Source organism: Gadus macrocephalus, chromosome 18, assembly GCF_031168955.1.
Source record: "Gadus macrocephalus chromosome 18, ASM3116895v1".
Classification (NCBI taxonomy): domain Eukaryota; kingdom Metazoa; phylum Chordata; class Actinopteri; order Gadiformes; family Gadidae; genus Gadus; species Gadus macrocephalus.
In genome coordinates, this window is record NC_082399.1 from 13552089 (window position 1) to 13658990 (window position 106902).

Consider the following 106902-nt stretch of genomic DNA (forward strand, 5'->3'; position numbering starts at 1 on the left):
CTTTCTATATCTTTAGCAGACGCCTCAGGTGTCTTCGGAGAAGAGAACTCCCTGTGCATTACTGCTAGTCCTACACACTGGAAAACTAAACTCGTGTTCCAACATAATGTGAGAAATAAGGTTGAGCCTAAACACAGGGTTTGTATTGTGGAGTCTATCTGATATGATCTGATCTTATCTGATATATGTATGATATAATATCATATAATTCATTCTAATTGGATTATATTTCATCCAATAATGTTTACTCAATTATGATTTGTACTATTGCTACATTGAAATGACTAAATAATCGAATACATGCCCCGCAACTCTCCTTATCAACCTTAAGAAAGACACACATCGCTTTGAATCAATTAACATGAAAATAACAAACATCATCATGAGGGTTTTCTCCTTTGTCTTCTTCTGCTGTTCTCTCACCCAGGTGCATCATGGGATCAAAGGCATGGTGTACGACGAGAACAACAATCCCATCGGCAACGCTGAGGTGGCCGTGTCCGGGATCAACCACGATGTCACCAGCGGTAAGAACAGGAAGCCCAGGAGGACGCACGCCTTTAAGAAGTCCCACAAAGATGCATTGGATGATTAAGAATGATTTTGTCTTATTTTTTATAATTAATTTAAACAATTCTCGTTGGAAAGGTTGTTGCCGTTGTTTTATCTTCTAATGTATTTTGGTTTCGTCAGAGCAATTTGCAAATGTGTATTACTCTGGAACCTGGAACCAAAATGCCTATGGATGTAAAGACTCACAACACATCAGAGTCTGGTCCATGGGTCTGATCTTTGAGTCCGGTCCACTAGTCTTGTAGAATAGTGGTGTATTTAAGTGTCTCTCTGGGGAGAGAATGCGTCTGTTATTTTGTTATTCACGTTTTCTTACGTATAATACTCGCCCCAAACCTTTGGTTCGGTTAGAAAAGGGATCGACAGCAAAGGAGCACGTCTGGAGACTGCTCCTCACCCACCTACACTATAGACTATTCTACCTAAGTCTCTACCCATGCTGTATTAAATCCTCGAGAAAAAAAACGTATATTCAACCCTCTGATCCAACCTGTCATCTGCCTTGATTTCCACTTCAAGAATTACTACTACGAGGAAAAGTCTGGTCCATGAGTCCGGTCCATGAGTCCGCTCCATGAGTCCGCTCCATGAGTCCGGTCCTTGAATCCGCTCCGTTAGTCCGGTCCATGAGTCCGGTCCGTTAGTCCGGTCCATGAGTCCGGTCCGTCAGTCCGGTCCATGAGTCCGGTCCGTTAGTCCGGTCCGTTAGTCCGGTCCATGAGTCCGGTCCTTGAGTCCAAAAAAGTATGAATTAAGATGCTTAGCAGAGGTTTGCTAATGTCACATTTTGCCATCAACAACCAAATAAGCTTTGTTAAAAGGACACCACACGTTTAACTTGAAAATATAAGATAAGATCAAATAAGATAGAACTTTATCAATCCCGGACGAGGCGTTCAGGTACAGCAGGACAAATTAAATTTAAATACTAATTCAAACCAAGAACACAAACTGAGTGTTGTTTGTTTTGCCTCAGGGCCGGAGGGCGACTACTACCGGCTCCTGCTTCCAGGTACCTACACCGTGACGGCCACGGCCCCCGGGTACCACCCCTCCACCAGCACCGTCACCGTGGGGCCCGCCGAGGCCATACAGGTAACCCTTACCCTGGTGTGTGTGTGTGTGTGTGTGTGTGTGTGTGTGTGTGTGTGTGTGTGTGTGTGTGTGTGTGTGTGTGTGTGTGTGTGTGTGTGTGTGTGTGTGTGTGTGTGTGTGTGTGTGTGTGGTGCACACTCTTGAAAATGTGTGAACACCAGCTCTCTATGCTTGGCATTGAGAACGAACATAAAGGTGTAACATTGGTGTTGTATATGTATTGGTGTATTGGTGGTGTATGTATATTGTATATATATTTAAATCTAAACATAAACAACCCTCTGCTTCTTCACTCTATCTTCTCCCTCCCAGCTCCACTTCTACCTGAAGTCAGCACCCAAGCACAACCTGAACACCAAGCATCACCACAGCAAGAAGAACCTGTCTTCTACCAAGGTCCCCACTAGGTTGGGCCCCAGATAAGACACTAACACTGATCGCGCACATGCCCGCATTAATACACAGACGCACACTCGCACGCACACACACACACACATCAATACACGCACACACAAAGACACACACACCATGTATATATGAACACACCTGGCCTCAACCACGGTCCCCTCAAAGACCCTATAACTGATCAATACACACACACACACACACTGTCCCTCACCTTCTTATAAACACACACACATCTGTGCACCCACTTTTCCAGCCCTACACTCAAAGGCAGTCACAAACAACGTACGCAAGTAAAGGAACCTTAAGTCTCTTGAGTGCAGCAAATATGATTTCAAATTTCACCAGCGAGACACACACAACCACACGCAGACTCACACACACACATAGGTATTATAACACACTCACAGATCCATAAACACACCCTTACACCATCACATATACGGAATGGCCTTTGATTTTTGTGAGAATATATGATCATTATAAATGATGTGTTATAATAATCATTGTATTACCCAAATGTTTTGTAGATACATTTAAACTGTGCGTCTTGTGTATTTATGTATAAATTGTGATTTTGTTGAACATGACAAAGCTACAGTTGTGAAAGAAGTTCTAAATTCACTATTACTATTACATTCATTATTATAAATTGATAAAAATAAAGAAAACTCACATTCATGTGTCTTCATTCTTTACTTTTTTCAATATACATAACTTTCTACAAAACATTCCTTCATTGGCTATGGCTGCCAGCATTGTACAATAAAACAGATGTCTTGTTTGATTAACTATACTGCCATCTGCTGGCAAAGAGGAGCAGGTGCCTTAGCTTCTGTCACATTGAATTAATGCAAAAGTTTCCGTGGGAGCGAAGATGAAACTGAAAACATGGTGGAGAAGGCCACCTGTGAAACAAAAAACTATGAAAAGTAGCTTAATCTACTACTTATCTGTAATTACTACTACTACTAATACTACTACTAGTCAATAACTTACTACTAGTGACACTACCACCACCACCGCTAGGCTACTAGTTGTACGACTACTACCACATTACATACACGGATATTTCCCAACTCAACTGTGTTCCAGTAGGCGTCCAGTAGGGTTCACTGCGTCACAAGGCAGACAGATCAGCTGATCAGGTCCCGGCAGCTGTGGGATCACCAACGGGAACATGGGGGACCTGGAATTAAATAATCAGATCTGCAGTAAGCATTCAATGAATCGTATAATCTCACCTCATTATTAATGATTAGGACTTTTCCCTCTATACTCTAAATGCATCCAGTCATAGTTAATTATTCTAAATATGTATAATATTATCATCCTCAGAATGAAACAGGGTTTTGTTTAACATCAACATTCATATACTAGGATTTGTATTATGTGGATACAACTCTAAAACAATGAGAGGGAGTTGTACAGACATGAACCAGCCTTGGAAAAATTCCATGATAAACTCACTCTCTCTCTCTACCCCTCTCTCTCGCTCTCGCTCTCTTCTCCTCTCTTTCTACCTCTCTTCTCTCTCTCCCTCCCGCTCTCTCTTGCTCTCACTCTCTCTCCTCTCTCTCTCTCTTTCACAAAACTCTGCCCTTCCTCTCCCCATGAATCCATCAGTGAAACTGTCATCCTCAAGATGAACCATTGTTTATTTTTATGATCTTTCCAAAGTGTCATCCATCCACCATATCCTAAAACAATAGATCACCTCTCTTTTTGACTAAACTACTCTGCAAGAGAACTTTCATCTCTTTTCCTTTCGGTTGTTGTGGCGGACACAATGCGCTTTCACAACAATAGTCCCGGAACAAACAGGAACCAGCCGAGGTCTGCCCGTTGGCACCCAGCGGCGCATTGAACGAGTCCAGAACTTTCCATGAGGCAGAGAATACTGAAAACATGCCAGATCGTTTCATCTGGAAAGTATATGAATATAAAAACACGATGATGTAGGCTTTACGTGCCATATAGCTGTAAACATACTCCTACTAATAATACTGCTACTAATTATACCACTACTACTGCTGCTACTACATATACGGCTAATTGTATGAATATGAATTGCAACACTCCTATTACTACTCATAATAATACAACTAATAACAAGGGTTAGGGTCACAAATTTCCATGCAGAAAGCACTTTTTTTTTTTGTCTGCAAAAACTACCACTACAGTTACTCAAAATATTGTATAACTTATATAACTCCTACTACTTACTAATACTACTTGGCCTGCTGTGACCAACACAAATATGACTGCAAATAGACCCTTTAACGATTGTGTTTCATAAGATTGCTAGAGGTTATGATTCCTGAATATTGGATCTTTGCAGGATTATTGTGGACAATATCTGAGTACGATTCAGTTTGTTTCTCTGAGTCCAACCAGCGACCCTGGTGCTTGGCCACTAGGGCCCAGATCCACTGTTGCAGTCCCAGTTTCCCGAGGGGCCTGATAAACTGCCGAAAAAAGGACCTACTGCTTAAAACAACTATATACCTCTCTTATATTTTTTAACAAATTAACCCAAAGATATCTTAAAAAAAACATTATTTTTGGTTGGTCATTAGTTTCGAAGTGTCATCCAATCACGCTTGCGGGATAAGCATTTGCTTAAATCTCCCAGATTGAAGCAACTTCTTAAACCATGACCACTGAGTCATAATCATAAAACATCAGCACTGCATCACATTCATAATCCCTGCAGCAAGACAACAGGCCTGCGTGTTGTCGCTGGCCTGTTGCGGCCGGTTCGTCCCCTCTCCTCCTCCTCGCCAACACCCCCTCAGACACTACACGCCAGAGTAGATTGCCACGGTCCAAAACAATTGTTGGACTGTGTGCTGGCCAACGCCGCCATGCACTCACTTTAGTCACAAACAACGGGCCGCCAATTCATTGGGGGGGGGGGGACAATAGAACTCATACCCACATGTCTCTCTGAATGACCGGTCGCTGTACGGCGGACAAAGACCCCAATTTATATAATACGACTGATCTAGAGCATTCGTTGAGTACAGTGAATTATACTGTGTGTGTGTGTGTGTCTGTGTTGGTCAAACGGCGCGTCAATGAAGCCCACCTGTGACATTTTACAAACACAGCTCTCCCATGGTGAGCTCTTCCCGCTCATCGATGAGTAAGAACTTAACCCCACACTTCTCTAGGTCATCACATGTTCCCACAATGCACTGGGGTTGGTGCTGCTGTGGACGGTGGACACTGGTGTACATGAGCTTTAAAAGGGTTCAGTATGTATGTGTATATGCATGTACAGTAGTGTGTGTGTGTGTGTGTGTGTGTGTGTGTGTGTGTGTGTGTGTGTGTGTGTGTGTGTGTGTGTGTGTGCGCACGCGCGGTTACGTTTGTGTGTGTACTTTGTGTGTTCAGAATGTGTATGTGTGTGTTTCCTATGTTGGACATTCAGAGAGAGTGTGTGTGCCTGTGAGTTTGTGTGTATAGTGTTGTGTGTGCTTGTATGTGTGTATGCGTGTTGTGTGCGTGTGTGTGTGTGTGTGTGTGTGTGTGTGTGTGTGTGTGTGTGTGTGTGCGTATGGATGGCTGTGATCTGTAACCCACAGTCTGATGAGGTTGATTCCTATCCCTGATGAAGACACGACAAGGAAGAACACAAGTTTTGATTTCCAAGACAATTTGTATGTTTTCTTGAAATCATAAAAAAAACAATCCAGTCCATACCAACTCTATTGCAAATGTGTTACTTATTTTATAGCCAAACCTTATAATATACACTAATGTATGGACTAGTGTGGACTTTGACCTATAAATACATAAATATTGTATTGCTACATACATCCTTGGCTGTGATGGACTCCACTTCCCCCAATTGTCCAGACAAAGATGAGGAAACCCGGTTACTGCTGGCACAGCACATAATACATAGAACACATACACACGCAAACACGCACTGAACATGCAGACACACACACACACACACACACACACACACACACACACACACACACACACACGCACACACACTGAACATGCACATACACACCGAATATGCACACACACTCTGAACATACATGCAGGCACACACACACACACACACACACGCACATACACACACACGCACGCACACACACACACACACACACACACGCACACACACTGAACATGCACATACACACTGAATATGCACACACACACACACACACACACACACACACTGAACATGCAGACACACACACACACACACTGAACATGCACATACACACTGAATATGCACACACACACACACACACACACACACACACCTCAATTGTAAATGCACACACAAACACACACACACACACACGCACATACATAGACAGACATTAACCTCTGTCGTAACTGAGGCTGTAGCTCAGGTACAACCTTACTTCTGTGAATAAGATTGTCAAAAGAATATTTCCCCTGCCAAAAGCACTTGCACACACCAGATAGCACATGTTGAAACCCTGTGCTTCTGTTTACAGTTTGAATTTTCTATTTATTATAGAAAGTGGACAGAGTAGACTTCAAAGTACAAACATAAACAGAAATATATGATATCCTTATTATTATGATAGCCTATAAATAAATGAATGGACAAGAAAAATGGACATCAATGATATCAATCTACAAAACAATAAATATATAATAGGCCTATAAGCCTATACATTTGTCAATGTATCAATTGTTTGCCAATGTAATCTGATACTAACTCTATAAACCACTCTCTGTATAACGCTATATATGATATATAAGAAGGGACGTCTTTGAGGGTCATCATAGGAACAACAAATCCCTTTGTTGCAGCAGGGTTCATAAAATACAAGTATTTTATCAGTTTTAAGTCAGGCACTATCTCAGCCAGCCTAAGCAGAGGCGTGCCACATTTTATATTCCATGAGGCGTTCACGTCGGCATGGGAGAGCGGAGAACCAACCAGTTCAGTGATTTCAGCTTCTACTGGGATGACAGCTGATCCCGTCGAGACTTCGGCATCGGCAGCACCCCTGCCGTGTGGCATACGGTCTACAGTCTTCGTTTAAGTCGCCAGTGTTCGCATTAGTGATCTCAAGTTAAAAAGTCATGGCTATTCTTATGTCGCTAAAGTTGATGCCATAACTTAAGAGAATAAAGTGACACCATATCAGCGGCCACGGGTCGGATGTCTGGTCTAAGGATCTAACGCACGATCGTTATACTTTTCCGCACGAAAACTTGAAAGCGTACAGGTAAGCGATGCATTGCAGTGAATCTGTACACTCTTTAGAAGTGATACGTTTCAAGTCGTTTAGTTTTCTAGGTGAAATATAGAAGTAACATGACGGACAATGCATATCACAGTGTACTTCCACTTCAGTCTACTTTCCATAAATGTAATTCTTGAAGCGTAAAGAAGACAATTCGTAACTTTTCTCATTTGTTTCACGACTAACGTTACTTCACATGCATCTGAAAGCGTATACACGACCGAGATGGATTGGCAGTGATACAGGGCGTAGATCTCTGGGTCGAGCCCAGCACGACCTCCGTTCATCCAGTGTGCTCTGTGCATACAAAGTACCCGTCTATCAGGGACAGACGTGACCTGAATGATCCGGGCCAACAGGGGCCTATCTGATCTGATCAGATCAGATCAGGGCCCCTAGTCTAAAGTGGTCTGGGAAAAGTCCCCTCAATGCTCTGTCACCTAGTGGCCCCTGTGTCAGATGGTCCAGTGTGTACACGGGAACCACCAACATACATGGACATGGGGTTGATTGATGACTAAAAACTCGTTTGAGGAAACATAATGTACCAACACCGTTTCAAATATTAATTTCTGTCACATTCGATTTTTGGTGCTATTATAACACAAGTGTCCATTCACATGTTTTGATGGGCCTGGACTGATAGACGCTGGTTGAATGGTTTAATACTTGATCTTCTAACGAGCTCACCACTATAACGTGTTGCCATCGAGACAAATAGCTGGAGAGCAAGCAGTTGACAGAGAGGGCCTGGACTGAATAAGCCAGGCAGTCTCAATTACATGTGTCTGTGTGTAGTTGATCTATTCATTATTCATTGCTTGAGGTTGGATCTCTATCTCAACCTTGTTCTAGATATTGTGTACTTTATCAGAAGTCTTTCTTCTCACTGTAGTTTGCTCTTTATATAACTGATCTAAGATTTTGTTATTTGGTATTTATTATATAGTGTTGCAAAGCCTACTGTCAATGCAATACAGAATACTGCCAATTATACACAGAGCTTGACAGTATGACTGGTTAGTGTCCGTCGAGTTTATCTCTGTGCTGTAGTTAGAGGGAAATCACACATTTAGAAATCGCAATATCCCTTATGCAAATGTAGGTGCTGGTGACAGCCTCTGTTTGGTCTACACGCACTGGTTTTCGGTCAACACATGATATCAGCCTTGAACTGGAGGTGTGATGTTCTCTGAAATCGTACTAGGCCAATTATTCTACACCAGTCAATATTATGATATAAGTTGGAGAACACAATGGTCTACATTTCTAAGTAAAGATACTGCATTACTTTAAAGCTTTTAAATTAATTATTAATTATAAAAGCCACTCGTAGAGGAGGGGATTTGAGAAAGAGACCCAGGTCTGTTGTGGCAGGTGTAATAGTTTTGTAGTTACAAGCATAGAGACGTTACGTTTGAAATGGGTCCATCTACTGCGGCAAACACAGGGAGGCGCATCCATTAACAGTGTAGCTCGGGTGCCATAGTAGTAGTTACTATGGCTACAGACAGACCTGAGAGCTGCTTTGACATTCTGTATTTCTGACAGAAGGCCAAACATTCCTGCCCTTGGGCTTGGGATTTATCGGTGTGTTTAGTATGTGATGTAACAAGAGGAATTCTGTCTCATAACATCTCCTGTGGTGCTGCGGGTGACTTACCAAAAAGTACCAAACTGCGAAAATTGTCTTTCAGGCTTATTCTCTAATTAACAATTTAAAAGCTAAACTCACTAACAAGTAGCAGCCTGTATCTTAACATCAAGACAAATCGAAATTCAAACTACTAATTGAAGTATCATGTCTGTCTTCACGTTGTCAATCTGTTATCACCAAAACAATTTTCAGTCCATGTTCTGTTGGTCTTACTGACTCTTCCATGTTTGCCGCTTCCTTTCTTTATTCCCTCCTGTCTACGCCTGACTCTTAAATCAAAAGTCCGGGCTCCCCCAGCACTTTTGAACCTGTCCACTTTTTGTGTTTTGAAAGTTGGTTCCAAAAGGCTTGGTTTCACGTCTGCTTGTGGGGATGGTAGTTGTCAGTGCGGAGCCATCTTGACCTTTAATCCTGCAACCAGCAGGAAGGAAAGTAGCATCCACCAATCTCTTGGCTCTCATGACATCACAGTCATTGGAATATTCTGTAACCCAATCTGTTCTTCATCCCCCTCCCGAGGTGAAACACGACACGAGCTAATGGGGCCTCCTACTTCGTCTTCCTCTCCTCAAAATACTTCTGAACGTGCCTGTGTACTCAAAAAGTGTAATCTATGAATGATACACACATATCCCCACACGCGGTTGAAGTTATTAGCCTGTGTATTTAAATGTGTTGTCACCACAAAGGGTGTGTTTTACATTATATGGTAATGAGGCTTGGTTGAGCCGGCCAACTGTTTTATAGACCACTGCGTTTGGATACAGATATAACGGGTATTGGTATTAACCTACAGACAATCACAGTGTATGTTTTTGGGGTATTATGTCAGATTCAGGGCTTTCATTTAGCAGATGCTTTTGTCTAAAGCAACATGGAGTGCATTGAGATTCATGTCATCAAGGAGGATCAGTAAGGGGTTAAGCATTTTGCTCATCAGACCTACATGTGGGGATCAAACCCATCCCTCTCAGTTAGCCCTTGGCATTCAAACACTTTAGGAGTACAATTGATCAGCTTCCTACAGGCTAACCTACTCCTCCTTTTGGATGGTTGGTGAACTCCGAGCTTAATTATTGATATTATCTAATGCGTCTTGTGTCAACATTTGGTGACAAGGGGAAAAGAGATGTGTGAGTTCTTTAGCACATGTTGCATGTGAAAATACACACCTGTGTAATGTATCTGTCATGTTTGCTGGTGGAAGAAGGGGACACTGATAGTCTACTGATAGTCACAGTGGTTTACTCCCAGTCGAAAGGTTATGGGTTCAATCTCCAATGTCAACAACCTCACTTTAGGCATCCCTTAGCAAGATGCCCCAACAACCCTCCTAGCTACTCCTTAATAGCATGCATGAAAAAATTACTTGTGTTGCTTTTGATAAAAACTAAATGTATAAATGTGGCATAGTAACTTGCTAAAGTCATAGCCATAGCTCTACGGTGGTGATTAATACAGACAAGTTAGCTCGCTCAACATGCTATCAATATTGCTGCCGCGCTTTGCTTCATTGACATTTCAGGAAGGAACTTAGGAGCTTGGCAGTTTACAGTGGTGCCCTGCGGTGTAGCCTAGCCAAATGCCCACTCAGCACCTCTTACATTCACATCCTGGAAGACAGAATCTCTTGTCCCTGGCTCTTTCAACATTTCTTTCTTGCTTTTCCCTTTGGGTGGTTGGGGTTAGCCGTCATTTTCCTTGCGGGTTTGATGGCTTATGGTTGGGGGCATGCCCACTAAGTGTGCCCCAAGAACCTCCCTCCTGAATGAGAGCCTCTCAATGAAGGGGTCTGTGAGACTGAAGCTCTGCTGCAATAGCTTAAGCTAACAGTACATTTGACATAATTGAATGCTCCATTATTTCGCCTTACTTCACAAAGCGAACACAGAGGTTTTGGGTAGCAATAGAATTGCACGACAGCGTGCTTAACATTTTTGTGAGATGAGGGATTTGGTTTACTCGCTGACGAGGCAGAAAATGTTCCTGGACTGACATGAACGAGGGCCTGATGCTTATGGAGGGAAAGCATTAGCATGCGTTTGGCTAGATGCTGAAAGCTTTATGACTCGATATCAGGTAGAACATTTTCTATGGTCAAATCTGTTCCTATGTTTGTTTCTTGACATGTAATATAAGCTTGATTTTTTTATGTATATTCTCCCTGAATGTTTAATATATAATTGTTATAAGCTATAAATTCACTTTATCCGCTTATCAGTCATATTATTCACGAAAGCTCATTTGGGTTCCAATGTAGTAGCCTATTCAGCGTAATATACTTTATGAATGGAAATCATAACTTTTATTAATTAGGGAAAAGGGGAAATTTATTCCATGATCCAGATTAATCGATTAGGATTGATTAGAGGGTACTCTGCCTTAAATCATGACAAACCAAGTGACAATAAATATACAGTCCTTATCAATGAAAATTGTCAGGCAATAAAGTAAAGCAGACCCTTTTATCTAAAGCAACATGGAGTCTATTTAAGACACATCATTAAGAAGCAGGTAGGGGCAAGGCTGCTCCTGTCCAGAACTAGACTGTGCCTGCGGACATTGCAGGGATTCAGCCCAGAGCATTAAGTTCTGGAGACAAGCCCCCACCAGTAGACTATCCAGCCCTCTGTGGCCCTCCGACCATGACAGGACGTTGTGACGTCATGACCCCTTCCAAACCTTTTCCACCGGAGTCCCTTCTGGAATGGGAAGCTAGGTCTGGCCTGTTCGGTCTCTGACTTTTACTAAGATGAGATATTTAGATTTTCATAGATCTATTCAGAATTACAACTAACCCTACCATTTTTGTTAAAGATTTTGAACATGATTCCACCAAAAATAAGTTACATAAGATCACATATGAAACTGGTTAGGTCCTCTTCTCTGAGGATTGGGTGTGGCATATCTACGGACACCTCTTGGGTCCTCCCAGGGAAAACCCTCTGGCCCCCAAACAATTCCAGCCGTTTCCTTGACAACACAGCACAGTTCCATCTGACTGTTCCTCCTCACCCTGGAAATGTTTATGCATGATTGGAGCTCCACCCTGTGTACGTGTGTCATTTGGAAAGTTAAGGAAAGTCTGCTTGCCTGTCTAGGGGTGTGTTTGTGTTAGACATGCATTCAAGTGTGTGTGAATCTTTGTATTTGGCGTTTGCTGTGTGTATGTATTTCTGTGTCTCCGTGTGTTGCTTACGTGTGTGCGTCTATTGATGTGTGCGTCTGTAGAATTACATTACAATTTGAAAAAGAAGAGTCTGAAAGCTTAAAGGAAAAGAGGAGGGAGGAGATCGGCGGAGGGGTGAGGGACAGATGAGTTAGGGTTGACCCTTTAGACGCAATGTAGATGGTAGATGGCTGACTCAGTCTGAGTCAGAGTTTGGAACAGGTAGACACGGTAATGACTAACTTAGAACCACGATCGAACAAGGATGGGCACCTGCCCCTTCCTTGTTCAGAGAGAGGAGGACGAGAGAGATTGTGAGTCAACAATGAAGGTGTTGAGAAAGCTAAAGGTAAAGCTAGCCAAAGGGAGCGTGTTGTCTCCTCTCTCTACGGCCTGTGGGGACAGAGCTAATGAATGAGTTGTTTTTTTCCATGTCTGGACTTGTCCCCGCGAGCCTGAAGGTGTGTTTAGCTCCCAGTTGGACTGGATGAAAAGAAGATGCAAAATGATTCATAATGAATCACAGTCTTGATGTCTACCTCAATATTGAGTTTGGAGGCTAAAAGGAAGATTTAAGCTGTTAGAAATATTTCAACAACATTATTATAAGTGATTTATGTCTAAATCGATTCAGGTAGTCACCAGGGCCGATTCTAATCTTCTGGGGGCCCTATGCCACACCCTCCTTGGGGGGGGGGGGGGCTCTCCGCCCACATTGGACGTATAAAATGTTCATGAATTCGGAATTATATTTATATATATCGTTAAAGCTAGGGTAGGAGATTTAGAGGAAAAAATCCAGACAGAATAAGACAGAGGTGGAAGTCTCCAACCGAAAAAATAATCCAGATTTCTTGGTTTGTTTGTTTGCAGCTTTGGGTCTATAAGAGGCCTTCCATGTGGTCATCATTGGCTGTGTTTGTGTTCAGTGTTTGGCAGATGTGGGCCTGCCAGATGTTCAGTTGGCGCTGCTCCTCTCGGTGTACGACACTCTGAGGAGCCCAATATGAAGATAAAGGACCACTGTAAGGGCCTTTCTAGAAAAGCACACGCCTGTGAAAACACAGTTTACTAGTATGTGGTCCCTTTGAAATGCTGAGGAATCGGGTTGTGAGATGCTGTTGATTTCTACCACACAGCAAGACTTCTGGGAGTCGAGAGAGAGACACATATCGACCCCTACCCCCCACCTTCCACCCCTGTATGGTCACATGACCCCGGTTGACATGTGTTGGTCCCCACCCCCCTCCGCCCCATGTGCTGACAGACCAGACGATCCCAAAGCTAAAAGCAAGGGAGACAAATGTCCCGTTATTGTTGTTTGTTGTTGTTTTAATGTCTAGAACAGTCCGGCGCTGGGCTGAATGCGTGATGCTATACAGTAGGCAGCGCCTGGTTGGTCAGCAAAAACCCGCTCCCTATCCGCCAACCAGGGCTCTCCAGAGGCTTCTGCCTGTGTGTGTGTATGTGTGTGTGTGTGTGTCTTTTTATGTGTGCGTGTGTGTGTGTGTGTGTGTCTTTTTGTGTGTGTGTCTTTTTAGATAGCATTGTGCATGCATATGTGTGCCAGGTGAGAATTTGTTGTTCAAAAGGGACGGCACAAAATCCTGAAACACGCACGCACACACACACACACACACACTTCTCTGCCCTATTGAACACTTTCAGAATTGACATACCTTTACAGTAACAATTTGATGCACATCAGAGCAGACAGATAGAAGCTGATGCATGGACTCAAACGTCGTCGCATTGTTCACATTAACAGACTGTGTGTGTGTGTGTGTGTGTGTGAGGGAGCGAAATCTAGAAGACTAGTCATCCCAATGAGAAACATGTGTTGGAACACACACACACACACACACACACACACACACACACACACACACACACACACACACACACACACACACACACACACACACACACACACACACACACAGCTGAAAGCGCCACAAAGCAGCAACTGTGTGAGCAAAGAGAGATGACCCGGCACCGATCAACACACTCTCATGATATGTGTGTGTGACAGCTGTTGACTGAGCTGTCTGTCATAACCCTGTTACTTTCTCCACAACCCCGATGATCGGCACCACGTAGTCTGTCCCTGCTCGTATAGGCAGTTCTGTTTAACTTAATTCTCAGACTGTGAGAGGGCCTAACCCGAAGCCCTCTATAGGGCCAGGAGAACAATAAATGGCAATAGTCAGAATAGGCCCTGAGAAGGACCAGGAATGCGGGATGCTTCTAGGGAAGGAGGAGGGCCAATAAGAAACATAGCAAAAGGACATTGAGTTAAAAATAGTCCAAAAAGGCCCGAGTATAAATAATGCTCAGAGCAAATAACTATTCCTGGAGCTCTGTCTGGCAGCTGTATTGAAGCTGATGCTAGTTGTATTGTATAAAGATGCTATGGTGGTTGTTTATATTTGGTGGTTTGGATACAGAGGGCAGGATTAGAGAGCGCTTGACTCCCAGGCGAAAGGTTCTTGGTTCAATCCCTCAATGTCCACATCCTTATGCTAGGCTAATATCAAGCACAACGCCGCTTTGGATAGAAGTGTAGGCTGAATGAATGAATTGTGAACAGGATATGTGAGGTGTATCAGGACGTAGGACCTCATAAATCCTGAGGTCCACTTCAGTTCCTCCCCTGCTAACAAGCGACCTTTGAACATCAACTCAGAAAAGATTTGGCGTGACGTTGGTATGCAAACTCGTTACTGCCTGTTGTGTTTATGCACGTGAAAACACGCTGGGCTACACTGTGTTTATTCAATCTTTTTGTCCAGGCCTATTGCAAAGGGTTACGGGTTAAATTGTCTGATGAAATAGACAATTTAATAATAATTATATTATTATTATGTTATTATATTATTCCTTATAGCTTATATCACTACTACTACAAGTGCTCCTTCTTTGTTTTGATTAAATTGTCATTGATTAAGCTTATAAATACTCTTCACCTCAGGGTCAACATTGACTTTGTCTGGTGTGTGTGTGTGTGTATATGTTTGTGTGTGTGTTTGTGTGTGTGTGCACGAGTCACACAGCACGTGCACTACTGACACACAGACCATCCATAAATACCGGCTAAGAGGCTTGTCTGCCTGATTGCACGCCCAGGGATTAGCTCTGCACCAGCCTCTCTCTCGCACGCGCGCTCTCGCTCTCGCTCTCTCTTGGTCTCTCTTGGTCCCCAGACTGTGGTTCTGGATGGGTCTTTAGAGTCTGTAGAAAGAATGGGTGCAAACTCTGTTGCTTGGTGTTTAAATCTGTATAGATATTTTAGCATTTTAGTTTGGTTTTTCTTGGATGTCTGTCAGATCTTGAACTAGATCAGAACTATTTCTGACGTGAATCTGAAACTAATGATTCTATCTTAGGGCACAACACAGGTTAGCATGTGAGCTGCGCATTACCCACCACTACCTACTGTGTGATCATTAGCTAATGGGCTAGCTTGGGTTTCAATTTGTGCTGTGGTGCGCAACCACACGCACACGCACACACGCACAGGAAACAGGAAACAGGTGTGTTTCTCGCTCCAGAGAGCCCATACTAGGATGGCCTAACCTCTCTTTCGCTCTTATCTGTGTCTCTCATTCTCTATATCTCTTCCGTCTCTAGATAGAACCCTTATCAAGATAACCTGGGCCCTCTCTCTATCTCTCAGTCCCCTCTCTCCCCCGCCCCCTGTGGCGCTGGTGCTGCTGCCATGCCCCCCCCCCCAGCTAGACAGAGGCTTCATTGACCCTCTGTCTCCTCTCCCTCCGTCTCGCCTTACACACCTGCAGTCTGTATAGCACCGGCTGAGAGCGCTTACTTACGTCCTAGAGAAATTATTATTTAATTCATTGCAAATGTTTGATTTAACGAAATTTGGGGCTAGCTTGATGATGTTGTATTGGAGCATTGATAGCTTGTTTTGTTTTGACATTCTTACTTTATTGGTCACCGAAGACTAAATTAAATTAGGCTATTTGTTTTCTGCAGAAAAACTATAAAAAAACAACAATGCCATCCTCTGTGTTGGAGGCTTGTGACGGGAAGCCTAATTCGGTTTTATAGAATCATCTGGATATGTGTATTTAAGCCACCTAGTGACGAGACTAGAGACCTGCATACATGAAGGAAACTAAGTTTAAAATAAATGACTCTCTCTTCCTCTCCCTCTCCCTCCCTCTCCCTCTCCCTCTCTCTCTACCTCCCTCCCTCTCTCTCTCTCCCTCTCTCCCTCCCTCCCTCTCTCCAGGGGATGAGTGATGGAGGTGGGCTCGGTGGTCCGGGCGGTCTTTGAGTTTCTCCCCAGCGTCTCCGAGGAGCTGCCTCTCTTCGCGGGCGACGTCATCGAGGTGCTCAGCGTGGTCGACGAGTTCTGGCTGCTCGGCAACAAGGATGGAGTCACGGGTGAGTGGTCGGTCCACCTCATCATCATCCAGAGATGACTCGAGAGTACGTACATGGGATTACATTAATTAACATGCGGGTACGAGAAAATACATGAGATTACATAAAAGCGCATTCAATGACATAAAATTACATGAGATTAAATACATTTGCATAAAATAACTTTAAGATTACAATATATTACTTGACGGTACATGAGATTCCATCATAATACATACGATTTCATGAGATTAAATCAAATTAATTGAAATGACAATAGATTACATGAGATGACTAATAATACACACAATCAAGAAATGAATCACATAAGTCTAAATGACATCACAGGAGTCGATCTAAAATGACATGAGACCACAGGAAATGGCATAGCGTTACATGACCTCAAATAACAAGGCACGAAGGCAGAAGAGTACCTCACATGACCTGACCTGTCCGACGCTCCATGCCACGGCGCCCCCTGCAGGCCAGTTCCCCAGCACCTTCGTGGAGGCGGTGCCCATCCCCAGTACCAAGGCCGGGGACCGACTGTATGTGTGCATCAACGACTTCACCTCCAGCGAGCCCGGGACGCTCGCTCTAAAGAGAGGTACGGTACACAGAGGGCATGCTCGCTCTACCGCCGACGCCATCCATGTGACCAATGGGGAAGACTTTAATGAGTCTGACAGTTGTATATTTTGCATTAAGATGTTATTGTTGGTAAGTGGCGACTAAAATAACGGTACGCTATTGGCTGTGCAATGTGTCTGGTGGCTGTGCAATTCCGATATGAATAACTGAGCACAAAGATTTGCGTTGCTTTTTTGAAGGAGAGTCAAATAAATAAATGTGCTTATTAATAAACAAAAATAGACTAGAATGATGTGCTAGTCATGTTTGCCTAATCATGTGATTGTCATTTAAATGCTGCATGTTTTTTTCATCTTGCCTCCTGCTACTTATTTGAAGGAGTATAATGTCAGTGTGCTCAGGTAAATATGATGTCTTGTGGTGTCGTGTAATTGTGTGTTTGGGTATAACTGCCTTCCATTATCTTCAACAACATCAGAGTTGACTTCTTATATGCGATAGTAGCTACACACAGTGACCACTAGATGTCACCAGAAGCCGCTTTAGGATGAATATGCTACACTGATATTCTATTACTATACATCTCTCTGTTTCAAGTCTTGTTACTTTAATTACGTCACACGTTTGTTGAGTTAGGTAATGTTTTGAAAGCCTTAGAGACTATATCATATATGTGTGAACAAAAATGATCAGGCTTCATTCCCCAACATATTTTAGTGTCATTGACACAAAATGTAATAATAATTAATTGTAGTAAATAAAGGGCACATGTAAATTTACATTCCTCATTCAGTGTAAAAAACAAATCAGGCATCAAAACTGCTGAGATACTGAGATAAGGACACGTATGTTTGTTCTACCATTAAGATGGAGACTGTCATAACTATATGTTCCATATCGGTCAGCGAACACAATGGGGAGGCGGAGCCACGGTGCTCTGGAATGTTGCCCTTTGACCTCTTGGCTAAACAGCCCAAACTTCCAATGGCGCCGTAGCTGCTCACTGCAGCATGACCCCAGAACGTGTACTTAAACAGAACAAAGGAAACTGACACTTAAGGAGGGAGTACCCAACTACTATAATCAGTTGGATACTATAGTCCAGGATGTAAATTACAATTATTGTTCTTCAATAATAATAATTATTGAAGAACAAGGATTTAAACGTACATCCTGGACTATAGTATGTGGCGTTTTAGTTTGTACTCACTAAAATGCATACAAAAAGTATCTAAAGTCCAGACGTCTAAACCCAATGTCCTCAATACATGGGGTGCTGGAGGAGACCCCCACCACTGGCCACTAACCCCCCCCCTGCCTTCTTCCCCAGGAGACGTGGTGGCCCCCGACTCCGGGGCCGCCACCCTGGACCTGGGCGCCCCCTGGCAGCGGGGCTGCTCGGCCTGGGGGGCCCGCGGGCTGCTGCCCTCCTCCTGCCTGAAGGAGCTCCAGCTCTCCTCCAGCTCCAGGCTGCTGTCGGAGCGCTGCGCCCAGGCCCAGGCGGCCGACCTGCCCCCCCACGCGCTGGGCCAGGCCCGGGCGCTCATGAGCCTCCACGCGCAGCTCCACGAGGAGCTGGACTTCCGCCAGGGGGACCTCATCGTCATCACGGGCGTGCCCGAGCCGGGCTGGTTCCGGGGGGAGCTGCGGGGCCACGCGGGGGTCTTTCCCGAGGGCTTCGTGGAGCTCGTGGGGCAGCTGCGGTCCCCCCTCACCCCCGAGTTCGGGGACCGCCGGCCGGAGCTGAAGTTCACCGACCGCGACCGGAGGCCCAACGGTGGGGCGGAGTACGAGGAGGACGAGGAGCAGGAGCAGGAGGAGGAGGAGGAGGAGGAGGAAGAGGACGAAGAGGTGATGTCCGCAGAGGAGCACCAGCAGGAGGAGTTTGTCGAGGAAGAAGAAGAGGAGGTGGAGCAGGTGGAGGAGGAGCAGGAGGAAGAGGAGGAGGAGGAAGAGGAGGTGGAGGAGGGTGGGGTGTACGGAGTGGCGCTGTACGACTTCCGCGCCATGGAAGCGGGGGAGCTTGACTTTGACGTGGGCGACCGCGTCCGCGTGGTCAACACTCTGGAGGACGGCTGGCTGGAGGGCGAGGTCAAAGGTCGCCGCGGCGTGTTCCCTCACCGCTTTGTGAAAATGGAGGACAACGGGCACGCGGCGGCGGTGGAGGCCGACGCCGCTCAGTTACTCCCCGGCGAGCCGGAGCAGGGCTCTGATTGGACAACGTACGAGGACCACACGGTGTGGGACCTGGACTACTTTGAGCTGGCGGAGAAGAGGGGCACACAGGAAGACGCTAGCCGCGCTAGCGCCGGGCCTAGCACGCGGGCTAGCACACAGCTGGCGCCCCAGCGGCAGCCCCCCCGGCCGGCCGCCCCGGCCCAGCCAGGACCCAGGAGACCCCGCTCCGCTCCGCCGTCCAGACCCAGGCTGCCGCCGCGGCCTAGCCCGCCGTCACTAGGCAACAGGCGGCATGTTAGCATGGGCCCCACCGCCGCCACTAGTTCCTCCGCGGCGGCTAACGGTAAAGGCTCTCCAAAGGCTCCCACACCTTCACCACTACAGCAGCTCAAGCGCATCCACAGCCTCACGCTGCCCAGCCGCCGCCGCTCCCAGGACAGGGAGGCGTACCAGAGGGCGCCAGCAGAGGGCGCCGCCACCGGCAGCAACGGGAAGGCGGCCGGCCTGGGCAAGGCGCTGATCCGCATCGTGGAGACCCAGCGGCAGAAGAAGCTGACGCGCCACTCGAGCATCAACGACGTGGACACGATGGAGCGGCGCACGCCCTCCCCGCGGCCGGCGGGGCGCGGCCGGCGGCCCGGCTCGCTCACCCTGGACGCCCTGGGGCTGTCGGCCGGGGACCTGGAGTCCAAGCTGTCCCAGCAGCTCTTTGAGTTCGAGAGGAGCCTGACGCCGGCCCCCGACGACGACCCCGCCGAGGTGTTCCCCGACGACGGCCGCGGCCGCGACCACGAGGACGACGACGACGACGGCGGCGAGGACCTCGGCGACCGAGCGAGCGTCTCGCGCCACTACTCCATCCTGGACTACGGCACCGAGGGGGACATCATGCGGGGCTCCGCCCCCTCCCCCGCCCCCGCCCCCTCCCCGCCCCGCGGCTTCTTCTCCTCGTCCTCGTCGGCATTGTCGTTGCTAGCGTCGTCGCTAGGCGAGAGAGGCAGGTCGCTGCGCCCGCCGCCGCCTCGCCCCCGGACCCTCCGCCCGCCGGCCCCCGCGGCGTACAGGCCGGCGCGCCCCGCCCCCCGGGCGCCCCGCCCCCCCGCCAGCCACACCCGCTTGTTCTACGACCCCGAGCCGGAGGCCACGCCCCCGACGCCGTCGGCAACGGAGGAAGGCGGCGAGTTCGGGGACCTGGCGGCGCTCCAGCGCGAGGAGGCGGAGCGCCACGAGCAGGAAGTGGAGCGGCGACGGCAGGAAGCGGAGCGGGAGCTGGAGAGGCAGGCGGAGGAGGCGGAGAAGGAGGAGAGGCGGAGGGAGGAGGAGCGGCTGGAGGCGGAGGAGCGCGCGCAGGAGGAGTACCGCCTGTTGCTGCGGATACAGGAGGTGGAGCGCGACATGGAGGAGTACGCGCACACGGCCGCCGAGCTGCGTGCCATGCTGGAGGAGGAGGAGGAGGAGAGGGGAGAGGAGGAGGAGGAGGAGGAGCAGGGGGAGGCCCGTCTGCAGGCCATGGAGAACCTGGAGTTCTGCAACTACACCCTGGAGACCCTCACACTGGAGCTGCAGCAGCTGCAAGGTAGGACCTGTCTGTCTGTCTGTCTCTGGCAAACCGCTCCGAGACCTGTCTGTCTCCTGCACTGTCTGGCCGGGTGTATTCTTGTTTATCTGTCCCTCTGCGTGTCTGTCTGCGTGTCTGTCTGTCTGTCTGTCTGACTGTCTGGTCATTCTGACGGTCTGTCTTTCGTTCTGTCTGTCTGTCTGCATGTCTCTCTGTCATTCTGTCTGTCCGTCCTTCTGTCTGTCTGTCTGTCTGTCTGTCTGTCTGTCTGTCTGTCTGTCTGTCTGTCTGTCTGTCTGTCTGTCTGTCTGTTCTTGATCCGTCCACTTTAATTTGGACTATCAATCTTAAATGCTAGAGGTCAGATCCACGTCAGCTGGTGGTGAACCAGATGGCCGGCAGCTGATTCAAATATCTACCTACTTTCATGGTTGAATACCTTCTGTTTTACACGTCAATCACTACACTGCTGCTAGGTCTATATTTTAATGGTTTGATCTACAGCTCAAAATGAGAGGTCTTGGATATATAATACAAGATAATGTATCAACTTTTTGGATTTTTTTTGTCTCTATTCTTTATTTTTTTGCATATACATTTAAATTTGCTCCCAACACATGCTTCTACTTTAGACGGCTTTAGCGTGATTATATATGCTAATTTTCTTCATCAGGTTTCCTCTTCAAGTGAGAATGTACCTTTTGTAAGTACAGGTGTTTCTCAAATTCTTTCTTTAGATTAACTCCAAACAATAGAACAGGTAACCAAGCCTTTTTTAAACCTGCCCCCACTATCTGATACCCTCATTAGATATTCTGATAAGACCATCAGATATAGGCGAACCACTTTTCTCTTGTTGTTTACATTTCCCACAGTGAGTGAAGTGGAAATGAGCAGGTCTTAAAAATTAGCATTGGGACCTTGCAGGTTGTGGCAATTAGTAAACGTATGCGTTGGAATTTGGTTGCTGTTTGTGAGGTTGTTGGTGATGTGGAACGGGTTTGGTTTCAGTTTTCAAACTTGCAAGTCGTTTAAATAACTCTTTCAATGAATAAACTCATTATTATTTTGAAAGGACCCTGTCTGTGGGCAGTAAATAAGAAACAAATGTCAAAGTCAATATTGAATATTAAAGTTTGGAGAAAGACTAGAACAAAGAAAATGTATTAAATTAAAGAATGAAAAAAATATTTAATGATATGATTTAATATTCATACGTTCTGTGGAATAATCATAGTTAATTTGTTTCATCATAGCTATTTTTATTTAATGGACTGAAATTGACACACAAACACACACACATACCCATACACACACAAAAACGCACACACTCCTGGTTCCTCTTTCTCTCTCACTCTCTTGTCTGCCCCCTTTCTCTCTCCACACCTCTCTCTCTCTCTATGTTTCTCTACCCCTCTCTTTCTCTCTCCACACCTCTCTCTCTCTCTCTCTCTCTCTCTCTCTATGTTTCTCTACCCCTCTCTTTCTCTCTCCACACCTCTCTCTCTCTCTCTCTCTCTCTGTTTCTCTACCCCTCTCTTTCTCTCTCCACACCTCTCTCTCTGTATGTTTCTCTACCCCTCTCTTTCTCTCCCCACATCTCTCTCTCTCTGTTTCTCTTTCACTCTCTACTTGTATCTGAGGAATGGCTTCGTGTGTTGTTGCTATGCTCTTTCGGGGCGTGGATCAGGAGTGTGAAGTGTCAGAGACAATGGGCTGTTTATTGTTCCAGGGCCGAAACTCCACGAGGTCCGTCCCACTCAGTCCACCAGGGGACGGCTCCAAAGTCCTCACGACACCCTCAAGACGCATAGACCATAAAGCTTTAAAGAGAGTTCAAATCAACCATTATATCAAGATAGACTTTATTGACCCTGATGGAAAGCCAAGCTTTCCGGTAGCATACCCATGACAAAAGTGAAGACATTGTAAGAAAAGTTGAAAGACGGGTCAGGTAGTGATGTTGAAAAAGTAGTGAACAATAAAAAAGTTAATTCAACCTACTATTCATTGAGTGACCCAGGATAGAAAAGTGTTCTCGAAACGGAGAATCATAAATAGACACACAAAACACGATGGCGAACTCCGAGACAGCTTGCACAGTGTTCACATTAGACATCAAGGTTGGCCCGCAAACACACACGTGCACACTAAGTACACACTGTAGGGTTTCGGTCATGTTGTGTTGCAAAGGTGAGAGGTTGATTGGTTGGTGAGTAGATAAGAAACGATGTCTGGCATAACATTAAGGAATTTGGATTTGATTGAACCAGCCCTGGAATTTAGTTCTTAAAATGTGTACGTGTGAGTGTGTGAAAAGATGACCCAAATCTGGTTTGATGAGGAACACGTTCACTACAATAGAGTGCAGTGATGCATATCACAAAATGTGACACTTTAAAGCCCCTTTTAAAATAGATCGATGTTATACATAATGTTTTTCCCGTCCCATGAGATTGCATTGTGCTAAATTTTGACAGAATTCTAGGAATGAGTTGTTGACAAAAAGCCAATGTTTTTTCGCTGCCTCATCAGGGTTTTCAAATGGGTGTGATTAATGTGTGTGTGTTTGCTCAAGTGTGTGTTTATGCGGATGGATTGTAATTAGTGTGTGCCCCCCCCCCCCCTCCCCTACATTAAACTATCCCTTTAATAGCTGATGTGTCTGTGCAGACAGAGCAGGGGGCGGCACTGAGCGACCTGCCGGCTTTATGAATAGGCTCATGTTTTTCTCTCACACTGAAGATGGCTCCTCGGCCCCGGGCGAGGGCCCGGGGACGGCCCCTGACAAAGGCCCTTTGTGCCCGGGGAGCCGCCTGCGCTACGCTGCACTGGGTCGGCGTAATCTGTCCCTTCCTGCAGGGCTCGGCTCTCCGGGTGGGGCTACGCTGAAATGTGCACATGTGGTACAAGTGTCTCTGAGCAAGGATGATATTATCACCCAGTGTGCAGTTATACGATCCTTTCTTTCTTTTTTTATTCTCTCTTTCTCTGGTTCTTGCTTTCCTTTTTTTCCTTTTTAAATTTTTTTCCCTGTTTTTTTATTCATTTTGTTCCGTCTTTGGTTTTCCTTTTCCTCCCTTTTTTCCTGGTTCCCTTTTTTTCTCTTCTGTATCTTTCACACAAACTCGGACACACACAGACATGATTGTCTGTTCGTTTTCTACTTTCTACAGAAATTAATATACATTTCCAACAATAGTATCCTTCTGGTCTCCAAAGCAAAGACCACCCGTGGCATTTAGTGGTTTTCAGTTCCCCCAAGGGTAATTCTCCAGCATTTCTGTCTCAAATAACAAGACAAAATATTGACACTTTTAAATCCGCCTTAGCCAGAAGGAAGGGACTGTTAATAACCATCACTTTTGGGCCATTTGGGAAGACTGGAAAAAAAAACCTGACCAAAACAGGAAGAGGAAATGATTCTGTCCTGGGTGGAAACCCCCCCCCCCCCCCCCCCTCTTCAGAGTCTGGCCGCGGGGGTCAGATCCCTCTTCCCCCTGTCACAGACCACCACTGAACTCTAGACTTTGTTATCCTGCAAACAGTAGTTCTGGCCAATTACAAAACAGGGAGGGGCCCCCATTCTCCTAATCCACGAGTCACGTGACGCAACTCAATCTTAAAGCCCAGACGAGGCCCCGCCCCCTTCAGCAGCTCTAGCCCCTCCCCCCAACACGGGGCCCAGCGAATAGGGTGAGCCGAGGGGGGAGGGAACAGGCAGGATTTGGCTGGGAGTCGCTGTGGACCTCGTCAGTCCTGTTCAGGCAGCCGAGAGAGAGAAAGAGAGAGAGAGCGCGCGCAAGAGAGAGAGACGGAGGAGAAATAGTCTGTCAGTTTTGACGGACTTGCAGAAAGTAAAACAATATGCCAAGCAGGAGAGGCCCTGCACAGCGCTGGCTAATGAAAACTAAAAGGACTATGGAGACGAGGTGGAGGAAGCCACTGTGAAGAAACAAACAGAAAGAAGGAGAGAAAGAGGACGGCGTTTTCAAGGAGAGCAGCCTGGGGATAACGGCCAGCCATGAAGGGTCAGGTGGTACTCGGACACCCTGGTGGGTACGGGGGGGCAGACTGGAGCTACGGACCCGGGGGCCAGCCGGTGCGCAGGGGGAAGAGCGTGGAGCAGCTTGGGGGCGCCGACTGGGCCAAGGAGAATGAGAGGGTGGTGCGGTTACAGCAGCTCCAGCAACTCCACCACCTCCAGATTCAGCAGCAGCAGCAGCAACAGGTTGCTTTCCCAGGATATGGACCAGTACCTGGGCAGCCCCAGGGACCGATGATGTTTATGGGTCCTGGTCATCCAGTTCACCACGGCGGGATGGTTTCTGGTCCGGGTGGGCCCATGGCGGGGGTGGGAGGACCACCAGCACCACCACCTCTCCCTGGGCACATGCAGGCGGCTCCCTGGCCTGTGCATTTGGCAAACCAAGTGCACACGAGGCCACAGGAGATGGTCCCTCACCAGCCCCGCTTGGAGTACAAGAACCCAGGAGAGCCGGCCTTCGAAGACCTCCGACCGCTGAGCCGGGACCTTTACTACCACCCCGGATCGGAGGATGGCCACCTGGGGCTGAGGAGAGCCGAGCGGGTGAGCAAGGCGCAGCACTGTTTCTACCAGGGCCCTGAGGACTACAACTCCCACGACCGCAGCAGGGAGCCGCCGCATAACAATGACCATGTGGACCAAAGGGGTCAGGAGAGGTACAACGCGCCAGCGGAGGAGAGGCAGTACCAGCGCAACAAACAGGACCACTGGGCCACAGAGAGGAGCTACGAGTCGGACAATACTAGAGTCCCTAGAGATTTGGAGCACGCCGACGCCACTAGGGACCGGTACAGCTATCGGGGCTGCAACGAGGACCGGAGGTACTCTGATGGTCACAGAGAGCAGGATTACCACGAGGACAGGAGGTATGTTAAACACGACCCCAGAGAACGCGGCGAATACGACCGACGGCGTGAGGACAGCCGCTACGACGAAAAGGAGGGTCGCAGGGACGATTACCGAGAGCGCCTGGACGGGGACCGGTATAAGGACAGGGAGTACCTGGACCAGAGGGAGCAGGACCACTACCGACGCAGAGAGGACGACCGCTACGACTACGACGACCGCAAACCCAAGGCCCATCACCCTGATGACTACTATGACCGGAGAGACAAGAAATGTAGAGATGCAAACGGCCGCGCCGGCGAGGAAACTTTCTACCCGGGAAGGGACCAAAGCGATTCGGCCTGGGATGAGCGATACCGGGACGGCTACGACCGGAAGGGCGACGACCATCCAGGGGCACGGAGGAGAGACCGCTACGAAGACGACGTCGATCTCTGCGAGCGCCGAGCCGGGGATCCCACTCGTGAACACTCTTCGAGGGACCGCGACGATCGCCGGTACGACTACTCCCAGAGGGACCGCTACGACTTTGAGGGGGCCGAGGACCGACGAGGCGGCAGCGATTCCCCCCGGCAGGGGCGCTACGACCACCAGCCAGGTGACGACCGGCGACGGTACGACAGCGGAGAGCGCGGCGAGAGCGCGGGGACGTTACCGCGCAACAGGGCCCGGGAAAGGTTCCAGGTGGTGCGATCGCTGTCTGAGGATACCCGGTACGAGGAGCCTCCCCCAAAAGACGGCAAGACGAAGCACTGTGAGCGATGGGTGGAGGAGCAGAACCGGAAGCTGAAACTCGGGGAGCTGCACTTGTTGGAAGACCCGGAAACGTTCCGCCGCGGGGCCGAAGAGGACCGCGAGACCGGGTACGAGTCCTGCTCCGGGGGCGGCGGACGCAAGCGGGGTCACAAGCCTGTTTACCTGGGGTCCCTGGACCGGAACAGCTTCTACAGGAAGACCGCTCCGAGCTCCATGAAGCACTCTCAATTTGCCACCACCAGGAAGAAGAAGCCAGGTAACCATCCATGATTATTTATATATTTGTCATCTTAACACCAAAGGAAGGCTCTCGTCCGTAGGGTGTGTGGGTGTGTTTTATTTTTTTAAGGCTGAACCCTAGTCTATCTCTGAATGAGTATCGACAGGCAGTTGTAAAAAGGCAGACACAACCAAATGGCGAGGCGGTGTCACTCCCACTCCCCCTCACGACCTCCAGAAGGTCACTTGTGATGGAGACGCCTCCCTAGACACCCCCCCCCCCTGGACGCCTGCCTAGAAACCATCGATCAATGGTGGGGGGACGCCCAATGTGCTGAGTCGCAAGGCTCTCCTGCAGGTCCCAGGGTTGTGTGTCTGTGTCTCTGTGTGTCTGTGTGTGTGTGTCTCCGTTTCTGTTAATCCATCTCAATCTCTTTCTGTCTTTCTGGGATGCATGTGTGTACATGTGCTGTGCGTGTGGGTTTGCGCTCCCATGTGAGAGCATCGCCCTTTCTCTCAGAAATCGGAGGTGAATTAGAGGTATTTGTCAGAGACCTGCTGAGCTGGTTTTGCCAGTTCTCTGCTTTTGTTGTCATTCTCCTCCCTCCCTCCCTCCCACACTCTCTCTCTCTCTCTCTCTCTCTCTCTCTCTCTCTCTCTCTCTCTCTCTCTCTCTCTCTCTCTCTCTCTCTCTCTCTCTCTCTCTCTCTCTCTCTCTCTCTCTCTCTCTCTCTCTCTCGGTTTCCCTCTTATTCTCTCTCTCTCTCTCTCTCTCTCGGTTTCCCTCTTATTCTCTCTCTCTCTCTCCCTCTCCCTCTCTCTCTCTCTCGGTTTCCCTCTTATTCTCTCTCTCTCTCTCTCTCACCCCTTCTCTTTCTCCTACAGTATGTGAAATCTTAACAGGTTCTCTAACTTGCGGCGTTCTGTGTACAGAGGATGTTGACACAAGTCCCCTCAACTACAGGTGCATGTCTGTTAGATGGGTAGTGTTATGGTAAAAAGATACTGTTGACTTGTCCTGGCTTTGTGACTTTGTCCAATCACAATTTGGCTATGTATCCCAGAAAGACATTTACACAATATTTTGTGTACATCAACATTTCCTTATGATAATACCATCGATTTGACGGTTCCACCTAGTAAAGGTGCCGTTAAGCAAGGCGCCGTCAACCTTTCATTGATCCTTGTGTTGAGGTGGGAGTGATTTTGCAGGGGCAGGATGGAGGTCTAGGTTGGATCTTCAACTCTTCACCCAAAGGTCCTGGGTTTGATCCTCGGTTGCCGCCTATACCGTCAATGTATTCACTCTCTGTTGCTGTGGTTCACCCACAGCAGCAGAGAGTGAATACATTGTAGTTGGTATGAGTATGGCTGTCCTTACCGGCACTCCTGCTTGAGCATCATAGCAGCGGTGTTTCTTGTCCAAACGCCAAGAGACATGTCAGGGTTTGTCACTCACTGCCGCTTACTGCCATTTGCTGCAATGTTATGTTGCCATGGAACACAGTCATGATGGAACTTGATAAAATAACAAATAACTTTGTGTGTGTGTGTGTGTGTGTGTGTGTGTGTGTGTGTGTGTGTGTGTGTGTGTGTGTGTGTGTGTGTGTGTGTGTGTGTGTGTGTGTGTGTGTGTGTGTGTGTGTTTGTTTTATATGCAACTTGCCATTTCAGTTGCAAGTGTCGGCCATTTCATGAACATTTCTTTGGAGACCAAGACACTGTAGTGTATTTTAAATGGAGTAACCCCAAGTTTCAAAGTATTTGGAGGATATTAAACCGCGGTTGTTTCAGATTGAAATGGAAGACGACACAGAGAAACCCCTAGTCGTCCCAAACCGCTAATGGAGAACTTGACTCCGTGTGCGTGTGTGTGTGTGTGTGTGTCCTCACCAGGAGTTCATTGTTTGAGCAGAAGCAGGTGGTGCCCCTCAAGCCCCAAAATCTCTCACACACACACACACACACAAGCACACGCACATGCACGTACGCCCACACACGGTAGCTCCCCAACACACTAGCCATATTGACCCCCCTCTATAATCCTGAGAGTCAGCATGCAGGGGGGGGGGGGGGGGGGTGGTCTGTCTGGTGCCAGGCTGTAGCCAGCACTGCCATGACTCCCGCACTGACATACTAGACGTGTGTGTGTGTGTGTGTGTGTGTGTGTGTGTGTGTGTGTGTGTGTGTGTGTGTGTGTGTGTGTGTGTGTGTGTGTGTGTGTGTGAAGGATCCGTAGAGGGAGCTTATCAGAAGGAAGGATGACGCCATTTCTTTCTTAAATCAAACACACACACACACACACACACACGGTGTGTTGTCATCCAGTTAATCCTGTTAGAGGGGGTTTGTTTCAGCTGGGTCAGGGTTTCAGACCCAGGTGGCGGTGCAGACCCATGTCTGTCTGGTCCTGCTGCTGATTGGGTTTACAGGTCTAATGTAATGATGTCAGGGTGGACCGCAGGGTCCCGGGTGCTATTGTTCGTCCGTGCCCCAAGGTCAGACGGCCTCGGTTAAAGCTAATCAGAGTCTGAAAGTCATGCCGTTTATCTACCTGATTAGATTGGTAAAGAGCAAAGACTGTTAGGAGGTTGTGGGACAAGTCCTCTAAAGGACGGTGTGTGGAAATTAAGGACTAACGGGGTCCACTGCATTTTCCATCAAGATGTAGGGTTTAAGATCACTTCTCAGACATCAGGGCTGATTCGAGGGTCAAAGCAGAGTATTTGGCGGAGGATTCTATATGATTGTTGCTCAGTAGCATCTTTTGGACCTAGTTGATTTGCATGATAGTGAATAGGATGCACGACTCCCAACCGAAATAGAACTGGGTTTCAACATCCGTGCAAGGCGGGAACGAAGCCTATGTAGGCTTGTACAGAGTTCTACGCCTATTGCCATTTCATGATACGCTTGACTTGCAGGCTAAACATAAAAATTGGATCCACTAAAAAGATCCCCAACAAGGTTCGATCCCAACAATATTCACAGCCCAACCCATAAGCATGCTAGATAAAGCAAGTAGCCCAAGCCTTCTCCATGCTCCTACACTGACTCACCAGAATGAATCAAGTGTTATCTTATCTTGAGTGTAGAATATACGTCATCATATGGCAAGGCGTGTTTTTAATGAATCATCAGTAAGTAGTTTTTGATTGGAGACAAGCGGCTATGTTAGTGTGTGAGCGGGTCGTCGGGGGTCTAAAGGCCCTGACAACACCGACAATTTCGGGCCCTCGTTTTTTCGGTGTCTCCCGATCCGTTGGCAATAGTCTGCCCTTGTCTGTGGTTTTTCAGACGATACAGGATGTTGAATCGAGAATGAGCAAAACCACTGTGATTGGCCGATCAGCTTGAGCGCATCAGTGCACGAGACCAGAAAACGAAGTTCTTCGTTGACACATTCTTGATTTTAACTAGCTACATTATGAAACTGTCAGAGCGAGAATGGTGTGAAATGGTATCTCCATTTTTCAGGTGTCATCAGGTTCATCTTTGTATATCCTTGGTTCTTGGCCATTGGCTGTAGTCTTTGCGGTTTGTTCAAGTGCAACCTTTTGGCTGAGACACCGGAGACCACACAGTCGGCTAGATCTTTGACGTTGGTTTGGTGTGTCCGGGCGTTAAGTTTCCGGTTGAGCTACGAGGAAAGGGCCCTACATAGGTCGTTTGGTAGGTGGATTTAACGGGTCAGTCGAATGTAGGTCAAAAACCTTCCTTCGACCGTCTTGACATCTGCACCAGGCTCCGCCCCTCCCCACCCCCCCTCATTAACACTTGTACTGCAACCTGATTGGCTTACAGCAAGCCCTTCTTACCATTGTCCCTTTGTGGGGGGACCTGGGGATCCACTTAACGAGACACTTTTCACTTCTGAGGCCGTAACAAAACAAAATCTGTTATGTTTTTTTTTATGTTGATGAAAGCAATTTTGAGCTTTTTTAAATGTCTTTTTTATGAGGCTCAGCACATATCTTAGCGTAGTACTAGAAGATTAAACTCTTTAAGATCAGATTACCTGTAATGTTTAAAAATATACTGATTTCAAATCAAATCAAACTAATTATAGGAGGAAAGTTTTAAGTATGGCTATGGTCGTCATTATGGTTGACATTATGGTTGTCGTCAATCATAGTTCCTATAATTTAAGACGTTACTGGATAATTTTCCACGAAAAGAGTGCCAAAATCAGAAACTCCTTCCTCACAAACTCTGTAGGAGTCTTGAGAACACACAGCTAAATATTTTTTGGTGAGCAAAACCAGTACTTGGAAACAAGCTTAACTTATTGTTGTGATAAAGAGCTTAACGATACTTACAAGGGTTTGTGCGTTTTATAGTGTAGGTCTTTGTCGCTTCCTGGGAGGCCTGAGTGGTATCACTCACTTTAAATGACTTCCCATTATAATTGAGCCTTTTACGTGATGCTGTTCCTGGTATACGTGCCAGGGTTCAAGGTACCACTGGCCTGATTCACCTGGCGGCCATCTTGGCTCCAGACGCTTGCCGGCTGGGGGAACTGAAGGCAGAATTCCTCCGACAGAAGGAACGGTGTGAAAGGCTGAATGGCTCCTAAGGACTTTGAGGTTGTTTTCATTTAAAGCAACGCCTACTGCTTCCATCTCAACCTCTTTGCTCCTTTGTGTTCAGGGTTCAAGGTAAAACTCGGGAGGCGGTCGTGGTGGTGGCTGTGTTTTTAAATGGCTTCTGCACTTTAGTTCACACTCCAGCCTACAGGTCCCTACACATATGCAAAACCTCTGATTAATCCAGAACATTCCTGTTCATAGAATTGTGCTGAAGATACCCTCATTAATTCTCCCTCCACTTCAACAACACCCAACCGGTTTGTTATGTGTTGTTTACATTTTGCTCATGAATGAGGTGCTTCTGAGCTCAATCTACATGGAAGGAAATGGCGTCCATTTTGATAAAAGGTTGAGAAAACCCTTCAACCAGTAGATATTGAGGTGGAGTAGTGCTTGAAGTTGAAACACGGGGCTTGTTGATTGGTTGATATGATGTCAACGTTGTTGCACACACGAGAGCCTCTACTTCATCCGTCAGCACTTCACGTTGTTTTGGATTTAATTTTATAAAATGAATAATCCACTCAAAATTGTTGATCGGAAATGGCAGAATGTATTCAACGCGTGTGTCGTGTGATTGAGCATCAGTTGTTTGATAGGTGTTGGTGGTGTGGGGGAGGTGATCGGTGTCTTGATGATTGAATGTTGTCTCGTGATCTGCGCTGGGGGTGAAGGCTGATGCCAGTGTATCTGGTGGTGGTGGTGTATCTAATGACAACACACACAGTCAACGGTGATATCTGACTAGGACCTGGAATGTCCGACCCTTGACCTCCAGGGGTAACTAGGAGGACACGGCAATGGGGGGGGGGGGGGAAGAGAAGCTTTTAAAATAGTAAGCGGCTGCTACATTACGTTGCTCAAGGGTAAAGGGGTTTAAGGATATAACATACATGTTTTGTTTAAGTTTTTGATGTATTCTAGTCATGAAAATGAACCGGCTTTTTTTTGTTATAGATTATGGATTATTCCAGCGTTGTGTTTAACATCTTTGCTGTTGCTGTTCTTAACCTTTTCTGATTAGACTGTCTGCCTTGTTTCAACCATTATATTCAGCATTCCCACACACTACCTTGGCGACTGCGCCTGTGTCAACACATTTACGGCCAGATTTACACCACAGCTGCACACACACACACACACACACACACACACACACACACACATGCACGCCCATATGCGCACGGCCCATGTAATCACTTCAGCCTCCCCCCCCCCCCCCCCCCCCCTCCCCTAGGACAGGAGTTGCCGGGGCAACCGCACATTCTTCTGTGAACTTTGAAACTGTGGCACGCACACTCATACACACACACGCAGCTTAGATTGATTCTGACCTCGTTGCTAATCTCAGAGCTAACTTTTTACGGCTGGTGTGTTTTTGTGATAAGTAATGAGAAACCACAAGTAAAAATAAATGATTGCTGCTTGAAGTGACTTGATTTTTTGCGTGACATTAAAATGTCCAACTACAACTACTACTACTAAAAACAGGCTGTCAGAAGAGCAAAAATGGAAGCAGAAACTTCATCCATGCAGGTCGTTATGGTGATTGAGTGCAGCTTGTGGGGGAGACACTTGGTATCCCAGCAAAAATGGACTGGATTGTCCAGAGTAGAGCGGGCTCCCAAAATGCAACACTTTGCTCATCTTAAACATTATAATAAGAGATTGATGGGCAATCGAAATTTAGGATTTGCCAACAGAAATCTAAAACGAAAAACTTTTCAAACTAAAGTGAGAAACGCTTAACCAAAGTCATTTTTAACAACCAATTAGGGGACTTGATATAGTTAAGCCATCAGTCAGTGGCTAGCATCAGCAAGTTAACAACATGAACACGAATCAGGGCTCAGCTAGTAGACACCTGTTGGCCCCGGATGGTTCGGATTGGAATTGAGAGTCCAGTTCCCAAGTGGAGACTCCTGCTCCGGTTTTGTGCATCCACCGTGAAGGTCCATCCACTCCTGAATGTGTGTCCATGTGTAATCATGGGGGTTCCCATTCATTGTCATGCTAATCGCGGCCGTGGGAGGGAGTCTGTGCGGTAGAGGGATACGCAGACGGAGAGGCGAGGGGAAGAGATATTGACAATGAACTGTCCGAGAGGGGCTCTCCTTGACTGAAGCGCTGTGTGAGTGTGAGTGTGCGCGAGCGTGTGTGTGTGTGTGTGTGTGTGTGTGCATGCGTGCACTTGCTTCCTTCTCTTATTGGAGTGTCGACATTACAGCAGGTGGGTAGAATTAAGTAGCAGGCATGTCCGTGTTGTTTTACTTTGTCACTTTTGTGTTACCTTGTGTGTCTGTTTTACTTTGCGTGTGTGCACATGTAGTCATTAATGTGTTACTTTGTATTTATTTTACCTTCCACTTGTTTAACTGTGTCTCTTGGGGATTTTCTTTTACTTCAAATTTAACGTGAGTTTGGCTCGGTATTCATATTTGTGACCAGTCAGGTTGTCAGTGTTCATGCATGCGTGCTTCATGTTTTTGCTGTGCTTAATGCATTGTGGATCAAAGACTGTGCTCCTGTGACTGAATGAAAAGTTGTGGGCCTTTTGAGATACAGCTTTATTCTGTGGCTGCTCAGCATAAGGTATTGCAGTGTTTTCAGTAACTTTGTACTGGAGAATATAAATTACATGTCCATACATTTTTAAATTGTATTGAAAAGTTTAATATGAGATTGAGAACAGATTTATTGGTATTGCAACATGTTAGGCAGCAGTATGTGGCCATCATCCGTACAGTAGCTTTCTACGGTCGACCAGAACACAACTCCACTGAAGCAGAGGAAGAGTTAGGGCTGTTTGTTTAAACTGTAATGCCGATAATCCTCTGTATGGATTGTCTGCCCAACTGCAGTGTTTATTGGTCCGAACCCTTCCGTTTGGTCTATTATTGTAGCAAAAAAATTATCTCATGAGAAAGAAATACACACATTTTATATTTCTACTCGCAGGCTTTCGGCATTAACTTTGTGCAGCTTCTGCTAAACTATTTGTCCTTCCTGATTATGATATTTAATTTGCATTGTTTCTGAATTGCTAAGTTCTGGTTAGAAATTTAAATATTTAAATAGAGCTTACTTTATACTCATAGCAATAACTTTCTACCACAAATAAATCCCATATGCCAAACTGTGTTGGTTTTAATGGTGGAGATGGTTACTGGCCTTACTTACACACTCTTTGTATCCAGAAGTCTCTGATCACTCCAGGTATGCCAGTACATGAGTACATGCTCAGGGTCACCTTCTAGAACAATGTAAACATAGAAGGAAAAACCTGAGTATATGGGTCCTGTTTGATATCTGGATCATATCTGCATCATATGATATGCAGTACACAAGAATAACTTGAGCTAGTGTCTGCTTTACTAATTCACGTGTTCCCAGAGCTCCTCGGTTTCATTTTGTTCTTTGAAACTTCATCACGCAGACCTTGCATTCATTCAGCAATGCAAATTATATTGAAGTATTCCAAAGTGGAATAAAGTGGGTCAACACTTTGTACCTGTCCTGCTCTAAATTCACAGCAGTAGCACTTGTTCTCAAGTCCCGTAGCGTTATTAATCGTGTGTTTGTTTTGTGAAAGAGATCTTTCACAAAATCATTTTTTGAATGTGGGTCTTTTGCTAATCATTGATGTCTGTATTACATACCTCTTCTAATTCCACTGTCCCTAGACCACCTATCATTACATTTTGTGGGCAACATGGTGATACGATGTAATGCTGCTAAGTATGATCACATTGATCTTGACAATGTTAAGCGGAGATAATGATAGATGAAAGGATATTGTTTATTATAATCATTGTTTAGTTTTGTCGTTTTTTGTTGGTCCATCGGGTCAGCTCCATGTGTATCAGCATGCGATAAACACCACCACAATAAAATGATTGGATAACAAAAAAATGTCATCCTTATTCAGTGACATTACAGGACAGCGTGTTAGGATGAAGTGTTCACCTATTACTTTATTACATTTTTTTTTATGTTGAGTCATAGTTGTTGCTCCCAAATCCTTGTCAAGATAAGATTTGTGGTCTATTAATTCCGGGCATGGAGTTAAGTGTGTGTGTGTGTGTGTGTGTGTGTGTGTGTGTGTGTGTGTGTGTGTGTGTGTGTGTGTGTGTGTGTGTGTGTGTGTGTGTCTCCACGTGAAGCATAGCCAAACACACCTGTGTGAATTGTGTTCCACACCCACATTGTAAGCATATGAAACATGTGAGCAGAACTCTATGACGAGTTAATAGTTGGCGTCAATATAATCGCTGCCACACTGGAAATTTGTGTAACACACAGTCAGTCGGTGTAGGCGTACATTTTTGCTGAATAGAATGGCAGTCCATGTACTGTAACAGATCAAAATGTCCATTGAATAGAACAAAATGTATTCTATAATATACTAATAGGGTTTTGCACAACTGATATCCATTTTCTGTAGAATTAAGTTCAAAGAACATACTTTGTTTTGCTTCAAACATATCTTTTGTCAACAAAAGAATCTCTAATTGTGCAGAAAACAAAAATTGGAATTTCAGAAATTGGGTCAAAATCCTGTGTTGCCTTTCAGAGGAGGGGAAATAACAACGTAATCAAACATGAGAAGTAGAGCGTGGGACGTGCATGTTTGCATGCTTGTGTGTGTCAGTGCATGTGTGTGTTTTTGATCAAACGTGGGAATGAATGAGTGAACGGAATCCAATTAAAACCAAGGATTGTTTTGTGTGTGTGTTTGTGTATGTGTGTGTCACTCTTAACTTAAATACCACTGCATGTGGTCACGTTTTGATCAGAGGGGAAGGATTCACAGGATATTATTGATATTTATCACACATATACCAAACCTTTTAATTTTACCCTCTCCAACCCTCTCCAATACCCTCTCCAATATCTAAACATAAAAATCACTAACCTTATACTTTAACATTACCATCTATAACCTAATACCTAAACATCACCATCTCTAACCTTATCTTGACACTCAATCATATACCAGCCTTAACACAACCATCTCTAACCTAATCTTGGCATCTCTGACATAATATCTAAACCATACCATCTCTAACCTAGCCTTCATATCTAATACTTAAACATGACGTACTTCAACACATGTTTCTGTCGCAGCATGGGAATAATCATCAGAGGAAGGTTCGGGTCGCTCCCGTGGTGAGACGCAGGTCAATGTTTGTGTGGATTACCAGTGGACTTGTCTAGATAAAGCGTCTGCTGTCTAAATATAGGGCTCATTTATGCTCCTTAGAGCAGCGCTAGTCCAAACTCCGGATATGACTAATGGCAAGACGATCTTTTATGACGACGTTTTTTTTTTTTTTTTTTTTTTTATAATTGAGGTCTACCAGACACCAATTGGAAACCCCGACCAAAATCAACAACTTGAACCAGTTCAGTGGCATTTCCCCTTCTTCTCCACCATCACCGACTCCCTCTTGCCTCTACGTACTACCCAACACCCACATAAATCACCCCCGCGCCCCTCCCGTCTTCTCTCTCCTCTTTCGCATTTATTTATATTTCTCTCACCCTTTCTCCTCCTTTTTAGTATTCTCTCGTTCTCTCTCCCTCTCTTTCTCGGTTTCGCCTTAAGCTTTGTCCCTCCTTTTTCACAACTCTTTTCTTTTTTACTATGGTCTCTCGTTTTGTCCTTGTCTCACTTTGCTTGGCCCGTCCCCCTGGCTCGTCCCCCTGGCCCGTCCCCTGTGTTGTCCCTCGGGCCCCTCGGAGCCGATAGGTCTGTCCTCTCTGTCCCGGGCCATTGTGCTCCGAGAGACAACAAGCCACAGTCCACTCCACTTTAAGGCCTCATTGAGGCGAGGCAGTGGTGCGTGTACAACCAACACACACCCGTCACACAAACACAGCACACACACACTTGTCACACAGCCAAGATCAGGCCTGGCCCAACGATAGTGAGAACATAGATCAAATGCCAGGCAGGCAAGACCAGGAGAAAGAATGGGAGGAGGAGGAGGAGGAGGAGTGGTTTGGGAGGGGGGGGATGGGTGCGTTTGATTGAACATGGATTCCCCGTTTTCCCCCACATTCTTCTGTGTTGGTCTCCCTCTTTACCTTTCCATGTCTCCCTCTGCTGCCCCATTCTCTATCCCTCTCTCCTATCTCTCCACCATATATTCAGGTCTGATCCTCCTCTCCTTTACGTCTTTCTTGATCGCTCTCTCGTATCCATTGCTGCAATTAAGCCCTGTGTGTATCACAAATTGGTTTCTATTGCTTTCTCTCTCTCTCTACTTTCTGTTTCCCACGTTGTCATCTGCCTGGGCTTCATCACATGCAGGGATTGTTCCTCTTCGTAAGGGGGCTGAATATATTTATTCAAATCTTCTCTAGTTTATTTGCCTGTGGAAATAATTTCCTTTCAGGCATCAAACCACAGTTTTGTAGCCTGGGAACCACATGAATCTTCAGGATAATGTTTTATTTGCTTTGGCATATGCGTCTGGCCCCCTGCCTATTCAGACAGACGTCCAGCAGACCTGGCCCGGGTCGGGCGATCACAGCCTTTTAGCTAATACGGGGCGGGATTGAACAGAGAATCTCCTGTGAGAATGGGTGAGGCGTTTTCATGTACGACCAACATGGCTTGCCTATGCTGTGTCACACATATTGTTGCTCTGATTGGTTGACTGTCTTTCCAATTACCATCCCGAGGCATTTTGGTTCTGGGCCCACCTTTAGAGTAGAAAATGTACTGAGAGGATCCTGAGAGGTTCAGAATTGGTCCGACGTTGGCAGGTTATCTGTTTCGTACACATGGCCGATAACTAGATTACATATAAAATGAGTGTAGAAATCTCACGGCAGTGGACCAGACCCAGCCGGTCCACGACGCTGAAGCTCACTCTCTCTCTCCTCCTCTGCCTCCACAGAGATGACCCTGCTGTCGGCTGAACGCAAGTCCCTGGACTCCAGCCCTCTGTCGGACACGGCCCCCGCCACCGCCTCCGCCCTGGCCCCCGGCGGCCCCGCCCCCTCCCCCGGGGCCGAGGACCCCGAGCTGAGGATGATGGAGAAGCGGGAGAAGGTGGTGGAGGAGCTGCTGCAGACGGAGAAGGACTACATCAAGGACCTGCAGATGTGCGTCAGCGAGATCGTGGAGCCGCTCCAGCGCAAGCAGGTGGGTGGTGGTGTCTGGTTGGGTGGGGGGGCGGGGTTGGGGGTGTTATGGGTGGTGCTGGGTTGGCAGGAGGGTGTTGGTAGTTGGTAGGTTTTGATGGTAGGTTGGTGCCTGGCTGGAGGGCGAGTGTTTTATTAGGTTTAAGGCTGTACCAAAATTCTTTGCACTAAGTTTTTAAATGAGTTAGTTCACTCCTTTTGTTACGGGATTTATCGGAAATGAAATGTGCTTTTTATAATAAAATGTAAATTCTACTATTATTGTTAATGTTGAGAGAGAGAAAATAACCAGTTCAATCATTTAAAAGATTTCATGTATGTGGAAAACGTTAACAGAGTGAACCCCGTTTGAAACAAGCATCTCATACCCTACGCGTGTACCTAATCTGTGTTGAATCCCCGTTGCCTTTAAAGGTGCAGAACGTGGACTATGACGGCCTGTTCGGAAACATCGGCTCGGTCATCGACCTCTCACAGCGGCTCTTCCGCGAGCTAGAGGAGACTGACTCCATCGGTGAGAAGACATTTCCTCCTTCAGAGATACATTCTTCTTCTTCTTCTACTCTCTGTGGTTTTCATAACTCTCCCATTCTTTTTTCGTATTGCTATGGTTATATGACAAAGGTGGTAAAAACTTTTTTCACCAAAACATGAAATACATTGCTAAAAGTCACACATTCAGTTAGAGGAAGTTTAAAGAAAGATAAACAGAATTGTATGCATATGTAGCATTCATATCGCTTATGCATCTATATAATTTTTTATATTTAACCCATCTTTTATGTTGTGTTCTGCAGGAAAGGTGTTTCTGGACTTTAAATCTGAGCTGGAGGACGTGTACAAGATCTACTGTCAGAACCACGACGACGCCATCGCTCTGCTGGGGACCTACGAGAAGGACGAGAGCATCCAGCGGCACGTCCTGGAGTGTCTGGAGAAGCTCAGGTGACTAGCTCTAAGAGCTGCTAACTCCAGAATTGCTAGCTCTTTAGAAATGATTGGATTTAGAAAGGCTATCTTAGAATTAGAACGTCTAGCTTTAGCACTGCAATTTTTTAGAAAGACTTTCACAAGAAGAACTGGTTTGCTTGTCGAATTTCTAGTATCAGAATTTGTAGCTTTAGAACGTCTAGACAAGAGTGCTAGCTCAAGAAGTGCTGGAAAAAGAATTGCTACGTTGAGAATGCTAATTTGAAAAGCAAATAACTTAAGTGTTTTAGGATATCTGAGGAGGACATGCACGGTTCGTGAAATGGGAATGAAATACTACGACATGTTTAATCGTCTTGTTGATGTGTGTGACACCCTTAATGAAGCAGTGCTCTCTGATATCAGAAAGTATCCGAGTGCGTCTATTGCCCTTCAACATGCATGCGTGTGAAAACCAACAACATGCAACTTTCCCTTGGGTGTGTGTTTTTAATGCATGAACCCTGACCGTATGAAACAACTACAAGGTTGAGGTTAAACATTAACAGTCAATAACTGAAGGTTATGCATTTGAGTCAGAGTTTCTCAGCTTGGAAACATGAATCATGAAACTATCAATACCAACATCATTCCTTAATGAGTCGTCAGGAGTGTAAAGTCTGGGGTTTGGTTATCGGAGTCAATTCCAAGGCAATCGGGTTTGACAGTTTAGTTGTTATTTTTGTCTTTTTAATCAAAATGAAATACGGCGACTTTCTTGACACACACACACACACACACACACACACACACACACACACGTCATCAAAGGTGACATACTATGCAAGCACGTTAAGAATGTCCTCCGCCAGGTTGGTCTTGTCTCATTGTCGCAGGTATTTAGGGGACTACAGTCACACAGGATCTTGCTTTGTCCTGTTGAACGCTATCAGCCATCTTTGTTTGATGGTACTGACACCTAGCCTGTGGTAGAAGGGAAGCCCATAGGGGACGAAGGGGCATACTATGACCGAGAAAAAAAAGAAAATCCTCAAAAACCAGACTACATGATGAATAACGGTATAAAACAAACCGGGTCTAAACCAAATTGACATTGGATTTAGGCTGGATTATTTGCCTCTGGTTACTGCTGTTTTCGTTGTCCCTTTGGAAGGTGTGAACAGTAAAGTCAACACAACAAGGTGCCCCAGCTTCTGTTAGCATAGCCACCTGACCTAGTGAAGACCTTGTAGGGGAACTAGAGAGACACACCGCAACACTTTTTGTACACTATAACACATTTTTTAAACAAAAATTTTAAGATTTTAATGTATAAGGGACTTTAGCGAGTTTTCTAATACAAAAACAAACAATTTTAACTCCTATCCTTTTTTTAATTTATTAATTTAATTTTAGGTAACTTTTGTGGCTCTATTGTAATCAATACAGAAATGATATAGCTATATAATAATACAGTAATGATGTAGCTATATAAATCTATTTATAAATCTATATATATATATACTGTAGTTTAACAACCCCTGACTTTAAGTGCTCACGCACCAGTAACAGCGTATATTTTGTCACGCGTGGCGGTATTTATATTAAACATTGAGTCTACAGGGAAGTTCCGTGCTTGAAAGTCTTTTTTTTTATTTTTTATAAGCGAGCGCAGCTCTTCGGACAATTCATTCATTCAGTTTGGGAGCGAAGCCTCTGGCCAGTCAAGAAGAAACGATATAAGCCGTAACCATGGCAACCCTGCTCCAATATCCCAGTGGGGCACTGCTCAAATTCTTCTGTACTTACAGGAAGAACAACGGGAAGCCGGGTTGTTTAGTGGCCACAGTCGTTTAGGGGGTCTGTTAGTGTTCAGTGGTTATGTCGTTTAGGAGTTTTAGTCTCTCTGTAGTTATGGTTTATTACTTCTATAATTCCATAGCTCTGTAGTTAAGACTTTCTATATGTTTAACAGTTATGTCGTTGAGAGGTTCTAAACTCCTGTAGTTTAGTCATCCTGTAATTACGTAGTTTAGTAGTTCTGTAGCTTTAGTAGATCTGTAGTAGTTGGACTGGCCTCAACACGACAGCAGAGCTCCTCCATCTACTCTTTGTGTGTGAACTGTGTTTTAGACTCTGAGGCATCTCTGTACTTGCATTCGCTGTGTATGTGAACACCAAGGCTACTCTAAAACCCATCATGTGTTATCCCTCTCTCTCCTCTTCACCTCTGCCACAGGGCTGTCTATCGAGCGTGGTAAGTTTCTTCCCCCTCAAAGTCCTTTCTGTCTGAGATCATTTCCTTGCATGAGAAATCATCCCGTCCCCGCATGCCATCGGCTCCTACTAATCTACCGGCCTGGGAATGACATGCAGGCGCCTGTGTGTGTGTGTTTACCGTACATCCTGTGGTGGCTTTTTAAACTCAAGCTGCGTGTGCGCGTGTGTGTGTGTGTGCTGTGTGAACTTGTGGCTCTACAATGGATCATACTGTCCTGTTTCCTCTGCAGGAATTAATGGGCTTTCTTATTTGTGTGTGTGTGTGTGTGTGTGTGTGTGTGTGTGTGTGTGTGTGTGTGTGTGTGTGTGTGTGTGTGTGTGTGTGTGTGTGTGTGTGTGTGTGTGTGTGTGTGTGTGTGTGTGTGTGTGTGTGTGTGTGTGGGCTCGCGCTGCGCCTTTATTGTGAAGGGTTCCGCTACTCCTTGTGTGCTCTGTGGTCCAAGAGAAAAATGATTGTTTTTCTGGACAACGCTGAGAGGGGGTTGTGGTGGTGGTGCAGGGAAGGGCTAAGGGTTTCCTAAAATGCTTGCTTTATGCCATCTAGTGGCGGATTAACAGCGGAAACATAACGTTTAAAAGCAACAAAAAACTCCTAAAAATAAAGTTGCTCTTGATTGCCTGCCATAACGAAATACATTTGTTTTATAATTAACTGATTTGTTATGTGATTGAAATCAGAACAGTAGCATCCTCAAGCCAATCAAAGCAAGTAGTATGATTATTGATCTGCTTGCCATTCTCTCGAAAAAAATATGACATAATGGTGGCTTTTTTTACGTTTTTTATGTCTTTAGTAAGCTTGAAATGCTACTCTCAGAACATCAACGCCCAGATTATCCGCTGCTGCCTCTCGCTCTGCCTCTCGCTCGCTCGTGTGCCTCGCTCTCCTCAATCCAGTCCACCTCTTGCTCCGCCTCCCTGGTTCTCCTTTCAACCTCGCTGTGGATCTCCTCTCTCCGTCTGACACTCTCTCTCCCACTCTCTCTCTCTCTCTCTCTCTCTCTCCTGGCCCAGGGGGAAGACCAACTACATCAACCTGGGCTCCTTCCTCATCAAGCCGGTGCAGAGGGTGATGCGCTACCCCCTGCTGCTCATGGAGCTCCTGGGGGCCACCCCCGAGGGCCACCACGACCACGCCCAGCTCTCGCTAGCCCTGCTGGCCGTCAAGGAGATCAACGTCAACATCAACGAGTACAAGCGCCGCAAGGACCTGGGTACGTCTGCTGCAGGGCTGGTTGGAGCTGGCCTGGGTGTAGCTGGCCTGGGTGTAGCTGGGCTGGGTGTAGCTGGGCTGGGTGTAGCTAGACTGGGTGTAGCTAGGCTGGGTGGAGCTAGGCTGGGTGTAGCTAGGCTGGGTGGAGCTGGGCTGGGTGTAGCTGGGCTGGGTGTAGCTAGGCTGGGTGTAGCTAGGATGGGTGGAGCTAGGCTAGGTGGAGCTAGGCTGGGTGTAGCTGGGCTGGGTGTAGTTGGGCTGGGTGGAGCTAGGCTGGGTGTAGTTGGGCTGGGTGGAGTTGGGCTGGGTGGAGCTAGGCTGGGTGTAGTTGGGCTGGGTGTAGTTGGGCTGGGTGTAGCTGGGCTGGGTGTAGCTAGGCTGGGTGTAGCTAGGATGGGTGGAGCTAGGCTAGGTGTAGCTAGGCTGGGTGTAGCTGGGCTGGGTGTAGTTGGGCTGGGTGGAGCTAGGCTGGGTGTAGTTGGGCTGGGTGGAGTTGGGCTGGGTGGAGTTGGGCTGGGTGGAGCTAGGCTGGGTGTAGTTGGGCTGGGTGTAGCTAGGATGGGTGGAGCTAGGCTGGGTGGAGCTGGGCTGGGTGGAGCTGGGCTGGGTGGAGCTAGGCTGTTGGTTCTGTTCTCTGACTCCGCCGCGCCCTCTGCTGTCCACAGTGATGAAGTACAGGAAAGGGGACGAGGACACGCTGATAGACAAGATCTCCAAGCTCAGCATGCACTCCATCATCAAGAAGTCGAACCGTGTCAGCAGCCACATCAAACACCTCACCGGCATGTCCCCCCAGGTATCTAAGCGCTCGGCTGGCCCTTTTACTTCTGCTGTTATTTTACAGTTCTCTTTTTAATTGAATGTCTTTTAAAGATTGCCCTTTTTTAAATGTCTAAGTGATTCCTCTCTATGTTAAGCTCTCTGGAAGGTCTTAAGGCCGATTCATAACTCCGGATCCAGACAAAATTCGTCCATCCGTATATATAGTATAATATAAGTATAAAGGTACCTATATCGTATAATATAAGTATATAATGTTAAATACAATATACATATCGGATATTATACTACTCTCTCTATTTTCGTGAATGGTTGGATTTCTGACTCTATACTGCCGCCTCGATTTCCGTTGGTATTGCGTCCTTTGAGACAAAGCCAGTGGAAGGGAGTCTGCTCAAACCGTAGCGTTTGTTTCCCCTCAGGTCAAGGACGAGGCGTTTGACGAGGCGGAGAAGAGGTTCCGTCTGCAGGAGAGGCTCATCAAGTCCTTCATCAGGGACATCTCCCTCTACCTGCAGCACATCCGCGAGTCTGCCTCGGTCAAAGTGTTGGCGGCCATCAGTTTCTGTGACATCTACACGGACCGCAGCTTCATGGACCCCGAGTGCTTCCAGAGAGCTCACCGCTCCATCAGCGACAAGCAGTTCACCCACTTTGTAAGACCTCGACCTCCTGCTGCCGCTTACTGTGGAGTCAGCCGCCACAGGCTTTATCCCAGTGCCACCAGGGCTTTACCATTTAACCTTTACCCTTTAACCTTTCCCCTTTTACCTTTCCCCTTATCGGTCCGTTGGCCTCATTGAGATTGGCCCCAGCGCTTTTTGTCTGGGAGTCTAACCTGCCCCATCCCCCACACGCTATCCTGCTGAGTTAACGTTAACTGACCTGGAGACCTATGACATCGTTACACAGGGATTAGATCATATTTAATACGATTGCCCCCCCGAAAAGGTCCAACATTTGATTGATTCGATTCGAAAATGTGACTTGGACAAAAATACAAGGTCATGTGACCAACAACTAACCCCTTTGATTTTCTCTCTCTCCCTCTCTCTCTCTCTCTCTGTCTCTCTGTCTCTCTGTCTCTCTGTCTCTCTGTCTCCCTCTCCCCCTCTCCCCCTCTCCCCCTCTCCCCCCTCTCTCTCTCCGAGCAGAAAGAGCGCACGGAGGCCCTCGTCACGGGGCCCCTGAACCAGCTGCTGCTCATGTTCGCCGGGCCCCACAAGCTGATCCAGAAGCGCTTCGACAAGCTGCTGGACTACGACGGCTGCAAGGAGCGCGCCGAGCGCATGAAGGAGCGCCGCGCCCAGGAGGAGCTGCGCGCCGCTCGCAACAACTACGAGGCGCTCAACGCCCAGCTGCTGGACGAGCTGCCCAAGTTCCACACGGCGGCCGAGGAGCTGCTGACCGGCTGCGTGCGCGCCTTCGCCCGCGCACAGAAGGACTTTGTGAAGCGGACCCTCGGCGAGCTGAAGCCCCTGCTGCAGGTAGGACGGGTGGGGAGGAGGGGGGGGGGGGGGGGGGGGGGCGCTGGAGGGATGAGTGGGGAGGTGGAGGTGAATGAGTAGAGAGATGGATGGAGGAATTGATGGATGGAGGGTGAGGTAAATGCATTGGGGGGGTGGAGGGATAAATGAGCAGGAGGGATGGGATGAATGGGGGGAGATGAGCGATGGATGGATGGGTGGGTGGGGAGGTCGAGATGAATGGGAGGGGGATGTGGAAAAGGAGATATGGATGGGTTGGAGGATGGATGGATGACGGATTGAGGAAGGATGTATGGAGGGAACAATTGATGGGTGGGGAGGGGGAGGTTAATGGAAAGTGGAGGGTGGGACGGACGGACGGATGGATGGAGGAGGAGGCGGGAGGGTCCTGTTAAGATGATGAGGGAGGAGGAGGGAGGGCAGGGCAAGGAAGAGGGTTGTTATGACGATGGAGGAGGCGGAGGTCGAGTGAGTTGTTTTTTAGGAAGATTGAGGAAGTCGGTGTGAGGTAGATGTGGTTGGTGTGGTGTGACTTGGGTCAACACATGGTTCATATCCCGCCTTTACTGACTCATCGGCTCTTTGCCTCTCCTCCTCCTCCTCCTCCTCCTCCTCCTCCTCTTCCTCCAGGTCTCCAGTCTCTGCAGCACGGAGGGGAACCTGGTGTCGGTGTTCCAGGAGGAGTACACGCGCGTCCTGAAGCTCCTCCAGAGCTTCAGCTTCTGCCCCGAGAATCTGCCCGCCTCCTCCTCCACCACCACCGGCACCTCCACCTCCATCTCCTCCTCGTCCTCGTCCTCCACCATGCGGAAGACCTTCGACAAGAAGCCCGTGGAGAAGCAGAACTCCAAGAAACAGCTCCAGGGGCCGGTACGTCGAGATGGTCCTCCATTTGAGGCTTCCTCTCAGTCTATTGCACTCCCTGTCCTCACTGTTGCTGCCAGCCAGGACTCTAGGGGAGCTGTGATGGCTTCATTTGTTAACTATCATCATTAAGCTGCAGATACTTTTATTCCAGCTCAGCCGATATATGATTCTATTTCTTTTTTTTATGTTATGAAATTTTTTTCTTTAGATACAAATTGTATAGAATTTGTAAATTGTGTACAAATTGTTGTAATAATGTCCCGACGGTCCTCTTGGGGATCCAGAAAGTGCTCTGTCTTCAAGCCACTGGTTCTTGCTCTGTCCTAACCGTATGTTTTATTCCCTCCGGGTCCCTCAGCCCAACTACATCCCCCAGACGGACGAGCAGCGCTCGTGCCTGCTGGCGCGCTACACCCCGGAGAAGCTGTTCCGGGCGGAGAGGAACTTCAACGCGGCGCAGGACCTGGACATGTCGGTGATGGAGGGCGACCTGGTGGGGGTCATCAAGCAGCAGGACCCCATGGGCAGCAACAACCGCTGGCTCATTGACAACGGAGGTGAGCCCACTGCACCTGGCCGACGGCGGGGGGAGAGATGGCATTTTTTGTTGGGCTTTTTAGGACTTGTAGGAAGAAGTTAAAGACGGTGGGTTGAAAGAAGAGAGCGAAGGGAAGGTAGAACTGGGCAGATTTGTCCTCACTCCAATGCAAATTTAAGACATGCCAGACGGACAACCTACGTATAGAAGACAACTAGCAATGCATGTTGAAAGCAGTCTAAAATATACAAGGGTATAACCAGTATACTTACTGGTTGACCATATAGATGTACGAAAATAGCTCTGAGTGGATTTGAACATGGGTCGCTAGCAGATATATCCCCTACTTGATGGACGTACTAGCGGTTACAGCCATCAAGCTGACTCCAGACCCCTTCCTACAACATAGAGCTGCTCTATAAAAATGTAACTGTTTATTATGATTTATTATTTTTGTATTAATATTAATCTATTCATTATTTAAAAGGTTTCAGCTGGTTTCAGCTTTCAAAGCCTTCAATTTCATTGGCTAGTATGTACCACATCAAACTATCTCTCTTGTTGGAGATCAGCTATTTTATTTCCTTGTTTTCCTTTTTGTTTGAAATCTGATCCATAGAATGCCTCCTGATAATAATGGATATCATTGTCCTCCCTCCCCCCCCCCCCCCTCCAGTCACCAAGGGCTTCGTGTACAGCTCCTTCCTGAAGCCCTACAACCCGCGCCGCAGCCACTCGGACGTGTCCATCGAGAGCCAGTCGTCCAACGAGTCGGGCTACGGCGGCTCCTCCCCCGTCTTCTCCCGCCAGAACAGCACCAGCACTTTGACCTTCAACCAGGAGGCCGCCACCGTCAGCTTCAGCGCCGCCCAGCCCTCGCCGCAGCCCTCGCCGCAGCCCTCCATCGCCTCCGCCTCCGTCACCGGGCGCCGCCACCGACGACGGGACGAGCCCGCCTCCTTCGACCCGACCGGGAGCGCCTCGGCTCCTCGGAGGGAATACCCCCCGGAGCACGCGCTGCGGGACGCCACCGACGCCGCCGACGCCACCGCCGCCGCCGCCGCCGTCGCCGCGGACGACCGCCACAGGCACGCGGCGCATCACAGAGACTCCCAGGAGCGCCCGGGTCGGGCCGCGCCCGCCAAGGCGCCCGAGCCGTCGCCCACGGACGCCCCTCACAGCCGGAGCAGCGGGAGTTTACAGCGCTACGCTCAGGCGGACACGGGACCCGGCGGCGGGAACAACGGCGGTGGTTCCTCCCGGGGCCGTAGCCATGGCGACAGCGGCGGCAGCCTGAGGGGGAACGCGTACGCCCGGGACGTGGAGTACATGGAGCCGGAGCTGGAGCCGGAGGCCGATAAGGAGATAGACGGACACCAGGTGAGGGTGGGCTCTGGTGATGAGGGGGCCGGGACACTCATGACCAATGGCTGTGTGAGCTCTTCTGACACTGAGTCATGGAGTAGAATCGCTTTTGACCGAAGCCACTTAAATGTGAGGCTGAGAAAATTCAAAACATATGATTTTAAAATTAGAGTAATTCCATGAAATTCCCACCGCTGCAGAACCAGGTTTCTGATGACCAGCTGGACAGAACACAGGGATTTGAGGGTTTTGATCAGAGATTTGAGGTAGTGACCACCAATTCATAGACGGTGCTTTGGGTTGATTTAGTATCGGCCTTCTTCAACGATGCCCAAAGCCAGGGGACATTGGGTTAGGAACCCAAGACCCTTTTAGCTCGAGCCGCAAAAACTGTACCACAAGATTATCCTATGTTTCATATATTATGTTAATGTTATCGTATTACATGTATTATAGCAAATAATAATTTTGTGTGTGTGTGTGCGTGTGTCCCACCAGATCTACTACGCCCTCTACTCCTTCAGCGCCCGCTGTGCCAACGAGCTGACCATCGCGGCCCACGAGCGAGTCTGCATCCTCGAGTTCCACGACATGAACGGCAACGGCGAATGGTGGCTGGGGGAGGCGGGCGGTCGCCGCGGTTACGTTCCATCCAACTACATCCGCAAGTCCGAGTACACTTGAGGAATGGGGCGGGGCCGGTGATGCCTCGGTTAGATTCCCGACGGGACGCGTACGTTCCGCCAGAGGCTCTGGGCGTGCGTGAGCGTGCACGTGAGGGGGAGCGTGCACGTGAGCGAGCCCTGGACGCGAAGCTGTCAAGACAGTTTGAGCGGGAGTGGAAAGTGCCGCAGCACTACAATTGATCACATGACTTCCGAACGCCTTCCGATTGGACCGTTTTGGGACCTGATGTTGTTGCTGATAGTTCGCTAGCCAGACTTCTCTTTATTTTTTTAAGGATTTGGACCGAGTGCTCTCACCTGCCAGTTGGACAGCTAGTGTTCTACATGCCTATATTTATACAAAAACAACCTTGTTTTATGATGCAGTCTTTTTTTAGTAGCTGGGATCTCTGCGTATCCGACCTGTTTTGTACCAGGTGACAAACCCGTAGGGATTCGTCCACAGGAAGTCCCTCACCACTATGTCCACTACATGTATATACAAGAAGAGCGAGAGAAGAACAAAATGGTGTGAAACAGGAGAATGAATCGAACAAAAAAGCACGTGTGTGTGTGTGTGTGTGTGTGTGTGTGTGTGTGTGTGTGTGTGTGTGTGTGTGTGTGTGTGTGTGTGTGTGTGTGTGTGTGTGTGTGTGTGTGTGTGTGTGTGTGTGTGTGTGTGTGTGTGTGGTGGGTCCTGACCTGTTTTGAGCGTGCACTTTTACTTTGCACGTACAACAAGCTAGAGGCTTGTGTCAGCATTTCCACAATTCCCACAGATCTAAAGAAATGCATCTTAAAAAATGGTTGATTTTTGACTGTGAAGTCATGGTTTACAAAAGCACTCTTTGAATCTATATCGTTGATCTCCATGAGAACGGGGGCTGACCTTTTGTAAAGTAAACAGATGATGAGGTGTGTGGCATATATATATATATATATATATATATATATATATATATGATTAAAGGGAGGAGGTCGACCAATCAGTAGGCCACATTGATCCCTTGTTCACTTTACTTATTTGCATTCTATATAAAGCTCCTTGTTGAGACTGTATTTCTGCACTCCCATGCCAAGCTGTCACTGTTCGAATAAAAAATATTAACTGAAAAAAAAGTGTGTTCATGAGTCAATTGTGTCTTTAACAATTTGTATTTCAGACATATGGAGGACTATGCTTTTTATTGCAAAAGTAAATTTACTAGTCTGCTATCTTGGCCACGAATCCCTTGAAGACGAGATATTATTTCTCAATGGGACCTTCCTGGGTAAATAAAATAAATAATTGTGGTCTTGGAAGCGGGCGGTATCAGTTTTAAAGCCACACACCTGCAGGTAGCAAGGAGGTTCCCCAATGGTCCTGCTGAGCTGTCCAGAGGGGACCGTCCTCCTCATCATTCTCTCCATCATTGGGTTCCTGGTGCGGCCGCTCATAGCACTGTGGGCCGTCTGTATCTGGAAACCAGGTTTCTGATGCAGGTACTGTATATGCCGCTGGCAATGACTTGTTGTTTTGTAGATATGTTGCATACGTATGTATCAAGGGTGTGTGTATTCACGTCTTCTCCGTTGTCTGTGACTTGTGCTGGGTGAACTATACCAGCAGAAAAATATTCGATTTTAGTGGTTAAGAAATTCAAGATTCAGATCCCTTTACTATCCCTTGGCTACTGGTAACCGCGGTCTCTCCAGTTCGATTCTTCATCTGCTTACTTTATCCAGTATTTAACGTTTTACGTCTTTTTGCTACTCCAATTTTAATTGCTTTGTTGTTCTCCTCCTCAATTAAAAGTCTCTTTGGATGAAAGTTTCAATGACATTATAACCGTAACTGTTATAATACACTGCCTAGTTTGACTGGAGACTTCTCCTGTCGCTTTAGACTTTTCAATGTCTGAAATGGCGTCTTTTTGAGGTCAACATATTTTGTTAAAAAGTGTGTTTCCACTCTAAAGTCCCTAAGGTGTCCGGACTTACATCACTGGCGATCTCTCTGGAGGCTTTAGCGGTCTGGAAGGGGATGGCGTCCAACCTCAAGTCATAGCCCAGGGACATATCCCCTGGTCTGCGGACGCCTTGTATGCTTTCTACACGGAGAGAGAGACCAAACGGGTCAGGACCACAGCGGGAACACTGAGCAGTGTGACGAAATGTGATCAGATTTCATAAATGATGAATGTGGACCTTTATTTTGCCTCTGGAAAGAGCGTGGAGTTCGGGACAGCATTAGCATTGTCCTAACAAGCTAGCAACATTTGCTTGCTGGCAAAGCTAAATTAATTAATAACTGTACTGAGATATCATGAGAAAATGAGAATTGAATTTGTTCATAAACCAATATCATTGTACTAAGCATAACATACACATTTATAAATATAGTCAATTTGTAATTTTTACAATTTCATTGATAACTGCCATCAGCTGGAACTAATTCAATGGTTGAGCAAAACACGGCATGGTACTTTGACTATGTGAACCTTGAGTCTCTGTCCCCAGGTTACAGTAGTGAGGGTTCTTTACCTCACTGCACGGCTGATGGCTGTTCTTAGCGTGGACCATGTCTGGAGAGTCTGGAGACCATGATCTGGAGAGACGGTCAGAAGGCTGACGACACTTCTTCTGCAGGGAACCAAAGCCACAAAGAAGAAGAGGTTATGAAATCTAACCCACAACCTACAAGTAGGACATTGCAGACCCAAACTGCAGCACACAGCACACCTAAATGTTCACTATCTTGTTAAAAGTTTATCTGCAAACCATATTGTTCCTCTTTTGGCATGTGAAAAGTTTTGTGACCCCACCTGGCATCATGTTCCATACATTGATCCAACTTCTGAATATCCAGACTATGAAATATCAATGTCTAATAAACACATTGCACTACACTAACTAGTAGTTTTCTGTGAGCTGTAGTGGTCTGTCTAACCATTTCAAACCTTTAGAATAATTATTTCAATATGATATGATAATGTTTAATATCTATTTTAATGATTATATATTTAGCAGCAATGCATGGAAATATATTGTGTAACCAAAACCAAAAACAAACATTTTGAACAACATTTTGTGCATAATTTCTTTTATATAAATGTCCTGGACAAAATCTATTTATCATACCTTCATCTACATTCAGCATCATTGCAGAGCATCATTCTTTCCATCTAAATTAATAATCATGTCTCATTTGCAATCAATGATAGTCTTCCCTAAAAAGTTTAAATTATAATTACATAAACTTGCAAGTCAGCCCTTCTAAGAACAATTTCTAGTTAGATACATTGGGAGGCTCTACCATCTTAGAGGGTTCCTGTCCCCTGCCTTAACGTAACGGGCCTACTCCCACTTTACATGTCAATTTCTCTTCTCGTTAAAATTCATTGCAAATAAACTAGGAATTCCACAAAGTTGTATACAACAAACGAAGAAAGAAGAGTCTTAGAGGCAGTCAATTCATAATTACATTCAGCTTTATTGTGATGCGTGTCAATCCACCTTCTCCCTACAGATGGTACAGAAAGGGAAATGGCCCATTTCAAAATGGGAATAACCCTGGTAGAGATGTAACCTTGGTGACCCCAGCTCTGGGCCTTAGTTGCAGAGGTCTGTTTCACAGCATGTGATCATAATAAGATTGGTCTGAGATTGCAACAGGTCGAATTCGAACCCCTTCATGCAACTTCTGAAGTAATTTACCTCTGATAGGAAGAAATATTACTGGGACGAAGGTAGACCGCATTGGCGCTCATGTTGTAGGATCCTCTGCCCGCAGTGTTTCCCCCAGGAACTGTCTTAGTCAAGGTGGTGTTTTGGGGGTATTTTGCCCCGGGCGAGACTCCCTCCTTCCGAGGGGAAGGAGGGAGTCCGTTCCAATTTGGAAGACGCAGAGGTGAACTATCCCCCGCGCCCACTTTCGATTTCATTCAAGAAGCTTTATGGCGCGACTACTGTTGTAAACAGTATTACCAATGCATAGTTTATCTATATATTTTTTGTACCTGATGGAGGTATGTTTTCTTGTGCTACGAGATTTGTACTTTGTTCATGCATAATAATAAGAAGAAGAAGAAGAAGAAGAAGAGAAAAAAAAGAATGTAGGCCTATATATATATTTTTTTTTTTAAATACATTGGTAGTCAAGGCGGGGCCCTAGTGTTATTAAGGGGGCCGCCTTAACCATACAGTGCTGGGGGTAACACTGCCTGCACGTCTCTACTGTGTTATGACAGCTTATTCCTTTGCATCGTTTATGCACCTCAGAGCTTCTCCTACAGATCAAGTATATTAGATATGAGTGGTTGGTATTCTTTAAGTGGGCCATTTAAATGGAGACGTTTGGGACTGTAGGCCTCGACTCACCAAAGCCGAAGGCCAACACAAGCACCAGAACAACCGCTAAAGTCCTCATCTTTCTTCTCTCTCTGGACTGATCCTCTTGCTTGTCTCGATGAATTTGGGTTTGGATAATGGGACGGAAGTGTCTACCCCAGTGTCATGACCGTATTTATATAGTCTTCTGCAGGGCCGGAGTGGGACCCTTTCTCAGCCCGGGGGTTTCCCGGTCCACCCGACGAGCCACTCCGGGCCCTGGTTGTCTGATAACTTTGCGGCGGAAATTTCCAATGTTGCAACATCAGGCTTGTGTTTACCGCGTACACACCTATTTCACCCAAACGTCCATTATTAATATGCAACAATTGTATGTTAATAGTTGAACAGTGATGAAATAGATGACGTAGAAGGCCAAATATAATCAAATAATGAAAACACACATTTTGTCTATATCTGCCAAATGTCAAGGTCAAATCTATTTTGGATCTTGCGATATACCGATCGATGGATATTAGCCATCTTGTTTCTGTGCAGCATGGCTGTTTTAAACACCTCGAAACACCTTTGACTTTAATGGTTAAGAAATGGAAGATTCAGTTTGGTTGCTTTTAACAAACCGGGTTTATTATTGTTGATCGTCATTTCATTCTTTTAGGTGCTTTACTCCCAGTCCAGCTTGAGTTTAAATAGGCGCCATTTCATGCTTGCATAGCTGAACCTGCCAGACCGTAAATGTAACTTTCACCCTTGGTGCCACAGCTCCCAAAACACTCTTCTGCAGCCGACCCAGGGCTCAAACCAGTCGAGGGAATCGTTATTGAGGGGATCCTTCCTGAAGTGATTGTCGATGCCACGTCCAATTGATTGGAATGGCTTCTGATCAAGAAGGCACTGCATGAATTATAAATCCTTTTGTTGAGAACTATGGCCTTTTGACTTATTACTGATCCTATAAACTCCACTTTCTCAGGAACCTGCCTAGTGAGACCGTTTCAAACCAAACTTACTTAAAACCATAATCCTCCCACGACATCGTCAATCAATATTTCTAGTGCTGTTCAACCTCCTTCAAAAGTCAAGCAGGTTGCTATAAACCTGACCTCGTTACCGATGGTAACGTGTTGACCCACAGCTGTGTTTACGCTTTTCTTCTTATTAAACTTTTCCTTAAACTTCCCGAACACTTTAACTGTTGCCGCTTTTCCCATGCGTCACTCCTTTCACTTCACTTCACTGGCCTTCTCCCCCGGGTTTTTGACTTGGATACACTCTATATAAATAACTGGTCTCTATATAAAAACATAACACCCATTCAGATCCCTCTTGCTACACATTAGCATCACTGTGTGGCATCACGACAGACACAACAAACATTCCAAATCAATACTTCAACACCAACTGCAAAGTGAACCGACAGCCAGGTAAACATGAACCACGCCATCTTGAAAGTGTCCCTCACCACGAACGTCCCCAGACGTGCGTTTATGCTTCTTCGATGGCGGGCGGTTTCCCGGCCATGGTAGCTTCTTGAAGCATGTTCTCGAACGCAGCGGTGGCGGCGGCGGAGGAGGAGGAAGAGGAGGAGGAGGAGGTGATGATGGCGGACTGCTTTGAGGAGGACGAGGTGCCCTTCTTCTGCATGGACCTGAAGGAGGTGGAGGAGGAGGAGGTGGTGGTGCTGCTGCTGCTGCTGCTCTTCTTCTGGAGGGCCTTGTTCTTCTTGACGTGGAGGATCTCCATGGCGTCCATGTTGACGCCGTCGTGGATCTCCTCGCTGGTCTCCACGAGCTCTGAGCTCTGCTGCTGCTGCTGCTGCTCCTCCTGCTCCATCATGCGCCTCTGGTGGTGGATCTGGTGGAGGTGGAGGAACGGTTCTTCACTCTTAACCACATGTATTTTATTGCATGTACCCATTATGTACCAAAGATCATTATATGGCAAATACAGTATATCAAACTTTCATGAATGTTGAAATTTGTTTAAAGACGTTTAAAGTTGCAAAAGAAAACCACAACCAAATTATTTATTATTATGATTATTAAATAATTCATATATAAATTATGATACACACGTCCTATCAAATATAAAAATATAGTTCATTGTAAATCTCTTATATCTAAGTGCTTTCTAGAATCCACAAAAAGCTCCACATTACTGCCTGGCGTGCTAGGGCCGGGTATCCAGAATGTGTTAGCATTAGCATTAGCATTCGATTCTCCAAACCCCGGAGAAGCCGGTGAGTTCCTGGAGAAGCCGGTGAGTTCCCCGCTCACCATCATGAGCTGCTGGTACTGGGCGATGGCCTCGTCGGTGGTCACGCCCTCCGCCAGCCCAAGCTCCGCCGCCCGCCGGGCCAGCTCCGCCTTGTGGCAGCCTGGGGGGGTCCAGCCCACGCCCCTGCTCCAGTTCAGGTCCGCCTTGTAGTTCACCTGGGTGGTCAGAGGAGCCGGGGGGACAGGGGGAGTCAAGGGCCGTCCGGTCTTGAATTGAGCCCTGGGTCAAGAGGGCCTTATAGGGCGCACACTGTGGAGTGTGGACACTCAGGAGACGGAACCCAGAACCGGGGTTTAAAAGGATGTTCAGCCTCTGAGAGTGGTTTCCTGGTTTTGTGAGATGTGTCTGAGCACAGGCAAATGATAGCGGCTAACGATTGGGTTAGCTAGGTGTCGCTCTGGCCAGAAACCGCGCTTTCGTAACCTGCCTTCTCGTAAGGGTTAATGCAGTGGGATCGAACCCAGAACCTTTCATCTGGTACTCAAACACCGTTGAAACCACACCATGACCATCCTATATATTATCTGGGTAGTTCTCTGGTGAAATGCATCAACTAACATTCATAGTTTCCTACGATACTCAAGTCACCGAAGTAAAGCTTTTTTTGATAATGAGGTTCTGAAATACCATACTTTAGGTTGGCTGCGGACCCCCCCAAGCTTTACAGACGTTTAAGTGCTGGAACCCCCAGTCGACAAAAAGGAACAGGAAAACCCCAGTAGACCCTCTAACCCAGCAGACCCTCCAACCTGGCAGACCCTCCCCCCCCCCGTACAGGTACAGGGCGGTTCTCACGTCGCTCTGCAGCTTGTAGGCCTGCTTGGCGTGCTGCAGGTTGAGCTGCTGGGGGTCACAGGTGTAGTCGTGCAGCCTCTGGCGGTAGGTCAGGTCGCTGGCCTGCGCCTGGCTCTTCTTGGCCTGCTGGAACTCGGGCTGGTCGGCGCCCATCTTGAAGCGGCCGCGCTCCTCCTTGGACTGCCGCTTGTACTCCAGGTTGCTCTGCAGCTTGCTGGCCGCCAGCGAGTGCACCATCTTGGGGTCGTCGGCCACGCTGAGCAGGCCCACCTGCTGGCCCTTCTCCCGCAGGTGGGACTCTTTGTAGCTGAGCTGTGGGGGGACAGAGGGGGGGACGGGGGTGAGGGTCTTCATCGGTTTGTTTTATTGTAAGCGTTATTTGTCCCTTCACACAGACCTTAATTTGTGTGTGAAATTAGTTCTTTTTTTTTAATCTGAATCACAAATCACTGACTTGCAGTGATTTGTTTACGGTTTGTTGTTTACGGGCTACTACGGTCTCTCCAGTTATAATTTTCATCTTGTGAAAAAGAGTTTCCTCTACGCACAATGTTGTTGGTAAAAACGTATTTTTACTTAAAAACAATACCACAACAGTCGAGTCACTTGCACAACTCAAGCCTCCCTCTAGTCTAGAACTCTGGCCCTCTTAAGGAGCACCAGAATGGGTGTGGCTCAATTAATCTATGAGCCACAGCTGCAGACTATTACAGGGCCGGACAGCCGGACAGGAACACGTGAATCTTTTAAAACATGTTAAACACAGTGAAGATGCCATTCACATCTTCACACATCTCTTTACTTTATCTAGCATTACGACGTTTGTTCTTTAGCTACTCTAATTGTTATTGATTGCGTTATTCTCATCCTCACTTGAAAGTCTCTTTGGATAAAAGTGTTAAGAAAGTACACACCGTAACCCTTATGGGGACCTCCTAGTTTCTCCTGTCCCTTAGACTATTCAATGTCAGGCTTTAGTCACATCTTTTTGAGGTCAACATATTTGGTTTAAAAGTGTGTGTCCACTCTAAAGTCCCTGAGTTGTCCGGACTTACATCACTGGCGATCGCTGTGGAGGCTTTAGCGGTCTGGAAGGGGATGGCGTCCAACCTCAGGTCGTAGCCCACGGACATCCCCTGGTCTGCGGACGCCTTGTACGCTTTCTACACGGAGAGAGAGACCAAACGGGTCAAGACCAAAGCGGGAACACTGAGAAAAGTTTGACGTAATGTGATCAGATTTCAGAAATGACTAATTGAGACCCTTTTTTTGTCCGTCTAAATATCTGACGCCATTATTTGAAGTAAAAAATAGGAATTATTCCCTAATCTTACGTTGCTGATTTGCTGAGCGTTGAGTTTGGCTCTGAGGAAGTCGGGGTCGTCGCCGTGCAGGGTGTACTTATGCATGTCGTCGTTCTTGCCGGACTTATACAGCCTCTGGAAAGAGCGTGGAGAGAGGGCTAGCATTAGCATTGTCCTAACAAGCTAGCAACATTCGCTTGCTGGCAAAGCTAAATTATTCAATAATTTCATCATCCTGAACTGTACTGAGATATAATGAGAAAATGAGAATTGAATTTGCCGATAAACCAATATCATTTTACTAAGTATAACATACAAATTGATAAATATAGTTAATTTGTGATTTTTACAATTTCATTCTTTAATACTTAGATTTAGGTTTGGGAACAACCACTCAAAGGTCACTAATTGGGTAGGAGGATTTTAACTGCCATTTAACTGCAAACTGATTCAATGGTGGAGCAAAGCACAGCATTGTACTTTGACTTTGTGAACCTGGAGTCCTCCCCCCCCCAGGTAAGACTAGTGGGGGCGATTTACCTCGCTGCACTGCTGATAGCTGTTCTTAGCGTGGACCATGTCTGGAGAGTCCGTCACCGAGGTGAACTTCAGGCGGTCAGAAGGCTGACGATACTTTTTCTGTAGGGAACCAAAACCACAAAGAAGAAGAGGTTCTGAAATCAAACCCACAACCTACAAGCAGGACATAGCACACCCAAACTGCAGCACACAGCACACTCTGAATGTGTCACTTTTTTTTTTTTTAAGTTAATTTGCTAACCAAATTCTTCCTCGTGTGGCGTGTGAACCCATGTTTAGTTTGGAAAAGTTTTGCAACTCTACCTGGCATCTTGTTCCAAACATTGCTTCAACATCAGAATATCAAGACTATAATTTCAATATCCAATAAACACATTGCACTTCACTAACTCATTCGTAGTAGTTTTCTGTGAGCTGTTGCGGCCTGTCCGTATATATATATATATATATATATATATATATTTACAGTACCTTTCAAACCTTTGGAATAAACTACTTACAATATTCAAAATGAATCCGTTGATATCTATAGCTTAAACATCTGAATCCTCCTGCGACCCCCGTATATGCATATCAGATGCCCCCATCCTGCCCCTGACTCCCCCATTCTCACCTCACTGAGCAGGTCTCCCGCCTTCTTGGCCGACTCCATCTGAGGGGCGCCCACGCCGTCCCAGGCCACGCCCTTCATGAAGCTCAGGTCCGACTTGTACTGGTTCTGGGGAGGAAACGGAGCACTGGGCTCATCACAGTGCGTCGGCTGGGCCTGGCACTGGGAGACCTCGCCTCGCTGCCCTTTCATTGTGGACCTCATCCCATTTCAGGCTGAATTTACACATGCTAGGAACTGAATGTCAGTTCTGCAGAATAAACAAGGTAAACAATACCACTGTGCATTGATATTAAATATAAAATATGAAATATATACAAAATCGAGGAATGATAATTTGTGCATGTGTGCATATAGTTAATAAACGTGCACGTGTTTGATGTCCATCTGTTTTCTCTTCCTCATCTTTACCTTCCCTACTCTCCTGTCCTCTCCATCCCTTTCTCCTCTCCTCCTTCCCTGTCATCTCTCCTTTCTCTTCCCTCTTGCTGCTTTCCTTTCCCCTCACCCCTTCTCCTCTACATCCCTCTCCCCATCTTTGCTTGCTCTCCCCCCTCTCCACTATCTTTGTTTCCTCCCTCCCCCCTCCATTTCCTCCCTTCCTCCCTCCCCCCGCCCTCTCTCCCCTGGCTCTCTTCCCCCCCCCCCTTACCTGGCTCTGCAGGTCGTAGGCCTTCTTGGCCCACTGGACCTTCATGTCGTCGGGCAGCACGGTGTAGTCGTGCAGCCGGGTCTTGTAGTCCTGGTCGCTGGCCAGGGCCTGGGCGTTCCTGGCCGTCACCAGGCCCATCATGTCCTGGTTCAGGTGGAACTTGCCGCTGTCCGTGCGCGCCTCCTTGCCGTACTCCTGGTTGCTGGCCAGCCGGCCAGCCTGCAGGCAGTGGACCAGGTAGGGGTCGTCCGTCACGCTCTTGGCGCCGATGTGCTTCCCTTTGTCCAGCACGTGGTTGTGTTTGTACTGGATCTGTGTTGGGGGGGGAGGGATGGGTTAATAGGGCTCGCTCACAGTGCAACTAGTGGCAGGTTGAGCCGTGATTCAATGTCCCAGAAGACGAGATTCAGCCCTATGCAATTCAGTTTAATTGTTGAACAAGTGGCTCTGAACACATCAGCAGATACCATGCAATAAATGTAATAAAGAATAATGTGTCGCGACTTGCATTTAGATCTGTATTGTTCAGTCCCAATATTAGCGCCATCTTGTTTTTATACTTCTATCTGTGACTGCCAATGATGGAAGGACTAATTTCCCTCTTTCTTACACTTCAATCATTCTTGACCTCCAACATTGTCTTTCCTCACCCAACGTGTAGTGCATCATGTGCGAGCGCCCTGACGTCATCCCGTCCCAGCATGCATCATGTTTGTGATCATCTTTGGAGTGTGTGAGCTGTGAAGGCAGGGCGGGGGTCTTACGTCGCTGGCGATGCCCGTGGAGGTCTTGGCGGCCTGGAAGGGGATGTCCTGCATGGTCAGCCTGTAGCCCTGGGCCCTCAGCGTGTGCCACGACTCCTTGTACTTGATCTGCAAAACCACGCGGTTACAGACGGTTATACTAGTAGCCTTAGTAGATGGTAGAAGACATTGTGTAAATATCAATTGTAACTATAATATATAATTATATACAAATGATACAAACCCTGTTTTTATAATAACTACTCAATTGAAAAGGAACTGTATACATTCTCCTTGGACCTAGAGATACCTTCCGTCTTCTCTCCAATTGAAAGGTGTTAAGATAGAAGACTGATACTGAGGCAAATATATGCAAACGTTAGCATGCTAACTTGGTAACCTGGCTACCTGTATCTTCCCATGATCATGCTCTAAAATTCAATCAAATATTTTGACGGCCAAAGAGTCCAAAAAATGAGTTATTATTAATCAATTGACATTACATTGTGATCTATAATGACATATACATGTACTCATGTGGTATTGAGGAGTGATGTTTGGTTGCATATGACGTGGGGTGTTGTACATACGTCGCTAAAGTTCGCCGCGTTGATCTTAGCCTGGGTGATTTCAGGTCTCTCGGCGGTGAGGGTGTAGTTGTGGCGGTTGTTTGCTCCTTGCACTTTGTACAACCGCTTTACGACAGGAAATTAAAGGAAAATGAATTAAAAAAAAATTGAGAAAGCAAATAGATATTGTGTTAACGTTTCAAATTGCTAGAATGAATGAGTGTTGTTTTTGTTCCCAACTTCCATTTTTCCAAGGATTAACTATTTTCTAACGGAGATACTCTTTGTGACTACTAGCTTACCTCGTTAGCCACCTGTCCACTGAGTTTGGCGTGGAGGATGTCGGGGGAGTCCGCCACTGACGTGTGTTTGAAGTGGTACGGCTGCTGTCTGTACTTTCTCTGCAAGCGGCAAAAACAAGAGATGAGTTGAAGCATTCGCTAAATCATCGGCTACATATATCAACTTCTTAAAGCCTCAGAAATGCAAATATTTGATGATGTTCTGTTTAATTTCCCCAAAGGGTTTTGCTACAGTGAGGCTGGATGGAGGTGAAGCAGAAGGCAGTGGAGAGGGGTCAGTGTCCTACATCACTGATGAGTTCAGAGGCCTTCTTGGAGCCTTCGATCCCCAGCGCCCCGGTGGCGATCCACGCCGCCCCCCGCAGGTAGTTGAGGTCCGCCCGGTACACTTTCTGTATCGAAAACGCACACCATCATCTCTCCAGCTGTCTCAACCCTCCGTACATCTGTCTCATCCATTAAGCCAGCTTCGGTCTACAGTCTGCATTATGTATCTTTAAATGTGTCCATCTTCTTTCTATATTTTGCATCTATAAATTGATCAATGTTTCTATATTCCATCTGTCTGTCCGTCCATCTGTCATTCACCCATCTGGTTGTCTCCCCCATCCGTCCATCTCTCGACCCCCCACCTATCCAGCCATCAATATATCGATTGGTTTTAGCCTTATTCTCTCTATGTGTACATCAATCTATCTCCATCCATCTGATTCGTCTGTCTATCATCTACCCATGGGTCGATCCACTCGTCTGCCTGTCCATCCATCCATCCATCCATCCATCCATCCATCCATCCATCCACTCATCCATCCATCCATCCATCCATCCATCCATCCATCCATCCATCCATCCATCCATCCACTCATCCATCCATCCATCCATCCATCCAACCATCCATCCATCCATCCATCCATCCATCCATCCATCCAACCATCCATCCATCCAACCATCCATCCATCCACTCATCCATCCATCAGTCAACCATCCATCCATCCATCCATCCATCCACTCATCCATCCATCCATCCCTCTGGTTAAATGGCCCTGCGGACCGTCTCCCTCGGTTACATCGCTGTGCAGGGCGTAGGCCTTCCTGGCGGCCTGGGTCTGGACGTCGTCGGCCAGGGAGGTGTAGTTGTGCAGGGTCAGCCGGTAGTCCTGGTCGCTGGCCAGCGCCTGGGCCTTCTTGGCGTGGGCCACCTCCAGCATGTCCATGGAGAGGTGGTACTGGGACAGCCCCTTGGTGGACTTCTGCTTGTACTTGATCTGCACCAGTGATGCAGCAGAGGGAGGTTGGAGGGAAATAAAGGGGCATCATCAGCAGTGAGGGTACAAGGGTGCTTAACATTTGATATTGAGTACCCAAATGTTCATTTTTGGAACATATTGGCTATTTTAATCTATTTCTTTGACAACATGTTACTAATGCAAACATTCAAAGCTGTGTATCAATAGCATCGGGTATTAATCACATGCTTTTCAATTTTACATTAAAATGCCATCATTAAAATAAAACGTGGAAAGAAAATTGTAAATATTAAAAAATATTCAAAATCACAAAGTTTGGCAAGCTACACAAGTCAACATTTGTTGAGCCCATAGTGAATCATTTTTCATATTATCAACAAGCAGTTTGGAGTACCTAGCAAAGCGCTTACATAAATCCAATGTATGATTATTATCATCATTAAAATGACAGTGGACTTACATCGCTCTGCAGCTTGCCGGACTGGACTGAGTGAGAGAGGTTCAGATCATCCTCGAGGCCCTTCAGACCGATCATCTTCCCCTTGGTCTTCTCAAACTGCTCCTTGTACTTTTGCTGCAGAGAGAAACCGTGGACCGTCAAGAGGATTCCGGCTGGTGCTTGTTTTTTTGTGGACCGGTGTGCGATGCACAATGGGGCAGGAAAGTGTCGTAGTGGCTAGGGTGTTCAGACACCACTGGGTTCTGCAGCCTGCCTGTACACACCCTTCCACAGGTAGATGCCCTAGCCCCTAAACGCTGAGCATGTTTCTGGATTCTGAGTCACTTTGGATAGACACGACCTCTATTAAATGACTTGGTAGTAAAACTACAATAAAGGTGATGAGGGCTGCACTATAGGTTTCATAAAGCTGATAGAATTGCCCAAAGTTGAATGATAAAAGATTTCTAAACTATGTTTCTAATGTGTTGATAAGGCTTGTTGGGAGAACCATTGAGAAACCACGGAGAACTCAGAACTGGTTAGAGTACCGTAGGCCTTGGTTAAGGGAACTTCATATTCGCTTCGTATGAACAGGGACCAAAGGGCGGCGGTGTGTACGGAGAGACTCACGTCACTGAGGATGTCTCCAGATGCCTTGGCGGACTGGAAGGAAATGGCGTCCAGGCGCAACTTGTAGCCACCGTCGCGCACCTTGTTCCACGACTCCTTGTATTTGCTCTGCATTTGAATGAACACACAAAGGGATAGCCCCTATCATGGCTGTTGTTGGATGGATGGATTGATGAGACACGTAGACGGATGGATGGGTAGTCAGGTTGAAGAATGGATGGATGTCTATCCATCCATTTTCCAACCATACGACTCGTCCATCCACCACACCATCTATCTACCTGTCAAACTTCACTGATGCATGGAGAGGTTGAAAGCAAGTCATGTTGGTCAAGGTGTGAATGTGGGTCTCACCTCGCTGATGTTCTGTGCGTTGATCTTGGCCTGGATGTGCTCTGGAAGTTCTCCGCTCAGTGTGTAGTTGTGCTTCAGGCTCTCAGCCTTCTGCCGGTACAGCCTCTGTTAGGAGCCAAACATACCAACACGTGACCAACCAAAACCACTAGCTTCCTGAACAACAATTTACTATCTTTCTAACTTTTAAAAGCAGGATAATATCACCACATTACTTGACCACAAGAGGGCGGCAGACATAAGATTGGTTTATGACTAAAGGTATTCTAGGCTTTTGAGCATATTCTTTAGGACTGTGTACCGCAAATGAGAGAACCCAGAGAATAGAAAGTTGGTTGAACTCACGTCCACAGACAGTATGTTGCTGGCTTTGGCCTGAACCATCTCTGGCGTGTCTTTCACACTGGTGTACCTCAGGGAACTCACATCCTGCCGGTACTTGTTCTGAAGGAAATCACATGATATTGTTATTAACATTCATATTGATTGGGATGTGCGGAAGGGGTGTTCAGCATAAATCATTTTTTTTCTCAAAATGTTCAAAAGAACCATCTACTGTAGGCTCAATCAACCCATGGATTTTAGTCTATCTAATTTAATTTGGCCTGTTTAAATAAGGCAGGCAGATTCTAGTTTGGACAAAAAATGAAAGAAGTAACAGTGCACAAATAATTGAACCTATTATATAACCAGTGTTAATCACTACCAAGTAAAACTTTAACAGGAAAGCCTCTAAGGACTAATAGCTTGTCTGATTGCTAAAAAAAGCCGTCTTGCCCCTTTGGTATCTTGTTACAGCCACTGACACGAAGCGCTGTGTTGCTAAACTAGCTTCCCGAGACCAGGGGTGAAATGCTAGCTCTTGAAATACCATATGACTGAAGCTCTTCACCTAGAAAGCCTTTATACCAGTGGCATCTCGTCAAAGGGGGTACACAATAATGCTTATGGACTCATATGACCATTTAAATCTCAGGTGACATTTATCTGAAGGTTCAGATCCTACTAGATCCCCACTATAGCACCTGTCGTTGTGTGTATTTATATATATGACTCCTGTGTGAGTCATGTTTTCTTTATCTTAATCTGTGAAACTATGTCGCAAAACCAGGTAAACCTAGTACAGATAGCTGGGTAATCAGGATGAGAAGTTACCTCGCTGGCCATGTTGCAAGCCTTCCTGGCCTGCTGGACATCCAGGGAGCCAGCCGTCTCCCAGCCCACCCCTTTCATCCAGTTCAGGTCCGACCGGTACTGTTTCTGCACCACAAGCACATAAAAGCATTGAATACATACAGCATACAAATGTATTGCAAAAAATTGAATAGCACAAAAGTGCACAGCTTGGTATGGTGCAGCAAACCATACAATTGCAAAGTATAGCAATGAAAGCTTAGGGCTACAATAGGATTCATTAAAACATTATTGTTATTATATTGTTTTACAACAATTATGAATTGACAGGGTGAAGCATTTTCAGGGTAATCTACTGCTTTGTTTGAACACAGTACAATATTGAATTTCTGTGCAACACAAACACTATCATTCTGTTTTCTTTAAGCCTTCTAAGCTCATGCCATCAAACTAGTTACTTTTGTGCAGCATAAGCAGTGTATCTTGCACAACTCTGTTGATTGTAAGCCTTTTTGACCATGCAATGTTCAGGTCCATCGGGAGAATAGTCTAGTGTATTTTGTATTCTAGTGATTTTATCAATATATACTTTGTGGGACTTCATCTCTTTTGTTTGGTGAAACTCAAACAACATCACTTACCTCACTATGTTGATCATAAGCCTTTTTAGCCCATGCGACATTCATGTCCGTCGGGAGAGTTGTGTATTCATGGAGGACAGTCCTGTAGTTGAGGTCGGTCGCAAGGCCCTGGGCCTTCTTGGCCTGACTGATATTCATCATGTCCAAAGAAACACTGTGGGAATAATTATCTATAAATAAATAGTTCAACGGTACGCAGCACAGAATCAGATGGATGAAGGAACATCCCAGAGGATTCTCTATGTTTTTTTACTTGGATTTTGCTGGATGTTTGCTGAATTTGACCCCATCTGCTACTAATGAAATACCTCATAAAATGCACAGTAATTGGCTTTGGAATTAAGCTTTTATTTTGCACTCTTATTTTGAAAGCAACATGCTACCTGTAGTTGGTCTTGGAGTCCACAAAGTCCTTCTTGTAATGGATGTCACTCTGTAGCTTGGTGGCCTGGGCCGAGTGGGCCATCTGGGAGTCATCAGACGACGACTTGATGCCGATCACCTTGCCCTTATTCTTTTCATACTTCTCCTTGTATTTCACCTGCACAGGAAGAGATTGTACTTATATATTACATGAGAAGACCAAAAACCCCATCACAGTACCTACTCTCGATCAAGAACACCAACACTTTGAATTCCATAGGAAGCCCAGAAATTGTAAAGAAAGCAATTTCTGAAACGGTCACACTCGGCTCGTTTCTAATTCAGGAGTACTGCTTCATACGCGTGTTGTTAAAAAACTTAGTACTGCAACATCAACTCCTTTTCCATGAAAAAGTAGGACCACTGTTGACAGAGCAGGACCAATGGAGAATGCAAATCCCAGACAAATGACCTCAATGCTCCCGGGTTTTTCTGCAGAAGCCGAGGTGATACTGCGATTTGAAGCAGCACTCTTTTATATTACAAATGTCCCCTGTTTCAGCTCGAATTTAAACACTTTGAGACTCAATCGTGTTTTGGGCTAATAGTAATAGGAAGGAGGGGGGGGGGGGGGGTTATCACCATAGTTACAACCCACACCAACTTTGTAATTATTTTAAAGGAGCCTGGCAAAACATAAGATTTAACTTCTGTTTGCGCCAATTACAGTCTTATGTTAGAAACAGTGACAAAATGGCATAGATCACTTTGTTGACGATCATAAAATACATATTAACACGATTAAAACCCCAAAAACCATCTGAATATCTTCAGAGATATCTTAATATGTGTAAAGGAGGTTGAGTCTTGTGCTGCGGTGCTGCTCCAGAGGTCCTTACGTCGCTGGCCAGGTCTCTCTTGGCCTTGGCGGTGAGGAAGGAGAGGGCGTCCAGACGCAGTTCAAATCCCTTCTCCCTCTGCTCCTCCCAGCGGCTTTTATACACTTTCTACAAATATGCAAAGAAGGAAAGAATTCTAGTATTGAGTTTGACAGGATATTAAAAAAACGACTGTACACACACACACACACACACACACACACACACACACACACACACATATATAACATAAAATAATCAGTGAAAATGTAAAAGAGAAACATTGATTTTGACATAGATGAAATTATGAAAGTGTTATTTATTTCAAAATTTGTAGTAATATATTGTTATCAGACATCCAATCAGTAGTGGAATGACCCAGTGTGCTCTGAGATTATACAACTTTTTTTTTCTTTTCTTTTTTTCTATTACCACAGATTTCCCAATTAATCTCATTTGAACCTCAAATACCTGACTGTATGTATTATCCAAAACAGCAGATCTGTTATTGAATTAGAATTTATAATAGTTAAAACTGCTCAGTTCTCTGGGAGCAATAGTTCTGACAAAAAAGGTGTTCTTAAAACTTTGTCATATCTGGTTTGTCGTTGGCGTTTTCCGGTTATTCAAAGGACTTATGCAGTCTTTGTGCAGAGCGAGCCTGTCCCTCTTATAGTTATACTTGAATACGTGATGAAAGCTCTGGGGGATAGACCTTACCGAACTCAGGAGGTTGGCGTTGGCCTTGGCCTGTTTGAAGAGCGGCTCTTCGTTGGTCATGGTGTACTGATGCATGGTCTGCTCCGTGTCGGCCTTGTACGCCAGCTACAGAGACAGGGACGGATCAGTCAAGGATGTGGTCGGGGATAACATCGAGCAAACGTCCTTAATAAAGTGCTTCCGTGCAAAATGGTAACATAAAGAGCTTAAATGGGGGGGGGGGAAACAACAAAACAAAAACAAAGAAAATAGTTACAAACTTTAAGCTTTTTACTCAGCGTCTGACTAATCTCGTTTCAGGGCGGTCTCGTCTCTGGGGAGCATGTCTTTGATTTGCGAGACAGAGCGAGAGATATACGTTTCTGTTGCATGTTTGGGATATTTCTTTGTCAATAAGAATTCCTGTTTTCTATTTCTTGTCCTATAGACGGCTAAATTAACTTTAGCCGTGCACAGCTAATTTACGTGCACAGCTCACATGAAATAAGAGATCAGAAATTGCGTCTCGGTAGAGGAACAAGGGCTGACCGGATGTGGCCGATGATACTCAGCAGCACCCTCTCCTGTCTGGGTGAAAGGTGAAAGGTCATCATGGCCTTACGTTGCTCTGGAGCTCCTGGCTCTTTTGCGCGTGTTTGATGGTGATGTCATCGGCAGCCTGAGTGTACCGGATGCTGTCCACCTTCTGCCGGTACTTGGTCTGCAAATGAAAAAACGCATCCAAACAAGTTCAGTTTCTTATTGACGACGTATTCAATAACAGTTAAGGGCTGGATAAGGGGATCTTGCCCCAGGGTCCCTCAGCAGGTCAGAGGTTAGGCTGTGTGCACCTTGGGGATTGAACCGAGAACCTTTCGGGTTGGAGTCGAACACAGCAGCCACTGCCTAAAGGCAGGCAGGCAGACGGACAGCTGGACGGACGGACAGACAGATGGACGGAGAGACGGCAAGACAGACAGACAGACAGACAGACAGACAGAGAAACGGACCGATTGACAGACAGACAGAGCGATGGTACTGACGTCACTAAGCAGGTCTCCAGCCTTCTTGGCCTGGGTGATGTCCATGCAGCCCTCGGCCTCCCAGCCCACTCCCTTCATCCAGTTCAGGTCCGAGCGGTACTGGTTCTGCAGGGCACAGCGCAAGCGTGGTTAGAAAGGAGTTCTTCATCCCTGTGCTCTTTCTCTGTCTTTATTAAATCCTTCTTTCTCTCTCCCTCCCCCCTCCCTCACTCACTTCCATTCTTCCCTTTCTTTATTTTTTTCTTTACTTATTTACTTCTGTTTTTCTTTAGTTATTCTAATACTGTAGTAATACTGAGAAGTTTCTTTAATACTGTAATTATACTGTATTACTATATAGAGTTACTCTCATACTGTTTTATCACTGTAGAGTTACTCTGATACTGTTATAATATTGTAGTATTGTAGAGTTCTTAAATCTATCTCTATCTAACTTCAAGTGTGCACTTTGACAAAGTCTGAACACACTTTCAGTGCAAATTAAAAATTGGTGAAAATTAATTTGTGCAATAAAATCTGATAAACGCATGAACCAAGTGAGCTGATCAAAGCTCATTGGAGTGTTCAAAGCTAAACTCTAACTCACCTCGCTCTGCAGGTTGTAGGCCTTCTTGGCCTGCTGCACCTTGATGTCGTCGGCGTTGACGGTGTAGTCGTGGAGCCTCTTGCGGTAGTCCAGGTCGCTGGCCAACGCCTGGGCCTTCTTGGCATGGCTCATGTTCATCATGTCTGAGGACAGGCTGAACTGGCCCTGGTTCTCCTTGGAGCCCTTCCTGTACTCAATCTAGAGAGAGAGAGAGAGAGAGACAGACAGAGACAGAGACAGAGACAGAGAGAGAGAGAGAGAGAGAGATCGGGTCATTCTGTGGCCCAGTTCTGGGAAATAGTTAGATTATCTCCCTCACCATAACATCTCTTTTTGTGCTGTACTTCACTCATCACTTGTATCACTTGATCATCGCTATTCCACCCTGTTTCTTAAACCTTTTTTGTAGTACTTTGTTATTTTTCCTTCCTTCAATTATAAAACTGTAATGAACTCTATTGACTTGCGGGACAGGTGTTGGCTAACTCCTCAGCTCCATTGGAGCCATTAAGCAGTGGTTTATTGTCGTAGTTTCACCCTGCACTTGGCAGAAGTAGTAATCAGTAATCAGTCACACTAGATTCTGAATCTCCTGTCAGAACCTTTGAACCAGGGGTTTTTCCACCACTGATTGTGGAGTAGTTAACCCAACACAAGGTGGATCCCAGACAACTCAGACTGGCTTATTGTTTGCTGCACAGTTGATCAAACGCAAACATTCTGCAATAGATTATAATTATTTGTTCATCAAATTTGCAAGCGTAACAACGTAATGTATATTACACATTTGTATTTAAATTGACCAACTAAATAATAATAAACCGAAAATAATGCGTCAAATGAATCAAAATGCATCACTGCCACTTAAACAAAAGAGAGTGCGTGTTGGCTTCGTATTGGCTCACGTCGTTGTTCATCTTGGCCACGTGGAGAGAGTGCAGCGTCTTGGAGTCGCTGACGTTGGCGCACACCGCCGTGTCCTTGTTCTTCCTGAAGGACTCCTTGTACTTGATCTGAAACACATCGCACAACGCAGCCACCCTCAGCCTCAGTCCACCCCTCAGCGCGTGAAGCCCCTGTCACAGGGCACACGCCCCGCCTCTGACCCCCCCCCCAGACCCCTCGGAGGCCGGCTGTGTATTCATACACGCTGGACATGATGATGGAGGAGCACGGGCAGATAATGAGAAAGTAATGCCAACCTGTCACACATACTATTACCCTCCGTTCATGCTAAGTAATGTTTAGACACCCTTCTGTAAGAGATGGGTTGCATGGATGAAGCTGTTAATGTGATAATTATGATGATATTGATGATATTGATCACAATATGCTTAATGTATGGTATAAGACTAATAATAGCTTCCCTTTTCAAACCTTGACTGGATATCAACCCTATCCCTAACGCTATATTATTGCCTCCCTCAACAGTCTCAGTGCTTCATCTTGAAACAGGATTGGCTGTTGCTGACCCTATATGTTTGTACACAGGTAGCTTCAAATCAGATGTGGACATTTCACGTGCACCATATAAAATCGGACCCTTTTACACTCTGTCCATTTGTTACTTAGAAACTTGGGTCATGCATCACTTGAAATCCCATCGTAGTTACTCCATAAAACACCACAGGACTTTTACTTTGTAAACCTGGAATCGTCAACAATTATATGCATTCTGAACCCAGATCTCATCCCAAAGCTGCTCTTTGACAGAGCGTTGACCTAGGGTTGAGCTGGCTTACATCGCTGGCCAGGTCTCGAGACTGCTTGGCCGCTTTGAAGGTCAGGGTGTCCACGCCGATGTCACACGCCTTGGACTTGCTCTTCTCCCACTCCTCCTTGTATTTAATCTGGAGCAACGGAGAAGTGATTATGAATAAGAATGATCATTATCACTGGCTATAACATAAATCACTTTATTTATGAACCGTTTGAGTTCTATTTGAGCCGGAAGAAGAAACAAAGTGACATCCATGCAAGGACTTCTGTTCTTTCATTACTTTTTAATTCGTACATTTAGTTTGCATCATATCCCCTTAAACCAGACAATATTAATGATTACAACTGACATTAGTGTGAACTGTGAACACTATGTGTGTGCGGGAGTCCCGTGATTTGGGCATGTGCTGCATTCACAGCTTATATGGGCCGCTTGCCACTGGTGTCTGTGTGTGTGTGTGTGTGTGTGTGTGTGTGTGTGTGTGTGTGTGTGTGTGTGTGTGTGTGTGTGTGTGTGTGTGTGTGTGTGTGTGTGTGTGTGTGTGTGTGTGTGTTTGTGTACGCATAATATGTGTGTGCGCGTGTGTGTGTGTGTATGTGTGTGTGTGTGTGTGTGTGTGTGTGTGTTTATGTAGTATATGTGTGTGTGCGTGTGTATGTAGTATATGTGTGTGTGTGTGTGTGTATGTAGCATATGTGTGCGTGTGAGTGTGTGTGTAATATGTGTGTGTGTGTGTGTTTGTGTAATATGTGCGTGCGTGTGTGTGTGTGTGTGTTTGTGTAATATGTGCGTGCGTGCGTGCGTGCGTGCGTGCGTGCGTGCGTGCGTGCGTGCGTGTGTGCGTGCGTGCGTGCGTGCGTGCGGGCGTGCGTGCGTGCGTGCGGGCCATCTCACATCGCTACAGAGCGCGGCGTTGGCCTTGGCATTCCTGATCTCGGGCAGGTCCTGGTGCAGGGTGTACTGGTGCTTGGTCTTCTCATAGTTGGCTTTGTAGTTCAGCTGAGGGACACATTGAGCAGGACAATAAGTCACAACACCCAAAGCAAAGCAGTACTCTCTTATATAAGAAACTAGCATAGTGTGACATTTCCCTTGAAGTCATTTTATATGATTAGATGAGATATTTTTTCTCGACAAATCATAACAATCAAAAAAGGTGAGAATATGGTGTGAATATTTTATAGGAGCCTTTAACTTTACACATTTGTAATCAATATGACTGTTGTAACAATCCAGTACATCAAGTACATATTCTAACAATCTTTCTTATTATCACATTTATTCCCATGTACTTACATTGCTGACCAGTTGGGCATTCTTTCTGGCTTGGACGATCTCAGGCGTGTCGGTCACTGTGCTGTACTTCACCTGATCGATGTGCTGGCGGTAGTTTTTCTAAAATAAAATGGAACAAGGTGCTTAGTATTATGTTAGAAAAGTAACTGATGACTTATATTAACAGATCCATGAATAACTCTTTGCATTGCCAAGCGGTCAGTTACCACATTGCGTGTAGGGGTAGTGGGAATGAGTTTTTAAACATTGTAGTTTCACTTTATAATACATTCTGTGCAATAAATGTTTGTTTACAATGGATGCCGCTAATGACTTGTCTTTCACTTTGATACTCTTTAAAAGAGTCTTTTTTCAAATCTAGTTACACCGATTATATGTCGACATGAAACTACATGATTGATCATCTCTGGCCAACGTGCTCAATGTGCTAATCGGCTGAACCACCCTTTATCGCGGAAATAATGGCCAATGAAAAGGCTACCATCGGTACAGTAGATGCAGTGAGGGGTGTATGCAGGCTTGCTCCATGACAGGAGGGTTATATTGCACACTTATAACCAAATTAAAAGGGGATAAGGCTCAAATGGCTGAAACAAAGCTATCTTTAGAGCTAAATAAATAGACTGATGTACTTTAGCGGTGTGTTTAAATATAAAGGTCTGCATGTGTCCTGATATGGTTGATAAAGGTAAATATAGATGTGCTCACCTCCTTGAGCGGGTCTAGTTTTTTCTGGCTCTGGTAACCTGGCGTCTGGGTCGCTGGGTAGCTGTACTCGCCATGCTCCGTCTTCTCGTTCTCATAGCCTTGTTTGTAGGAGATCTGTTGTGTACAACGTGGTGTCATCAGCAGAAGAATGTACACAGCAGTCGTTTTTATAAAACGATTTCCCCCAGGGTCAATCAAAGAAGACTCAACCCTTGTGAGTGTTTCTCAGAACAACAATCTCTGCGGACATATTTCTTATACTCAATTATGTTACCGTAGTTAAGACAGGAAATAAGAATTCAGATTGTTGGAATAAAACTAAACAAAACACACCCGCCTTAAATCTCTAACCAATCACACACAACATTTGCATTGTCGTTACTGCAGAGCTTTCGCTATGTTACAAAAACTTGGAGGTTCAAGAAGTGGTGAAGAGGGTCAGCGAGGAATGTGTTTGTTTGTTTTCTCAGCAATCACGTCGTTCTCACATCATTAACAACTGTAGACGACTTGAATGCTGATGGCACATTGATTTATTATTGATGACATTTTACATTCGGATACATGAGCTTTGCAATTAGAGGCAGAATGTTAATGTAGAATCTGCATACTGAAACTGTGGAACGGACTGAAGCTAAGGCGCAAGATGAAACCTCGAAGAACACAAACAAACCCGTAGCTTGGCCACCCTTTGAAATATCCAAAGCTACAATCCCAATATTGGAGATTCCTCAAATGGAACATGCTTCTGAATGTGATGCTTACGTTACTAGCAAGGCTCCGGACTTTCATGGCGTGGGCAGTCTTCTGATCCACACCAGAATCTTCATAGTGGCCCTTCATGCTCTGTCTGTAGTTCTCCTTGTACTTATTCTGTGAGAACAATGGAGCATTTCTCAATGCAACACTAAGAACACAACACACAAAGCCTGAACTGATTCAGGCGAACTGAACTCATCGATATGTATGTTTTTATTCCCATCCTCTAAACTACATTGGATATTAATATCCGTACTGGCTCCCACAGAAGCAACCATCTAAGTTGACAATGATCATCGGATGAAACGATGGAAATATCTTTTGCAGTGCTGTTTGTGTGTTGGCCATGGGTTGGCCATGTGTGGTGCAATCCTTACGTCGCTGGTGAAATTGGCGACTTTGGCATGGTTTTTGAACTGCGGCGTGTCGCAGAAGTTGATGCTGTGACCTTTGGAGTGTTCCAGGTCCTTCTTGTACTCGTTCTGACGAGTACAAGACAAAATGCAATGACACCAGAACAAACAGAAAACAAAAACAGAAATACAGTTATATTTGGCAGCCCTGCTCGGATAGGAGAGCTGGAAACAATTAGCATCCAATGGAGTGTATCTAAATAAAAACTACTGAACCGCAAACACTGTTCACGTTGTTTGGTCTTAGTTTCATCGGTTTTCCTCGCACACATCCTCATAAGCTCTAAATATAGCCTCTTGGACATCTAAAGGTAAATATTGTTGCAATACTTTTGAACTCGGCTGGGAAAGTTATGGTATTTTGCTGTACTCTGGAGTGTTTCATAAATCAAAGTGAGCTGACAAAACGGGTCATTTGATTTAAAACATGGCTCACCAACTAGATATGACTGGAGCTATGTATGAACACACTGGAATGGCATGTCATCTCTGACATGCCTGGCCCAGTTGGCTGATGCCTGATACAGTCAGTATAACTATGCCTTAACACACGCCAACAAACAACAATGAGTGTTGCACACACACACTCACACGCACACGTACATCCATGCATGCGCACACACAGACACACACACATATGTATACTTATAGGTGCGCGCGCACACACACACACACACGTACGTCTATGCGCACACACTAACACACACACACAAATACGTACACTTATATGTGCACACACACACACAACCAAACACGCAAAAACACACACAAACACACACAAACGTACGTCTATGCGCACACACACACGCACGCACACACACACACACACACAAATACGTACACCTATACGTGCGCACACACACACAACCACAAACACAAACACACACACACGTACGCCTATGCGCGCGCACACACACACAATACACACGCACACACACATGCTCACACATGCTCACACAAACACACACAAACACACACATACACACACATACACACGTTGTGCAAAACAATTTGTCTGGGAACAATACCCCCATGGCCTTGACATTCATAACCTCTATATAGCCTCCAGTGGCCAGCCCCTAATCCAGGTCCTGTTCTCCTTGAACCCGAGGCTCCTCACCTCGCTGACAAGCTTGCTGATCTTGCGAGCGTTCTTCAGCGCCAGGTTGTCCTCTGACGTCAGGCTGGTGAAGTGTGAGGTGCCCTTCATCTTCTTCTGGTCTTTCCTGTACTTCAGCTGCGGGTGAAGGGAGAGACAGACGGAGACGAGATGATCCACAGGTTTCAGGAAGGGGATATTTAGAATAGGTTCTCATGAATGTGTTATTCAGGTCGAGGCCATCACCTGACTGGCTGACAGAGGGGGTGGGACTTCAGAGTTCCCAAAGTAAAAGTCCCATTATTCTATTATTTGGAATATATTTACTTTTAAGAAAATATATATATTAATGGGTCAGTGTAGCAGGAAAGTCAGTAGCAGGAAATGTAAAGACATTTGTTTTCTGAACATGGAACTGTTTCCCCACACTTGTACATAGCCCCACACTTGGGCTATGTAAAGTGGGACTCATCGGGACTACTTTTTGCCTGCACAATTTTGTGTGCAGAGGAAATACTATAGGGTTGGGGTTATTGTGTGTGGGCACAGCGTCTAATCTGGGGAGAGCCGAGTTTTGGCCGTGACAACATCGCTTTGCCACCCGTGGTTCAGAGGGTCTTATTGTGGCTGCCTTTGACAGGGCAGGCTGAAATATGAGTGAAGCGTTCCAAATCACTGTATGCATTCTGTCATGAAACCATTCCTACGGCCAGCACAATGTACCACTCATCCTATTGCCTTTGTTGAGAAAGAAGGGCAATAGCTGTATCATGTATTCAATAAGGTTAGCTTTACTTTAGAGAGCAAGTAAACACTGAAATTAAACCACAGGGATAGCCCCATCTCTGGTTTAAAGACGCTATCGCCATTTTCAAATTTTTATTTGGATTGAGTCTCATGGTTCTCAAGCATTTGTCTGACAACTGGCAATTGTTATTGAGCTGAATATTTCAATGGTTGTTATATTGTCGTCAGCCAAGGTAATTTTACTGCTTACCCTGGTAAGTGACTCATTTGAACCAATCCAAAATTGTAGTTGCACAACTGTGTTTGATTTAGTTTGAAATCAAGTTTGTTTCCCCTCACTCGAGTGAGGGATGTGGCAACTATAATCATATTCAAAATAAATAATTTATACAAATCTATATTATTTTATTGAAAGATATAAAATATATAAATACTTTGAATGGTTTCCATCATGGAAATGTATAGTTAAATCAGGGTGCAAACAACCAAGGCAGATATGGTTAGATCGGACTGGGTCCTGGCTAGCCCTTGGTGGATACTCACATCACTAGCATGGGCCTGGGCCTGTTTAGCTAGCTTGTATCCCGGGGTAATCATGGCGGGGAAACTTCCTTTCCCTCTCTGCTGCTCGTACTGCTCTGTGTAGGCAATCTGCAAACAGGTTTTCATTCATCAAGTTCAAAAATATTTTCTACTTGAGGTTAACTGCACATACCGATAATATCTCATTATAAAAAAAATACAAAATTCAGAAATGCAGTTAGATAAGACATACTATTTACTATAAAATACAGGATCAATCTAGGTCAGGAAATAAGTGAATCGTCGAATAACGTAGAGTTAAAGTGCAGTTATAGTATTTAGTTACAAATATATCGTCACTATTTAGGCGTAAAGCACTGTAAGGTTTTACAACAGCGACCACAACAATCAGTAACTTTGATAACATTATGGGCTGTTGGTGCCTAAGACGTTTGGCAGTCTGTGTGGTCCTCACCTGGCTGACGCCAGCGTTCTCCTTGGCCTGCAGGGCCTCCGAGGCCCCGGCCTCAGCGCTGGCCGTGCCCTTCATCTCCTGGTCGTACATCTGACGGTACTTCACCTGGAGGAGGCAGCGAGCGTCACTGCTGCTCTATGGTGTGTGTGTGTGGTTATAAAGGTGATGCCTTACATGTATGAGCACTGAGTTCATGCATCTGCGAGTGTGTGTGTGTGTGTGTGTGTGTGTGTGTGTGTGTGTGTGTGTGTGTGTGTGTGTGTGTGTGTGTGTGTGTGTGTGTGTGTGTGTGTGTGTGTGTGTGTGTCCCACGCACGCCGCTGGCCATCTCGGTGGCCTTCTTGGACACCATGTACCCCGGGGTGATGTGGGCTGGGAAGCTGCCCTTCCCTCTCTGATGGCCGTACTCCTCCGTGTAGGCATACTGTCACCGGAGACACGGGTCAGTCTCCCGGGGAAACCACACACCCATAGCAACCACTCACCAATAGCAACCGCTAACCTCATGGCAACCGGTCACCTATAGCAACCACTCACCGATTGCAACCAGTCACCCAGCAACCAGACACCCATAGCAGACAGTCACCACATAGCAACCGGTAGCCCATGGCAACCGGTCACCCAGCAACCAGACACCCATAGCAGACAGTCACCCATAGCGATCATTCCCCCATAGCAACCAGTCAATGAGAGCAAATGGTAACCCAGAGCAAGCGGTAACTCTTAGCAACCAGTCACCCGTAGCAAACAGTCTTTCATAGCAACCAGTCACCCAGCAACCAGACACCCATGGCAAACATTTCCCCATAGCTGCCGGTCATCCATAGCAACCGGTCACCCAGAGCAAATGGTCCCGTAACAGTCACAAAGCCACAAGAGGTAGTGAATGGCCACCGGTAGAAGCTTACGTTGCTGGCGATCTGGCTCTGAGTCTTGGCCAGCAGGACCTCCGGGGGGTCAGCGAAGGTCGTGTACTTTGATACTCGCTCCTCGTGGCCCTTTTTATACTCCACCTGTACAGACATAGAAGTAATGAATATGCAAATATGGATAGAAAACGCTCCACCGATATGAATAACTAAATATTTTACAACATATTTTACCACTTTACGACATTCGAGTTTCAACATACCGAAACACCATAATACATATCGTTTCCAAAGATTTCATTGATATAGTACACTATTGCTTTCTTTTGATGCAGAAATATGACATAGTGGTTTCAACCAACTCACGTTACTAGCTAGCATGTTAGCATTCTTAGCGGTCTGGTAGCCTGGTGTTATCAGGGCAGGGAAACTGCCTTTTCCTTTGGACTCGTTGAAGTCCTCCACATAGTTCACCTGCACAAGGAAACACAAAATAGAGCTTCTTAATCGTTTAAAGAGGCTTGGAAGAGTTAGTGACTGCACTGGTATTGTGGAATAAAAGCAAGGACAAATTTAGCCCAGGGATGGGAAAATGGAAAGATTTACGGACCAGTTTGAATGTATTAAGGGATTAAAAGAATAACTAATTAAATCAAGGTTATAACAAAAAAGTCCTCAAATGTTCATAAAAGTGTGTGTAAGAACGGTGGCGTTTGGACGTGCTTACGTCACTTATGGTCTTCTGGGACACACTGACCATATCCTGGTTCATCACCGTGCCAGAGTACCACGTCTGCTGCTCCGAGGTGAACCCAGAGTGGGAGGTGTAGGCCTGGGTCTATCGTCATGACAACCAAGACAGCACAAGGTGAACCGCCAATCACCACTCAGATGAATATCTCACACCCCTTATCTCTACTTGATTCAACCAGGTTACATTGAGCAAAAATACATTCAAGTTCCAGACAAACATTGAATAAAGAAAGAAACTGGGTGTGGTGATATTTTGTTCAAACTTGAGGGGAATTTAGGTGGGGTTCAAATTCTCATTTATGCATGTTCTAAATTTTTTTACTTTAAAAATTTTTTCGGAGGAACATAGCATTATCATTCATGTATACATTTAAATACTAATAATACTACTTAAAATATAATATGAAAAAAGGACATCATTTTTGAATATAGGACGAAACAAACAAGAGAAAGACAGATAGCGCCTTTCTTTCTGGAATGTCTCACTTGCAGAGCTCCTAAGACATGGGATAAGATTTTACCCCCAACCACAGAAGTCCGATCAACTGAATTTTAAAGAGCGGGATTTGGCCCAACCCCTCTTTGCTTTGATTGACAGGGCTGCATCAGTAGCTCTGCCTAGCGAGGGGCGGGAGCTCACCTGGCTGGCCATCTGATTGGCTAGGCGAGCCTTCTCGAGGGCCAGGGACTTCATGTCATAGTGGAAGGTGGACATAAAGCGATCGCCATCCTCACGATATTTCAGCTACGGGATGCAACCAGACCACAAGCATTAAGCCAAGACGGGGATGTGTCTTATGTGCCGTTAACACGTGCACATAACACACATCCTACATGTGTGCATGGACAGGAGAAACAACAACGCATACGCACAAAGCATGCATTTGTACATTTGAAAGTACTTTTGTAAAAGCATAGCACCTGAGTTGTTTTCAGATATCAAAAAAATACTTATCCTTTATTATCAGTCTCTCTCTATATTGTACCACTTAAAAGCAGTTGTTTTGTTTATGTTATGAATTTTATGCACTTTTTGGGGTATATCTTCATTGCTGAATGCCCTTTGGACGCTTTGGACTAAAGTGTCAAAATTGTGAACCATTTATCCTCAAATAGTTTTGCTATTAATTGGGCAGATGATACCCCTACCATTATTAATATTTATACCATCATTAAACAAAGAAGAGCCATTTTCAAAGTCCAGCCCTCTAGGATATGGCTGGCAGGTGAGCTGTCAATCAAACATCTGGGCGGACAGCCAGTAGTGATGTCACCAGAAGATAGATTTGAACAGATCCGGTGGTAAAATAGGGGTGTGTGGGTGTGTGTGTGTGTTTGTGTGTGTGGGGTTCGCTCTGGTCATCACTTTGCGATTTCAGTGTTAAAAATATATGAGCAGACAGAACAGAACAGCCAGAGTTCCCGGTAATCAAGTTATAATTCTTCCGTTATCAACGTCGAACCGACTAGCCTGAGCTGGCATAAGACCCTGGCATAATATTAGCGCGCTGGTATTTATAACATTGTGTAGCATGAGACACCCTTGATGCAAGCAGGCCATTCTGGGGACCAATGGCAGATACTCAAGAAGGATGTGGAAGTGTGATGCTCAGAGCTGTAAAGAGTACACAGACAAATCCTTCCTGAGTAGAAGTGCTGTACCTTTGATGAAATCTGACTTGAGTAAAAGGTCAAATGAATAGAATGTAAAAAAAAAAATCAAATTGTAAAATGTTACTTTTTAGGAGCATTGCGATTGTTTGCTTTTCTGTGAGGTGGTATGAAATATTTAGGACTCAGTAGGATGCATCTGTGAGGGTTTATTCTTGTCCCTCGGTCACTATCTCTTCTGCTACACTCAAAAACAAAAGCTATGATATAAGATAAGCTATTACATAACATATTATAAACGTGTGATCATCATTATATATATTTTTTAATATAAACCATTTTATATACACAATTGTGATGGATAAATTGGGAATGAAATTTATTGTTAATTGTCCAACAATTACTTTGGATGGTCACACGTTTAGCTTACCATGAAATGTATAATAATACAACAGCAGCACATAGTATTTCTAACGATTTGCCAGCATCCAATCAATCAGGCAAGAGAAGCCACAGAATAAAAGCAAATCTGACATAGCCAGACAGACAGACAGACAACAACAGGTGGGAGGGCTGAGAATGGGACATGAGGCCGTATTTCCTGGCGTTTAATTTTAGCCGCTCAGGGCGCAAAGAGGAGTTGGGGAGGGGGTTGCTGTCACAGAAACAGAAATAAACAGCGTCGCACTTTCATTCCAAACCATGGCAGTCACCATGTCTCTCGTTCTCCCTCTCCAGCTCTCTCGCTCTCGCCCTCTGGATTCTATACATTTTACTAGGGACCTTACAGTAACCCATCTGCTAACTACTGGTTCCGGGCCTCTTTTTATCTTGTGTGTGCGTATTTCTGGGTTAACAGCAACAGATCTCGGGTGGAAGTGAATGCAGGCTACTTTGCACGTCACCCGTTGCTCCACATGCTTTTGAAGCACTTGTTATTGACACTCCCGTGTGATTTGTTACCATCCACATTTACCAAATCATACTCTCTAAGTGTATTGCCACTATTCTGTATCTCCATAACCTTCTGATTCAGAGTTAAAGTAATTTAATCTGAATGCAAAACTCATCATTAAGAGGCAAGCCAATAAACAAAGCTATGACCTAATTCAACATTCTGTACCCTGCCGGTGCTGAGATGGGACATCTGCGTCACATGGTCAGTAAAGATCTGATGCCTATTAACCCATCATTGGTGTTACAATACCAACACCCGCACCAAGCTACTGTCCCACCCCATAATCCCCCCGAGAACATCCATCACTCCAACAATGGAGCCCAGACCAGTGTCATCCTGCTGGCGTCTGCACTAGGGGGGGGTTGGGGGGCCTTGACCTTAACTCACAACAGGGGCTCTGAATAGTTTGGGTGTCATGTTTTGAGTCAGGGTCCCTGGGTGACATCACTTCAGCGGCGGCCTTACCTCACTGCTCGCCTTGGACTGTATCTTGGCGTTGATGTTGACAGGCGTCTGATAGACGCTGGTGAAGCTGTTGTTCCTGGGATTGTGTCTGTGTTTGTGGGGAGGAGGGGTAGACGTGAAGTTAAAATGTGGCCCGTCTAGTTTGCCTCAGTTTTAATACAGCGATTTTTTCTTTTTTAAATGTTTCACTTTTGTGTCACATTTCTTTCTAGAAACAAATTCAGAAGTTAACGTCACTTTCGGGGGGGGCAACGTCAAAAAACGGCAGTGGGTCATTGCTGTTCAGTTAAAGACAAGACATTGAACCCAACTCATACGAGAAAGAATACAAAGTGGAAATCATTCAAAGCAGACATTTCTATTTCTATTTCTTTGTATTGATATTTGTAAGCCCTCTCCTCAGGTTAGCATCCGCCACGTTTTAGCGTACCTAAACCCTGACTGTACTCACACTGAACAGTACGGCCGCTTCTGGTGGCTCACAAAGTTGTTGGCAGTGAGCACCATGCGGCAGACGTCACAGTGGAAGCAGGCCTTGTGCCAGTTCTGGAGGACAGAAACACACAGCACCGGTCAGGGGGATGTCTGGGACTCTCTGGAGGAATAGGGTGCTACAGGACCATCATGGACCATCCAGGGACAGAAGCACGAAGACGGGCCGAGGAGACACATCGATCGGTCCATCGATTTTTCAAGACCTTTCAACATTGCATTGTTTGGTCTTGAATGCTAAAATATATATATATATAATCTTGAGAGCCAATTTCACTGACTTTTTTCAAACAAATACTCATTGATTAACATTTTAATAAGAATACATTTGAAGAAAATTCTAGACAATCAAAACAAAATACTTTAAACCTATATCTTGGTCCTCTAATTGTTATTGGAGACGGTTGGTACTGAAATGGTTGACTCAAATTTTTCCATAATTAGTTTTTTTATTTGTTTGAATTTGCCATTTTTACAGAAATTAGATGCAGGATTGCTGTTGCATGTCTTGTGCTCAGATTTGAAAATGGAAATAGACACAGCAAGTCCACATAATATTAGTCCACACCATAAATATATCAAAATGACAAAAGAAAATGCTCACTTCTGTGGCTCTTTGAAAATGGATATTCTGAAGTCTTCACTTACTTAACCCAGATTCCCTCCTACCTGGTCAATGCAGTTGATCTTCTCCGCTGGGTAGACCACGAACCCACACCTCGCACACGACTGCATGTTGACAACCTGGCCTTTTCTTCACACACACAAATAAGCTCCCCCAAAAAACCTTCAGATAAACGTACAGAGTTAAGAACTAGGAGCGAGCTAGAGGAACACGTGGACTAGACGACAGAGGCAGGGGTTTGTAGCTCACAGTATGAGAGGTTGACAGGAGAACTCCTAGACATTCAAATAGGTTAGTGGCTGCTGCTGCTGATAAACTTAGCTCTGGGCTGACCCTCTGAACCTGCCTCTCTTCACTTGACACCAGGCCCCACCCTCTTTTAGTGTTCCACGCGGGATTATTGGTCAATCAAAGCTGTCTGTCAATAGGAAGGGCGGGGTTTGGGATGACAGCGTGTGTATGTGTCATGCTCCTGGGATTATGAGAGACGGTCGATTTTGGGGAACTTAGTCAGTGTGATGGTGCTCTTTGAAATAGGGTGATGAGTAGTGTTTGTGTCATTTTAATAGTTAAATAAAGGGTTTTAATGCATATATTGTTGTAGCGTTATACATCAATGTGTACCACTATTAAAAATGTATTAATTACTTGTTTAACATATTATTTAGGAATTCAGTAATCTCATTATAGCAATATCATTATAGTTAAGGGGTGTGTGTGTGTGTGTGTGTGTGTGTGTGTGTGTGTGTGTGTGTGTGTGTGTGTGTGTGTGTGTGTGTGTGTGTGTGTGTGTGTGTGTGTGTGTGTGTGTGTGTGGTGTGTGTGTGGTGTGTGTGAGAGAGAGAGAGAGAGAGAGAGAGAGAGAGAGAGAGAGAGAGAGAGAGAGAGAGAGAGAGAGAGAGAGAGAGAGAGAGAGACTACCTGCGTGTCAGTGTAGCGCTTCATTGGCAACACCCAGGAAGAAGTTGGGCGCAGGCGCGACAAAGTCGTTTCATTTTCGTTTTTCTTCGGCGAAATCTCGTTGAGACGTCGTTATTCTCCAAGAATATCATACAACAACTACTTCATAACTTTTTAATGCAAATTTAATTCACACTAGTTACTAGTTACTCTAGTCTGCAAAACTTCTTATATTGTACTTGCAGGCCTACTTAGCTAATTCCACTTGTTGCAGTAATCCGCCTGTGTGTGCTCCAGGAGATGGCCGAGGCATTGGCTCCTGGGTTGCAGCCGGACCAGGCGGAACGGGCAGACGGAGCGGCGGAGGAGGGGGCCGAGGACACCACGGACGCCAAGCCGGACCGCAGCGGAAGGTTTCTCCTGTTCGGCAGGTCAGAACCGACGCTCTTTAATTCAATGTTTTCACTACGGTCACCGTAGTGAAAACATATAAACGGCAATGTTGTTCATCTAAGGACACACAACAATGACATTTAAATATTGATTTTGTTTTTTTCTCAAATCAGAATCAGAATCAGAATCAGAATTATTTTAATGGCCAAGTATATTCACACATACAGGAAATTGACTTGGTGTGGTTGGTGCATAAGACATGAGACATAACATAACAACAAAAGCATAAACAAGAACAAAGGACAAATGTTTTTTAAGATAATAATAAATAATAATAAAGTAAATAAATAAATATCCCCTTTAAAAGGGATGCTTAATGAATTACATATCCCACATGTTTGCAACATGTAGTATTTGGGCTAATTCTGTTAAAAATAAATAAAAGTAGGCCCGGTCATTGCTTAAATAAAACCCTTCATTTTAATGTAAATTAAATTAATTAAATTAGTTAGTTTAAAGTCAATTTAGCGCATAATTCCGTCGCAGCGGCCTACTGTAGGATATCTATATACTCGTTCTGTGGTCGCATATTTATCACTATCTCGTATCTATATGCAGGATTATTATCTCTCACAAGGTGGCAGTACAAACCTTCTGAAGGTTTCGATACGGGGTCAAAGTGTCGGAATCTCATGTTAATCAACTTGGTGGCAATGAAGAAGGATTCTGACAATATTATATCCCAAAATATGAGATTTGTAGGGAAATCGGATAAGCAAGTCAAGGTTGTGTGTGTGTGTGTGTGTGTGTGTGTGTGTGTGTGTGTGTGTGTGTGTGTGTGTGTGTGTGTGTGTGTGTGTGTGTGTGTGTGTGTGTGAGGTAAATTATTTATGCAGACCATACAACCATGCCTAATCGGTTGAGGCGCAATTATGAGGCAATAATCACCCAGGATATAGCACATGAGCTCAATAAATATAAATTGCAGTAACAATTTGTATACGTGTGTCATTACACATTGGTTGGTTCAGATCACTTCAACTTTTCCTTTTATAACTTGAGTAAACCTCACATCGAGTATAAGAATAGGTCCACTTTGGCAGAGCTTTCCAATGACCAGAGTTTTACTTTGATTGGGGGACTTTTATTTTTTAGCCCGAGGGCTGTGTTCTAAGCTCTGAGTTCCACGTCCTTAAACGGCTCTCCATCCTAAGCTACAGGATGCAGAAGCTGTGTGTGAGGTGGGTTGCCATGGCGGGATTCTGCCCCTGTCAGCAGAGGACTAGGGCCTTGTCCCGTTTGAACTCTGCAGAGGTCGCAGTGATAGGAACCCCCCCCCCCCCCCCCCCCCCCCTCCCTCCCCTCACACACCCCATTGCCGATTGAATAGGCGCTTTTTTCCAAGTTTTTTTTAGAAAGCTCTGGCCCAGCGGCGTCCCTGCTGACTCAGGGGGAGGGGGGTAGGGGTCGGGGAGGGGGCAGTGTCCCAAACTTCCTCCCCTCCCTCTCCCACCCCGCCCCCACTAGGCCAGTCCCACCCCTCCCCCCCCCCCCCCACCACACCTTCACCTCCACCAGCGACACCACACCTCCACCTCCACCACCCTAGTACAGAGAGTATACCAGAGTCCTGGCATCAGAGCCCTGCGGTACACCACCGGATCTGGACTATTGACAGCCAACTCTCTGGGCGCTAGAAGGTCGCAGGAAGGACGCACAACGGCACGTTTTACCGATGCAGAGCGGGGTAGCGCTGAATGAGGAACCCAGGTAAGAGTTTGGTCAGACGAAATGAGAACACCTTCGCCCGCCGTGCAGTCCTCCCCTTCCCCTTCACACCCGTTCATTGGACGGTGTTCATCCTCCGGAGAATAACTTAAGGTCGCTGCTCGGGGAACGATGGGAACACTTTTTTTTGGGAGGGTGGGCTTCTGAAAGGTTCTGGATCACATGATTGTGAGCGAGCGGGCACTGTGTGTTTTGTATGATGGTGTGTGTGTGTGTGTGTGTGTGTGTGTGTGTGTGTGTGTGTGTGTGTGTGTGTGTGTGTGTGTGTGTCAGTGTGTGTGTCAGTGAGGCGCGTGGCTTCATTGTTTCCCCGTCCCCCCCCTCCTCTCCAGGGGTCACCTGATGAGCTAGCTCTTCTGGAACCAGGCAGACATTGTGTGGGACCCAATAGCCCAGGAGCTCTCTGGTTGGATCTTTTAAAGAATAGGAATATGGCAGGACCAGCGAGGACCTCACTCTGGACCCTACACCATCTCGGACACTTGAAACACCCGCTTTCTCTTTGATCCGGCAGTCTTTTCTTCCTTTTCGCACGTTTTTTTGGACAATTTTTCACGACGTCCCGCGACCATGGTGTACCTTTAACCGTAAGGGGCTTGACGGTGGATTTCTGCAACCTGATTCTGACATGATTTTCATGCCACCTTTAAGAATGTATGTACGTTCTCACGGCCCAGTAAGTGGTTTCACAAGGTTCTTTTTGGTTTCCCCGTTGGTGTGAGTGTGGATGGTTGGCTGGTGAAATCCTGAGAACCTGGAGTAAGTGACACACTATCGCAGTCACTCTCGTGACTTAAAGACTCACGGCTGGATGTGGATTATTTTAATATTGTCGATATGTCTTGTTTGATTGAAGTATTCATTATGTTGTTGTGTTTCTTTATTGGTGTAGAACTGTGTAGAGTTATTTCTAGCTGCTACTGTTTAAATGTTTGCCAAATATTTAGAAAACTTATATTAATATAATATTTAATTCATTACCTAAGTTCCTTTATTCCTTTGCTCAAGAAATATCTGGTCACTGAAATATATATTTCAGTCAGAAGGAGTTCAGGTTCAAACCAAAGTCAAAACTAATTTGGGTTATTTTGAAGCAGTAAATTATTTTATACAATGTTCTTTAATACACTTATTGAACAAACATAACTCCTACGTAACACCCGTCGAAGAAAGGACAACTATATTTAAGAAAAGTATAAGAGCAGTTCATAATGTTGGTAGGAGGGTATTTATTGCTACCAAAGCGACAAGGGGTGTTCAACTATTACCCAAAAGATACCGGGTTCGATGCCTGATGTCCGTAGCAGCTTTCTTTTTTGGCGTCCTTGAGCAAGATGCCTTCTAACCTATGTACCTCCTCAGTGTCCTGCATTTGTACTCACTGTCAGTCGCTTCGGATAAAAACATCTAGTGGATGACTGACTGGAAGAGATAACGGAAAAGCTCTGGGTGTTCCTTGTCCTTCCCTCTCCCACTAGTAAGAAGAAGAAGGATGGCCAGACCCAGGATCAGCAGTACTGTTCTGAAAGCCATTACAGAATTATTTCACCTACATTCCGCTATAAGATGAGCCACCAGCAAGTCGGCAAGTGCATCATCATCAACAACAAAAACTTTGAGGATAAGACAGGTACAGTATTCTTTTTCTTCTATATATCTTTCCATTTTTTCTTGAGGTATTCTTTTTTTTTTTTTTTACTTAAAAGCCCTCACCTGCTGTAACACTCGCTCTCTCTCGCTCTCTCCTTCTCTCTGTCTCTCTCTCTCTGTCTCACTGTCGCTCTCTCTCTCCCTCCGTCACTCACATTCTCTCTGTCTCTCTCTGTCTCACTTTCTCTCTCTGTCTCACCTCATTCTCTCTGTCTCTCACTCTCTCTGTCTCGCTTTCTATTCTCTTTCTCTCTCTGTCTTTGTCTCTCTTTCTCTATCCCTCTATGTCTATGTCTCTGTCTCTCTCTGTCCCTGTCTCTCTCTTTCTTTGTTCCTCTATGTCCCCGTCTCTGTCTCTCTCTCACTCTCCGTCTCCTCTCTCTCTCTCTCTCTCTCTCTCTCTCTCTCTCTCTCTCTCTCTCTCTCTCTCTCTCTCTCTCTCTCTCTCTCTCTCTCTCTCTCTCTCCCCCTCTTCGTCTCTCTCCCTCTGTTATTTTGTTAAAGGGATGAATGTACGCAACGGCACCGACCGAGACGCGGGCGAGCTCTTCAAGTGCTTCAAGAGCCTGGGCTTCGATGTGTGCGTCTACAACGACCAGAGCTGTGAGAAGATGGAGCACCTGCTCAGAGCAGGTGAGGAGTGGTGCTGGTGGTGATGGTGGCGGTGGTGCTGGTGGTGCGGGTGGTGTAGGTGTTGTTTGTAGTGGTGGTGGTGGAGGTGGTAGAGCGAGGCCAGATTTCCAACAACAATTATCACAGGGATTCAATAGGATTTCAAAATCCAGGACATCTGTACATTTAAAGTGCTCACAGTGCTTGGGAGATGCACTCACAAAAAGTATTCTTAATAATTATCAAGATTACCTTGAAAAAATAGCCTTGATGGCAATTTTTGCCCAACCATAGTGAGTTAGTATTTTGCTTCCGGTGCTTCACGGTTGAATGAATCAACCAACGTGCACTTGACAGTTGTGTGCTGCGGATAAAAAGGAAGGAAAAATGTGAAATTGTAGAAAAAGATGATGTTTGTGTTAGATACTGTTCTCGCCTGAACCTTCTGCTGGTTGACCCCTGGGTGTTGGAGACTCCACCGGTGTGTGGGACATGGGCGTGGGGTCGAGTTGTAACATCCTGGCCGTGCAGTTGTAGGATCACAGTTGTGCTATCGCTATACATCATCGTGTATATTAATGCAAATTCATGCATTTGAATTCTAAACGCTTTTCCCAGACTAATTATAACATGGATTATTAATTAAGTGGTAATTCATTCTGAGTAGTAAAAAGAGCCTTTGGCTAAAAGCATTAGTTTTCGCTTGTTTATATCTGTGTGTGCATGCGTGCGTGCGTGTCTAATGCGGATGTGGGTGGTGCTTGCGTGTGCGTCCTCATTGATGTTTGCCTGACTTTGTGTGTGTGTGTGTGTGTGTGTGTGTGCATGTGTGTGTGTGTGTGTGTGTGTGTGTGTGTGTGTGTGTGTGTGTGTGTGTGTGTGTGTGTGTGTGTGTGTGCGTGTGTGTGTGTGTGTGTGTGTGTGTGTGTGTGTGTGTGTGTGTGTGTGTGTGTGTGTGTGTGTGTGTGTGCATTGGGTGCTTGTGTGCATGCCATGCCACCTTCAAATGGGCCGATGCTCATTCATGCATGCGTGTGCGCATGTATGTGTGTGTGTGTGTGTGTGTGTGTGCGCGTGCGGGGTCTAGTGTCGGAGGAGGACCACAGCGACAGCTCGTGCTTCGCCTGCATCCTGCTGAGCCACGGCGAGGAGGGCATGATCTACGGCACGGACGGCGCCATGCCCATCAAGACCATGACCTCCATGTTCAGGGGAGACATGTGCAAGAGTCTAGTCGGCAAGCCCAAGCTCTTCTTCATCCAGGTACGCGTCCACGCACGTCCTCTACACTCACCACAGGGAGTCTGTTAGGAGCGGGGGGGGGGGGGGTGTTCTCGTGGTCAAGGCGCTTGACTCCCCGCCGAAAGGCACTGGGTTCAAGCCCCATGTCCGCGGTCGACCTGTGTATAACCCACCTGCTCATTTACATGTCATTGGATCTGAATTCACTGTGAGACACTTTGGATGAAAGCTAGCCCTGAAAGAAAAAGCGACAGCATATCGATGGTGAATGTTCTTGACTTTACTATTATTTAGTAGTCGTTTAAGGCTAGGCTTCGAAGGATGGCTTTGTAGAAGCCTCAACAAGACTTAGGCCATCTAACAGATGCATCAGTTAGAATAAAAATGTGGGTGTACATTGAAATGTGCAGAAGCAATTTGGTTGCGGCTCATGGCTTAAACAGAATTAATTGTGAATTGTTTCACCAGGTCATTGCTGAGAAAGCTACTCAGGATCTCAATGAAATGTCATTTCATTTGCTTCATCAGGCTTGCCGCGGGTCCGAGTTTGATGATGGCATTCAGACAGACTCAGGGCCTCCCAATGATGCCCTCGAGACAGACGCCAATCCCAGACACAAGATACCCGTGGAAGCAGACTTCCTCTTTGCCTACTCAACGGTCCCAGGTAAACACACTGCCTTACACATACATTTGAATGGATGTTTATGGGCTTTGGTGCCTTCTGTGGACAGGACAGTAGCTTGAAGAGGAGAGAGGGGAATGACGAGGCACTAGTACGACTAAAGGTCGGAGTTGCTACTAGGCATATTTCCTCGCCAGTTAAGCTACGTCGCCGCCACTCAAAAGAGGTCGTTGTAGCATACGCTTGTATCCAAAGCAATTCATTACAAGGGGCTTGAGGCTGATAATAACCCAAGCATGCCAAAACAAAATTGGAGTAGCGACAACAATCGCAAATACTATACGATATTAGTTTAAAAAAATGACAATGCTATAGGACATCAGAAAGGCAAGTAGATGGTTTCTGTCACAGTGGGAGCACACAAGGTTGTATTCCAACGCCCCTGTTCTTCGAAAGAAAGCGTGGAACGCATTCAGCATTATGGAGAGTTGAGACTTAGCGAAATATGAATGTAATATAATAACTAAACAACAGCCACAAACTGGCAGACGCAGGTTAAACAACTGACATTTTCCGATTGGTTAAGCCAAGGACTTTTTACCTGGCACGAATCTGAAAGAATCTGAAGCAGTGGCGGAAAATAACAACCGAAACGTCCCCATTTCTAACCTTCCTCCCCCTGCTGTCCCCGCAGGGTACTACTCCTGGAGGAACCCGGGCCGGGGATCCTGGTTTGTCCAGGCCCTCTGCAACGTCCTCAATGAGTTCGGCAAGCAGCTGGAGATCATGCAGATCCTGACGCGGGTCAACTACATGGTGGCTACCAGCTTCGAGTCCTGGTCCGAGGACCCGCGCTTCAGCGAGAAGAAGCAGATACCTTGTGTGGTCTCCATGCTCACCAAGGAGCTGTATTTCAACTGACCCCTGGAGGACTCCCATCCAGATGCTGACTCCCCCACACTGGCTGACCGACGGACGCTCGGACTCACTGGCTGACTGACTGACACTGGGACTCACAGGCTGACTGACGGAGACTGGGACTCACAGGCTGACTGACTGACACTGGGTCTCACAGGCTGACTGACTGACACTGGGACTCAAAGGCTGACTGACTGACACTGGGACTCACAGGCTGACTGACTGACACTGGGACTCACAGGCTGACTGACTGACACTGGGACTCACATGCTGACTGACTGACACTCAGACATACAGGCTGACTGACGGACAAGTGCTGACAGAATGGTGGTTCACTGACTCTAAGAGACTGTCTATCTTGCCATCTTGACTGACCGACTGACTGATCTGCTTTGAAAGCCGACTGACTGACTGACAAATTGCCCAAGTGGCTTTGTCGACTGTTTCAGGTTCTGACAAAACGGTCAAAAACATTCAGGGATCATTTTAAAGGCCAGCAAGGCGCTGGCCATGCTGGTTGGCTGCGCCGTGCATTGCATTGCATTGCATGCCGAGCTGGGTCACAAAACAAGCGCGCCTAACGAACGAAACCTTTTCCAGTGGCGCTTGCTGTTCACAGCGATAATTGCCTCTTCTTCTGCTTATTCCGCTTTCAGGAACAATGGCGTCACATTTGATCTGATCTTTGTCGACAGGCGATGTGAAATATCCATGTTATTCTACCAAATCTGCCAACATTTGCTGCAATTTTTTGTGGGTTCAGGGAGTCCTCAGTGCATTTGTATACATCGTCCGGTAATGGAACTCGATTTTGGAGTTGACTGACTTGATTCATGAGTGTGTGTGCAGCATGGCTTGTGGCTGACTAACTCAGTCCAACAAAAAACAAAAAGCGTTCAAATGCTGTCTGTCTCGGGAAGGGCGGGTGCAGTGGCTACCTTCCACGCAACAGACTTCCATTGTGGTCCTAAAACAATGTTCAATTGTTGTCCGACTGCTCATCGAGTCCAGTATCCATCCTTATAATAATAATAAACAAACAGTCTCTCCTTACGGAGGCTATGGTAGCCAGCACAGCCCTGGGGCTGGTTTAAGTGTACTTTTTGGGCCACGATGGAAGTCTAGGGCACAGAAGATGCAATTCTACCAACTATTGGTTATGCAGATGTTAAAGATATTGTTTCTCTTTAGCGTTACACCAGCGTTTTCACAATAAGACCAACATTTCAGTATACAGACCAATGAAAGCTTTCTTTCATCATCCAATCGTACCTCCACTGTCCAATGCTGTATAACTTATTGGAACCTAGGGTTAAATCAGCAACCTTTTCCCTGAGTTAGTGAACAAAAAAGAAGCAAATATTAATCTCTCGCATTGGGTCCCAATTTTAATACATGAATAATGAAGCGCCAACGTGTCCATGGCCGACTTTTTAAAATGCACTAGGTGGCGTGAACTTTTTTTCTGTTGGGAAGAGTTATTCCATAAACTTGCTTGGATAAAACATGAAAGTTCAGTTCAGTTGAAGGTCAGCTGGGTGATCTTCAGCTGTGCATTGTTGTTTTTCGACGTTTCTTGGCTGCCAAAAATATTTATTTTGAAATACTATATTGGGACCACAATAAGTATTTACTTATTGTAAATAATAAAATGAATATGATTACAGGGTGTGGAAGAATAATTATAACTCTTAACAATTATAATCATACTGCCTCGATACCATGACAGCACTCCTAGTAGCACCGTGCTAGTGATTTCAGGTTCCTCGTGTGTGATACTGAACTTTGGAAATCTTAAAACCAATGCTTTCAAACCAAGTTTAAACCGAGCAATTTACCCTTAAGGGAAACTGTCAAACTAAACATTGGCAGGACATACCACTTTACGCTGGGTATATCTAAAAGACCAGCCGACACCTTATTTTTTTATCTTACATTTGACATATCTCTTACAGACTTTTAAAAACACGGTCAAGTGAATAATCTCATCAGATTGCTGAACCGAGGCTTCACTATTGCCAAAAGCACAACTGACCACACTGTATTTATGTATTTCAGTGTTTGTCAGAACAGTACTTAAGGCATGCGTTGCTATGTATGTGATCTTCTAAAGGCTGAGCTTTGCATTAAGAGTACAGTTAAGCGGAAAATAAAGTGGAATTGACAAAAATAGATTTAAAAACAAAACAAACACATTTTCATTTGCTATATTTATTTCATACCTTTTCGGCGATATTTGCACAACTTTGCCAAATCAAGATATTTATAAATGAAACAAAAAAAAACTTTGATTGAATGGTTTGCTTATTATTATGATTGTTTTGTGTACCAATATTTACCACTTGAAACTTATCTAATGACATTACATCTGCTGGGGACACAATGCCCTCACATGTTTTTGTCCCAAAGTCATATTTTTCGTCAAACTCAGAGGCAGCTATTACTGGTAGTGATCAGATCTCGTTCCGTGAACAATCCACCTGTCATTTACTGTTTCCACATTTCCTCATGAGCCTGAGTCAGCAACTTTCGGAGAAAACTCCACAAATACGCTTGAATTATTTTTTTGCGGTCGTCATAATTTATTTCCTCCTTTTTTTTTTAAATACTACGGCACCAGTCATGCAAGCACAGTTACAACTTTCAAATCCTCTTCATGCAAGAATGTGGTTTCTGAGCTGGTGTCCATTCAGTGCTGAAAACAGTTTTTGCTCCATGTGTTTTGGATTGGGGTTTAATAAAGAAGGAAACATTTCTAATTTTTAAAAGCTTTCCTGTGTTAAATGCTATTGTCCTCAGGAATACAATTTGAAAGGATTTGGATTATATGATTGGATTAAATAAATAATGAGGTATGATTTGGCCCTGATTTTGTAATATTTTCCAATGAGGGGCAATACAACAATGTTGAAATGACTTAAAATCAAAAGAATGCATATGTAAAAAATATTTTATTGTATTAAACACCATGAAAGAAATGCGTGTGTTTCTTTGTTCAATAAATAAAATGTAGTTTATAAAAGTAAAAAAATTCGGAACTTGACATGATCTTTTTGTGACCAACTCTTCCCCTTCGATGGACACGCTTATTGTACCCTACTGGCATACGTCCCCATGTAATTGAATAATACTAGCAAATATAAGCAATAGGCCTATGTTAAGGCAACCAGTTACTCTTCCAAGTTTAAACAGAAAATAATTTAAACACGTTAATTTTGGCTGTCTGATTACGGCCATTATCTTTGTGCTAACACAAGTATTTAATAGACACGTTTATTTTTGACGTGGTCACTTTCCGTGTTGTTTAAGCGTATATGCCGCCTCTTGTAACAATTTCAGACCGAGACCACCAATACAATGCTAGCTGCTAAGTGGGTGTATTTTGCTAGAGCTATCCATGGCCATCAAAAAAGTGAATTGATTGCATTGCTTTTGTAGAAAAAAAAGAGTCATCTGATTCACAGGTTAACTATGAAATATGGCACGAAAATTCAGTAGAATATGTATTGGGCAGCACAAGTAAGGTAACCTCGTGAGTCACAAGCCCTCTGGTGGTCCACAAGGGGTAGTGCAAATGGGTCGCCAAAACAATGCAAAACGTGTTGATTTTATTTCATGTTATTTCTCATTAAAGCCTTGATGAATCAATAATCAATATACTGAAAGATTGGAACAAGCAGGTCCGCGTAGGCTTTGTTTGTTAGTTGACAATCTCAGTTAAGTTTTCAACTCAGTCGTTAGCAGGAAACGGTTTGGAATCACTGATTTAAACCACGCATCTACATCCTGTTCCTCCATGTATGAATCCCGGTCTCGACTCCAGACTCAGAAGGTTTATTATTAATCAGTTGAATTAGAAACGGTATCTCCATAGTGACCTGGACAGCTCCATGTTCTATGCTAACCTTCACCTTGCCTCTGGTGAATGGGGCCTCCTTGTCAGCTCCTTCTTGAGGAGGTGGCAGTCCTTTATCTTCTCCTCCACCATCCTCTGCTACACCTCCTCCTCCTCCTACGTCAGTGTAATGCAATCATCCTCATGTCTCATGTCTTCATGCTTCCCCCTGATCTTCTGTTTCAGGGTATTGGTGGTCTTCTGCAAAGACGACAGAGACAGGGTTGGTATTTCAGTTATTTTTGTAAAAAACAGCAATAAAAAAAAGTCTATTTTGTTTAAACAGTACTAAAAGTGTATTCAACATTAAAAAATCGAAAACAGTCAAACTTCATAAATTATCAATGTAACTTGTCAAAATAAATTGGTTGTGCCGATTCTGCCTAAAAGCATTTTGGGTGAATGCTCCTTCCACAAATGTCTTTGTGATCAAAAATTTCTTAAGTACTTACTTGATGCACTTTTATTTTCCCCACCCACTCCGTACTGACCAACGCACATTGATCCTATTTACATATTGGCAAGAGCGCGCTCAGGCTAATCGCTCTCTTCAGAATCGGTACAAGGTAGCACCCTTGTCCTTTGAATGGATCTCTAAGATTCAACTTCCTCGAGACACTGAGAGGAGGAATCCTCTTAGGGAATGGCACCCTTGACCAATGATATGAAACTGTCTGCTCAAATATTTCCATTGATTCAGTTTCAATTTCCTTGTGTTCATATTCTCTCACGGCTCCTTCCTTCTCCATCTAGGTTTCCGCCCTGTCTGATTGGAGGGGGGGGACCTCACTCACCACCACCAGTGTGTAGCACCCACTTGGGTGATGCACGGCAGCCAATCTGTGCCAGATCGCTCACCACACACCAGCTTGAGGTGGAGAGTGAGGGAATAACCATACAACGCTACAACAGAATAACCATGCAACGCTACAACGCAACACAACTAAAGACACGTAGCACAACACAACGTCAGAGTGCGCTGTATTCTCCAGTTGCTTGACTGCCATTAGTCACTGGCATGCATGGCATGCCCTGTGGAGGACCAGCTCATCTCTGTGTTTGTGCAACTGCTGTGTTTGTGCAACTTGTGCAACTGCTGTTGCACAAAAACAAACACACACACAGGCACACACACACACCCCCCCCCCCCCCCCCCCACACACACACACATCGGCTTGCACACAAACACACGCACACAGACATGTCTGATACATACATGAGCAGACACACACACACACACACACACACACACACACAGACATACACACACACACACACACACACACACACACACACACACACACACACACACACACACACACACACACACACACACACACAGAAAGCAAGAAATAAAATCACACAAGAATGATCAATCCAAATAAAGAGCGATGACTATATCAGCTCAGAGGATACCTTACCCTCCTCTCTTTTAACAGAGGGTCACTGGGGTTGAGGGAAGGCTGTGGGACAGATCTTCCCGACAACCCTCTACTCCTATTGGCTGTACAGCAGTGAAGAGAATACCCCACCTACTTTTGCTACTACCTGCATACTTAGAAATGTATAGCTGCCCCACATAGGCCAAGGAATTGTTCAGGGAAGGACACACTATCAGAGGAGCAAAAGGTCAGTTTGTAAACTCATCTTCTGTGCTCTGGGAATAATGCTGCTATTTTCATCTGGGGAGGTTCCGTAAACTTGGAGGTCTTCCACAGCTTCTGATTGGTCCACCGAGTGAAGGAAGAAAGCCAGGTCACCAGGGGCACCAAACAAAAGGCAGCCGCTGGAGCCAGGTGTTTTCAGCTCCTGAGGCTGAGGCCAGACCACCTCTTCTATGGGACCAATGGTTCTTGGTTCTCTATCGCTGGTCGCCAGCTTTGCGATTCAAAGCCATGAGCAAACCTGTGGCTGTTAATTACTTCATAGGAACAATAATATTGGGATCAAACCCATCCCTGATATAGAGTAAACTGTTGGAAGTCGCAAGACCTAAAAATGGGGTCATCACCAAAAAAGAGGTATGCTGATGTGATCCGGGTCTGATAAGCCCTTAGAGTATGTAGTTGTGATTAATGGATGTATTTATTTATACATGACCATGATTCCATATACCAGCTGTGTCTCTGGCTAAAGGCTCCGTGCTGTGGAGGGACAGACATGGGAGACAGAATTGGCCTATTCAAGCCCCTGAGGAAGGGCAAGACGAATGAAAAAGGTAAAATGCTTCATCCCTGTGGGAGAAATATAATAGTTTTACATACTATAATGAATAATGGTAATATAGCTTGTTCAATGTGTGTGTGTGTGTGTGTGTGTGTGTGTGTGTGTGTGTGTGTGTGTGTGTGTGTGTGTGTGTGTGTGTGTGTGTGTGTGTGTGTCTGTGTGTGTGTCTGTGTGCGTGCGTGCGTTTTTGTGCGTGCTTGCGTTTGTGGGTGTGTGTGCGTGTGTTTGTCTTTGTGTGTCTTTGTGTGTGTTCTATCTCAACTGGACAGACGTAAACCACACATTAGTGAGTACCGCCTCACTGCTTCTCACATTAAATGCCACCCCATGTTTCATCAAATAAACTAAAGATTCCTTTAATACATCACTTGATTTACTAATACAAGATGTATTATTAATTTCTCAATTTATTCAAGAATCATGAGTCCATACAATGGATCAAATGAACTGTAACAGGTGCTATGTTTTCTTTGGCTAGTGACACTAGCCAAAGAAAACATAGCACCTGTTACAGTTCATTTGATCCAAAAAATATCCCTCATGCCGATGAACCTGAAACTCCTGCTGCTCCTTATCCCTCAACAGAAGTAATTTCATGTTTTGTTTTGAGGCCCGCTTCATAAATACCTCGGCGGGTGGGGCCACTTACTGCAACTGATTACTCATGCAAGGAGGGGCAGGTGGCAATTAAACCACGATTCGTTGTTTAATTACGGTCAAGAAAGCGCATCGGGTGAACCACATTGATTACCGACTTCAAGTCAGCATGTTCACGCCCCCTTAAGAGTGACCTGCTTTCTGCATTTCTGAATACTAGAGGACAAGAAGGGGACAGTCTGTACATCTGTCTTGGAAAAACTAAAGAAAGGAAAACATAATTGTTTTAGGACTGGTAGGATAATGAGCCTTCATCCCACGTCAACCGGTGAGTAAACCAAAATCTGGGAATGCAGACTTCTCTGTGTGGTCAGCTGTCCTACTGAGCTGTTCACCTCTACACCTGTGCAGTGTTCCACGGTGTTCCTCCTATACCCGATCAGGCGACAGTGGTAAAAACAGGATACCTCCTCAAGTCCCCTCCGTACTCCCTGTTGAGAAGAGAGGTGAGTTTGACAAAGCTGATGACGATGAATGAAGGTGTATTGTAGTCTGCCCATGTAGCTAAGGTATAGGTTTTACCATAAGGTTTATTGTTGGGGTCAGGCATAGGCGCAGGGTCGGTGTTGTTTGAGGGCCATTTTCCATTTAATATTGAATATATGCTTTATTGTCCCATGGGGAAATTACATTTGAGGACTCAATGCTGCCATTGAAACATACCATGAAATACTATTCAATGCAACATTAATAAACGTACATTTTAAAAGATGCAAAAGACTGGTTGCAAAGCCTTCGATGGCATGATATTGCACAGTTTATGGCTAGTTTTTGGGTTAATGGTTAAGTGTCACTGTCTTGCCATGTTTTCCTTCCTTCCAGACTTTCTGGAGAAGGCGTTTTTTTGTTCTGTACAAATCAAATGAACAAGACTACCGGCTCAAGTACTTCAACAGCGAGGATCAGAAGGACAGGGCCCTGGGGGAAATAGACCTGAAACAGTAAGTTTGTTTTCAACTGAAACTATGACTTGCACACAATTAAAGGTAATCGAGGTACGATTCGAGAGCTATGATTTGTCCGTAGTGCCTGAAGTGTCACACTACACAATAACCATCTGTAACCCATTAGTGGGTTAAATGCTATAGAATATCCTATTTTACTTGATTGTAGTATGTATAGATGACCCTTGCCTTGACGCCATAAGCGTTTCCGTAGAATGACCTCGTGGTGTGCCGCACACATCTGAAGATCTAACTCTTTTGAAGGTTGAGAGCGATGCTAGTAAGCCCGGGCGGCCACCCCAGATGGAGTTGGGTCCAGAAAAACGTCAACTGTAATCCGTCCTGCGTTCTCTACATCAACACTTCTGCCAGGGAATACTTTCTGGTTGGCGACAACAGGTAGCAGAGGGCAGGTTCGAACACAGGTCTATGGCTGTAAGGCGTGATCACCGAGGATTAACGTCATGGATTTACATAATACAGTGCCATCAAAAAAATGCCATCAAACTGCGCCCTGTTACATGTTTCAGCTTAGGTTATGTTGGTGCTTGAATCAGAACATGAGTCACTCCATCTCAGATAGAGCCTGAAAAATGTTGTTCATGACTTGGCTTCAGAACAGAGGCGGAGTGGCCATCGGGACGATCGGGAGGTTTCCCGGTGGGGCCGGTCCCCCCGGTATGAAAAAGTGCCCCGCTCCGCCCCTGCTTCAGAAGCCACCATGCATTCCACCCTTCAATCAATACGGAATCCCCAAGCAGTCATTACTATGTCACTACTTTAATTGGTTTGAAGTCCAGTCGGTCATTTGCACTATGTCATCATGGTCATCTAGCGTTCATCGTGAAGGTTTATTTTTATGATAACATTTACATGATTACAAAACGTGTATGATAATAATTTAGGCCTGTTAAACTATACATTTGTAAGAAAGGTGGAGCTGTAGTTTACTATACAGCCACTGTAGTGACATACGTCTTTGAACATGCATCAATCTGCATTACAAACCAATGTTATTGATGTTTATCTTAATCTTGGAATAATCTCACTCAGAGCCCTTTCCAGCGACATCTACATTGAGTGTAGATGTGTTGAGCTCTCTCTGGGCAGCTGTTGATTTCGATATCCCTGTCTGAGAGAGGGTTAGCTTCTTGGACACATCTACACTCATTAGAGTCATACCAATGATGTGTACTAGCTAGAAAAAGTATTACAAAGGTGCTGTGGGTTGTAGGCCAAGTCTTTCTGTTTTTTACGCTAGCCTGTTGCCTGATTTTGATCAGGTTTGTTCAGGATGATCTGGCCCAACGTTTAGTTTCCTATTCAAAGCTAAAGGAGAACAGAGCTTATTGAATGAGTACGCCCGTTCATCATTGTCAATGTCAATAATGTAAGGTTACTCCACCACGGACTCACTCTGGTTGGGGGCGGCAAATAAATGAATTGCCCTTTAGGCATCAATTCCGAGGATGCTGATCGGCTTGAAGAATGTCGCTATGAGCATATCTTTTGTCAGCAATTGGGAGCGCTGCAGCACTGACTGGGCGATGTTTGTATCGCCCCAGAGGAAAGGTTGGAACAGCATAGCTCATCTTCCGCAAACACACTGATAGATATTTTTGATATTTCACGTTATTGTCAATTTTAATCACTAACATAAATTATTGTTTATTTAAAAACATATAATGTATTTTATGTTGAATGGATTGAATAATCACCTATTACATTTTTTAATAGGTAGGCTTTATTTTTACTGCTTGCCTATTTAGGAGTATGATGTTTGTCCGATCTTTTATATGTTTTACATTCAACGCTATATGAACCTATATTCATGTCAGTCAACAGTCACAGCAACAGTCTATCATTGTCTTGCAAATCACAAAACCAAAGTTTATTATGGGTTGTTTCATAAATACACATAATTGTGAGGCTTTTTTTTTTTTTTCTCTGATTCATAATGACCTTGGTTTCCTCTTGAACAGACCTCCATTTATACTTTGAGATGATGTGTGAATTGCAATTGCATTGTCTTCCTATTACCCCCATTTATTTAATTTCCAGCTCGGATGTGAATGACTGGTTCATTGCTTTATCCAATCCCGGTTTTGCAGAGGTAGGCTGAACTTTGTTTGTATTTATAATATTAAATTAACCTGTTTCTTGCTAGCAAACTGTTAAATCTTTTATAAATGACATGATGAATGACTTTTAAGATTCAAGAGATTTCTAAGAGATCTTTAATATTCATACATTATGCTTGTATTGCTCTCAACCTTGTTTTGAACAAAGTCTCCTAAATAAGGAAAATCCCCTTTCTTTAGCAAAGTCTATGTGAAGTTGTGGATTTCAACACTGAAACTGTAAGTGAAGTCACCCTTTACATTCCATGTTCCAGAAGTTCATATTGGTTATTTTTTTTAAGTTGCAAGCTATTGAGATGTCAGATTCAAGGTCGTCATCATTTTATCCTAGCAACAGACATAAAACAAGATTTTTTTTTTAAGCATCCATGTTCCAAATAACACAGTCACAATAGTCTACCAAAATATGCATTTAAAAGATACTGTTAAGGACTCCAACAGCTTATTGTTTGTCTTTAGTTAATGAAAAGCTCATGGAAACTTCAGTCTGTGTCCGAGCCAGCAGCATATAAAGACGCCTCGGAGATGGTAAAGGAGAAAAGCTTTCACTTTGACATCCGTAATTGCGAATCTGTGCCTTATACTTAAAATAACGCTTCCTGATTGGCTGACAGGGTCAACTGCCACGACAAAGCTTGGAGCCTGCGGATCCCATCTATGACTACCCCAAAGCCTACTGTGATAAACAACTGGTAAGTAACCATGCATGAGACCATGAATAAATGTACACACTTAAGAATGAATATGATCAGTCCATCGCCATTGTAATGATCCTGTGTGTGGAATGTGCTTGTTCTTTGATGTGAATGATTGCTTTATTGCTTTACCTTCCACTAGCCGGTGGGCATATCAAACTGTTTATTGCCCTGCCTTGAGGTGATAATCCCGTTTATTCTACTTCTTGCTTACCAACATAATAAAACAATTCAAATACTTTAATAATCATGCTTTTTCTTATTCGTATTGCATGCTTATTAAATGCATATTCTGTTTGAGTTAATCTCCCTCAAAAAGTAGTCCCCTTTAATTACCATCGATCTCGGACACCTCGAAGGGCATTATCCCGCTTATACCATGGTCACTTGCCAATGAAAATAAATTAAGATTATTCATTAATATTTTCATGCGCTTTACAATCCAAATATAAAGTTTTTCACATGCCATAATTTAGTTTCCCTGGTAACGCCTGAGGGTTTGACTAAAACCTGTAACAATCATTACCCTCCCGTAAGGCTCTTATGCAACGGAAAAGTTGTTCACTCCTCCAGTAAATAGTACGGACCTTAGCTACGACTTGGCAACGGGAAGGTATTTTAGTCCGCTGAGCTATAAACGAGAGCGAACGTTATGGATTACATATTTATAATTCGAAATTCGTCCCAGCCTTTAGGCCTATACCACAGATACTCTAGGGTCTATAGCATATAACCGCGTTGTCTGATTACAGTTTAATTCATTTTGCAGAATTTACCAGCCCTCGTTTTGAAGACTAATCACCGCGCATTTCGTTTCAATGGGAATCGCAACGGTCTATACTTTCAACATAAAATGTACATATTTATAATTTGAAATTCGTCCCAGCCTTTATACCACAGATACTAGGGTCTATAGCATATAACCGCGTTGTCTGATTACAGTTTGATTCATTATTCGCAATTTACCAGCTCTCGTTTTGAAGACTAATCACTGCGCCGTTCGTTTCAATGGGAATCACGACGGTCTATACTTTCAACATAAAGTGTACATATTTATAATTTGAAATTCGTCCAAGCCTTTATACCACAGACACTATATGGTCTAGCATATAACCGCGTTTTCCGATGACAGTTGAATGCATTTTTCACAATTTATCAGCTCTTATTTTGAAGGCTGAAATACAAGCGGCGTATTGATCTACTATTTGATGACGCTTTGCTCAGTCAGCAGCAAGTAGAACCGACAAGTCAGCAGGCAACCTGCCGGGTTAATGCCCTCCTCCCAGCCATTCAGAATCAGACATTCTTAAATGAAGTAGAATAATGACTTTTATGTTTCAGGAGAATTCCCCTTTAATATTCATTCATTGTAATATGCTTGGATTGCTCTCAACCTTGTTTTGAACAAGGTGTCTGCTAAATAAGGAAAATACCCTTTCTTTAGGAAAGTCTGGGCCTATATAAAGTTGTGGATTTGAACCCTGAAACTGTAAGTAAAGTCACCCTTTACATACCATGTTCCAGAAATTCATATCGGTTACTTTAGAAGTTGTAAGCTATTCAGATGTCAATTTCAAGCTCTTCATAAATGTATCATAACAACAGACATAAAACATGAAACTATGTGTCAGTCGACACATAGTTTCACAAGCGAGATACAATGTAGCAACTACGTTATTAAACTAGTGATCAGATGCAGCCTTGTGTGGTTGCTGTAGAAACTAATTAGCTACAGCTGAGCTAACTTATTCACCGTAGTTCTAAACCAGGGGTCTCAAAGTCCACTTACCTGGGGGCCGCTGGAGGTAGAGTCTGGGTCAGGCTGGGCCACATCAAGTATTCCACAGAAGAAAGGAGCACAACTGACCCAATCTAAGTTAATGACCGGGCTATAATTAGATCACGCTGGCTATGTAATCGCTGACAACACGGGGGTTGGTGGAAACTGGGACATTTTAGCGTCCTTTGGCTTTTGTCGGAACTCAGGACACGCAACTCAAAATCGGAACTGTCCCGGCAAACCGGGACATCTGGTCACCCTATTACAAGGCCGCACTAACACTAAACTATGATGTCAAGCAGGGGGCCACAAAATATCATCCCGCGGGCCTCAATTGGCCCCCGGGCCGCTAGTTTGAGACCCCTGTTCTAAACAGTGCAGCGCTATTAATTTGAGTTTGAGTGTATCTAACTAAAACAGCCCAAATAAAATGGCTAAATAATTTTGCTATACATTTATTGCAAATAAAAATTATTTGAAATAAAGAATGCATGTTTGATCGATTGTGATTAAAGGGGACTACTTTCTGGGTGTAATGTAAGTGTAATTACTTGTAAGTGTAATGATCCTGTGTGAGTAATTTGCTTGTGCTTTGGCCAGCTTGAGGTGCCCTTGTACGTGGCCATGGACGAAGTGTGAGTGTTCATAATTAATGTGTTCATTGTTCTTATTAACAGCCCCCTAATTGATTACAAAATCTTAAAAATGATAATACAATGTGAAGTTTTTCAGTTCTCACTTGTTTCCACCGTATTTTTTTGGTTGATTAGAGACTGAGTCTTAATAGAAATTATCTGGTGTCCTCTCCTCTGTGTTGTGCTACTTTGTGTAGATCTGGTCCGTGTAGAGCTAGTCAGTCTGTAGAACTAGTTTATGTAGCTCTAGTATGTAAATGTAGACTGTGTATCTGTAGTTTGTGCAGCTATAGTTTGTGTCCGTGTGTTCGGTTGAGGTTGATCAGATGTGGTTATCTGTTGTCCCATGTGGGGTCGGTGATGCTGGATGCCAGTGACGACAGACACACAGGGTCCGTCCCTAAGGCCTGGGATAGGCTCGGGACGATAACACGGCAACAGTTTTCTAAGGCTGTATCGATGGAAGCCCCAGATAACAGGTAGACGGTTTGGTGTCTCTCTTTTGATTCTCTGTGGCTGCAAATACATTGGATTCGTCAAGCACTTTACAGTGTTTTGAATAACTAAGTATCACTCAAATTATAGCTCTTAAATCTTAACTAAAACAACTCAACATTACCTTCTAGCCTCTTAAATTCCGATCAAAGGGATGTTGTAGTCCTGCAGGCTGACCTTAAGGAACATCTCTCCCTGTCTGAGGTGGATGGAAGACTCAGGTATGTAGATATATATTCACATCATTGAAATTGCTGTTAGATATTAATCATGTACTAATTTGGAAATTGTTTTGTTGATTTAGATGGGAAATTGTTTTGTTGATTTAGATGGGAAACTGTCATCATTGAATAATCCATATAAACTTTCCGATTTAAATCTAAGATGGCTGAATGGAAAAACTAAACTTGGTGATATCAACCTCTGCAGAACTAACCGATCCGAATAGCGCTGAGTAGTCACGCCCCTTTGGTTCACTGGCTGGTTGATTCCAGCTAATGTGTTGGGAATTTTGGGTTAATCACCCAAAACTTTTAAAGAACTCTCCGTTGCCATATATGTGATACAAAGGGCATCTAAAATACATTGGGATACACATCAATGTATCTAAAATTCATTTGTAATATTAGGTACATTTAATGTGGCAACAGGAGTTGGTTGTTAATTGTGTATGTGTGTGTGTGTGTGTGGGGGGGGGGTTTGTGGGGGTGTATCAGTGTGTCGGGGTGGACGGGCCAGCCGCTGGGTCTGTTCCGGGAGGGAGACCAGTTCCTAGCTCTGAACGACCTGCTCACCTGCAGCATGGTGGAGTTTCATGCCTACCTCAGCAGATCCCTAAAAAAACAGGTATTTGGAACATGTGGGCATGTAGCGACTACCGATTTGATTCCAACCAACGTATGGTGTTCATGAACCACATGTCATTTCCGTCCTTTTTCCTTAACCAATGTTTGAGTTGGAAAAAAATTCAATCTCAATATTGATTAATTGTTGGAGGATTTAGCACACACATGAACACATGATTTTGATTATCAATTAATTTAAATTAGAAGGCACTTTGTTGTTGTAATGCAACTATTACGCTAACAATAAATGTCTGTCTGGCGGTCGGGACAATGTCATTTTTTGTATACAAATTGTAAACATATAATCATGCAGGTCTTTTGCAACCTAAATATGTTATGAAGCAAAACTAATAAAACATTCTAGTAAAACTAGGCTACCGAATAATACTATTAACTTTGCCTAACATGTGTCTCCCTCCCCAGGTCAAAGTGACCATCTTGCGTCACCTGAAAGTCCCCATCCACCGTCGCCACAGTTTACCTCACAGTCTGTGAGCTAAACTTTGCAGGTTTAGACTTACAAGAGTTTGTAATTCTGGGTATAATTTTATCATAAAATGGTTGGAAGTTCGCCTTTGACACCCAGCTTGTGACATTGTGAGAATTCAAATGCAAGGGCTTTCATCCGCAGACCATAGGCTCAATCACTATTGTGATACCTCATTCGGTGATGGATAGTTACTTACATTACCTTACATTTATTGAAACGAGATTCGAGATTCTTCGAGATTGCCACTATAAGTCATCATTTACGCTAACTGAAAAATGTAGTCAACTTGATTCATCTACATACACTAAAAAGCACTTAATCCTGCACTATATCACTTTTCCACTGCAGCTATTCACTCCATTAAAAAGTATCTGAACTAGAACATTTCTCAAGAGTAAAGTGTGCCTCTCCACGAGTCATTCGATCCCGGGAATTTTCTCTCTAAATTACTTTCCTCAGGCTTACTTTTGTTCTCCAGTTAATAATTCATCTCCAATCTGAACATTATATTATTGGAGAGAAGAGGTCTAGCCATCCCTTTGAAGAATACAAAGCCTTCTGTCTGAAACTCCCAGACGTGTGTGTGACAGCGGTCAGTGGTATTACTATGATGACAGCAACTTGATGTATTCTATAGAGGAGCAGATAGTGTCACACACACACACACACACACACACACACACACACACACACACACACACACACACACACACACACACACACACACACACACACACACACACACACACACACACACACACACACACACACACACACACTTTATCGTTTAGCAGACTACGCTTTATCCATAGCAAGTACCCCCTTACAAGTAAGGCAGAGAAACCTAATAAACTAAGAGGCATGAATAGCAATGGAATCAGTTGTATTAGTGGAAAACCAGTTGGACTAGATTCAGCCTGTTCTCCAAAATAAAATACAGAATCTGACATCTTTCAATATGACCCCAAATGACCGATCTGAGCGGTCGCTGGAACAGCGCCCCCTATGGACTGGTCGAAGAAACAGAAATATGTCAGTATCAATATCAGCCAAAACGAATTGGATGATATTCGTTTGCACTTTAAGATTAGTTTTGATAACAATTCTTGCAAGAAATGTGCATTTTATTTTCATAATCTTTCTTCAGTGAATGAATAGTTTAGTTGTTTCATGTAACAATTCACACTACAGTTGATCTGAAAGGAGAGACATGTTACGTAGTTATGTACCGGATGAGTAATCATAAAGATGTCCAGGTTGATGTCAAATAAAATCGGTTGAATCGCCTCAGAGATTTACTGATTTACTGAAAATATCAACATTTATCACAGGTTTGTTATTTAATGCACCAACCCTGAAAACACGCAGCTTGCATGTTGTTTGATTCAATGTATTGGCATTGTACATTGTACATTGTACATTGTACATTGCATTGTGATCTGAGCTGTTATGTTATGTTGATGTTATTTTTTGTAACTGATGATGCACTTTCAAAGAAAACATAGATTCACTTGTGAGCAAGGGATGATATTTATTCTTCTTCTTTGGAACAGACTGTGCTGAAGTGTTTTTTTGGAGCACAACAGACTTTAACGTTTGCTTTGTTTCCGCCAAAATATCTGTTCCAAAGGTAAATTTTGTAAATACATTTTGTGTACAAGATTATCATTACAAAAATCATAGCCATAGCAGAGAATGTCTAATAGGAAGACGGGCTCTGGTCATAGTCACTTCAAA

The 106902-nt window shown here is 45.2% G+C and overlaps 5 protein-coding genes and 3 long non-coding RNA genes across 16 annotated transcripts in view; 6 read left to right on the top strand and 2 right to left on the bottom strand.

The window, feature by feature from the left end:
- LOC132446024 (uncharacterized) overlaps positions 1–429 on the bottom strand; it is a 2092-nt gene extending 1663 nt beyond the window's left edge. Inside the window, exon 1 of the long non-coding RNA XR_009522765.1 lies at positions 1–429. This exon is cut by the window's left edge and continues 688 nt beyond it. This is a non-coding gene — a long non-coding RNA (uncharacterized LOC132446024).
- Positions 1–2742, top strand: part of cpn1 (carboxypeptidase N, polypeptide 1) — an 18610-nt gene extending 15868 nt beyond the window's left edge. For both annotated transcript variants that reach the window (XM_060036071.1, XM_060036072.1), the window contains exons 7-9: positions 428–527; positions 1550–1668; positions 1981–2742. In XM_060036071.1, the coding sequence (XP_059892054.1) occupies positions 428–527; positions 1550–1668; positions 1981–2091 (330 nt within the window). In that variant the 3' untranslated portion in view covers positions 2092–2742. The remainder of the gene's footprint in view (positions 1–427; positions 528–1549; positions 1669–1980) is intronic.
- Positions 2743–7000: 4258 nt separating this feature from the next.
- dnmbp (dynamin binding protein) lies at positions 7001–49703 on the top strand. Of its 3 annotated transcripts, XM_060036441.1 has the most exons (16): positions 7002–7307; positions 16407–16561; positions 17025–17147; positions 18462–20885; positions 38234–38481; positions 38895–38994; positions 39278–39425; positions 41629–41646; positions 42684–42883; positions 43548–43678; positions 44085–44318; positions 44817–45149; positions 45780–46019; positions 46375–46573; positions 47231–47934; positions 48418–49703. In XM_060036441.1, exons 2-16 carry the CDS (start codon positions 16417–16419, stop codon positions 48601–48603), a joined length of 5433 nt encoding a protein of 1810 aa, XP_059892424.1. In that variant the 5' UTR covers positions 7002–7307; positions 16407–16416; the 3' UTR covers positions 48604–49703. The 3 variants fall into 3 exon arrangements, with proteins under 3 accessions (XP_059892425.1, XP_059892424.1, XP_059892426.1); XM_060036442.1 differs by lacking the exon at positions 41629–41646 and having other exon boundaries at positions 7001–7307; XM_060036443.1 differs by lacking the exons at positions 7002–7307; positions 16407–16561; positions 17025–17147; positions 18462–20885 and adding an exon at positions 24625–26773.
- Positions 49704–52043: 2340 nt separating this feature from the next.
- nrap (nebulin-related anchoring protein) lies at positions 52044–82563 on the bottom strand. Of its 3 annotated transcripts, XM_060036438.1 has the most exons (44): positions 82279–82562; positions 81569–81663; positions 81118–81205; positions 78724–78828; positions 78058–78168; positions 77697–77804; positions 77370–77474; positions 76778–76885; positions 76462–76566; positions 76008–76115; positions 74739–74855; positions 73583–73687; positions 73212–73319; positions 72447–72560; positions 71739–71837; positions 71337–71441; positions 70465–70572; positions 69628–69735; positions 68723–68920; positions 68137–68241; positions 67716–67814; positions 67115–67219; positions 66416–66523; positions 65537–65694; positions 65154–65307; positions 64534–64638; positions 63724–63822; positions 63379–63483; positions 63025–63132; positions 62413–62526; positions 61773–61970; positions 60993–61097; positions 60706–60804; positions 60425–60529; positions 59856–59963; positions 59092–59403; positions 58443–58547; positions 57830–57928; positions 57320–57424; positions 57041–57148; positions 55986–56297; positions 55190–55345; positions 52944–54767; positions 52044–52852 (listed from the first exon to the last, which is right to left on the bottom strand). In XM_060036438.1, the coding sequence occupies exons 1-43, from the start codon at positions 82342–82344 to the stop codon at positions 54399–54401; spliced, it is 5502 nt and encodes a 1833-aa protein (XP_059892421.1). In that variant the 5' UTR covers positions 82345–82562; the 3' UTR covers positions 52044–52852; positions 52944–54398. The 3 variants fall into 3 exon arrangements, with proteins under 3 accessions (XP_059892421.1, XP_059892422.1, XP_059892423.1); XM_060036439.1 differs by lacking the exon at positions 78724–78828; XM_060036440.1 differs by lacking the exons at positions 64534–64638; positions 65154–65307; positions 65537–65694; ... (2 more) ...; positions 67716–67814; positions 68137–68241 and having other exon boundaries at positions 82279–82563.
- Positions 82564–83203: 640 nt separating this feature from the next.
- On the top strand, positions 83204–93340 carry casp7 (caspase 7, apoptosis-related cysteine peptidase). 4 transcript variants are annotated; one of them, XM_060036447.1, is made up of 6 exons: positions 83204–83565; positions 86794–86945; positions 87470–87598; positions 88665–88840; positions 89348–89486; positions 90139–93340. In XM_060036447.1, the coding sequence occupies exons 1-6, from the start codon at positions 83435–83437 to the stop codon at positions 90363–90365; spliced, it is 954 nt and encodes a 317-aa protein (XP_059892430.1). In that variant the 5' UTR covers positions 83204–83434; the 3' UTR covers positions 90366–93340. The 4 variants fall into 4 exon arrangements, with proteins under 4 accessions (XP_059892430.1, XP_059892431.1, XP_059892433.1 ...); XM_060036448.1 differs by lacking the exon at positions 83204–83565 and adding an exon at positions 85073–85297; XM_060036450.1 differs by lacking the exon at positions 83204–83565 and adding an exon at positions 85321–85991.
- Positions 93341–97154: 3814 nt separating this feature from the next.
- Positions 97155–100231, top strand: LOC132446647 (uncharacterized). Its single transcript, XR_009522938.1, has 3 exons — positions 97155–97408; positions 97492–97586; positions 97963–100231. It is a non-coding gene; the product is annotated as an uncharacterized LOC132446647 (long non-coding RNA).
- Positions 100232–100403: 172 nt separating this feature from the next.
- Positions 100404–101128, top strand: LOC132446648 (uncharacterized). The gene is made up of 3 exons (XR_009522939.1): positions 100404–100444; positions 100685–100753; positions 100840–101128. It is a non-coding gene; the product is annotated as an uncharacterized LOC132446648 (long non-coding RNA).
- A 1909-nt stretch (positions 101129–103037) lies between these two features.
- Positions 103038–105994, top strand: plekhs1.2 (pleckstrin homology domain containing S1, tandem duplicate 2). Its single transcript, XM_060037053.1, has 4 exons — positions 103038–103814; positions 103962–104051; positions 104547–104676; positions 105099–105994. Exons 1-4 carry the CDS (start codon positions 103696–103698, stop codon positions 105168–105170), a joined length of 411 nt encoding a protein of 136 aa, XP_059893036.1. The 5' UTR covers positions 103038–103695; the 3' UTR covers positions 105171–105994.
- Positions 105995–106902: the final 908 nt, after the last annotated feature.

Bases quoted from the DNA above. Each gene is read 5' to 3' on its own strand.
- nrap (XM_060036438.1), bottom strand. From the start codon at position 82,344: ATGCAGTCGTGTGCGAGGTGTGGGTTCGTGGTCTACCCAGCGGAGAAG. The intron at 76,886-77,369 runs GTAAGCTTCTAC...CTCCGGTGACAG, and splicing joins AGAGCCAGATCGCCAGCAAC to TATGCCTACACGGAGGAGTA. The intron at 67,815-68,136 runs GTCAGTACCATC...TTTCATTTGCAG, and splicing joins CTGGAGACCTGCTTAGTGAC to ACCAAGTACCGGCAGAAGGT.
- casp7 (XM_060036447.1), top strand. From the start codon at position 83,435: ATGGCCGAGGCATTGGCTCCTGGGTTGCAGCCGGACCAGGCGGAACGG. The intron at 86,946-87,469 runs GTACAGTATTCT...ATTTTGTTAAAG, and splicing joins AAACTTTGAGGATAAGACAG to GGATGAATGTACGCAACGGC. The intron at 89,487-90,138 runs GTAAACACACTG...CTGTCCCCGCAG, and splicing joins TGCCTACTCAACGGTCCCAG to GGTACTACTCCTGGAGGAAC.
- plekhs1.2 (XM_060037053.1), top strand. From the start codon at position 103,696: ATGCTGGATGCCAGTGACGACAGACACACAGGGTCCGTCCCTAAGGCC. The intron at 103,815-103,961 runs GTAGACGGTTTG...ATTACCTTCTAG, and splicing joins ATGGAAGCCCCAGATAACAG to CCTCTTAAATTCCGATCAAA. The intron at 104,677-105,098 runs GTATTTGGAACA...CTCCCTCCCCAG, and splicing joins GCAGATCCCTAAAAAAACAG to GTCAAAGTGACCATCTTGCG.
- dnmbp (XM_060036441.1), top strand. From the start codon at position 16,417: ATGGAGGTGGGCTCGGTGGTCCGGGCGGTCTTTGAGTTTCTCCCCAGC. The intron at 16,562-17,024 runs GTGAGTGGTCGG...CGCCCCCTGCAG, and splicing joins CAACAAGGATGGAGTCACGG to GCCAGTTCCCCAGCACCTTC. The intron at 38,995-39,277 runs GTGAGAAGACAT...TGTGTTCTGCAG, and splicing joins AGAGGAGACTGACTCCATCG to GAAAGGTGTTTCTGGACTTT.